This window comes from Colius striatus, chromosome 30, assembly GCF_028858725.1.
Source record: "Colius striatus isolate bColStr4 chromosome 30, bColStr4.1.hap1, whole genome shotgun sequence".
NCBI lineage: Eukaryota > Metazoa > Chordata > Aves > Coliiformes > Coliidae > Colius > Colius striatus.
In genome coordinates this window covers 677,127-821,305 of record NC_084788.1, presented here as the reverse complement: position 1 = coordinate 821,305, position 144,179 = coordinate 677,127, and the positions used below count along the sequence as shown (strand labels likewise).

At 38.9% G+C, this 144,179-nt stretch overlaps 2 protein-coding genes across 5 annotated transcripts; both read right to left on the bottom strand.

Annotated features, from left to right (window-relative positions):
• Positions 1 to 53,838: 53,838 nt before the first annotated feature.
• On the bottom strand, positions 53,839 to 69,349 carry ISOC1 (isochorismatase domain containing 1). The gene is made up of 5 exons (XM_062016462.1): positions 68,877 to 69,349; positions 60,116 to 60,235; positions 59,766 to 59,969; positions 59,261 to 59,377; positions 53,839 to 55,246 (listed from the first exon to the last, which is right to left on the bottom strand). The coding sequence occupies exons 1-5, from the start codon at positions 69,174 to 69,176 to the stop codon at positions 55,100 to 55,102; spliced, it is 888 nt and encodes a 295-aa protein (XP_061872446.1). The 5' UTR covers positions 69,177 to 69,349; the 3' UTR covers positions 53,839 to 55,099.
• A 15,359-nt stretch (positions 69,350 to 84,708) lies between these two features.
• SLC27A6 (solute carrier family 27 member 6) lies at positions 84,709 to 122,705 on the bottom strand. Of its 4 annotated transcripts, none has more exons than XM_062016452.1 (11): positions 122,682 to 122,705; positions 121,767 to 122,335; positions 112,658 to 112,864; positions 111,346 to 111,504; positions 110,217 to 110,341; positions 99,589 to 99,783; positions 92,867 to 92,957; positions 90,045 to 90,243; positions 89,341 to 89,438; positions 87,338 to 87,468; positions 84,709 to 85,744 (listed from the first exon to the last, which is right to left on the bottom strand). In XM_062016452.1, exons 2-11 carry the CDS (start codon positions 122,245 to 122,247, stop codon positions 85,568 to 85,570), a joined length of 1,863 nt encoding a protein of 620 aa, XP_061872436.1. In that variant the 5' UTR covers positions 122,248 to 122,335; positions 122,682 to 122,705; the 3' UTR covers positions 84,709 to 85,567. The 4 variants fall into 4 exon arrangements, with proteins under 4 accessions (XP_061872436.1, XP_061872435.1, XP_061872437.1 ...); XM_062016451.1 differs by lacking the exon at positions 122,682 to 122,705 and adding an exon at positions 122,514 to 122,562; XM_062016453.1 differs by lacking the exons at positions 111,346 to 111,504; positions 122,682 to 122,705 and having other exon boundaries at positions 121,767 to 122,507.
• Positions 122,706 to 144,179: the final 21,474 nt, after the last annotated feature.

Sequence of the window (144,179 nt, the reverse complement as noted above, 5' to 3'; positions counted from 1 at the left end):
TAATGTTAAATAATAAATATGTAAAGGACAGGTGTCAGAAGGGTGGAGTCAGGCTGTTCTCAATGACGTCCAATGACAGGACAAGGGGCAATGGGTATAAGCTGGAACGTCAGCGGTTCTAAAGAAATGCAAGGAAGAATTTATTCACTGTTCAGGTGAGGGAGGACTGGAACAGGCTGCCCAGATGGGTTGTTGAGTCTCCTTCTCTGGAGACATTCAAAATCCACCTGGACGAGTTCCTATGTGACCTACTCTAGGTGGTCCTGTTCTGGCACATGGGTTGGTCTACATGATCTTTCAAGCTCCCTTCCAATACTTAAGATTCTGTGATCCTGTGATCATTTGTCTTGTATGTGAAATCTGGATGCAAAGATGGAAAAACTAATGGCTTAACAAGAAGTTTACTTTGCCATATAATAATCTGTACATACACACACACAACCCTGCACTATATATAGACATATTCACTGTGTTTGCATCTCTTTCCAACCTATAGGCCATTTGCTGAAATGAAACACCTAGGAGAGAGACCATAATTCATTTCATTGTTTAACTTTTCTTGTGTTTTGGAGGGTTGGCAGCCACCTTCATATCTCAGGCTGGAGCCCACAGAGCAGACTGAAGAGATACTTAAACTCTTAAATCATGTCTCTTATTTTCCATTATCTTACAGTTCTAGAATTTCTTGGCAGGAGTACCGGGAGGATAAAAAGAGAAGTTCTTGTTTGTAAATTGTACTCATGTTTATGGCCAAAACAGCCTTTAAATGCAGATTTGCAAATAAGATTCCCATGTGCCTTAGCATATCAGGTCTTGTTCGGTCAATTCCAAGCTCTTTCAACACATAGCAGGATTTGTACATTTCGTATTTAAATCTCAGTGCTGTTCATTAAATGCTGTGTCTTAAAGAACTACTGAGTTCAGAAGGTCCTTATATTCAATTTAAAACTCAGTGTTCTAATTTCTCATGAAGAAGAGTGTTCCTACAATTCTAAGCTTTCTACAATTTCTACAATTTCAGTGGGATGCGGTGAAATCAGAACAAGGTCTTCTTTAACTGAAGCATTAAAAATCCAATGTTATGTTACATTTAACCTCATTTTCAGTTTCTGTTCTTTTTCTGGACATCTACACTTCTTCCTAGGTGTAAATATGGATTCAAGACATATTGTTAAGAATTTACATACATGTACAAGCAATAGTTCAAGGAGTATCACAGAATCACAGAAGGGACTTTGAAAGATCATCTAGTCCAATCCCATTGCCAGAGCAGGACCAAGTATAAAGACTTTCCCACTGAAAACTTGATCCTTCAAAACTACTGAAAAAATTATAAAGCTGCCTTAAAGAATTTCCCAGCTTGGAAAAACCTTGGCGACTCTCTGGCATTAAAAAAAACCAAAACAAAACAAAACAAAACCAAAACCAAAACAAAAAAAAAACACAAAATAAACCCAAAACAACCAAAAAACAAAGAAAAAACACCAAAACCTCCCAAAACTCACAAAAAAAATCAAAAGGGCAGAAATTGGAAAAAAAATGTATCTTTTTATTGCACATTGATCTGAGACAATTCTCCCAAACATCTATTTGTCCTAAAAGCTGAATTTGCCAAAATTTTCATTTATACTTGCCTACATTTAAATCAATGTCAGAGTGGGAGACTCTGAAATAGTAATAACTATAATAGTGACTTGAAATTGTATTTCCTTCTGTAAAGCTAACAATTTTAAGTGATTTTCTTGAACTAACTCAAATTTTAAAGAGTTCAGAATGGCAATTCTAAGCTTTTAGGATCTATCCAGTAGAGATTATTCTATGCCTCAGAATTAATAGTGAAAGGAAACTTTCCTTATGTCTTCAGAAAGAATAACTGAGGGAATCCAAAATGGTTTCCTGCATTATCCAAAGATTCACCTATTCCTTCACAGTGCACATAATAACTGTGAATCCAAACAGCTGGAGGCTGTGCCAGGTGTACGTGTTGCACTCCAGTCATTATTATCACTGTCTCTATTAACAAAGTATATTCCTTAAAATTCCGTTTCTTTAAGTCTTTGACACATGTGATCAATGTTCTGCTACCAAAGTTTATACACGAAAAATGCCAAGAGTTTGGGGGATGGTGGCTAGGGAGTAATTGTTTTTTTAAATGTTGCTCCGAGTAACCCACTTCTTAGTTGAACTTGTGTTATCATTTTATCTACGTACTCAAAAAGCCTCACAGTAATAATACAGTAACGGGCTTTATATCTAAAACTGCCGTGCAGTGTACCAGGAAAGTAAATTGTATAATCTTTTTCCTTTTTACTTTCTCACTACATGACTGTAGAGAGGACTAAGTATATACCTTTTTTGAATTATTTGTGTAGTAACTACTACTAATTCTAGCTGGAGGAAACTGTAGTAAGTCACAATAAGAAGACTCAGATGACTTGTATTGATTTTGAATGCCTACCTAGACTTGACCAGAAAGCCAGCAAGAGCAGTGTACTTCTATAGACTACAAGAACTTCCTGCTTCTGGCTGGGACACAAGCTCCTGATTTGTTTTGTTGGGAACTTTAGAGGGATCAATTGTGCAGGACAGTGAAAAGAGATGTCCAAGATGACCCCCTCGCTGATAATTTTGAATGCCTCAGAAATTTACTGTTAAGATTAAAACTTTTTAAGGACAGATTATTTTTAGATATTTACAGGCAAGTTACATCTTTTGCGTAGTTTTTTGCTATTTTTTATTTAATCATAGAATCATATATTGAAAATCTCCAGTGATAGGGACCCCACCATGTCCCTAGAGGTGGTTCCAGTAATTTATTCTTCTCATTGTAAAAAGATTCTTTCTTCTGACAAATTATGTAACAGTTTACTCTTTGTAATTTATTCTGTGAGGTCTGATTTTCCTAAAATCAAAATATATACATTTCAAACTCTTGCTTACGTAGCTAAAATAAACAATTAGTATGCTTACCACCCAGGAGGCATCACCTATGTCCTGATAGCAATTTTTTACCTGTATTAGCAATCAGTTCCTGTGTCAGGAATCCAAAACAGGAGACAGAACTTTTCAGCAACCTCTTAAAGAAGTCAGAGATTGTTCAGTTGTTTACCTACATTGATTAAATAAGTTATTTAAAGTAAAAATGAAGAAGCAGCATTCCTCATCAATAAGTAAAAAATTTATGATTAAATGAGTAATACTCCACTGGTCATATCATTCAATTGGAAAGCTCCATCATGATTTCAGAAGAATAGTGAGATGGCAAATGCTCTGAGATAATAACCACCTACTTCCTCCTCCTCCTCCACAACCTAGTTTTCATGAATTTTCTCATATCTCCCTACTAGCTTCAGGAGACATTGCTCCAGACTGCCTCATGCAGGCAATAGTGCAGAGACCAACCACATTGAGGGAAGACACCAGGCACCACTCAAATAATATGGAGAGACAAGAGAAGAATCTCTTCAATCAGTGGAGGGGGTCAAAGGCCTAAAGTGTGCAATGGAGAAAGATTTCACTTTAGTTTGCAGAGAAAGAAATATATGAACTACTGGTGAAAATAGTGAGATTGTAGATAGCGGGAAAATTACATTTTGCATGTATGAAATAACAACTGTTATTTCGTTTCTTTCTAGTAACTCGTCTTCCTCTAGAGGTGACAAATGCCCTCAGTAAAGCCCTTGAAAATGTAGTAATCCACAGGAAGAGGACTGGAGATGTTTCCAAAGACTTGATACCTTATTTCATTTCAGCTTGCATTATTTACCATTTTCACATATGTCTCTTTCAACATCTGCTGCTAAATTTTATAGCCTTACTGGTCAATGTCAACCTTTTTTCTCTAAATGAGTAATTCCTGACCTACTGACCAAAATCTCCAACCACAGCAAATTTGCTTGAAAACTACAAGTCTGGTATGACCACAGCTCATTAAAAGACTGGCTTATTCATGTTTTCTTCCTCACTTCATCAGTAAGAGTATAACACAGCACAGTTCATTAAATAAATATGAAGAAAAAAATCAACTCCTTGTATCATGATCCAAGACTTACACTGCTTTGCAGGGTTCACATCCAGGTAAACTGCAAACTAAATTTTGAATACCATAAATGCAAAAGTAGCAGCTGTTTTCATGCTGTCTGCCTGCAGCTATCTGGCAGAGGAATCCAAATAATGGCCATGGGGGGAAACCAGAGTTAGTGAATACAAAAAATTGCAAAATCCTAGGTCCAGAGCTCAAGGTGGAAGTCCACTATGGACAGCTGTCCTTACAAGCCTGGGCTGTATGATATTTTGGTATGATCTTTAGAACAAAAGCCAAGACTAATTATTTTCAGCACCTAAGGTAGCTACTAATATTATTTAGAGATTCAGTGGCAGATACATTCTTTTCTAGTATTGTTCTCCTTATCCTAGAGCAGGAGATTGTGCTTAAAGATTAAGATTTCTCTGTAGAACTAGGAGGTGAACACTATTTTTATGTTGAGTAATAGATATGCAATAAGCTCATATACTTTTCTAGCCTTCACTCTCTCACTTCAATTCAGTTACAGAATTACTCTATGCATTTTCATCTCACTGTGCAATCAAGGACACTGCATGGAAGATCTGTGTATAGGATTGATATGGTTAAATTGAAAAAAAAAATGCTTAATTCAACATTGACAACTTCACCGCATGAGGTCAAGACGTGCTGACATAATATCCCCACAGGGCTTTTGGAAATAAAAAAGGCGAAGACAAGAGAATGGAAACAGTATGTAAGACACAGACTGAACAAAAAGAACAAGAGACGGTTTTGTAGAAGTGATTTCCAGGGTTCAAACAATTACTGCACATCTAACTACAATCCAATTGTTCTCATCCGTGATCTTTAAAGCATTTCTGCTTCTCACAAAAAGTTACATAGAATATTTTTGTTTTCTGTTTTATAATCCGTTAAATCAAAAACACATGAATGAGGTTTATGCAATAACATGTGGAAGTCATTAATGCTGCTTTAGTTCTCAACTAAGTACCCAATCCTGTACTCTTTAAGTAAGAAAAACTTACTGAAGTCACTGTGAGGTTTTCTTGGATAAAAGGAAAAAAACTCTGAGTACTAAATGTAACGATCTGTAGGCAACTAAAATTGCCTGGTGACCCCTATGTCAGTCCCTTTTAATAATAGACTCTCTTTTTTGCAGGATATAAATTCTCGCTATACAGTGAGTGATTGTTTTCTGTTCAACCAGGGACGAATTTGGCTTCCACAAAGTCAAACGCAAACCTCTCACTAACCTCTATAGGAAGTAGGATTAAGACTTTTACATAGTTACTTTATAAGAAAACTTCTGTCTCGATGGACTTTCAGCTTCTCAGTTAGCTGTAGATATGAGTGGGCTGCTTTATCAGTGTCAGTCACACGTTCTGGAGGAAGAGAGTGCAGAAAAGTTTACCCAAACATTTCAAGGTGAAAATTGCATAACTTGGAGGTGTTTAAAGTCTCATATATTGTATATGGAAAGATCTTTATTAGGCATTTAAGGAGATCAATAAACAAAAAATTATCAGACATAGTTTCTTTCTCAATTAATAAATGCTTTAAAATATGTCTTGATCTCAACTCAAACTCATGGAAATCAATGGCAAAAGAAACCTCTCACAGTAGCAAAGGGAAGTGGATTCATAAATATTTTTACCCTTGTGGAGTAAAACACATAGGTAAGAAATTTCGTTATCATTCCCAAGATGTTTTATGAAGTAGTCTCAGAATTCAACAAATCTGCATCAAGTTCTGCTCAGCTTCCTGATATTCTGACTTTTTATAGTTGCAAATTATTCTTCCATAATAAGTCACCTTGGTGATTTCCTCAAGTCATAAGATCTTTGACACTAGAAAATAAAGATGGAAACTGAAGACTGAAAAGAATTTTCAGTAAGAAGAATTAAAGAGAAATATGAAATATCTCAACCTTCATGTATTCCCTGCTCAAACGAATAACTGCATCTGTGTATTTGTGATACTACACTGTATATTTGTGCAAATGACAAATTTATCTAGACTTACATGGTCTCTATAGTCCACTAATGTATTTAAATATGTTTCTTTTAAAAGTCAAAATCGGTTCTTCGAAACTGGAAAGTAGAATTTAGATAAATGTGTTGCAGTACAATGACCACTTGTTCCAGTATTTTTCTTGGAACTAACTGATGATGCAAATCTCTGTGCACTTATTATCAGCTTTCTAGTACTTCAGAATTTCATTGCAGGATTTAGTAGAAAGCAAGAGAGAAAAATGTAAAACAGGCAGAAAAATTAAGGGAGAGGGGAGAGGAGAGGAGAGGAGAGGAGAGGAGAGGAGAGGAGAGGAGAGGAGAGGAGAGGAGAGGAGAGGAGAGGAGAGGAGACATGAGACACAAAACACAACAAACTGACATTTATATTTTATACTGTATAACAGGAATTCAATCAGCTGTATCATTCTCACTGTAGGTGTGGCCAAAAGCAAGCTAATAAAAAAGTAATATTTCTAAAGAATTTAATATATTATCTAGCTGGCAGAGAAATAAAACAGTTGAGCTTGGGGGGAAGTTATTATTTTAAGCGGAATGTAATGAATCATTACTAAGGTTGAAATTAACTCACTGGTTTCAACTTAATAGAAAGTGATTTTGTAGGTTACTTCATAACATATTGGTTAGATTCCTCAGAAATTCAATGCTGAATGTCAGAATTTCATGGAGAATTAGATTTTCTGTATTCATTGGTACAGAAGTATACTACAAATTACACCAATTCTAATGTATCTTTCCTTCAGAGCTTTATTTTACTATATTCCTCACAGTCATTTGTCTTACAAATTATTCAGTGGTGTCCGTCTCCAATCTAACCTTTTTTGGAAAGAGTCAGATTCTGTCTAGGCAATATTTTGCAAGGTTCTGAGAACTTGACTGGACCAGCACTCCTAATGTGCCATAAATAGTTTGTGTTTTCTTCTTTGCCCCCCTCAAATGTGTCTCAAGTGTGAAAAGGCGAGGCAATTTTTGATAGGGATATTTCTAATTCTGATTGTCTAGTCTTTCATCGTACTGACTTTGTTAGTTCTACCTTAGAATGAATATTCTACTAGTAAGGCAGGGAAAAATGAAACCAGTTTTTTTCCAGATCAAACAATACTGAACAATAAGGATCTTCTGTAGAAGAAATATAGTGCGGTGTATGATATTAACCTCCAAATCTGTGTGAAGGCCACTTATAAGCCATGAAGTTAATGATTAATCAAGTGAAAATCTTTTGTGTTTTTCTGATCAGAAAAGGAAGACGAAAAACAAGTTTTATTTTGTTTTCATTTTTACCTTTATCTAGTTTTAACAAGACATATTGCAAAATTAAAGTGACAATTTGCTTTGTGACAACCAATCCTTAAAATTCCATGATTGTGCGACAAAAAATATTTCTGATCACTGACAAAGCCACTAAATCCTTTACTATCCTAGAGACAGATTTTAACATAATTCTATGCTGTTGTGGTTACAAATTTACTTAGATGTGGACTGCACAGAAATCACTGAATGGGAAAGGGCCAACTCAAACAATTTTCTAGCAATGTCTCCAAGTTAAATCAAAGTAAGTGTTCGGATGACAGAGTTCTTTACTTTAGCAACCAATGCTTAACTACCTTAGGGACTACTGAGTACGATTCCTGTTTCCTGGTAGATTTCTTATAGATTTCAGATAGATGCTTCTGAAAGGTCAGAAGAGTGGTCATTAATTTGTATGTGACTTTTCCAGAAATGTGGGCATGAAAATTCTGTGCTTCTGTCCTCTTTTCATGGTAATGAAAGGAAATAAGCTTGTTGTTTGTTTGTTTGTTTGTTTTAAAGGAATACAACTAATTAGCAAATCAGTTATCAATTAACTTACTATTAATGATCTGTCCATTAGTGGCATCTGAGAGATAGTATCTTATCTGGAAATAAAGGATGTTTCTGACACGGACATTGGAAAAGTCACAGAGCTGTTTCCTCTACTTTAATTTTGACTAGATGGTGAGAAGCAGGAGGGGTATCCTGTCCCAGTGGATAGAATAGCAAAACATCAGCTGATTGCACAGATGTCTGAATCTCACCCAAGAAGTTCAATCAGAGGGACAAGGATTGCTGGATGTATAGACTCCTTGTAATATTTCATAAGAAAATGCTATTGGACAAAGTTAACTTTCATTTTAGTTATGGCTTTCAAATAGTAATCGGTGTTGTATTTGAACACAAAGTATTTAAAAAAATATAATTTCCACTACTTATTTTGCTTCCTTTATACATTTAAAATCACTTTATGAAAAGTGGAAAAGTATAAACATCAAAAGAGAAAGTTTGTAGATCTCAGAGTGGATGTCCTGTCATAGCTTAGAAAATGAATCAGACTTACTGATTAAAAGTGTGACATTTGACACACCATAAGTTTCCTGCAGATGAACTTTACCACGACTTTGTGGAAATAAAATTAAGTCTTGTGATTGTTACCCAGATGTAGTTCGAGAATCCTTGTCTAACCCAACTAGAAGTGAAAAACACCTCAGTGGGAGACAACTCCCTGCTCAAACCTGTAGTTTTCTTTGTATTTACTTCTAGATAGATATATATAAAAGATATGTGTATATGTGTGTGTGTGTGTATATATGTATATACACACACACACACATATGTCACGTCCTCCATGAAACCCTAAAAAATTTAATTGCACGTCACAATAATTCATCTTTTTTTTTTCTTTCATTTCTAGGACAAAATCTTCAAGAGTATAATTATGTTGTGCTTTTTACCAGATTCAGGTATTGAGACTAGCTTTTTTGCAGCCTGTTTAAGTAGACGATTAAAACAATTAAGTGTCCAGAAAATTAATGAAGATCGTCATATCCAATGCATCATCTCCGTACTTCTACTTTATAAATTAGTTTGTATCCAGTGACTTTCCTCAAGTTTGTTTTTCCTAGAAAAAAAAAGGCAGAGTCACAGTGAATACTTTGTCATAGTAGCTTTTACTACAAATCCAGGAAACATCTTGTTTCTCACAATTAAAACAGAGTTTTAAAGGAGTTTTATTAGATTAAAAATTATACTAAATGAAGGAAGATAGCATGTCCTACATGATAGAAAAGACATAAGGTGAATTTTCTGATATTCAATTAGAGGCAATCACTATATTTTTTAAGACACATTCTGTAGAAGCAAAGCATTGGCAAAAATGATAGGAATAGACATATATAGAGAGAGAACTAAAAAGTACCTCTCATGGCTATTGGAATGCATGACACACCCATGAAAGGATGGAGTCACCCATAAAGAAATGTTTTCAGTTCTTCTATATTCATCCTAGTGTGTGTCCAGCTTAATTAGTGGTGTGCCATCATAGTAGCTTATCTCAAAAAAGTCAGTTCATACCTACTCTCTGAATCACACAAAAGCTAACGAGGGACTCTAAAAAACAGCTCTGGCTGGAAGTCATATGTGATACACAGAACTCAAGAACTGATAGAAAATTTTAAAGATTTTCAGTAAATACAAAAATATGCTTAAACTCATTTTTTTAGCATCCTGGACATAAGCATCTGGGTTGTGGCAATAAATCTACATAGATTATGGCAGACAGTTTATGAGGCATATGTTTTAAATCGCTTTCAATACTTACTCTAAATGACTGGAATTATTCTGTATGAATTAAATCTAATGGAATGCAGATGTTGCATGTGTTAAAATTAGTGTTTTAGGCACAGCAGTTTCTAAACAAGTTCTGTCAATGAACCTAATTCACACTCAATAGTTTCCAGGGTTTATCAAAAGAAATGGCATCATATGTGTTATCAGTACACAGCAACAGATAGTTTAAGGCAAGGATTTCTTAAAAAAATTTAAATGTAGCTGGCCAGTATTTTTTATGTAATCAAAGTCTTATTTGAAAAGATACATTGTTTAGGCTTAAACATTCTTCTTTATCAAGTAATCAGATATAAAACAATTTCTCTATCAGAACTGGGGTTTTTGTTGAGCTAAATCAGGTCAATATTTTTTTTAGCAGTCCCCTGCCACATAAGACATGTAAATGGAGGTACCATTTGTGACTCCAGATCCGTTGAAGATTTCCTCTACTACAGTGCAGCACATAATTCTCTACTAACAAGCCTTCTTATAGGCCTTATCTAGGAGATATTATCTGTCAGGTACCTGTAGAATCAAAAAGCATTCTTCCATTAAATCTCTATAAAGTAGGAAGGACAGTTACTCAAGCCAAAGAAAAACATTTGGAGATGTTTCACATTTAAATATGAAGTCTGTTAGAAAGCACAAAACCTGTTCATGAACTGAAACCTTTGACACATTTTCTGGGATTAGAGTTCTGAAAGTTCAGTTTTTCAAGTTTGTCCTGCATGAGAAGAAAACTATGGTACTTTAGAAGTTCCAAGTGAAATAAAAACTTCAAGTTTCGCACTTGAAGACAGTAAGAATATGCATTTTATCAAGCCTTATGTTTAAACATTTATTTAAAATTACTCTTTAAGCTTAAAGAAGTCTATTTCTTCACATTTTTGGTCATGTTGAAGGAGTTAAAGGCATACTTTGACCTAATGCCTCAACTAAACTTATAAGTCCAGAAAGGTAAATGTCTCAATTACGAAGTTAACTTCCACTCTCCTTATACCTGTGACATCAACCTGTTGTTAGGTTGGAGTCTTATTTTCTTCTTTCTCAAAAGGTTGTTCATTCACAGTTTAGCACCCTACAGAATGATCCCATTAAGAATAATGCTATTTACTCAGTCTCCTTTCTGAACAACTGTTTTATCCATTGGCCTCTCTGCCAAGGTCCTGGAAGTCTTGCCCTGCCTATCAGGGGTTTCAGCATAGGTCAGAAATTTCCATGTATGCAACTGCTGGAAATGTTTCCTAGGGAAAAATTGAGATTCACTGCTCTTTCCCCCAGCTATTGAAGGTCTCTGTCAACAAGCTATGACAATTTTTCTAGACAAAGGAGAAAAGATTTTTCTACTGTAATAGTCTTGGTTACCTTTGCATTTTTGGTGTTATTAGAACAAACAAATAAAACCTGAAGCATTTTAAAAGAGTGTGATAATTGAAAAGTAAAGGAATCAATATTGCACTTTCCAATCAAAAAATTGTATAGTTAGAGGGAAAGATCACTTATTGTCAAGATCTTTCCCTGTTGAAGGCTCAAATCCACTTAAATCTACAAATATGTTTTCACAACTTAAGGCTATACCTCAATATTGATCAAAAGAAACCATTAGCATTACTAGGAATTATTCTTTAAAGATGTACACTTTTGTGCTGTAGCAAACTAAACTGAAATAATTTATGACTGCTACCAAAAGAAGCTGAATGCATCCTCAATATGTAAGAGGAAGTTTGTGCTTATGGCGATGGGAGTTCTTAGTGGGGAATTGCAGTAACCCAGACTTCTCACTCTCTCCTCTCTGTGATTTATAATCTATGAGCTGTAAAACCAATAGTTTTGTTATTTGTTGTATTTCACCCAAAGCTGTTAAAAATTCATGAAGCATTCATCAAAATTCACATGTTCACCATCTAAGATTCTGAGCCTATAAATCTGTCAGTTGGATTTTTGCCTCTTTGAGCTCTGATGTTATCAGTTGGATACTGCACAGGTTTAGCAGAGCACTTTCATGTTCAGAACATCCTGCAGTCTCTAAGTCTTTATATGAATGTTTCACATGGTCACAAAGCTATTGGTAGGTGTGACTCTTACAACAAATATATTTTATATCTCCTTCATTTACTTAGAAACGTAAAATGGTAGGGGTTGGAAGGAACCTTAAGAGATTGTCTAGTCCAACCTCCCTGCAGAAGCAGGTTCACCTAGATCAGGTTGCACAGGAGCATGTCCAGGTCGGTCTTGAAGATCTCCAAGGAAAGAGACTTCACAACCCTCATCTGAACATACTTATGTTTAAATGGAACTTTTTTTGTTCCAGCTTGATCCCATTACCCCTTGTCCTGTTGCTAGATTGAATAGAAAAAAGAGATGTCCCAACCTCCTGACACCCACCATTTAGATATTTGCAAATATTAATAAGATCCCCCCTCAGACTCCTCTTCTCTAGACTAAACAGTACCAGGTCCCACAACCTTTCTTCATAAGGCAGAAAGGATGTTCCAGTCTCCTGATCATCTTGGTGGCACTGCGTTGGACTCTCTCCAAAAGTTTTCTCCCTCTTGAGCTGGGGACCCAGAACTGGACACAGTACTCCAGATGAGACCTCACCAGGGCAGAGTAGAGGGGGAGAAGAAACTCCCTCGACCTGCTGGCCACAGTCTTCTTGATGCATCCCAGGATGCCATTGGACTTCTTGGCCACGAGGGCACATTGCTGGCTCATGGTTAGTTTATTCTCTATCAGGACTCCCAGGTCTCTCTCTGGAGAGCTGCTCTTCAGCAGTTCGACCCCCAGCCTGTCCTGGTGCATGGGGTTGTTCCTTCCCAGATGCAGACTCTGCACTTGTCCTTGTTGAACCTCAGGAGGTTCCTCTCTGTCCAACTCTCAAGCAGGTCCAGATCCCGCTGAATGGCAGCACAGCCTTCTGGGGAATCAGCCAGTCCTCCCAGTTTGGTGTCATCAGCCAACTTGCTGAGGGTACACTCTGTCCCCTCATCCAGGTCCTTGATGAAGATGTTGAATAAGACTCAGAACCAATCCCTGTGGAACTCCACTGGCCACAGGCCTCCAACTTGACTCTGTGCCATTAATCACCACCCTCTGGGCTCTGTCATTCAGACAGTTCTCGATCCACCTCACTGTCCACTCATCCAAGCCACACTGCCTGAGCTTTCTGATGAGGATGTCCTGGGAGACAGTGTCCAAAGCCTTGCTGAAGTCAAGGTAGATGACTGCTCTCTCCTCATGTAGCCAGCCAGTTATGCACTCATAGAAGGCTATCAGGTTGGTCAAACAGGATTTCCTCTTGGTGAAGCCATGTTGACCTCCCCTGATAACCATCTGTTTAGTGATGACATTCAGGATGAATTGTTCTTTTGCACTGAGATTTAATTCAATCTCAAGTGCATAAATATTTTGACATCTAAGGTTTAGGTTTCATCTGATAAGAGGAAGGATGCTGGATGCTAGGACTTTACAGAGAGTTTAAGTTTAGAAATCTGTCACCTCTGCATTGAGATGAAGACCCCATTTCTACTCTGGGTCAGGTAAAATAAAACAGATTACTGCTATTAGAAATTCTGTCACCTTCATCTAGAGTATTAGTCCAGCCTCGTAGCTCAAAAACCCATCTATTAAAGCTTAGCAGCTTTGCAACTGTTGTAACCAAAGAGGACTGTTATTCAGTGCAGTGGTTATGGTGATAAGTCTGAAAAATCATACTGCAAATTTGTTTCCCTGATTTAAACAACTATGTTTGGGGAAAATGATCTCTTCAAACAGAGCAGAGCTGTGTGGCTTCCAGGTCTGCATTGGAGATTGTTTCTGTCTCAATACTTTGAAGATTGATAGCACTAAGTTCCCTTCCAAGTAATTCAAAGACAAGGACTGTCAACCTTATCATATTTGAAAAAAACTTTTTTCTGCAGAAGAATTCATAGGGGAAATTATTCCCAGAGTTCAAGCAAATCTGACTATGTTTATCTGTAGATGTATATTAAAAATTTGAGGTAGACATTATGTCTCTCTTATCCACTATGAAGTTACTTACTAATACTATTTCCTTTTTTTTTTTCTCAGTATTTACACATGCTGAGTAGAATGTGTTATGCTACAGGTAAGACCTAATGTCAGAAAAAGCAAGATAATGTACTATATTCCATTACAAAGCATACAAGAAAAGGAGCAACACTCACCTGACATATCTGAGATAATTGATACTTAAATTATGCTGTTTCTTAATTTTTTTACAGATTGTGATTTTAAAATTCTGTACATAGAAGGCAAATATGGGCAAAGATGGGCAAGTCCAGAACTTTCCAAAGGAGCAGGGAGAGGTACCCAACACTTTACATGAAATGCACTTTTGCCATGTGATATAATTTAAAAGGCAACTTTTGCTCCTTGATCGTGAATCTACATATAGAATTATCACTGACACCTATAAAAGTTATAAGCTGAATATGCAGAAGTCTGTGTATTATCTAGAGATTACCTACTGAAAGTAATTAATGATCTTTTTTATTATTAACAGAATCATAGAATCATAGAATAGTAGGAATTGGAAGGGATCTTAAGAGATCGTCTAGTCCAACCCCCTTGCAGAAGCAGGTTCACTTAGATTAGGTTGCACAGGAACATGTCCAAGTGGGTCTTGACAACTCCAAGGAAGGAGACTCCACAACTTCCCTGGGCAGCCTGTGCCAGGGCTCCCTCATCTGAACAGGAACATAATTTTTTCTTATATCTAAATGGAACTTTTTGTGTTCCAGCTTCATCCCATTACCCCTTGTCCTGCCACTATATACCATCGAAAAGAGGGATGTCCAAAACTCCTGACATCCACTATTTAGATATTTGTAAATATTAATGAGATCTCCATGATTATTAAGCCAGATCTAAGAAAATGGATGTATACAATATTATTAACATAGGAGAGGTGAATCCAGTATAGTTGGATTCAGATTTACATCTGATTTTTCTCATATTTAGAAAATCCTTTTATTACTTACAGTACTAATTATTCAAGGATGTCAAGGTGTTTTACAAATGTTACTATTATAATCTGAGAAACAGTTAAAGATGTGGAATGCATTTGGAGAGATGAGAAATAGATTTTATGCGGAATAATAAAACAAATCACTGAAGACTAGGGATAAAAGTTACCAATCCTGATTGTTCATCCTGTACTTGATCTAGGTAATGCTGCTTTCTACAATAGTTATTATTTTATACTGAAGGAAATCAATTTACAGAGATAATCAAATTTCTCTAAGTTTATATCTGTATTAGGCTAGTTTTTACTTTACATAGAGGAGGTGAAGTGGATGACGGGAGTGGAGCTTCTCCCTTATGATGAAAGGCTGAAGGAGCTGGGGCTCTTAAGTTTGGAGGAGAATGAGGGTCAATCTTGTTGATGTTTACAAATACATAAAGTGCAGGTATCAGGAGGACTGAGCCAGGCTCCTCTCAATGACGTTCAACGATAGGACAAGGGGCAACGGGTATAAGCTGGAACATAAGAGGTTCCAAAGAAACATAAGGAAAAATTTCTTTACTGTGAGGGTGAGGGAACACTGCAACAGGCTGCCCAGATGGGCCAGTTATTTTTATTTTTCACTAGTATCTTTTGACTAAGTTCAGTGCTTCTCTTTTATGGCATGAAACACGTGCTCTTCGGGCAAGGATCTTCACCAGAGTCAGAGAGCTCTGTGTACAGATCTCTGCTCTCCAGCAGAGACAGGGGAAGAAGCAATTTCTGATGTCTTTCCTCCCTGAGATCATCACTATAGTGTATTATGACAGTTAGTTTGATGATACTGAAGAATTTATCAAATGTTTTATCAATTATTTAATATGAATAACTGCTGATTAACAACTTCAGAATGGAGGTTGTTTAGGGCATTCATTCATGACGAAATATCTAAAGTTGATCTAGTTGATATTGAATTAGACAGAAAAACAGTCTATTTCAAATGATTCTATAGCCTGATGATCAGAACAATTTTTTTGAGGACATATAATAACACCTATTTACTACTTAAAAGAAAATGAGAGATTTGTTCTCCTCAGTGCTTACAGACAATCATTAGATGAAACAGTGGAATTATTGACAGCAGCACCAATTTAGACGTTCTAGATCCAGTCCTAGTGTATTTTCTTCCAGATAGAATTAAGTACTGCATTGGCTGTGCTTCATGAATTTAATTCAGCTCTGTCAAATCCCGGTTGCAAATTAAATCAGGAAAAAAAAGAAAGACTGAGAATGACAAGTAGAAGTGACATAGAATCATAGAATGGTAAGGTTGAAAGGTACCTTTATAGATCATCTAGTCCAATCCCCAAACATCTCTTTCAGTCCTTGTTTGCAAAATGAAGAGTAAATTGTTCTCATTCAATTTGTTATTACCAAGATTTCTTACAATAGGCCTAACAATTATAAAGGAAAAGGTAAATGCTGAAGATTGAAGTCATTAAACACAAGACTTGCAACTGAGCGTAACCACATGATCTTTCCACAGCAAGAAGAAATCAATGCATTGCCTTCCCAACAGCTATTTGTGACTACCTTATGCAAGAGTAACAGCCATTATGGAGCCCTGTTAGTCCATTTCTGAGTAACCTGGTTAGTCTCCAGACACCTTTAAGAGAGTTAAATTTTAATCCCTCCAATTTCAAGTTGAAAAGATCAGGAACTTTCACCTGTTTAGTGGCAATGATCAATAAGAACTGGAAGAAATCAGGAGTGATGGTCATCTGTAAAAGAACAGGAATGGAGGAAAAAAAGAACTGAAATAGATTGCCTGAGCACTGGTGTAGTTTGCTCAGCGAGTCTGTAGAGTCCCCTTCCTTGGTATAAAAAAACTGTATAGACATCCTCATCAACTGGCTGTAGATGGCTTCGCTAGAGCAGGGAGGCTGGTTCAGATGATCATCAGATGTGCTTTACAACATGAACCATTTTGTGATTCTGTGAGGTTTGTACACATCTCTGAGTTTAACATCCATGAAGACAAAGGGAAAAATTAAGTAAACAAATTAATGACGGCTCTTTAAATAAAACAAGATGAGAAAAAGCCAAATTACAAAAGCCAACAAAAAACAAATTATACTAAAACAATCTTTTTTCTTCCTCTAACAGGTTAATAGCCCCCTGAGCAAAGGAAAGCACCAATTACTTGAATTAGGTTTGTCTGGAGAAGCTTTTGACAATGTTGCACATGACATTATACGCAACTAAAGAAGCATCAGCCAGAGGAAAAAAGCAAGTGCCAGTACTGGTCGTTAGCAATCTACCAACATAGCTGTTGAGCAGTTTCATGTATGGTTATCGTTTCATTTGATTTGGTTTGGGTGTTTTTTCCCTGTTTTTTGGTCTCAATAATGACCAAATAATATTTATTATATTTAAAGCAAAATGGAGGAAACAGAAAGCATATTCAAGGATAGTATCTGAAAATGGATTTACAAAATTGAAGCCATGGTCTGAAAAGTCCTACTTGGTTACATAAGTCTACGTATCTTTTACATAGAGGAGTTTCAGATGTGTTTAGGAACAGATATATTTATATTTGTATATATTTTGTGTACATATATACAGAAACCAACATATCTATATATGCATGCATGTGTAAATACATATTTCTGGATCGAGAGCTGGCTGAATGACAGAGCCCAGAGAGTGGTGATCAATGGCACAGAGTTGAGCTGGAGGCCTGTGGCCAGTGGAGTTCCACAGAGATTGTTTCTGGGGCCAGTCTTGTTCAACATCTTCATCAACAACCTGGATGAGGGGACAGAGTGTACCCTCAGCAAGTTGGCTGATGACACCAAGCTGGGAGGACTGGCTGATTCCCCAGAAGGCTGTGCTGCCATTCAACGGGATCTCGACTGGCTTGAGAGTTGGGCAGAGAGAAACCTCATGAGGTTCAACAAGTGCAGAGTCGTGCATGTGGGAACAACCCCATGCACCAGCACAGGCTGGGGATTGACCTGCTGGAGGGCAGCTCTCCAGAGAGAGACCTGGGAGTCCTGATAGAGAATAAACTAACCATGAGCCAGCAATGTGCCTTCGTGGCCAAGAAGGCCAATGGCATCCTGAATGCATCAAGAGGAGTGTGGCCAGCAGGTCAAGGGAGTTTCTTCTTCCCCTCTACTCTGCCCTGATGAGGTCTCATCTGGAGTACTGTGTCCAGTTCTGGGCTCCTCAGCTCAAGAGGGATAAAACTTCTGGAGTCCAGCACAGGGCCACCAAGATGACCAGGACACTAGAACACCTTCCTTATGAGGAAAGGCTGTAGGAACTGGGGCTTTTTAGTCTAGAGAGAGGAGACTGAGGGGGGAATCTTATAAATATTTAGAAATATCTAAATGGTGGGTGTCAGGAGGTTGGGACATCCCTTTTTCCATTGTATCTAGCAACAGGACAAAGGGTAATGGGATGAAGCTGGAACAAAAAAAGTTCCACTTAAATATAAGAAAAAACTATTTCACTGTTCAGGTGAGGGAGCCCTGGCACAGGCTGCCCAGAGGGGTTGTGGAGTCTCCTTCCTTGGAGATCTTCAAGACCCACCTGGACATGTTCCTGTGTGACCTGATCTAGGTGAACCTGCTTCTGCAGGGGGGGTTGGACTAGACAATCTCGAAAGGTCCCTTTCAACCCCTACCATTCTATGGTTCTATGATATATGTGTGTGTATCTGTCTACATATACTTATATATCAGCTGAGACAGGTGATTAATTTCAAAACAGAGATGTCACAGACAAGTTTCACCAGAGAAGAAGAGCAACTATTTGATGCCATGTGATCTAAACAGGAGTTGAATCATCACCTTAGGAAGTTTTGGTCACCTTTGCAAGGTTCCTTAATTGAGGTATTAGTAGTGGCTCATTGAAGGTAGAAGGGTGATGATAGACGCAGTAGGCATTTGAACTTTCTGCTAAATATATCATTGTTATCAAGTAAGATTGAAAGTGGTTTCCCGTTCTAGTCCCTCTTGAAGCTTGAGCATACTGGGGAAAATGTCCAAGATCATATGCTGCAGAAATCGATCTAGTTTGGAAACAAAAATAAACTGGACACAGTAGTGTAGAACAAACCTGACTTTTCCCAAAGCCAAAAGAAAAGAATAGAAGGAAGTGCCTGAGAACATGCGTGTATGATTTTCCTAGCCGTAAACTATCTAAATAAAAAACCTTTATAAAACAATATATTTAAATCATTTACCAGCTAACTGTATTGGTATTGATATTGATATTTCCAAATAGTGTTCCTAATTTTCATTCTAAACACAAATCCCAGCCCAGTTGTCTTCCCAGGCCAACCTCTTGCAACAAAGTCTGTAGCCATTCTCTGGAATAAAGCTCCATCAGGAAAACAAACAAACAAACCAAAACCAGTACCAAACCCCCCCAAAACCCCCCTGTGATTTAACCAAAAATATTACTGAATCAAAATATGCATTGTGTTCCTCAGCTCTTGTTTCTACTGTGCAGATCTTTGCTTATCATTGTTATCAATTGCTTTCTGATTATCAGTTTTATTCTTCATTAGAGAAAAAAGTGTGTACATTTTTGAAGTTCAAACAATAAGCAGCACTAGATGTGTGCAACCATGGGGCAAGCTGGCTATCTGATTACACCCAATTAGCTCTTCATGTTACTGTCACTGTAAGTATCCCAACCAGAAAACTGGAGAGGTTACACAGAATGACAGAGCTAAATTATTTAATCAAGTTTGAACAATTTACATATTTAAGTGATATTTTGATAGAGACACTAGCAAAGAGAAGTGAAGTAATGGGTCATGATAGAATAGACCTTGAGGAGCAGTGTGGGTGGTGGTTACTGGAGTAGAGACTGAACCTTTACTAGAGTTGTCAGTTTATATTCTGAAAAATAAACAAACTGACCGACCCACTTCTCCTCAGTAGTTTCTAGTAACCTAAGTTATGAAATACATGGCCGATTCACGCATAAGTCAATCCTATAAAAGCAAAATGACATGCACAGACCAACTGCACCACTTACAGCACCTGAGAAGTTTCCTTAGGCTGTCTATGAGCATGGCATATCTTCCTTAAACAACTGCAGGTGATACATCACAGAAAAAAAAGGCACTTGCTTATTCAAAGCATATTTTTAGGACTATGCTAATACCAGTGCCTGCTGAGATATTACTCTATATCCTTGGATTCCTTTCCCATGAATCAGTACAGTAAGCAGGTCACATTAGCTTCCTTGCATCTTAACATCTCAATATCCTTTTCACCTTGGATGGTAATCATCTTTTACATAGATGAAAAGGATTTTTTTTAAATATGGAAGAGCATTTTTAAATTTTCAAAACCACGTGAGAGTCCTAACTTTTACCTTAGTAAATGGTTTAGCAATACTTGGCATGCCTGCATAAAATTTCACTCAGACTTTTAAGGGGAAGAAGCTGTGGCAGGAAATGAAAAGAAAACCTCAAAAAAATGGCCTTATTATACATGACAGGGAATGCCAATATGGCACTACCAATTTTTATTTAGTCACAGTAGAAAACACTATTGAGAGGAATGCACACAGTGGGGGTACTGATGAGTAAAATAATTCAGGGAGGGATTAGGTATTTTCACAGAAGTTTAAAGATATCATGAACTAGGCAAATTCTTAAAAGCTCGGCTGTTGCAGATAGCTGTTCACCTGGAAGATGTTTTCTCAGAACACAAGTGTTCTGCTTGACTGATGGAGTGCTTGGAGTTGCTTATTGTCCAGCAGTGTGACATATTTCTGTGTACTTATAGAACACAACTGAATCAGATAAAAAAGCATTGTATTCAAGTACTGTAGACTTTTGAACATTACCATGATTCTTTCTTTAAAGTGAATATGAAAATGACTCATTAAATGTGTAATAGATTATCCATTAAATATTTAATATAGGTAAGGTAAACAGTTAACATGAAAGGCATTTACATGTTATGTTAGAAGGATAGCTGAAATAAAAGCAAACGAAACATTAAAATCATTTTGTCTTTCCAGCAATTACCAATCTGAAAACAAAAAAAGCACCAAATGATTAAACCTTTAAAGTAACAAACAAGAAAAATCCCACCCAAGGACTGGATTAAAGTCCTATTAAGGATAAGTCCATAAACAAATTTAAGTCATATTTCTTTGTGCACTGGTATGGAAAAGATGATTAAGTACATTCATAAATTAACAGGGAACAAGTATGTTTCATCACACAGTGGGATAAAATTGCTGTTAGTTTTTCATTGGCAATTCAGAGAAAGAGGCTATGCCCTCATTATAAAGTTGATTTCCATGTAAAAGAGCAACTTTTCATATTCATGAAGCCACTGTACAGAAGCCATATTTCAGGTTCACATTCAATTCTATTTAAAGACAAAATAAATATTTTCACCTACTGAGTGAGATTTAGATTAGACCTTCAACAGAACCCAAACAAATAAGTAGAGATGTTCAGAAGTCGAAAAAACATAAATGGTGATTGATGTTACAACAATTAAGACTGATAATTTATGCTTAACCTATCCTATAAAAGTCTATTACATGTCTAATCTACCAACTATAAGTGTGTCCAACCTTCTTCATGTTGTAAGGGATAGATTTGCTCACGTGGCTGAGACGTATAAAATACTCATACAAAATACAGCACATGACTCAGATAATCCTTCATGATGAGTAGGACAAGGTCAGCTTAAGCATATCCTGGCAGCTTTAACATTTTCTCCTTCCCTTTTGTGCAACCCAGCTCTAGCTGTAGCAGCCCCACACCAATGAGATCTCTCATGGTGAAATAGTTTTCTTATGTTTAAGTGGAACTTTTGTGTTCCAGCTTCATCCCGTTATCCCTTGTCCTGTTGCTAGATACTGTAGAAAAGAGGGATGTCCCAACCTCCTGACACTCATCCTTTAGATATTTGTAAATATTAATAAGATCTCCCCTCAGTCTCCCCTTCTCCAGATTAAACAGCCCCAGTTCCTGCAGCCTTTCCTTGTATGAAAGATGTTCCATTCCCCTGATCATCTTGATGGCACTACGCTGGACTCTCTCCAGCACCTCCCTGTCCCTCTTGAGCTGAGGAGCCCAGAACTGGACACAGGACTCCAGATGAGACCTCACCAGGGCAGAGTAGAGGGGAAGAAGAACCTCCCTTGACCTGCTGGCCACACTCTTCTTGATGCATCCAGGATGCCATTGGCCTTCTTGGCCACGAGGGCACATTGCTGCCTCATGGTTAGTTTATTATCAATCAGGACTCCCAAGTCTCTCTCTGCAGAGCTGCTCTCCAGCAGTTCGACTCCCAGCCTGTGCTGGTGCAGGGAGTTGTTCCTTCCCAGATGCAGGACTCTGCACTTGCCCTTGTTGAACCTCATGAGGTTCCTCTCTGCCCAACTCTCAAGCTGGTTGAGATCCCACTGAATGGCAGCACAGCCTCTGAGGAATCAGCCAGTCCTCCCAGTTTGGTGTCATCAGCCAACTTGCTGAGAGTACGCTCATCAGGTCGTGGCTGAAGACGTTGAACAAGACTAGCCCTAGGCTCGATCCCTGTGGAACTCCACTGGCCACAGGCCTCCAACTTGACTCTGTGCCATTGATCACCACCCTCTGGGCTCTGTCATTCAGACAGCTCTCGATCCACCTCACTGTCCACTCATCCAAGCCACACTGCCTGAGCTTTCTGATGAGGATGTTATGGGAGATAGTGTCAAAAGCCTTGCTGAAGACAAGGTAGATGACATCCGCTGCTCTCCCCTCATCTAGCCAGCCGGTTATGCACTCATAGAAGGCTATCAGGTTAGTCAAACAGGATTTCCCTTTGGTGAAGCCATGTTGACTCTCCCTGATAACCATCTTATCATTCATATGTTCAGTGATAACATTAACAGATCTCTAGGTTCCATCCCTCACCCAAGCCTTACCCTCCCTCTACTCCAGGTCTATGGATGGAGTTTATACGTGTTACCATAAATACTGTTTATTTTCTGAAATTAATGTATAGTAGAAGTACAGAAATTCTGAACAAGCACTAGAGTATCAGAAACAATGAGGTCACAGTCTGACATATCCCATTCATGCTGTATTGTCAACCTTTATTATAGCGAATATTAGTGTGAAAAATTTGTAGCAAACACAGGGAAAATAAAGGGAACAGCAGACTGTAATGTGATATCCCAGTTCTCAAGGCTAATCTACAGAGGCAGCTACAGGGAAATGGAATCTCACTTCCTCTTGCCCAAGATGGCCAAAACAAGCTAGATCTGGCCTGAACAGATCAGGCTGTACAGCTGTGGCATTCAACTTATTCCACTTCAGATATGATATGTTGATAGAAGTCTGTCTAGGCAACTGTTGAATTGCACATGGATACTGAGGAGAATTAGCAAAGTTTTTCTAGTCTACTTGCCATTAGATTCTTAAGCTAACAAGAGTAACATGTCATCAATGCCTTAATTCAGCAACTACCTACATTTACAATTTTAAAGACATCCTATGAAGTTGTAGATGCAGACAAATACTTAACTAAATTCTACACTAGTAAGACAATCTTTTTTTTTTCTTCCTTTTTTAAACAAGTGTATCTTTCTATTGTGCTCACTATGACTGGATGCAAGACAGCAAATAATGTTTTACCAACACTAATCACAATCAAATTCATGCAACAAAGAGAAAATCTTATTGACAGCATCTAGGGAGTTCCTCAAATCAAATATCAGTGGTTTAAAAAGTATTCCTCAAAGAGAAATATATAAAAAATAACCTGATGAATAAAAGTAATTTCCATAAATTAGTAGCAATAAATGGAAGAGAGGAAGTTGGGTTCCCAAAAATATGGTTGACCCTGTCAAAAGGAACACTTCTTGGCAGCTGTTTAAGGTTTATACATTGCAATTACCTCTGAAGAACCAAGGAGACAAGATCTCCGTTTTTTAAAAGATTTAGCATGTTATGGCACTGAAAGAAGCTATAGATCCCTGGCTGGAAATTGCAAAATGCTGCTATCCCAGAATAGATTTCTGATGGTTATGCTGCTAAATGCCTCAGGCAACACCACGTTGGCCAGGAACGTCGATCTGCTTGAGCGTGGGAAGGCACTACAGAGGGTACTGGACAGGCTGGAGAGATGGGCCACAGCCAATTGTGTGAGGTTTAACAAGGCCAACTGCCAGGTCCTGCACTTTTGCCACAGCAACCCCAGGCAATGCTACAGCCTTGGGGAAAAGTGGCTGGAAAGCAGCCTGACTGCAGAGGACCTGGGAGTGTTGGTCAACAGTTGGTTGAATATGAGCCAGCAGTGTCCAAGAAAGCCAATGATGTCCTGGCTTGTGTTAGAAATAGTGTGGCCATTAGGACCACGGAAGTGATTATGCCCCTGTACTCAGCACTGGTGAGGCCACACTTCAAGTGCTATGTTCAGTTTTGGATCACTCACTACAAGAGGGACACTGAGGTTCCAGAGAAGGGCAACTAAGCTGGTGAAGGGTCTAGAGAACAAGTCTGATGAGGTGCAGCTGAGAGAACTGGAGCTGTTTAGCCTGGAGAAAAGCAGCCTGGGGGGAAAACTTATCAATCTCTACAACTACCTGAAAGGAAATTGTGGCAAGATGAGTGTTGGTCTGTTCTCACAAGTAACAAGCAACAGGATGAGAGGAGCACCAGGGGAAGTTTAGATCAGACATTAGGAAAAATGTCTTTACTGAAGGAATCTTCCTTGGAGATCTTCAAGACCCATCTGGGCATGTTCCTATGCAATCTGGTCTAGGTGAATCTGCTTCTGCAGAGGGATTGGACTAGATGATCTCTAAAGGTCCCTTCCAACCCCTACCATTCTATGATTCTTTGATAATCATTGTTTCACTGAAGAGCCTGCTCAGGGAACTAGTTGAATCACCATCACTGGAGATATTAAAAAGATGTGTAAATGTGGTGCTGGCGGACATGGTTTAGTGGTGAACTTGGTTGTGCTAGGTTAACAGTTGGACTTGATGGTCTTAAAGGTCTTTTCCAGCCTAAACAGTTCTAGGATTCTAGCCACATTGTAAGTGCATTCTGTTCTGGAGTATTTATAGGATTGTCCTAAAACAGTATGAAAAACTCATTTTAATATCAGAATAGCTGCAGATTGCTTATGGTGAAGTATTCTGGAAGTAACATCAGTGGTGGGCATCTGTATCAGTTTAGCTGAAGCAGTATCTATTTGTAACAATAAGTGAATATATCTTGTTGTATAGATACACTCTATTAACTGACAAATGAAGTCACTAGGAACATCACAGTACATAAAATTATGTATCGGTAGTTGTGCTTTTACTACCCATGTTGTCAGATTTTGAGCTGCCTAACATGGAGAAGAGCAATAAATATGCTTGAAATGCAAAAGACCAGCCCCGATATGACCACAAAGTTGAATGTTGTGCAAGGCGCAGTACATTCTGATGCCAGAGACTTCTTGCTAACATTTGCATGAATATGGGCAGCTGTTGAAAGGATCTTAAATATAATTTGAAAGAATCTCTTAAAACTGAGGTTTAAGGAGATACATTTCTGCTACTGACAAATGAGAAAATTTGTGCCTAGAGGGATCAGTAATTTCAACATAATTATACTGTTCTTAATGATTGTCTAGTATGGATCAAAATGTCGTACTCAAACAGGGTCACCTATTCAGGTGAAACTACTTTTGTAGAGTATTGATATCACACTTGCTCATTTTCATTAACAGGCATCTGCCTCAGGCATTTTTCATAAATGGACTAACCATCAACAGAGACTGCACGTATTATATACCTGAACTGTTTTATTATCCTTGAATTAGCTTAGTAACACAAAAGTTCTCCTCTTAAAATCAAATTATGTTTGTGCTACAACATACAGAGCTCTCATATTGTTTTCACATATTTATCTTAGATGACAAAAGTAATTGCAAAGACATGACAATATAGACTGCATTTTTTTTCCTTTCATTTTGAAGAGTAGAATAAAGGAATCATAGAATCATAGAATGATTGGGTTGGAAGGGACTTTTAGAGAGCATCTGGTCCAATCCCTCTGCAGAAGTAGGTCCACCTAGATCAGATCATACAGGAAGGCGTCCAGGTGGGTCTTAAAGATAGCCAATGAAGGAGACTCCACACCCTCCCTGCACAGACTGTGCCAGGGCTCCCTCATCTGAACAGTACAATAAGATTTTCTTTATATTTAAATGGACCTTTTTTTGCTCCAGCTTCATCCCATTACCCCTTGTTGTGTTGCTAGATACAGTGGAAAAAAGGGATGTCCCAACCTCCTGACACCCACCATTTAGATATTTCTAAATATCTATAAGATCCCCCCCTCAGTCTCCTCCAGACTAAACAGCCCCAGTTCCCACAGCCTTTCCTCATAAGGAAGATGTGCTGGACTCTCTCCAGAAGTTTTATCCCTCTTTAGCTGAGGAGACCAGAACTGGACACAGTACTCCAGATGAGACCTCACCAGGGCAGAGGAGAGGGGGAGAAGAAACTCCCTCGACCTGCTGGCCACACTCTTCTTGATGCATCCAGGATGCCATTGGCCTTCTTGGCCAACAGGGCACAGTACTCTGTTTATTCTCTATCAGGACTCCCAAGTCTCTACAGAGTTGCTCTCCAGCAGGTCAATCCCCAGCCTGTGCTGGTGCATGGGGTTGTTCCTTCCCAGATGCAGGACTCTGCACTTGTCTTGTTGAACCTCATGAGGTTCCTCTCTGCCCAACTCTCAAGCAGGTCCAGATCCCGCTGAATGGCAGCACAGCCTTCTGGGGAATCAGCCAGTCCTCCCAGTTTGGTGTCATCAGCCAACTTGCTGAGGTCCCCTCTGTCCCCTCACCCAGGTCCTTGATGAAGTTGTTGAACAAGACTGGCCCCAGAACCGATCCCTGAGGAACTCCACTGGCCACAGGCCTCCAACTTGACTCTGTGCCATTGATCACCATCCTCTGGGCTCTGTCATTCAGACAGCTCTCGATCCACCTCACTGTCCACTCATCCAAGCCACACTGCCTGAGCTTTCTGATGAGGATGTCCTGGGAGACAGTGTCAAAAGCCTTGCTGAAGTCAAGGTAGATGGCATCCGCTGCTCTCCCCTCATCTAGCCAGCTGGTTATGCACTCATAGAAGACTATCAGGTTGGTCAAACAGGATTTCCTCTTGGTAAATCCATGTTGACTCCCCCTGATAATCATCTTATCCTTCATCTGTTTAGTGATGACATTCAGGATGAGTTGTTCTGTCACCTTTCCAGGGATGGAGGTGAGGCTGACTTGCCTGTAGTTTCCTGGGTCATCCTTCATTCAGTAGTTCTGCCTTCTCTGCATCCTTGGTCACCAGGGCATCCTCAATGTTAAGCAGTGGGCCCACATTCCCACTCGTCTTCCTTCTGCTGCTGATGTACTTGAAAAACACCTTATTACTGTCCTTAACTTCCTTGGCTAAATTTAGTTCTTGAAGGGTTCTAGCCTTCCTAGTTGCACCCCTGCATGCCCCGGCAATGTTCCTATACTCTTCCCAAGAAGTCAGCCCGTTTCCATCTCACATACATGGCTGGTTTCTGCCTGAGTTGTCCCAGCAGATCCTTGCTTATCCATGGAGGCCTCCTCTTGCACGCTGGGACACAGTGTTCCTGGGCTTGGAGAAACTGGTGCTTGAAGACTGACCAGCTCTCTTGGGCACTTCTACCCTCTAGAATCTTATCCCATGAGATCTGTCCAAGTAGATTTTTGAAGAGGTCAAAGTCAGCTCACCGGAAATCCAGGGTCACGGTCGTGCTTTGTGTCCTGCTTCTTCCATACAGGATCTTGAACTCTACCATCTCATGGTCACTGCAGCCAAGGTTGCCTCCAACCTTCACATCCTCAACCAGGCCCTCCGTATTCATCAGTACCAGGTCCAGCAGCACACCCCTCCTCGTTGGTTCCTCAATCACCTTTGACAGGAAGTTGTCAACAATTTGCAGGAACCTCCTGGACTGTGTGCTTTTGGCTGTGTTGCTTTGCCAACAAATATCAGGGAGTAAGTCCCCCATGAGGGCCAGGGATTGTGACAGGGAGGCCAAATAGCATAAAATAATGGATCTGAATTGTAATAGAAATGAAGTGGGAAGTGGATATGAAAACTGTACCTCTGATGTGAACTCTTACAAACCAATTCTGGTTTGCAGGTGCAGACGAAACTGTGGTGAAATTAGAGCTATAAGGATGAACCACTAGGCTAATAATTCGCCTCCTGTCCACCCTCCCACCACTCCTCTCTCCCCAAGAAAAAAAAGCACAAAAGAAAAAAACGTGAAAAAACCTGTCCATGGAGGTAAACTTGCAGAAGCATTGACTGTGTGGTCCATACTCTGAAATAGTTTCACTAGGTCTGCATAACATACCAGTTCTAGAAATCTTAAACACTGCTACCACCTGCTGGTGAATATACAGTTATAGCTGTATATAGCTATATATAGTCATTAGCAAAGAAACGGGAAAAGGAGGAAAATCATGCTTTAAAATGCTTTTCAAAAATACTTTAGCTTTAGTATTCCCATGATATATTCTAATTCAGTTCTTTCTATTGTTGTGGATGAACGATATTCGATGGAGAACAGTTTTATTTCTGAATTAGTCACAGAAGGAGCCATTGAGGCTAAGAAAGAGTGGCCTGTGATATTACTTTCCTCTGTTCTCATTTTTATTTCCTATAGTACTCCTTGTAACTAGGTCACCGTTGTCTGTTATGTAGAATCTTCCATATTGAAAGACAGAAATATGCCAGGGCTCCATGTTACTGTTTTAGCAGCTCAGCTGGTGTTTAAGACACTTTTATGTTTTCTGTGGTACAGAAAGAAAAGAAAAGAAAAGAAAAGAAAAGAAAAGAAAAGAAAAGAAAAGAAAAGAAAAGAAAAGAAAAGAAAAGAAAAGAAAAGAAAAGAAAAGAAAAGAAAAGAAAAGAAAAGAAAAGAAAAGAAAAGAAAAGAAAAGAAAAGAAAAGAAAAGAAAAGAAAAGAAAAGAAAAGAAAAGAAAAGAAAAGAAAAGAAAAGAAAAGGAAAAAAAAAAAAAAAGACAAAATGAGAGTGTCTTGGAAAGCTGTATTAGGCAGCAGCAATAATTTCTCTGTGTTAAAAGAGTTACACATACAGTAGCTGTCCTGACAGCTGAAGCATGCAGGATTATGGCAGGAAAAGTTCTTACTCCTCAATGTTAATTATAACTAATGCTAATCTTTTAATTCCATGTTTAAAAACTGATTGTGTGTACTTAGCAATTAACATTTCATACACAAAGAAAAACACTACCATCACTGAAAAGTACACTGTTTGACTAGAAAATGAAGGAAAATGAGAGTCTAGTATTCCTAACAAAGTTGTCGTATTGAGAAGTTCCATTAAAAAACCACACAAAAGCAACAGGAGTCCTTGTTAAAATATCTGCTTGGAAAAAAAATCAGCCATTAGTGTTTGGCAGTGAAATCCACGGGTAAAAGAACAATGATGACTCTAAGCCAGGCTGTTTGGATGTGGATGTATAATCCTTCACATTTCCTCCATTATCAAATCTAGGGTTATGATCCAACACAGATTTCAGGTTCAGATTGTTATGTTCACGTACAATTTGCTGATTTTAACAGTCTCCAAAAGGCGTAGTTGGTCAAAAACTAGGATAATAATGTCCAAGAATGGTTCATTACTGTAAAACTGGATTGTTGCATGTACTAATTCATTGGTAACATTAATTCTTCTGTAACTTTTTCCAGAATTCTATAAAAAACTTCTTGATTTTGGCACATTTATGAGGTAGAAAGATATTACATTAGGAAATTAGGCTAGTTCTAATGTAATGTTATCAGGAAATAATAGTGTTTGAATTCTTATTCTCTATTTATTGTTATGCTAGTATTAGCGTATTGGGGGCAGTGGAATCTGTGCACTAAATCATAATTTGTTTAGTGCTTATGTCAAGTGTTAATGAAAACTCACTGATTCATACTAGCCCAGTCATATAACCAAAATCGGAATTTGAGCCCTCAATTTTAGATCAGGTTTAAATGGGAAAATTGCGCTATTGCATTCTTTCTAAATGTGTGATCCCATTAGAAAAGCCCAGACCTTAGCTTACAGGCAACAGTGCATTTAAATTTTACATGTTCAAACCATTTAAGCACATGTTTTATTTTACCTCTTTATCTTGTAGTTTTGGTGAGAAAAGAACCAAAAAGAAAACAAAAGATTGTTGTTCCAGTTGAGCTAAAACCAAGATACATTAGCAACATCACTGAAATGCTTCCCTGCATTTGCAAGACTTCTAGACTATTTTGTAGGCTAGAAAGTCCTGACCAACCATACATTTTTTTATGCTTATCTTAACAGAACTCCCAGGTTGGTATGTTGCCAGATACTTGGATAGCTTATGAAATTGCTTACATTTATCTTACATTCCCTAAAAGCAGCAAGTGTTTTTGAAGAATGAAGTATCAAAAGTGAGTTAGCCAATTTGAAGAGTAAAGGAGTTAGAACAACAATTAGATGAAAAAAAAGGAACAATGTGGGGTCACATGAGGTATAAGTTCTATTATAGAAAATGTTAAGGATAGCATTGTTAGCATTGACTGATTTCTGTTCTTCTTGATGTCAGAAGAGGCAAAGAAAGGCAAGTGCTAAGCACTTTAGAAATCCCTACCCTAAGGTTTTGAATACACTTCTAAAATGGTAACAAGGCCTTTTGTTTTTCATCAATGCTAGTTCCAAAAAAATGGAATAAAGAAGCAAGTTAGAGTATGCAGTTACCATGTTAAATATATTTTTGTTACAATTTTATGCTCCATGGCTTTTTTCATCTGGCAGCAGCTGAATTTTAAACTGAAAGTTTTCCGTCTTACACTCAAACATCTGTACCACTATGGGATCCAGCAACATGTGGGCTACATGGGAGCACGAATCACTTTTGTCACTTTGTGTGCTGAATAGAACAAGCTCTGAGAAGGGAACCCTTAAAACTTTGGAAGAGGTTGTACCACTGAATCTGTTGTTCCATACTTGGCTCGTCTCAATTGTGGTTGCTACTATGCATACTAACCAACCAACAATTTCTCAGCTGAGCCTGGTCAATGTGAAGTTCTTATTTTATAAATGGAAAAAACCCAAACAAACAAACAAACCAACAGTTTAACAAGAGTTAGATTGTTTAGATTTGTGTAACAAAGAGACTTTAGAAATCAGCTCAGCATAGAAATGGTTTTATTTTATTTATAACAACATCTTAACACCTGATTAATTTCTTTAAATAAATCTGGTTTTGGCACAATTTTCACATATCTGAAAACCACCACGTAATTTGGCACAATGTGACACAGTTGGCAGCCTGTGCTCAAGAGAGGTCCAGGACTGGAACCAGGAGGGATACCACAAGCCAGCACCGAGGTGCATTAAAAGAGTTACATGGGAGTGATTTCACAGTGGTTGCCCACACAATATCTGATCCAAGCCATTGCTATTAGTTTCTCACTTTTAGAAGCATTGAAGTCATGCAGAAAAAATACATATATGTGTATCTAAGCCTTTCTCACTCTGCTCAGAGGTCTTTTGCTTGTTCCTACTTCAAACTCACTTCAGTATCAGAAGTTTCCATTTCCTAGAAGACATTTTCAGAATTTTAACCTTCAGAATATAGAACTGTAAAAGTATTTTTGTTTCCAAGCAGTCAATAGTACCATTTAGCAGATTTAGGCATTTGACATTTTGCTTCAGCATTCATCACAAAGTACCTGAATAGTCTTGTCTCATAGTTATTCCTGAACTTAATGTACAGTAAAAATTTGGAAGGTGTAATACAAATTATATTTCTATTGAAAAAGAAATAAAAAATTAAAATTTCTTGTGTGGTTTTATCACCTTGGTATGCGGAGTGAGGAAAAAAAAAATCACCAACTCCCCCCTCCCCCCCAAAAAAAACCCTGCAACCAATTAAATTCTACAAATGAACAAAAGTTCTGACGAACAACTTGGTTTTCCAATTTGAGGAGAGATTATTGCTGTGATCCTGTCTGTTGGCCCTAACTTGCTTAGTTTTGAGGAAAGCACAAAAAAGAAAGACGGTAGACGGGAAGCAATTCCAACATCAGTCTTGCAGCACCACCTGTTGTCAGCATGCAGTGGCACAGACATCACAGTCGAGCTTTGACTCCTACAAAAAAAGTAACACTGCAATTATAGTAAGAGTATTTTTATTCTCTAAATTGCACCTCAAATGGCATATCAGGTATGCTGTTGTTTGTTCCTCCAGAAAACATTGCTTAATATTTGCCAACAACTAAAGGCAAAAGAAGATAGATAACATCCCGGGTGTTATTTAATATTAATTAATTTTAAATTACTTTGTTGATACCTATTAGATCATTCTACAACATTAAAAATAGCTGGAAACAAACTCCTTATAAGTACATTGTAATTTGCTTATTGTATCGTGAATCCTTACTTTGGTACTGTGGGCAATGACATAATCACAGAAATGTTTAGTTCTATTAAAAGACAGAGGATTTTGAACAGGTTAGGCAAAGGACAAGGAAATAAAACTATCCCATTGCCAGCTGAGTGGAGGCTCTGGAGGCTGCTGATGAGGTGGGATGAGGGTGGGGAGACCATGCCACTCTCGAAGGCAGCAGCAGTGGCTGGAGCCTTCTGAAATACTACCAGCCCTATCTCATGCTGGGGGATGTCTGTGCAAATCCTGTCCCACAACAGCAATGATGCTGATGATAAGACTTGAACAACCCTCTCAAATGCTATGGTAGGTGATTCAATTTTGACTGTATGACATTTTCATTTCCAGTTGTGTTTTGTGGAGAGTTGTTACATATCCTTGAAAGATAGGAATTATTTTAAAAGCCAATTGGATGAGTCTGAAAGTGTAGTATCCATGTAGAAACAATGAATGAAGTGTTTACATTTTGTTTGGTTTAATTTGTACTTAAAAACATGAAGCAAGAAGGCAAAATTGCTTTGTTCTCTAGATTACCTACTCTCTACTAGCTTCAGTGAAGACACTCCAATTAACTCATTGTAAGCCATGTAGAATTAAGGATCAGTGTGTCTCTTGAACCTTTGGAAATATAGATTCTAGTCCCCACTGAGAAATGAAGGAAAGAGAACTGTGCCAAAGACAGTAGAACTCATCATGAAAGGCTCTGCCACCTCCTCCACTTCATGGAGCTGACAAAAAAAATACAATTGCCAAAAGTATAAGATGAAGTGGGGAGCTGTTTCTAGTTGACTGAAATTCTGTTCCTTTTGGAAAACGTTATGCACTGAAAAATACATCTGTCAAGATATTACCACTTTTCCTCCAGAAAATAAATCTTGCCAATTACAGACCTCTGCGGGGAGAGTGACACACAGTGGAGGAAAAAAAAAGGCAATATGGATGTCTATTTCTGTCCCTTCTGCTTATTTTTGAGACAGTGTTGATATTCCCTAGGTTTTCTGACATGGTGAGGTGGTAGAGTGCACCCTTAGTTTGCAGATGACAGCAAACTGAGTGGAAGTCTTGATCTGCTTGAGGGTAGGGAAGTTTTACAGAGAGATCTGGATAGGTTGGAAGACTGGGCCAAGGCCAATGCCATGAATTTCAATAAGGCCAAGTGCTGGGTCCGGCACTTGGGCCACAACAACCCCCAGCAGCGCTACAGGCTTGGGGAGGAGTGGCTGGAAAGTTGCCAGGCAGAGAGGGATCTGGCAGTGTTGGTTGGCAGCAGCTGAACATGAGCCAGCAGTGTGCCCAGGTGGCCAAGAAGGCCAATGGCATCCTGGCCTGGATCAGGAACAGTAGAAGGAGGGAGGTGATCATTCCTCTGTACTGGGCTTTGGTGAGGCCACACCTCAAATACTGTGTCCAGTTTTGGGCTACAAGGACATTTAGGTGCTGGAGAGGATGCAGAGACAGGCTACCAAGCTAGGAAAGGTTTTGGAGCACCAGGAACATCTGGGGCTGTTTAGCCTGCAGAAAAGAAGGCTCAGGGGAGACCTTAAAGCTCTCTACAGCTACCTGAAAGGAAGTTGTAGCGAGGAGGGCATTGGACTGTTCTCCCTAATAAAAAGCAATAAAACAAGAGGAAAAAGCCTCAAGTTGCACCAGGGAAGGTTCAGGCTGGATATGAGGAGGAATTTCTCTACTGAAAGGGTTGTCAGACACTGGAACAGGCTGTCCAGGGAGGTGCTGGAGTTACCGTCCCTGGAGGTGTTTAAGAGATGTGTGGATCTTGCACTTAGGGAAATGGTCTAGTGGTTGATAGGGCTTGGACTTGATGATCTTAAAGGTCTCTTTCAGCTGTAATGATTCTATGGTGGGATTTCTGCTCTATTGACAGCACAGTTTTTATGGAAAAGAATCTATGAGAAATCAGAATAAAATGAAAAGATGAGCTTCATAAATACATCTGGGCAAGCTGGTTCCCAGCAATAATTCGCACAGTGTTCCTTAATGTTGCAGGAAATGGGAAAGCAACTTACATTAATCCAACTTGATAACTGCACATCTTCAGGGGAACATTTTTTTTTTTTCTTTAAGATATTGCAGTGTGTAAAGGAAAAGAAAAAAAAAAACAGCAAAAAACATGCAGCTTTTAAGGATACGTGCTACCCTTACAAAGCATTTCTTAAAGACTTCTCATATTTACCTGGCCAAAACAGGACTGTTTTGATGAAGTATGTTATCTTGTCCATCACTTCTCATCTTTACTAGTAAATCATATCCTATTCTTCCTAACTCTAATCTTAACAGCCATCGTTAAAATATTTTTTCTCTCATACCATTTAATTTCTGAATCTTTTTATCAGCATCTACGAGCTTTCTTCTCTGATTTATGCACTTCTCTGAAAAAAAAATCTAGGTTTAAACGTATGTTCACCTTACTCCTATCATTAGTCCATCACCACCTTCCATGCTGTGGTTTTGGTTTTTTTACTGTTTAGCCCTCGGCTCATCCTCCATCTGAGTACTATAAACAACATTTGCTTCTTGATAATTTTCATTTTGGGGGTTTAGGGTGTTTTTTAAATATATTTGAAATATCAATTCATACTTCAGGAACTACTTCTTTTTGTTTGTTTGTTTTAACACTTGTTCAGTCCTGTGTTTTCAGTAGTAAGATGAACAAATCAATAAGGGTGGGCACGAAAGTGTGTGTTTTCACATGTCTTTTTATAGTAAAAGGAGATTTCTTGGTTGGGGGGGAGAGGGGGCTTGCATAATGCTACAGTAAAAGCAAGTAACCTCTGCTGTGTAAGTAAAACAACCTGAAACAAAACAAAACAAAACTATATAAGCTGACAGCTCGCTGAATAAATGTAATAAGTGTGTAAGGTTAAGGGCTAACTGAAGAATGGCAGAAACACCTTATTAGAGTGTGTAACAAAACACAAGGTGAATGAAAGCCGGTGTCAGTAAACACCAGGTGATATACGCTGGCAAAATCCATCCTTACTTACTTACATCCTTACAAAAAGGGAGGTTCTAAAGTGACCATTAATTAACACTCTTTGGGAGTGATCTTGGAGGCTATAGAGTCAGTGCAAACATTATCTTCTGCTCAAGGTTCAAATCAAATGCATAAACCACAAACATTACAGTGCCAAAACAGGAAATTATTGGCTTTTTGAAAACTGAATTTCTGGTCCTCTCATTCCAATTATGCAAAAAATGTTCAAGAGGCATAAAATTAATGCTGAAAATATTCAAGAGGCAGTAAAAGTGTTCAAAAGCACAAAGTAGCTTCTATGTGAAGAACTCTTTAACAGTTTTGGACAGTTCAGATGGGAAAAGGGATATTTGAGGATGAGGAAATGTCAAGGATGTCTATAAAAATCAAAGCAGGTTAGACAACATGTCTAGGGACCTGCTATTTACTGTCTTTCCTGACCCAAGAAGTGGCTGGCAGCAAATAAAACAGTAAGAAAAGAGTTCAAAACTATGCAAGGAGGTGGTTGTTCCTGGTACAGAAGGAAACAAGAAAATTACTTGTTTTGATGCTATAATTCATACAGAGAGAAAGGAAATCTGGACAACCACTTAGTGAAGAATCTACTGAAGCTTTAATAAAGACAGAAAATCACACTCAATTCAGGAAATCCAATAAGCTGAGGAAAGTTGAAGATTGGGAAAGTACAACAAATACATGCCTTGTTCTTACTCTTTTCTTGGCCTCCTGAGCATCTGGTTTATGACTACTGTTGGAGACTGGCTACTTGCTTAGAGAGACCTGTGGTCTGACTTTGTACAAAATATCTTTATACCCTGTCTGAGGGGCAGTTCTACTATGCCTTTAGGATATAAATGGAGAAGAGAGAGTTCAAAGTGAAAGTTTCCCTCCTTTCATAAGCCAGGAGATATTTTCCCACCTGAACACTTTTTTGCCCTACTGTACTGCACTCAATGGCAACTGATGTGCTTTTTGGTTAAAAAATTGTCACGGTTTAGGCCTATCCAGGAATAAAGGACCATGATCAGCCATAAGTACTGAGAGCCTTTGGAAGCCCTTAAGGACAAGGAGGGCTCAACTACCACTTACAGTCCCAGGCACAACAGGCAAGACTATTCAACTCAGGGAAGAAAACAGAAATTAATTTAATCCACCAACAACTAAAACATAAAAACCAAAAATATGATAAACAGAAAACAACACAGAATGGTACAATGATGAAGAGGACAATGAGCTATTTAAGACCACTTTCTCCCATCCCTCTCCACTTCCTGGACTCAGAGCCCTGATCCCGGTGTCTTTACCTCTTTCTTCCCTTGAACGGCTCAGGGGGTCAGGGAATGGGGGTTTCAGTCAGTCTTTTTCCTGATGGCTCTTGCCATTTGTCTCTCCTAAAGACTCCTCAGCGGTCCTCATTGCTCCAGCACAGGGTCCCTCACACACTGGGCAGTTCTGTACATTCCATTTCTCTGGGCATTTATCCCAAAGGCTGCAGCTCCTCTCCCCTCCTGTATGGGTCTCTGTGGCCCATAGGCTCTCTAGCACTGCGCCATGGCTGCCTCCTCACAGTCTGCCCATCCAGGAGCACACACTCGGAGCTGCTGGTGGCTCTCAGTCCTGCCATTGCCCTCCATAGGTTGCAGGGGCACAGCTGCCTTCTCACCATTGGTTGCAGAGGAGTCTCCTGTCCAGTGCTTTGCCTTCCTTTCTCCTTCTCTGTGAAGTCTGCATGGTCTCCTCCACCTCCTTGTCCAGCTCATATTTCCCTTCTTAAATACTGATGGTAGAGCCACCAGACTGGCACAGCCAAGCTGGAGGTGGATCAACCTCTGACCCAGCGTGTGTTTCGAGAACTGCTTGGTGAGACCAGCACTACAGCTCCCTCTCCACGTTACCAAGTGAAAAACAGCTCCACACAAACCCATGAAAGAGATGAATACACCCTCCTGCTTTCACTTTCAAGCAAGGATGTTATCTAGTGAGTTGGCATGTGTGGTAGTCTTACCTGTTTTACATTACATTTTGGATTACAAATTAAAAACTTGCAAGCTTCTATGAGATGTAAAATGCAAAACTAGAAAAAATACGGATTCCTGAAAAGTCTCAGAAAGAGCTTGGAAATAATTTGAATTCAGGATTAACAGCTTTGGAAGCTGTAATATGAGTTTTATCACCAGGTTCAGGAGGGTTAGTGTGTATGTAAATAACTTTTCTTAAATTTAGCAGAAGTAGATCACACCAGGGCACGTATTAAGATGGAAAAGCAGTTTGTTTAATAGTCTCATCAAGTAGAGGGTTTGCCTACATTTTTTTGTTGTTTTTAGTATTTGATATAACTAAATTATGTAGAAAGAGTCTTCTCATGAGGGAAGTACCATTCTCAGGCTGCTCAATTCCCAAGCCTTTGTTGCTGTGTATGTAACACATGGATTAAGCAGCCTTTCTAGTCTCTTCAGGTATGTAACTCTTCCTGATAAATTAGCAAAAGATCTGAAGAATGAGAATATGCAGTCCAACTGAATAATTAAATCAGACATTTTCTAGATTTTCCATTTGATTTTTGGTGGAGTAGAAGAATATTCAAGGGGTTTCTTCTTCTCAGCACTTTGTCTGAGGTTACAGTTACACTCCACACAGATCGTTCATTATATGGTAAGAGCCAGTTTAATATCAAATCTTCTTTAGAAAGCAAGTTAATACTCATCATACTTGTTATTTTGTGATTTGTACAACATGAAATGAATTTATTCTTGTGCTCTTACAAGCACCAGAATACTTGCCAGAAGCCACCATTGGCAAGTAACCTACTTTTTCTGAGGAGCAGAGCCCATCTTCCACTTCTCAATTTAAATGAAATTTATTATCAGATTTTATTAGAGCATCTCTTCATCCGACAGGTTAAAATAATTATGCAGGTATTAAATTGGATCCTTCCTGAGAAGGTGAAGTTCTTCTTTTGGTGTAACATGTAGCCAGTTACTCAGTACTGGAAAAAAACCAAACAAACAAAAAACCCCACCTTCTGGATATATTTCTCCCAGAATAAAAGAAATACCAGACTACCACTGGAACAGCATATATCAGGTTTACCAGAGATTAACCACAAACCAAAGCCTTGGGAAGTCTGATTAACTTTGTGTCAATTAGATCTTGTTAGTTTCCATTAAAAATCTATTAATAATACATAGCAGCAACAATTGAAGCTCAAATGTTTCTGTATCTTGCACTTGAGAAGGAGAAAGATAAAGCTGTTACTTAATATAGTGAGATACACGTGAGTCAAACAGTTTTTCACCCATCAAGAGCTTTGCAAATGAAAAATTTAAGTGTAGTCAGTGTCTCTAACCAAATTTGGGTGGAAATTTAAGCCTCTTCAAATGTAAAAATCTACATTTTGCAGCAAAGTTTGCAGTCAAACCTTTATGTCAAATAACATTTTTAGAAAAACTGGGAGAGGAAGGGTTAGAACACTCCGTTTTGAGAAACTCTCCAAGAAAACATTCCCTGGGTTCCTTGCACCATTTCCCTCTTTCTCTGCTAAAAAGTCCTTCTTAGGCTTCTGTTTGGATCATCAACATCCCCAAGAAAGTATGGGTAAGGCTTTTATTTCTTTTTTCCTAGACACTGTTAAAAGAGGGATCACTGCTATCACCGTGCGGCTGGCTTGACCCTTGGCAGAGATTGCAAAGGAAACGGGTACCCTGTCAAAGCCAGATGTAGTGCAGATGGCAGTATAAGGCACATCGCTAGCAAAGCTGCTCATTTCACGCACACAAGGTACATACATACACATTGCACAGCACACATTTGTAGCACTTTTGCCTGGGCCAGCTTTGGGTGAGGAGTGGGAGGGGAATGGGGAGATTGTAAGGGTGACTACAGGGGTAGCTTCTTTAAACAGAGCTGCCAGAAGCTTTTCCGGTACCTGAGAGGGATATTGCCAGTCAATTCTAAGATGGACCCACAGTTGACCAAGGCTGGGCCAATTGGTGACTGAGGTAACACCTCTGTGAATAACGTATTTGAGAAGGGGAAGCAGTTGCTGCAGAGTTGCTAAAGGGAGTGAAAATATGAGAGCAACATCTCCACAGACAACGAAGTTAGTGGAGAAGGAGAGGGAGAAGGTGCCCAGGCACTGGAGAAAGACTCCCCTGTGACCTGTGGTGCAGCCCATGGTGAGGCAGCTGTGCCCCTGCAGTCCATGGAGGCCACCTGGGAGGAGAGATTCACTCACAGCCCATAGAGGAGCCCATGCCAGAGCGGATGGGTGCCTGAAGAAGGCTGTGACTCTCTGGGAAGCCCACACTGTAGCAGGTTTGCTGTCAAGACTTGTGATCCTGTGAGGGACTCAGGCTGGAGCAGTTAGTACCTGAAGGACTGTTATCCCAGCAGATGGCCCACGATGGGGCAGGGTATGAAAACTGTACTATAGCTACTATGCTCTAGCAGCTTAAATATAAGATATTTTTACAAAAATTACAAAAAAAAAAAAAATAGCTTTCTATGAAAAAGCTGTAGCACAGTTTTCATATGCTAGCTCTTTCTTCAGGGGATGTCTCTATATGTTCAGTAAGCCATGGTACACAAGCAGGATACTTATTTCAAATTTTTATCAAGGTTTTATGGTCTCTGAAACACAGAGAGGGATCAAGGGGCCTCACATTTCTTCAGCATGTGTTTACCAACACACTGTAGACTGACTTCATCTTAGCAATTAATGTGTTGCTTTCTACCAGTATTTTGTTGTCAGATTAAAAGTGAAATGCTTCTCAGCTGTATTTCCTTGAAGCAAATTTCTCAGAGAGAACATCAACAATTTTCTAGTGAAGGTTAAGCATGGCGCTCACAAAAAGTGATTAAAAAAAGAAAAGGAAACTCCCTTTTTTTAAGAACTCACAGAAAACAAAATTGGCACGGGATTATAGATAGAATTCTTAAAAAAAAATAAAAATCTAAAAGTAAGGATTCACTCCAAAGATTAATCAAATCTTATTTCTTCAACTTATGACGTGCTACCAGATTCTCCACCTTTTCTTGGGGGAAAAAATGTTTTACCATTCTAACATTAGAGGGCAGAATTTAAGAACTGGATTTCTTTATGTACAGTCACTATTTGATTGCAGATCTACTAATCCTTGCTCACAGAATATCAGAAATCATACCACTATGTCAAAAAACACTTGTGTTTTGATTACGATACCTCACATTTCAAAACTCTGAATTTGGTCTTTTTGGCAGGCTGAGCTCCTGATAAGAACATCCAGAAATCACACTGGTTCATAGACAAATACAAACCGTTTGTAAGCCTGGGCTGGTTCCATTTTTGAGTTAAATGTATTCTGTAAAGCATTGTCCTCTAAATCAAAACTCACCTCTGAAGCATTGCCCTATTTAACTGTCTTGCACTCTCTCCATCTCCTCCTCTTTTTGGTAATTAATGTTCTCAAAAGTACTGTATGTCTCTGTTTCCACACTGATTGCTCTACCATTCACATGGTTACTGATTAACCTATGAGTGGAGTTAAAGTACAATCCTGAGACAAGGCATTTTCAAGGCACCCATGGTTTTATTAATTGCAGTTTTTGTGTGAGCACTACAATCCAATGGTAGCTCATTATGCAGTTCTGGGCACTGATTTGTGCTTTTTTTCACTTCAGTAAGTGTGTGAGGAATAGCTTTCTGATTGCCGTGTGTGTGTGTGTGTGTGTGTGTGTGTGTGTCTGTGTCTGTGTGTGTGTCTGTGTGTCTGTGTGTCTGTGTATAAAATTTCACAGTATCACAGCAAAGATTTGTTGAAGTAACTTCTGTTATCATATTTTTAAACACATAACACTCATTTCTTTTTACATGTGTACAAGCTAGATTTTCTAGATGAAGAGAAAATCAAGTGCTCATTAACTCTTAATAGCAAATCCCATCTCTTAAAGATGCAGCATGTGCAATCCTTACAACTAACGTTTCTTAAACACCCATCTGAATTTGAAGACATAACATTACTTAGCAACTTGTTAAACACTTTTGAAATCCTCAAAAGCACTGTCAAACACAAAGACAAAAAGAAGCATCACTCTTAGATTCAAGAAGTTATGGTAAGCAAGTTGCAAGGACTGACTGGAAAATCAATGTTATTGTTCGATACTTAGTTCAAGTGACTGTTCACAAAGTAACATGCTCAATAACATGACTCTGATCATGAGTCCTATTCTCCATTATCATATTTATCCATATTTTGTGAAGTGGTAATCTCATGGCTACTGGTCTGCTAAACTGCAACTTAAACACAACAGTTGCCTCTCCTACATTATTAACTGTATTATTAACATGCTCCCTCTCCCTGTCTGCTGAATTCCTAGCATGGAGTGCTGTGGAAGCCATTGGTAGTGGCAAATGTGCATTCCTTGGTTTGCCTCTGCTATCCAATGTCCTTAAAATACCATGTTTTCTTCAGGGTCAACCCCAAATCAGACCTCATGTAGCCTGGTGCATATCTATATCTACCAGCTGCCATGTATCTGACTCACAAATATGTCCCCTGTGTTGCTCCCTAGCAAAGAGAGTCAGAATGAGCTATTATTAAAATCAGACTGTGGGCTCACATTTTTCTTGCTGCCACATTTTCCAGTCAGCTGTGCTTCTGTAAAGTCAGTGGAACATACTGTCACCCTCCCTGAGACCACAAAGGATGCCTAAACTTGCAGGCTGCAGCGCTAGAGTTGTGCACTAAGGGTGGGCTGCCATAAGGCATCAAGCTTCATGGTGCTTCACAAGCAGGGCCAAAGAACAGATTGTCCACCTGTACTCAGTGCTGGTGAGGCTGCACCTCGCATACTGTGTCCAGTTCTGGGCCCCTCAGTACAAGAAGGACATTGAGGTGCTGGAGCATGTCCAGAGATAGGCAACAAAGCTGGTAAAGGGTCTAGAAAACAGGTCTTATAAGGAGCAGCTGAGGGAGCTGGCAATATTTATCCTAGAGAAGAGGAGGCTGAGAGGAGACACGATCATTTCCTACAACTACTTGAAAGGGAGGGAATAGTGAGGTAGGGATCAATCTCTTCTCTCCAGTAATGAATGATACGACACAAGGAAATCGGTACAAGTTGTGCCAGGGAATGTTTAGACTGGGCAGTAGGAAGAGCTTTTTTACCAAGAGGGTTATTAAACTTTAGAACAGGCTGCCCAGGAAGGTGATGGAGTCACCATCCCCAGAGATATTTCAAAGATGCATAGATGAGGTGCTAAGGGACCTGGTTTATTTTAGTGATGAACAGTGTGAGGTTAGTAGTTGGGCTTGATGACCTTAAAGATCTTTTCTAGACCTAATGATTCTATCAGTTGTAAATGGTCCACAGGCTGTCTGATTTCGTAGTGATGCACGGAGTGGAAAGGCACATCAGAACAACACCATGAATTTGCACAGGATCAGAATCTGGGTGATTTAAATGTAAAGGTTTATAACTGAGGTTTTTAAAAGGTACTAAATGACATATCATTAAGTTGTTAAAAAATAAAGCTAAGCAATGCTAATGGGACCATTAATCATCACAGTTAAGAGCAAACTACACCAGGGACTTGCAGCATCAAGGTCTTTGTGCAAAAAGCTGTGATGTTAAATGAATAATCTATAAGCTGTTGGCATACTCGTGGAGGGACACTGGCTTCTGTTGCTGGGATATCCTAGAAGTAATAAATTCTATGAGATATCAACAAAAACTCACAGTTAAGGCATCTGAGACTGGGCATGTGTTTGTGTGTGTGGCTGGGAGGATTTAAAAACAGGTAGTCTCGTATTTAATCTTGAACACTCAGGTTTCAATTCAGGACTGACACAGCAAATAGTTTTAGCACTAAAACACTACAGCTTTACCCATGCCAAGTATCCAAGTAGGAATGAATGGAAAAAATAAATTAAGTTCACACTTTCCTATGTGATAAAGTACATTTGTTGTGCAATGTCCCAAGGGAACTTTAGTACTTAGTGAAAGTACTCAAGAGTACCTGTGATTTTGAAATACTAAAAAAAAAAAAAGTTGAAGCCAGAATACCTGAAATTTAACAGGCTCATTTTAAAACAACAGAAGCCACATTCTGCTGAAAACCAACACTTTTATCTAAGACTTCAAAATATGTTACCTTGATTTTCTGATTGCATGTTTTCTATTTACATATGAAAAATTCAAAGATTTATAACCCTACATAAAATACCCCACAGACAGCATCATTGTAATGCTGTGGGAAAGAACATATTCAATATAATTCATTGTTACTTTAACACAGTTCCAAGGTCATATTTTAAATCTTACTTAAAATTCTTCATTACAAAGCAAGCATCAAGCAAGCAAGCAAGCAATCTCCTATCAGGTGCTTACAAAATAGTATAAAAATTGCATGGAACAGAATGGTTTTTTGTTTTAATGCATAGGTCTAGAGTTACCAATGTGACTGAATTTGTGAAATATCACTGTATTGTAATGATATGCTTCAGTCTTTTATCAGCCTTGCAATTTTTACCCACTTTTTCCAGTCTGTAATTTCCTGCCATACAGACATTTTTTCCCCAGGTTGAATTTCTATTCTCTTCTTGTCAGATAGTGGTAAATGATGTCAAGAAACTCAATCAATTAATAACCAGTAACGAGACAGTATGAAGGAATTAATGGTAGACTTACTAGAGCTAATGACCCTGAGAAAACAAAAGCATTGTCTCCTTCTTTCACCAATGTTATTTGCCTTCTCAGAATGAAAGACAAGAGATCACAAAGAATATGTCCACAGCCTCACTGCTGCTTGGATCTGGGGACACAGAGCTGAGCAGCCTCACCTCTTCCAAGCTCTTGCATCCAGTAGCATTATATGCAATAGAATTATTTCTGTGTAAACAGATTAACGACTTATCTGTCTATACAGAAACAGAATTTTGCTAATAACATTAATATTCATCCAAGGATAACTCTAAAGTCTATTCGGGACTATGGATTCAGCTCCTGGACTTTTATTTTTCCTTACAAAAAACTTAAAGCTTGTTGCCAGTTTTCTCTGAAACACTGGCTGAGAGCTACAGTCTTGACCCACCAATGTTCTCAAGTGCAACCAAGAAGGCCTACCATGTTCCACTGGTCTATGCAGGTGCAAAATGCTCATGTCCCTGAAGTGGCAAATATTCAGTGTTTGGCTCACCATTTAAACGTTCACAGAATCACAGAATTGTTATGGTTGGAAAATATCTTTAAGATGATCAAGTCCAACCACTAACCTCACACTGCCAAGTCCATCACTAAACTAAACCATATCCCTCAGCAACAAATCTATGTCTCTTTTGAACAACTCTAGTGATGGTGACTCCATCACCTCCCCAGGCAAATGTTAACCAGCTCCCTGCTATTTGAAGCAATAACTGTAACTTATATTCCTGTTTATTAACAGGAATTGACATGCAGGTAATACATGCAGATTCCATCTGAAACTAGTGAGGAGTTTAGGTTGAAAAAGGCCTTTAACCTCATTTAGTTCAACTGTTAACCTGGCATTGCTACAGCCATAAATCATACACTTTCATAGAATATTCAGAAACACATTTTTCTGATGATTTGTAATTGTCTTTAATTTCCAGACTGAAGCCACTGATCTATTTTTCTTTTGCTCTTAAGCTCACACGTTGATGTTTTTTTCTTCCCTAGAATTTATCTCCTGATGCTAATACAGACAACAAACATATCCCTTCATTCCACTCGTTTAAATAAGCCAACCATTTAAACATTATGTTCACACTGCATATTTGGCCTGTGACTGAGACTCCTAAATTTTTACAGCATGCAAAACAACATACAGCCAAGCACCAGCTTCTTGGTTCGAAAATTACAGCTCACCACTGGGAAGCAGTAAGGACCAGCCTTCCAGGCTGCCTCTCAGCTGAGCTCTCTAATACAGTTAAACCTAGCTAGACTGGACCCTTTACGATACTGCTGCATATAGGAAGCAAATCACACCAACTTCCTGGGTTTGCTTTTCACTGATCCATGGATACTATCACAGATGGGATCAAATGCAGTGTGGTAATGCAGATGTGTGACCTTACTGTTTCACATAGCAGCAACAGGTTGCATTCTGTACAGGAGAGTTTACTCCATCAGGTATTGAAAAAGACTAAAAGCATAACCAAGACTCTGCAGAATGCAACCATCACTTTCAGAAAAAAAAAAAGCTTTTGGTATTAGCAATTATTTCTGAGTGTTAATTATTATTCTGGTTGTGAGAACGTGCTTTCTTCTGTTTATCCCATACATTATTCAAGCATGTAAGGACTATTTACTCTCCCAAGTTAAAAAAGCCATTTGCAAATTACTAAAACTGTGGAAACAGTAGATCTCCAGGATTTCTGACGGGCAGTAATATTATTTTAGCTTGCTTTATGGAACATACGGAGAAACTATTGCATCCCACGAAACTGTTAATCTCCTTATAATCAACAGGATAACTCATGAGTTTATCAGACCATGAACCTAAATAAACTGGGATTGTAAAATAAATTCCAGAATATAATCTGCAGAAAGTTATCAACCTAGCTATGTCCACCAGTTTCAAGGGTAGGTAAGGAGCCAACAGAGATACACCATAATTGCCTCTTAGCTGCATAACAGAAGATGACAAGAAAAGAAGTCTACTTGAGTAACACAGATGTACACTTGTGAAAGGGCTACGATTATAAAAAACATGTACTTGCATGTTTATGCTGCTAATGGACTTAGAATACTGATGACCTAGAGTGGATCAGTCCAAAACAGATTCGTTTTTTTAAACAATTTAATTTTTTTTAAGTATTTAAAATAAGTCATTTTTTCATCTGGAAATCAAAGATTTTCAGTAAATTGTATCATGTATTTACACTCAAGTTATATTTGAAAATACTAACCTAATTATCTTCCAATACATTTATTCTATCCATATTAAAAACGAGGTTAGGATGTGTGGCAAAGCAATAGGGTGCTGTGCCATACTTCACCTGAATGTCTGCAAAAACTCTGCTGGGAAGGATTAGTCTATGCACACTCACAGTTTATTTCCGAAATCTCTTTTCATGCACTCTGAATTTTTTTGTTTGTTCACTGTTATTCCAGGAAGGAGTACTCTCTTACTGTTTCTTGCACACACAGAGAAAGTACATTCATTCAGAGCATTTATGAGGGTAGGGAGCTGCATCAGGCACCAAAAACATTACAATGAGGTTTCATTAAGGACCTTTGTTTTGTGTTAATGTCACTGCAAAGTCACCTTTACTTCATATTCTTTCCTCACTTCATATCAACTTCTTTCTGTGGACAAATTAGTCACACATGTACATAGTGTATTGTACTGCTAATGGCAGTAAAACACAGTTGGCATTTGGCTTTGAATCCCAAACTGCCACTGTTCTACTCTATTTCTTATTAGCATCTTGGATTTTCAACACTCAATGACAAAATTCTACTTCAGATTTAAAATGGCAAATACATAGGTATACAACACCAGAAATTTTTACCATTTCTATGCCGATATATACTTATATGGTTTGTTTACAATTTCCACTCTGTAAACCTGTTCCTCATGATGAGAAGTCACAGGAATTTCCTCTTTTGTGTACCACGGAAATTTGAAGGTACACATTAAATCAATGCAATACAAAAAAAAATAGCTGGTGCTGTGCCTCTGTTGACCCCTCAAATTCCACTTCAATAGCATATCCGTTTTGGTAACTGAACATGTTTCTTCAAAGGTATGTCAAGATGTAGGCAATGAGTATAGCCAGTGCCAGTGGCTGGACTAGAGGTGCCTAAGAGCTCACTGTCTCAACTGTACAGCTGATGAGCAATGGAAATACAAGTGGTCTACTTGAGCTAACCTATCTTGGAGAAAAAACAGTCACCTTCAAAGGCTGACTTAAACCACTTTCATTACTGTACCTTCATTGCTACAGTCCACCTCCCTGAAAAGTGTTGTGTTTTATTACATACCCCAAACTGCATCTACCACAAGACATTATATTTTCTGTCATCACTCTTTGCATGCTTAAAGCAGGTTTTCCACAGAGGAAATCACTCTAGCACAGCACTTCAGTTTCTGTTAGTCAGTTTTCCACTGGGATTGAGCAGATTTTAGTTAACGAATAGTGTGGATCACAGCTACTGTCACTCTTCTTATTATATGCAAATTATGAAATACAGAGGTTTTCTAATATTTAATATTTTGTATAGTAAACATGCTAGATGTTTAAAACCTAGCTGTTTTAAGCTAATGAGGATAGGAACATATTTTGAATATTCAGAACTAAAAGGCGCATTCTGAGAAAAATGATGATCATATTTACAGAAGAAACCAAGTTTCATGGATGCATGATTAATGACATGCACTTAACAGAATACAGTGACCCTTGCAAATCATAGCTTTTCAGTAAAATTGTCTAACCCCATCTTATTTTAAGACTGGAGCTTGGTAAAGCTTCAATAGTTTTCTATAGTGGGACTTTGAGCTGTCATGCACTACTGGTCTTAACCCCTCCTGCAGATTGCTTGAGTATCCTCCTGGGTACTCATTAAAATAAAACAACTGTCTTAAACGATAAAACTTCACTTCTTCAGCTTTTCAGCTTCAGCCTTTTGCTTGACCTCCACATAACTGTGAGAGTAACAGTTTATCACTGAGGAGGGGAGAGTGGTTCCTTAGCAGGCTTTAGCTTCTCTTCCCTTTAATGTCAACCCAGTAGAGAGAACACATCTGAGCATTCAACTACGACTGCTTGCTAGAAGGTAATCTGCTATTTTGCTCTCACAGGCTTCTTGCAATGTTTCCCTAGAGGGACTGATACTGTGCACTGAAAAGGTCTGTCTCCTGGAGCTGGCAAAGCCTGCTCTGAGCCTTTGAATGGTCCTGGCACAACACTTCTTGTCACCTCCTGTCACTGCTACCGATGGACACTGTTGAATGGCTCACTGTAGGAGACCAGGAATACGATATACACTATTCAATAGTAAACAGAACGATAACGGATTCAGGACACAGATTAAATCAGATTCTCCTTCCTCTCCTGATGTGCTTTAAGAAAAACTCTTCTACTTTGCACTTTGGGACAGGAAGGGAGGTCGTCAAAGGTGGGTGGACAGGGGAACAGGCAAAAGAAAATCCCTAACTTTAGAGAGACTCTTCATTATCAGCTTGTACCTGGAGTATGTCCCACTTAGTTTACTAACAGTAGACGCTACCTGTCAGCTTGACATGGCAAGACACCGATTTCCTTTTAATTGTGTGAAAACTTAAAACTTATTTCATGCGATAGCTACTTACAGCAGGCTACTCAGAACTCATTGTTTATCACTACTACTGAGTGTGTCAGGATTTGCCAGGGACCCTGGAGCAGGGAGGAACCAGCAGCACCACGGGAGACAGCTGAATCTGTATCAGCAGGGCGCAGTACCCTGTCCTGGGCTTCAGCTTCACGTGCCTGTGCTGAAGCTCACTAAACTGCTCATTTCCAAGCAACCATCAAGATGACAGCCTAGCCTGTTGAATTAAACAGTAACACTTCCACATAGTATGTGGGAGTGAAATTTTACCCATTTAACTATTTACTTACAGTGGAATTTTCCATGTCAGAATCCCCTTGAAGTTCCAATATACTGACGTTTGCACTAGAAGTTGCAGAAATACAAGTTAAATCTTTACAACAGTTTGTCTTTTGCATAAGGAAACTATATAGCAATGTTAATACTCTACCTGGTTGTCACAGCCTTAGTAGATTATGAGTAATACATCTGCTGTGTCATGTTCTTGGTGATTTTAGCAAAACCATTCAAAGACATCTATCCAGAACTAACAGAACTTATGTTATTACTTTATGGTATTGTTGAGGGAGTCCGGAATATCTTGGGTTTACTGTAACGCAAGAGGTGGAGGGTACAGAAGAGGTGGGCACGAGGCATAGTGAAAGCAAGTGGTTGTGTTAGCAGATAAAAACACACAGTATAAACAATTAGTTGCAATAAAGCATCATCCATACTGTGTATGTAGTGATCTTGTCCCCTCAGCGGGGTTGGCCTGAGTGATCCGTGAGGGCAGTCTGTAGCGGCAACATGGTCGTTAAGGCACAGGACTTAGAAGTGATAGTACCTTGAGTACCCAGTCAGTAGGCACGGAGAGTAAACCAGTATTTACCATGTTTCAGTGATAACACTTTCCTTTGTACCATTGTTCACCCAGTTTTATATTGTCTTTCTCCTGTAAGGGCTTGAAATAGCCTTGAAGTTGCTAGCAGATGATATAGTAATCTTTTGACTCCTTTGCCAAAAGGATTTTGACTAGGAAGACTCAGCAGGGCTAGTTAACATGACAAATGCTCCAAGATTTTAGATGCCTCAGTACAAATATACCAAAACTATACAATGCCACTATACATCTATATGCACACAAAAAATAGAATGTCCGAAAGGATTCTAAATTTGGCCTTCTAAAGGCCAAAGAGGCCTTTAGACACAGATATAGTGGCAACACTGATGCCCTGAATTGGTTAAACACTTACTCCCTGGTTCTTCCCACCAGTAATGTCTGCTACTGTATGACTTGGGAGGAAATCTGGATGGAGCCTTCCTGGTCTGTAACAACACAATTCAGATCCCATTTTACTAAGATACTCAATGATATATTTCAATTCTGGATCAAAATTGAAAGGCTAAAATATCTAACGTGTTTTATTGGGACACAAATAACACAGACAGGTACATATTGGAACTTCAAATTACAGCAGCATTATACTTAAATTTTAATAAGCTCCCATGAACTACAGAAACAAAGTGGTGGCCAAACACCTGCTTTTCCAGATGCCTGACCATTATTTAAGAGTTCAGTTGAACTAAGGTTTTATCAAAAGCTTTGTGAACCTCAACAGGCACATCTTTCTAAAAAAAAATACTTCAAATAGTCTAATTTGGATTAATTGCAAACTTCTGCTTCCCTGTGGTGGTACAGCAGCAGGCAGCCTCTAACGGATGCTAGCTCAATGTAACAAGTCAGTCCCCTCCCTATGGTGCAAGATGAGTGGCATCAACATAGTTCTAGCTCATCATTTCAAGTATACAAACATCTTTTAGCTGTAAAAATCCACACTCTGAACAGTTAAAATCATTCCACTTATGATGAGATGCCTTTGCTTTCAGAAAGTTTTTAGTTTTCCCAAGTTTCACTCATATGTATTCCTGCTCTTGAAACCACAATGCAGGAAACAGTTCATATCTGCGTTATGGATGTCAGTGCTGAGTACCTGGTGATCATCAGTCTTTGCTCCAGCAGTTTCCCCCTCTGTTTTCACTTTGATAGAAGGGTATTTATCTTTCCAGTTGGCAATTTTTGCAATACTCTGAGCCAAAAAACTTCACAGTCTGCTTTTTGCATAGTTGTAAGGCAATGAAAAGGAACAGAGTGCCAAGAAAGGAATAAAGTGCACAGCAAGACAGAGGCAAAGACTGCTGTGACACACTGTTTCTGCAAACTTAGATACCTAATTCTATGTTAATAAGTGTTCCAGTTCTTAACATCCCCGTAGGAAAAAAATAAATGAAAACAACTCATAACTAGAAAACAAGTTTTCTTTCCAATTTTTGCCTTTGCACTTCATCATCTACTTTCTATTACCTGTTCTCTTCATTTGTTTGCTCAGTCTTCTCTCTTGAGCTGATAAAAGGGTTTCATTAAAGCAAAGCTTAATGCTGTCAGTGGAGGGAGAGCTGCCAGCTCTGGCAGTTCTAGTGGGTCTATTAAGCCGACCTAAGCATGCTAATACTTAATAAATTCCTTCTATTCACAGAAGTCCTTTGCAAATATTCCTTTATGTCATGTGAAAAACTAAGTTATGCAATTCAAATGCATAATCAAAGACCAGACCCCACGCTCTACCTTATCGAAATATACATCTATCTATATATATTCCTGTCCTAAAAGAAGCAGCAGCAGCATACCATCAGTTGTAACCTCTGCTATATCAGAAGCACTTGAGATTACAGAGACATCTAACAACAGCATCATGAAAGTATCCCATTTTGGAGATTAAGAAAAAACCAGCACTGGACAATCAAACCAGTCCTTTTTTTTTTTTCCCCCCAAGGATTTCCTACCATAGCTCATTTGCAGAGCAGATGTTCTAAACCTATCTAAAGGACATCTGTGATACTCAGTACAGTTCACCTCTAATTTATCCAGTGGGAAAACAAACAAAATCACCAGATTCTACAAATCACTGGTATCTCCCTTCTGTCACTACCATTGCACTTAATACGGTAGAAGATACTCTGAAGAATAGCAAGTGAACTACGTAACAGTACTAGTTGACATCACCACTTACTATCAAACTTAAAGCCTTTATCCTCCTTAATATCATTTGCTTTTCACCAAGGCTTACAGACCAATTACTTCATGTTTAAATGAAACAAAGTTTTTAAAGGACAAACCATTCACCTCTTACATAAGACGACAAATCTACAGAAGAGTTTCAGTTCAACCAAAATCTTGACAAAATTATCTATGAGGCTTCTAAAAGATTGCTCTCATCAAAAAGAGAAGATTGATTTTAACTGTTCTCTACTGAAAGACTGATGTTATTGTTTATGACTGATGTCATAAATGCAGATGTGGAAAGGAGAGGGCATCACTCTCTTGTCTAATAGGAAGTATGCTCAATAAGCACTATGATTTATTCAAGCGCATATTTACCTGAGAACTACCACCAGGCAAGTGCACAAATGATGGTGGAGGTGACTCACATCATTTCTCCAGCCATTTGTGATGATCACAATAGACACCATTAGCTAGGAACTGCTGACTGTTTATTCATTCTCCATTTGCGGGTTTTGCAATGAGTACTGGACACCTTACTTATTTTAGCTTACATAAAATTATCATATGGACAGAAAAATAATAAAGGGACTGTGGTCCTGAGATTAGACAGGATCATATTTTAAACTTAAACCTTAAACTGTTCAAATAAGAAAAAAAAGCACTCACCTTTGTACAGGTTTAGCATGTGCCTATTATATTATTGTATTTAGTAGAATTTATACAACAGCTTCTCCAGTGTAGCTGACATCTCATCAGCAACTTTGCACAAAAGCACCACACCTACCAAGGAAAATAAACCAGTGTTTTTCATCAAGGATGATGAAGATTCTCTTCCCCACAGAAAAATTACACTAAAGCCCCCTATAGCAGGTGGCTATCATGTTGCTTAGTCACAGCTGTGGTGAAGCCTTCGTAAAAGGACAGCCTGGAACTCAGACAGTGATGAATTAGGCTTCTTCACAATCACCTGAGCGCACAACCTTTGGCAATTCTCCTCTGTGTTAGTTCATTAATTTATTCCACATCTCTGCAGGGCAAAACAGTACTTGCACTAGATAATGCAGCAGCCTGCAGACCTCTTCTCACACAGCTCAGCTTTGCTATCCTACTGCACTGGAACACCCACTGTCAGACAACTAGAACACCTACTTGTCAGACAACAGATAGTACATATGAGTAACAGCACCAACTAGCAAAGGAAATTTTTTCCTGTTAATAAACGTACTTTCTGTTAAGAGAAGCATAGAAGAAGACTTTTTCCAGTCTTTTCAAGTAAACTTGAAATCTCACCTGAGTGATTCATGTGATGATTAACATGTCCATCTAATGAAGGAAAAAGACTTCAATCACATAGGCCCTAAATTAACATCTAAGAGTCAAGTTTGACAGCATAACACTGACATTTCTCCGTTTTTATTGTTTAAGCTTATTGAAAAAATAGACAAATTAAAGGACCTTGACAAGGGTTTGATACAAAAGGCTAATCAAACACTAAAAAGACCCAGTGAAATCACCACTGAGAACATAAATGTGTTTTATGGGTTTTTCTCTAGTAACTTCTTGCTACCAAATCACAGAATCACAGAATCTTAAGGGTTGGAAGGGACCTCAAAGATCACCTAGTCCAGATGATTCCACGTTTGGTAAAAACCTCAGTTATGAAATGACTGCATGCAAAGAACTCGTGACATCTGTCCTCCAACTTAAGTTTGTACAAAAACTGTAAATTTTAAGTAACAGTTATCTCTTTAAAACCCATGTATTTGTTATTGAGGAAATTTATATTGTTACAAAAATAAACATGTCTAAAAAAACTTGTTAACATTTTTTCCTTCCATGACTAACTCTAGGTGTCACTAACATATAAAGGTAAAGAAGCAATAAAACCATTCTTTCATAAGAAATTTATAGTATTTTTGTGCACAGCTGTTGATTTATGTAAGTGGACTTTACACTGCTAGGCAACGTGATTAATATACCAGAAAAAGAAGGTAAAAAGTAGGTCAGTGATATAGGACAATAGTTCAACTCAACTCGCCTCCCTGCCTTCAACTTGAAGCATACTAATCATTCCTTATATTTTAGAGCACTAAACAACACTGTAACTAGATGCAGAACTAGATGCAGAAGACAAGAATTATTAGACATTATCCACCTTTGATCTTTACAAAAAATTCCCATGACAACTGTAGAAATTTCACAGCTGCATAAAACAGAATAAGGTCCATGGCAGAGCTTTCAGGATTTGCTCTTCAATAAATATAACAAACGTAAAAGAGACACACCAAATGTTAATATTTTATTTGTTTGAACATATAAAGGTTATAACTCTCTGAAACAATTCTTTTAGAGCCATCTTGTGGGGAAAATAAAACAATACATGTATTCAAACTGGTTTTCTAACAAAATAATTAGCGTTCAGTATGACATCTTCTAGTTCTCTTTCAAAAAAAATAAAAGTTTCAGTCAAACTGTAAACTTCATACAACATTGTTTAAACCACAGGAACATGAAGGAAATGCCTTTACGAATCATGTGTTAAAATATTGGTTCTAGGTAGAAAAAAATATGTATAATTAAGTTACAGATGCTATTTTTCTGAAAAACACTTTTAGGCCACATTCCATTCAAATTCCACCCAAGTGCAACCCATCAAAAAAGCACAAAAACCTAGAGGTGCCGAGGTTTCTTTCAGAGATCGTTTGGCCAAATGAGAATATCAGATGAAATATTCAATCTAATTGAAATAGAGTTGAAAACCCCTGAATAAACCTAAATGCAACAGTAGATTCAGCACTCCAAGTTGAGAAACTTTTTGTTCTGTAACTTCCTTAGCACTGACAATTTATTTAGAAGTTTTGGTAATCTTTTACTAGTTCTGACAGACCTTACAACAGCTGTTTATGAAGAATTCATTAAACAATAATTTTCTGCTTGTGTACACTCATGTGAAGTACAGGGTTAGGCAGTTTCAGAATAATCAGAAGTCACAATGGAGGCTTCAGCTACCTATAGCACTCAGACATCAGCTGCTGCTTGATCTATGTGCCTTGTCTATGAAGCAAAGCGCTTAAGTTTTATCCTAGAGAATAGGAGCACATGTGTAGTCCGTACATCTTAGTTTTAACTTTATCCCCTATTAAAGTATTTAAGTTACACAGAACACTACAGCGTATCACACCACAGCTATCCAATATGTAATTATCTCCTATCAATACAAAAGTCAAACAGAATATCATGGAACACTTTTACAAAGTGCACAATCAAGAGATGTCACAGAAATCTGTACTTTTTTGGAGCTGTTACAAACTGTTTATAGTATAGACTAGCAGGCACCTCTGTTAATTTTTTGGGTTTTTAAATAAATAAGGAAATTTGACAACAAAAGGGTCCTACAATACCCAACGCTTCTGACCGCTGTAACTAAACAGAACATAATGGTACCCAGATCCAGACAACATTGCTAAGGCAAGCATGAGTATGTCGATTTTTAACTTCACACTTCTACCAGATTTTGAGGGATAGGGTGTATGTGTGCGCTTACAGTGTTCTCTCTTCCTTAAAGACGTCAATGAGATCCACTTCCTCCGCATCCTCTTTAAACTTTGGAAAGAAGCCCTGACTCAGGTGCGCTCGCCTTAATGAGATTTTGAATTTCTTTGAATTTGGGGTGTTCTTTATCTGCTACCAGTTGCAGTAGTATAGCTTCGCTAGTAGTAACTATAATTCCAGTACGAGCAAGTCGCTGAAAGAGAAAATAGCACAGACCAAATAAAGTGAGATACTTGCAGATGTTAATGAGTTTACATTTCATGAAAAAGAAACAATTTTTAAAAACATCTCCTATTAACAAAAGCATTGCCAGTTCTACTTTAGCATTTCTTAGTGATGCCATTTATAAAGTTTGGATGGAAAATGACTGGTTTTAGACTGTATTGAGGAAAAAGGCTGCTCTGGATTACAAATAAGGCTTCCTACTTAGACTGGATTATCTCCCTGTGTCAGATTTAATACACAGAAGAGCTACCTCCTCCTGTATTAACAATCCCTGCCCCCTGCATGGTCCCATGGATAGCCACCACCACCCTCATGCAAATTTGTGAGGCTTGGGGAAAAAGAAAATGGTGAAGTCCAAGCTAAAGGTACTAAGCAAGAAACTGTAACAATTTCTTTTTCAGGCTTAGTACTAGGATGCTGTACGTAACAACTATCTTGGGAGACAGAATAAAAAGCTCTTCTCCAGACCTTATGAATCTTATTGGCACAATAGCAGTGCCTTTTAACCAACATCTCATTACAGCCTCAGTAACACCCAAGTTAGTTCTCATAGACTACTGGAAAAAGAAAAAGCACAGATGCACAGAAAGCAAAACTGAAAGAGGTCTGCTAGATCTTCTAAGTATGCAACTAAACAGAGCCTTGCTTCATGTAGCTCCAGCCACAGGACATATTGCAAAGTTTACATACTTTTTTTTTTTACTGAGTTTTGCCTTCCTAGCAAAGTTCTTGTAAAGCAGAATGCCCCCACCCCCTAATAGCTCCCCAGCAATTGTAGAGATCCCTGTCAGCAAGGCTTCACAGGTCCAGCTTTCCCTCCGCCATCCTCTGCTCAGCTGCATGCTCAACCAAACCTAAAGTCCTAAATGAGCCAAGGGAGGAAAAGAGGCAGAAAATACAGACACATATACCTTCAGATACGTTTTACTTGCAATTGCTAAAGGAAAGAGACGTTCCAAACTTTCTAGGGCAGACATAGATCACTGCTTTTAAGTTGTTTGGTAATCTGCTAGTTCTGACAGACTTTAAAACAACAGCTGTTTATGGAAAACTCCTTAAATGACAGTTTACAAAGCAATTACAAAGCAACTGATGGGGGGAAAAAAAAATCACTATTTTTTAGGGGACCAGTAAAGCATATGTAACTATGGTCTGTATAATGACAAACTAAGACAGATTTTCTGAAGTCAGTGCTTTCTGTTTGCCATAACAGCAGCAAGCCCTGCAATATTCTTAAGTTGAAACAAAGCAGAGAGCTTCCCTGGCTCTCCTACCTCTGTACAATGACACATTTGTTTAAACCACATACGCAAACAAAAGTGAAAAACAGAAAAATCAAAATGAAATATTATGACAATATCTTCAAGATGTAGTTCTCCAGGAACACAAAGTTTTTCCTTTTGTCTAATATGGTTGGGAGAAAAGATGAATTGTTAAAAAAAACTTGCCTTCTGAGAAAAGCTGATAAAAAAAAATAGAACGTCTTCTCATTAGAAGCAAAAGGTATCATAACATGTCAAAGAGGTTGGCACTGGCTTATACTTTTCTTCTTGAACAATGTATATAGATTTGAGATTAACAGGAATGAAGACGTGTGTGCTAAGAACACTGGATGATTTTCAAGGAAAGGAAATGTTTTCTTAGAACACAGTCTTTCAGACAAAGGAAAGCAGCAAGCATGTGTTGTACCCACACTTCAGGAAGAAGGATAGATGTAGAATAGAGAAGAAATCCAGCAGGAAACAAACTAAACAGGTTCAAACTGAGACAAAGCAGTGACACAAGACATCTTCAACAGATTGGGCAGATATTAAGAACAGTCACAACCCTGACCAGTTGAATTATTTAATCAATGGAAATTTTGAGGTTATCTTGTTTCTGGGTTTTTGTTCTGACTGCAAGTTTTTGTCTGCTGACATTTTCAAGGGCACAACAGAAGTTGAGATAGTAACTCTTTAGGGTCATCCGGGCAGATATGAAAGCTTTGGCTACCAATTAATTCAAACTGCACTTTCTAGTACACCCCTTCAGCATGTTTGCATGTTCCCTACCAGCACCATCAAAACCATGCTATGTGAAAGGAAATGTGGAGAACTGAATGGGCAAGTTGGATCAGAGGGGATTTACTTGAGGTCGCTGAGGAAGCTGGTTGTTATCACTGCAAAGTCACTCTATCATCCTTGAAAGGTCACTCTGAACAGAGTAGGGCTGCATTACTAGGAAAAACTGCTACATCCATCTTCAAAGAAAGGTAAGGAGAAGGATCCAGGGACATCTGATCAATAAACTTCACCTTCAGTGCACCAGGTATGGGGCAAGTTTGCACATGAGACAATGTGTGACTCACTAATTAAAACAATGTGGCTAGAAATGGTTAGTTGTACAGTGAAGCTCAAGCAGGATTACCCAATTCTGTGGTATTTCACCATCTTTCCTAAGAAATGTATCACCATAGTCAACCTGGATTACTGACATGCACAGAATATGTTCTCCTGGTTTCCTGCTCTCAAACATGCCAACCTCCTGACTGCTCTAGTACACAGCTCTGAGCAGCACCTTTAAGAGAGGATCTACAGTTCAAAAAAAAAAAAAGATAATGCCAGCAAGCGTAGCTACAGAGGAGGTGGAGGAGTTGCAGCCATATAACTCATCAGGCTCATCACAGCAAGCCAGCAAATATGCCCTGAATCATATTTTAACAATGACTACTTAAGGAATCGCAGTAAAACATTTACTTTGTTCTTGGTTGAGTAAACATTGCAAAGACATACTAAGAAGCTACCCACATCTGACCAGTTTGCCTGTATTACAGTTTTAGGAACCAACCACATATTCAAGATGATCAATATCTGTTTAACTAGAAAGAAAAGCAAAACTGGCTAGTCACTGCTTTAACCTCTACTACAACGAACCAACTTCTACGCTTACAGACACAGTGTGATAATGAAACATGCAAAGACATCTACAATAAGGCAAACAGATTTCAATTTTTCTGTATTTTTTATGTCTACTACTGCTGCTGCACCACATTGACTCAGGAAATCCATGATTCCGATAATTCCTGCACTCAATATGCATCACAGATGACATTAAGATTGCGTTTAATCAAAGTCATGGGTTTCATCAAACGATACACGCTGGTGATTCTCCTTTAGCCTTTAATTCTCTTACTTATGAGAAACACAAGAAATTAAAAGTCTTCTCGAAATCTATGAAAACAGCATGAAACAGTGTAGTAGTTATTAGTTTCAATTTCCACGCAATCATCAGGGCCTAAGGCAAATTGCAATACTTAAGGTATATATCAGTTTTTGATTTCCAACAGTGACGTCTGTGGGCAAGTTAGACTACACTATGAAAAAAGCATTTGCATGAACTTGCTACCAGATAGTGGTACATGCTTTTAGTTTTTCCTGTGACATTTATGTCCACTTTCTCAACATTTAGTTAGACTAAGCTCCTTGAAGGTCAGGGGTAGGTCTTCACCATAATCAGAGTCTTAAGATTAAGCTTTAATTTGCACTGAAAACGAAGAGCAGAAAGAATTACATACAGTTCTGAACGGGATCACTTACTAGATTTCACTGTATTTCAAGGAGTGTCAACAGCAGAACAAATATCATTGGAACAACAAAACCAAAAGCTCTGTAGCACTTTCACACTACTGTACAGGTAACTCTCGATGAGAAAATATCCTAAAATGATAATGGTCGTTCAGAGTAACCTAGATTGCACAAAGCAATCACTTTAAAAACCCAAGCATCCCAAACTGGATCCATATATTAAATCATAATTAGGTGTGGAAAAAATAAGGCAGTAATCGTCCTCCATTGTGGAAGCTATTCTGAGAACCAGAGCATTCACCTCTTCTCAAGGCTATATTTGTCCACTGCTCGCTGTCCCTAGAAATTTCTTGTTCACTTACAATAAGCTGGGAAATTAACATCCAGATCCAAGGCAAAACCCTGACTAAGAAACATACCTCAAGAGCAAACATTCTGTCCATCATACTTCTTGATGAGGTGGCATCAGCTACAATATGAACTTCCAGACCCCTGCCAATTAATTCCAGTGCTGTTTGTTGGATGCAGACATGAGTCTACAGAGAAGAAATCAACGACAAGAAACCCTCACTAAACAAAATATGATTATAAAACATGAGTAATACAATGCCAACATAGAGTACATTATTAATTAGGGTTCAAACACATATTTTTCTACCCCTGACATTACTAGGTAGCTCAGAGTGGGTTTTAAATGCCAACCAAGCTTGAGACAAAAGCCTGTAGTTTATCAATACCTCATTTTAAATTTTATTGAGATAACAGCAAATATAAATAACACAAGACTAATTTAATCTGTAGAGGATATCTGAGCTCTAAGCAATATAAATTGACAATTTTTTTAATTACAGAAAGCAATGCTTAATACTATTGTAGGCCAACAGACATTTCCATAAAACAGTACAAGAATGGCAAGGCACATACTTCCACTCCAAACAAGACAACGCTGCGGACTCCAGGGATGTCTGCTAATGCTGCTTCAACTTCTGGCAACACCATCGAAAATTTTGTTTTGGGAAGCACAAGTTTAGCTCCTGTTAAATCAATTTCTTGCACAGTGCTGCCAAGACCTTTGGGATACTGTTCAGTTACAATAACTGGAATTCCTAAGAGCCGTGCACCTTGGAGCTGCAAGGGCACAGAGAGGAAAGCACGAAAGAAAATAAATTGCAAACAGTAACAGCAAAGACATCATCATTACCTGAAGCTGAATAATCAGTAGATAGGCTGCCTACAAAATAAAAATTGATAGCAAACCAAAGCAGAAACCATACCAGCCGTTGCCCCACGCTGATGATATCACCGAAGTACTTGATGGCAGGCCGGAATCGTTCTTGCATATCACAGCAGAAAAACACTGTGCTTGATGGTGTCAGGTTGCCCAAAGTAGTCATCTGAAAAAAAAGACAAAGACAATGTCTTCCATGGCAGTGACCACATTTTCAGAAAAGGAGCAGAATGAGAAAGAGTCTGTAACACCTCTGTCAGATATCAGATTTAAGGTACTTTAAGCCAAAGTCTGAGAAAGGCTTTTTCAAGCCTGATTTTGGTTTGTTACTAAATTCACATGAACAGCTAATACTGAACAGCATAATACAGTCATCAATAGGTAGTCAAGATTTTATTAGGTGGGAGACACAGGTTAATGTAAATATACACAGAAACTTCTGAACCCCAAAGGGAGAGCAGGAGGAGCAAAGTGCCTACAGAACTGTAATAAAAAGCTTCAAACAGCATCAAGAGCAAAACGACATTCTTCAAATTCATTTTAAATCCACAACTCCTGGAACAGACATAAAATCAGGATAAATTAAAGTTAAAAAAAAAAAAGACTGCATTTGCTTTCAATACTGCATGTACACATATTTTCAATAGTTTCATTGTGTAGTCACTTTGTCTATGTAGTCATTGTGTAATCATTCAGTCTGATGAAAGTCCAAAGGCTAGGACGAAAGCAGAGAAGCTTGTCAGTATTATGACCAGAAACTTAAACGAATACATTTTAATGATAAAAATAATCTCCCAGAGTTTCCCTTGTACAGACTACTGAGTGGGGTAGAAGGAGAGGGGGATAAGAAAAAAGAAATCAAAGATTGCATTTTCCTCACACTGTGAAAGCATGCCTTGTATTTGTATAAATTACCTGCAGAAGCAAAGCATAAGGCCTCAGCTGGAGGCTGCAGGGAAAGAAAGCAGCTATATACTATAATTTAGTTGCAAGGAAACTCAGGACAAATCACATCCATTCAGGAGTATTTCAAGTAGACATAAACAAAATTGAATAAACTGCTTCTGGGTAGTAGCCATTAATTGTATACACTTCATTTTCTGCAAAATGTGGTTCTGATGTTTTAAACTAAAACAAAATTACAAAACTTGTAAAACAATGTATTTGGAAAAGTGGGGATGTGTTGGGTTTAAGTGGCAAGGTTTTGGTAGCAGGGGAGAGGCTGCAGGGCTGGCTTCCATGAGAAGATGCCAGAAGCTGCCCTATGTCAAATATAGCCAGTGCCAGCTGGCTTCAAAAAGGATCTGCTGCTGACCAAAGCCAAGAGCTGAGACCTTCAGCAATACTGGTGGCACCTTTGTGATAACTTATTGAAGAAAGGGTGAAAAAAGTTCTGTGCAACAACGGCTGAGAGACAGAAGCAAGAGTATGAGAGAGAAACAACTCTGCAGACACCAAGGTCAGTGAAGGAGGGGGGATGAAGTGCTCCAAGCTCGGAGCAGTGGTTCCCCTGCAGCCTGTGGTGTAGCCCATGGTGAGCCCCTGTCCCTGCAGCCATGGAGGCCACAGTGGAGCAAAAAATCCACCTGCAGCCTGGGGACGACCCCACCTCACAGCAGGTGCGTGCCCAAAGGAGGCTGTAATCCCATGAGATACCCACACCGAAGCTTGCTCCTGGCAGGACGTGTGGCCCCACAGACGGAAGCCTGTGCTGGAGACAGTTTTCTGGCAAAACTCACATCTCCATGGGGGACTCACTCTGGAGCAGTCTTTACCTGAAGGACTGCACCTCATGGAAATGACCCATGCTGGAGCAGTTTGTGAAGGACTGCAGCCCATGGGAAGGCTTAGAGAAGCTGGTGATGTACTGTCTCCCGTGGGAGGGACCCTATGTTGGAGCAGGGAAAGACAAACTGTGCGCAGGAAAGAGTGTCACAGAAAGTGTTATGAACTAGCTGCAATTCCCCATTCCTCATTCCCTTGTGCCTCTCACAGGGAGGAATTAGAGAAGTCATAAGTAGGGTCATTCAGAAAAGTGAGCAGATTTGATCAAAAACTAGCTTTGCATAGGAGTTAGGGGAGGCACTCTCTAGATCTCCCTCCCAAACGATTCATCTGTAATTCTATACTATGTAATAAATGAAACCCAGCACTATGGATGCTTAAAAAAAAAATGAAATATTGAATAATTGCCTTCTTTTTGAAAACCACCTATCTATGGGAAGTAGCCAGTTGGTGGGAAGTACTAATGTACAATTCAACAGCACAGCAAGCATCTACTGTGTCCCCTTTTAACTCTGCCACTCAATCTAACTCAAGAGTAGTCAATCACGACACTTCCCTACCACACAGCAGGAAAAATCGAGTAATTGGAATAGACAGTATCTCTAAGTCTGCCTCCTACTCAGAAAACATGTCATTTTGTCCTGGCATTTATATCACACACAAAGAGCATTATTTTGTTCTATAAACCACTCCATCACTTTAATTTTTGTAAGATCACTTTGAACTACTGCAATCCAATTACTGCAAACCATCACAGATTGTAGAGTGATCTCTGTGGCATTAGTCTGTTGCATTAGTATAACCTTCCTATGCTAAGGCAGTGGACTCTTACCATCCTTAGCAAAAGAACAAGTATGAATAGTCTAGGAAAACCTTCGAGAAGCTGCTGAGGCTGCCTCTACAGAAGGATCAACCAAATGCAAATACTCTTCACAGATAACTATCCAGTCTGACCCACCAGCAATACACAACTTACAAAGCTCCTATACAATCCATCCTGTTATTTTAACCTTGCAGTGTTTTCTCACCCACAGCTCCTTTGCTGCCATTTAAGAGCATTATTTCCAATTCTGTCCAAGGTGGATCTGAAATGCCAGAGCATTACCATCATCTTTACATGCATAACCATGCACAAAGACCCATTCCCATAACGCAGGACTCAGATCCCCATCCCCTCCCTTATTCTAAAACATATGTGAGACTTTGAGTCTTTCTACCAACTCAAATTGATTTTGCCCTCCCTGGAGTGCTTTTCAAACTGCAGTCTACAGTGAGGCACCAAACAAAGTATTTCTCTGCCCATAACACTTCCCAGTAAGATAGAGAAGATCCATCAACTCATAGCCCTTGCAGGTCCTGTTCAATTTGTACTTTCCAGTATGCTATTTGCTCTTTTCATAATTGATGACACTTAGAAACTCCTGATGTGCATCTTAAGATCAAAATCGTCCCTTGAACTATCCTTTGTCTTTTATTTGCATAGTCAATTATTTCTGCCTTAGCATAGGAACTATTTCTACCTTTACTGCCTGCATTTTGAACTTTATCTTATTTCACCTTGTTTCTTCACGAAAAGACAAAATTCTGCTCTCTCAGATGCTTGCAGCTCCTCAGTTCAGTGCTTTCTGCAAAAATAGTATTTGCCCTAAGTTTTGGCAATGACGCAGATGATGATGGAATATTTACAAACAGTGGATTCGGGACAGATCTTATAAACCTCAGTTCAAAGTTGTTCTGATTTGACAGTGAAGTATGGGAATCAACTGCCTTTCCAGCTGGGGAGTATCCCCATTACAGACTGCCACTGAATCCATAATCTCATGTGTTTATGGCAAACATCATAGGGAGCTGAACCAAAAGTCTTACATCTACTTCCCTCTATCATCAAGTTGATTTAATAAGATTTAATTTATGCCTCCCATGTAATACCAGCAGCACTCTAAATTAAAAGATGGGTCAACCACCTAGTCGCTAAACAAAAGCTTTTAGAAAATCTAACACAAATAAATCCTACATTGATTTTTGTGTTTATTTCTGATTAACTTGCAGTCTGAATCTAACCAATGCAACACATGGCAGAACAAGAAGAAACCAGAAGAAATAAATGGCGAGACAAAAAAAAATTGAACATTTGCTACTGTTACTGGGAATAGCAGATGTGGGAAGGACAGTGTGCAATAGAAAGCAGTTTGAGATTAAGTTTCATAAATAGTAGCTAATGCAGTCCAAAAATAAATTCAAAGAATAAATTCAAAGGAAAGTTTCCGCTTACTGGTTCTTCAGCGTGCCGCATAAACCCTACCACTCGCTCTGAAGGCTGTCTTCTCATTCCACAGCATGTCAAGAACATGAGAGATCTCCACCTCAGGTGTCCCATGACAGAGAAAACCACGACCGCCAGAGCTTCTCCAGTGCCGCACCCTACTCATAAGCTGGGGTGGGGGCAAATCGACACCCAAACATCAAACTCTGGTCCAGCACCTGCTTGCTTTCACTCCCAGGTGAGGCAATCCTGGCACAGATGGTGAGCCACTGCATCCTTACAGTGCCTGTCCGAATCCACTCCAAATACAGAACATCTACTCAGCCATGACATCATTAAACAACCTAAATTTAAATGCAAAAAGACACTCCAACTCCAAATCACCTGAAATTCCCACACACAGTATATAAGCTGTACCGTTTGCTTTGCTTCACCCCCCTGAGTTAGACACCTCCAGCTGGAAGTTATCCACAGCACAACCAGAATAGATGGACACGTAACCTGATGCAGCTCTTTTACCCAGCTAGAGAAGTCTTCTCTAGGACCTTGTCCAGACCAGGATTTAAAGGTATGCTGTCACGAGTTACATACAGCTTTAAATCCTACTCTAGAAAAGGCCTAGGTGGGCAAGGACAGGTGTTTTTTCACATGTTTCATCTCTGCTGATTAATAACAACCACGTAAAAGGTGACTGTGATGAAGTCCTGTAATTACAGAATCAGCTTTAGAAAAACATTCATATGTACTGGCTCTTTACCTGCAACCTTCACTGTTCAAACTTCAGGAAACCATTATACACACAAAACACAGTTCTCCCCCAGTCCTTTCAACGAACAGTAAAATGGAAGCAGAAAAATAATCCCAGGTGACATCACTAGTCACTTCACACATCACTTGCCAAGGTTACCCACTAAAAAGGCAGAGTGGAGGATCTCAATGCCTTGGTATTTCAAGGATGGCATAAAAAGACAACAGAGTTGACTCACGTTTTCTTCTCCTTTACTTCTAAAAGGAAACCTGTAAGATGGGGTTTTACTTAGCTGTTTATCTTTTAAAGAAAAAAAAATATAAAATGAAAAACCTCATTTTAATGTATTTCAGGAGAAAAAAATTGGTTACAAGTGTTCCAAGTTAGAAATACAAATATTTATTTTATGCTAAACCAAACTGAAGCCTTTCACATGCAATTCTGCATTCAAAAATGACAAATTTAGTTAGATAAGCATGTGATGTTCACAAAATTAAGACAGTACAGAATTCTCTATCAAAATACAAAATAATCAAAATGCTTGCTGCAGAATAAAGACACAAAAACAACGAACTTGGATTTGAAGAAGCCTCTCCTTCAGTATCTTCAGTCTTTTATTTTCCTTCTTTTTGCTTTCCTTTAATGTTTATTTATTTATTTAGAAATATTTTATCATAGTACTAATAGATCAGATTTTGTAACTGCATCTTTAGAAAATTAAAAGCCAACAACTCCCCTCACCTGACTCAAATTCTGCAATTTATGCTTTGTTTTTTCCTGGTCTTCAGAAAATTGACTTAGGTTCCTGAGCTAATGTTACTCCTATTTCCAAAACATCTGAATATAGCAATATTAGATTTAGGTAAAAAAGTGAATAATCTGTGTATAGTTTTATTTTATTTACATTATCCTTTAGCAATAATTATCATTTTGTAAGCAGCTGTCTGCAAGAAAGACACACCTGAGAAGTGTCTTTAAAAAAACACTCTGAAGTAGAGTTGCTTCATGCAACAACTTCAGTAATAAGGTTACTCTTTAATCTTTAGCATCTTAAAGTTACAAGTTTGTAAACACAGAGCACTAGAACTGCTAAAGAGAAGTCACCTTGAAGATACAACAGTGTAACAGCCTCTCTTGGGCATATACTCTAATGCTGCCTGAACTCCTCCATTACAAGGCTGTAACAAGCTTAGTTGTCCTCTCTTCTCTTATCTCCAAACTGTTTTTCCTTACTGCTTTTCTCTTCCAAAGACAGCTACAGCAGTCATGGCAAAACACGACAGTTTGATTAACAATATTTAGCTACATGTAGAGTTAGAAGAGGTTCAAGTAGCATTTGCCCTGACCATAAATACTATTCTCTTAAAACTTTTAAAAACACATAAAATCCACAAAAAGCAAATGGTTTCTCAGACCCTCGAGTGGCAAGCAAATGCCCTCCTGGCCAGCTGGGAGAGGCCAAAGGAGAAGTCCCCCCTCTTTGCGAGCTAGTAGTTGAGAAGTTTCGGGAGTTGTAGCCAAGCTGATCACCAGGGTTTTTACTGCATTCTGCCAGCCTGCCTAACACTGGGTGGCCATGAAAAGCTCAAGTGGCTGTTTTGCACCAGGACAGCTAAACCAAACAAATGGACATATATGAGCACAGTACGAAGGCACAAACATGACCAGAGAACAAATTTTGCTGTGTGTCTCGAGCCTTGAATCGAGCTGCATGGAATGGCTGAGGGCAGCATATGGTGAGCTCTCTGTGAGATTACTGTCCTCCTCAACTGCAGGGACAGGAAACCGAAACAGCCCAGCCAAACACCATTTGATGCCGACATTTCTTGAGCTACGGCAACAAAAGGCATCCTTCCATGAAAGTTCTGCACAAGAATCAAAACAGGAGGATATCGCTCCAGGGCTTATGGGTGCTAGTGCCCTTGGGATTAAAATGCCATCCCTAACTAAAAGCATACATGTATTCTATAAAGCAAACACATAAAAATCCTGAATTTTTTTCCCCATGGATACAGATGCCAGTATCTGCCAATCTTAATTTTAAATCAAATATATCTTTCCAAATACATGAGTTTGATCACCTCAATAAGCAAAGTTTGACCCTCTTGAAAGACATTCAAAATGCTATTTCAGCTGGCTATGCCTGCTGCATACAGAGTTGACAAGCCGATGTCCAGTTTAACTGCAGATAAAACGCCAGGGAGGTGGGTAAAAAGAGCATGCAATAGTTGCAGCACATGAATCAACACATAGAAAGAAAGCAGAATCAGAAAATTTTAAAGGTCTTTAGAAGAGCAGCTGTGACTGTATCACACCAAATGTTCCCCAAAGGAGTGATCTCTGAGCACCTGCCAATGGCTTAAGGCTTGCTGGCCGACATCATTGTGATGTCTCCAGCTCATTCTCAGCTGCTGAAGCAGATCAAGGAGGCAACTAAAATAATACACGAGTGCGAGTACCATCCTTTTCATATCAACAGTTGCTATTGTCATAGAATTGCAACAGTATCAGTGAAAGCATATAATCAATTAAGCAATTAAATTAAATGCATTAAATACTAGTTCATCCTGAATCTCTGCAGCCAGTTAAAACTGCCTGGTGTGCCTACACCTTGGGAACGTTTCCTTCCATGTTTCAATACTGACCTTTTACACCAAGATAAATGTCCTGCAACAAATGATCAGGCTGCATTTACAGTTTCAGCACAGAAGCCATCTGCAAGAGAGCCTTTGCAGAGCTGTGATCTGCACATAGAAATAAGAAGCAAAATTCCAACCTGCTCCACCGTTACACACCCTGATTACACAAATATCATTTTTTAAATCCTTCCTTGAATTAGCACTCATACCAATTCTTTCTGCAAGCTGAAGAGACTGTCCTCCCAGCCTCTCTGGATTCTGTTTCCAACACACAAAGGAGAAAGGTTTTTAATTTACTACGATGAGTAACTAATAACAAAGTGAATAATAAATGACAAAATGAGTTATTAAACTAGTTTGGTCTTCTTAACCACTCTTTCCTTAGGCAGGTTAAGGAAAGGACAAGACTCCAAAGGCACCCTTGATCTAAGTAAAAGGCTACCTTGACAGTTTTTGGCTTCAAGACACCACTATCTAGCCAGGTTAACAAACAGCGTGAATTTAGCTGTTTCTGGAAACATAAAGAGAAGATGACCAATCTTTCAGTTTTTATGACATCACTTTTTTCAACTTCTTGGTACTGTTGGCTCAGTAAACTAGAACTTCATTATAATAAATTAAGAAGAGTGTACTGAATTAATACGTTTTGAGTTGGGTTTTGCTCGGTTGGCTGGTTATTTTTTTTCAGGGAAAAAAAAAAAAAAAGCAAAAGCAGGTGACTTCTTTGATACCGGAGAAAGGAAGAAGCAATTTTGCTTCGAGTACAACTATTACAGCACAACCAGCACAAGAGTGCATAAAGATATCTTGGTATGAAACACACGTACTGTATGTGTCTGGCAGTCTGGTTTCCTGGTTTACACCATAAAAACTAGTCAGTCACGAGTCGGTAAATCATAAAGAACTTTTCGGGGCAAGAATGGATACAAATATCCCTGGGACCTACAAGCCACAAGACTGAGCTTTGGGAGAGCCCCTTTCACCCGTACCCTTTGAGTTCTCACCTAGCAGCGTTACCTCCGCCTGCGGCCGGTAGCACCAGCCGCCTGTTTTCAAGGGGAACTGATGATTATTTCAACCGCGAGGCTGTTTTCCCATTCACGGGGGCCAAATAAGTTCGGACTCGCTGACGGCGAAGCCCGGTTAAGCAAACGCACGTGGCGCGGAACTCACCTGCCTCCCCGCCTTCGTGAAACAAAAGTTTCCACGGAGGTAGCAGCGAGGCGGGCTGGCGGAGCGCTGCGCACAGCTCCGGACGGCCCCCGGCCGCCGCTGGGCACGATGCGGGGCGGCCGCAGTCGGCGGCGAGACGGGGCTGCCCGCCCATGCGAGCACCTGCGGCGGCCGGCGCTGACCCACCGCCGGGTCTCACCTGTATCTGCAGCGGCACCAGGCGCACCTTGCAGCGCTCGCTGACCAGGAAACCCTTGGGCAGGTCTATGTACTGGCTCCACTCCTCGGCGAACAGCTGCACCACAAACTTGCGGTGCATATCGATCTGGTCCCCGTAGAGGCTGAGGAACTTCTGGATCAGCAGCTCGTAGCCGGCGCCATGCGGCACGCTGGAGGGCCGCGCGAAGACGGAGAAGCAGAAAAGGACGGGCACCGAGCCGCCGCCCGCCGGAGAGCAGCTCCCGCCGCCCGGAGCAACGGCCGCCTCCGCCGCCGCCATCTTCAGGGGCAGCCACGCCGAGACCCGTCAGCTCGCTGCGGCCCGCGCCGCCGCTCCTCCTCCTGCCGCCTCCTCCTCTGTCCGGGCGGGCGGGCGGCGCCGGCGGCCCCCAATCCCAGCTGTAGCCGCTCCCGCTCCTCCTCCGCGCCATTGGGACCGGCCCTGCCCCGCAGCCCGCGGGGGCGGGCGCGCCGCTGGGGTGCCTCTGTCGGGTGGGTACCGGGCCTCCCGCCGCCGCCGCTGCTCCGCCTCGCCGGGCGGGTGCCTCCCCCTCAGGCGGGCGGCGGGAGGCGCGCACCCTCGCCCCAGTGGCTGCCCTTGCCCGAGCCGACGGAGAGAGCCCGCGTCCCCCGGAGAGGAGGAGCCGGCGGGAGGCACTTCCCCGCTGGGGCGGCCTGGGCTCGTCCCTCGCCGGGGCCGTCGAGCCGGCGGCGGGGCGTGGGGAGCGGCGGCTCCGCGTCGGGCGGGCGGAGACGACCGGCGCGCCGAGCCGAGCGGGGAAAGTGGCGCAGCGGGCGGAGGGAAGGCGAGTGGGCTGCCGGGGGCCGGCGCGGATGCCGGACAAGAGCCTGTACCTGTTGACAGAACCCGAAACATGTCGGCTTCTTTGGAGCGTGGCCCTACCCGAGCTTAGGTGTGGCTAGGGGCGAATTGTTCACTCTCCCGGTGCCGAAACTGGTTACTGAGTTTTAACACGAGGCTTCCGCGGCAGTGTAGTTAACTAAGCAGCGGGAGGTACCTACCTGAGCTGCTGAGCGAGGCTCAGAACCCACAATCGCATTCACATTGAAAACTCAGCAGAATGCGCTGCATACCACATTTTGTCCTTCTCAGCTGCGTGTCCTCCACAAAATTTCCAACAGTCGATACCCCCCCCCCCCCCTTTTTTTTTCTGCAGGAGTGACTGGCAGCTGGAAGCGATGCTCGTATTTTGCCACAAAACAAACAAACAAAAAGACAGATTTTCTGTTGCACTTCGCATTACTTGGGGAAAAGGATCTGAATAATGTATTACCCTGATAGGAAGAAAATACTCTTCATTAAAACTAAGCAGATGCTTTTACACACTAGCCAGGTGTAGTGGCATCACCACCAAGGTTAATGGACATATGCCTGGCTAAATCACCAACAAGCTGAAGCTCAAAGTTGTTCTCATGCTTTACTGAATACCAAAAAGCTGTCATGTCAGATGACAACATTACATTTTATTTTTTTTTCCCAGAAAATGCATCACTGATATGAATTGATGTAAAATTGCAAATGTATTTGCACTAGACACTGAAGCAGGCTGATTATTTTATACACTACCCAAAAAGCAAATGTGCAACAGCATCTGCACGTTACAGGGAAGGCACGCAAATTTTGCTGTGTCTAAGCAGAAATTACACAAAATAAGGTCTTAAAGGGATTCAATTGTTAATCCAAAATAAGAGTGAAAACACAAGATATCCTGTCCATCTGTGTTCTGTTTAAACATTTGATCCCGTCCCATGTGTGACAATATTTAGCCAGGGAGCAACTGCAATTTTCACCTCTAGAAATATATGTGTAAGAGCATTCAGTGAAGTATATGCAACTCTATTGCATTTGCCAGCTATAAAAATAAGCAGGAGACAGGGTTCAGGGCTTATTTTAATTATTTGTCCATTCTTTCAGTTCTGCTGATTTGATTTATTAATACAGCCAGCCATTAATGCTGTTACAGCAGAGGCATACAGGGTGAACAATTTTATGGCCCAGTTACTAGCCAACTTGAATTGGTTCCAGTTTTCCAAAAGAAAAGGTGAGGAGTACTCAGTGTATTCTATTTGTTTTCTGGTCTCCAGTTCCTAATTTGTACTTTAAGTGAGCACAGTTCTAAAAGTCAGTGTATTTTTAAAACATACCACAGGTAGTAGTTTTGTTGATTAATGGTGACATAAATGGGCTTCCTTTTTTCATTATAGCGAGATAGGTCTATCTGCTCTAACGAAATAGGTCATGGCAAGTTTGTACCTTTCTACAGTTGCTATCTACCATGAATACATTTGAATACAAATTACTCAGTTATTATGCAGAATATATAACTGATATTTTGGTTGGCCAGATTCAACCTTCTTTAAGTAACAGGAAAAATTTTTGCTAACGGGGTTAGATTTATGCAATGGCAAGGAAGCAGCACTCATATTCAAAATCTGAAGGAGGAGGAGCTCCTGTGCTGCAGCTGACCATTGTCCTGCTCTGTCTCAGGTCAAGTATCAAGCAGGGAGATGGACCCAGACATAGAGAGCAGAGGCTGCTCCTGCCTCCCCACTTCCCTTTCTCCCTGTGCAAAGTCACACAGACAGAGGAGCACAGCCAGCAAATCTCTGCACACATGAAGGTGAAGGCTGCTTTCTTTACCATACAATCCACCAGTCCTTACCAAGTGACACCTAACCTTGGCCTTTATCAGCATCTTAACTCTATTTATATCATACTATACCACCTTGGGCCTCTTTGCATTTGAAATTCTCTCTCTTTCCCCGGCAACTTGCAGTCAATCTTTTCACACATAATTTAGCATTTCTTCTGAAAGCATTCAAGTCCTTTGGAGTAGCTGTCTGTGCTTGGATCATACTTCCCATAGAGGAACACACTTCTGACAGAAGCAGATCTCAGACTGAATTTTTCCTCCCCTGGCTGCTGGTGGGAGGACTTTACCGGCACATACTTTGTACTTACATCCAGCTAGTGATGCCTGGAAAGTGTCCCTTCCCAAGTTTATGTCTCAAGGTGATGCTCTGGAAAAAACATAAGTACATTTTTTGAAATCTACTGAAGATTTTAAGTGAAGGCCAAGTTTCCTTACCCCAATTCTGAATAATTTCTGTCTATATCAAGTCTTCCTACTAACAAGTCCATTGGCATTCTGTTCAGACACAAGGCTCTGCTTTGCCACATGGGACTTTTCTGCAGCAGAACTGAACAAGGTCATCTGATCTGTAGCCTCTGGAAAGCATTTTTCTGTTTGTTTGTTTTCAGCAGTTAAGGAGCTAGGATCAAGAGCTAGGATGGCTAAGGTGACAGAGATGGAAGCTCGTGCTACATCCACTTCAAAAATGGAGGCATGTGTTAGGTTTCAGATTGAAGATCAGAATTCAGGGCATTAAGATTAAACTTCTTAGTATGTAAAGGGAATATAATTTATGTTTTTGTATAATAGAACCAGTTCAGTATTCTAACTTTTGGATGCGTATTTATCAGTTTCTCAATTTAAAGTTTCAGAATTATATTTTCTGTGTGATTCATTTTACTTAGTTATTTCAGCCTGCCTGAAAGCTGTCATCTTTTGTAGAAAAGAAACATAATGTCAAACTGAATCTACTAAAATTATACACTCCCCAAAGTACTCCATCGAAAATTATAGTAAAATTATGTTTAGAGAAAGCCCCGGAGATAAATATTTATTGCTCAGGTGATGCCTTCTCTCTCATCAAGAAAAATGTGAATGGTGAGGCACGTCCTGCAGTTAATGGTTTTGTGCCTTGAAAGTCCACAGTGTAGCAGGTAGCTTTAAAATCAGATGACAAATGTCTTATTTGTCTTCACAATCCTCTTTGTCATAGTAACTGCCTGAAATTTACACAACATCTGCAATAGGAAGGAGGTCAAGGAAAAGGGAACAGCCATACGGGTCTACTTGAGAAAACTAACATGCTTAAGCATACTGCCTTTCTGTGCAGTTTCATTGATTTTCTGTTATTGCAGCATTACCCAGTTCCCTTGTGATATTTCAGAATGATTTTCATCGCACATACAAGCCACTGCATTTGTTCCCTGTGAGGACTTCTCACATTGCATTGTTGAAGCAATAGTATTGCCACAAAACCCTTGCTAGATCTCACATCTCGTCCTGCAAAGCTGTACCTTGCTGCAGCAATGTAACCACATTATCACACAGCTCAGCACAGATAGCTTAGTTCTGCGGTTATGGCTTTGCAGTGCCAGATGAACTCTCTGGTGACTTTCATATATCTGGCTTGATCTGCATTGTATTTTGAAGCCACCGCTGACGCTGGGTTTACAGCCAGATTTACTTGCTATCTATGCTACATATCTTTAGATAGTGTCCCTTGCTCTGGCTCTGTAGTAATTCTGCTGACGCTACCCGGGGGGCAGACTTTGCCGGCATGTACTTTGTACTTCAGAGCCATGCCAACTGCAATGTAGGCTTACCTCAGCACCTCGGATTTGGCACAGCTACTTCCAATTATCTCATCTGCAGGAACATTGTATTAACATCGCACAAAGAGATGTCTGTTTCTGCGCAGTTACCTATAATGGTAATCTGTGAATGAAGCAGTGGAGTCTTAGTATGTTCTGGATGTCAAACTGACCTTGAGTCAGACAACCCAAGTGCTGCCCATATGTGAGCTAACTAGCTGACTGCTGTGTTGATGCTGTGTGCTTGAATGATAGAGAGGTGTTTGCAGCAGTATAGAGGAAAATAGGTGTTAGTGGCAAAGAGCTCCCGAAATGTCCTGGAAGAGTCAAGCACTCTTTACCTGGTCTGTTTTACTTCCTTGCAAGATTGGAAATGAGTTTTTAGCTTTACTTCTGAGGTCATCTGCCTACATTGCACCTTTAATCAAGTATTATCAGACTATTTTCTTTATTTTTAAATTGGCCCTCTACATAATTATATCTCAAAGTAAAAAGGACATTACTGGGACAAATCTCTGTCCCATCATCTGATTTTGAAGCTTCATACATGTTTTAAAGCTCAATTGTTAATAATAAATTCATTACTGTATCACTTAGGCTGTATTTTGATATCCTAAATTCCTTTCAGTGGTTGGAACAGGATAGTAAAATGTGACAATAATAACCATATGTTCTGGTTTAGCAAGGAGCAGCTTTTGGCTTAGTAACAGGGGGAGCGGGTTGCAGTGAAGACCCGGTAAAGAGTTTGCGGACCCTCCCCCGGCTCCTGGGTTCAGACCCACCTCTGGCCCAGCTGGGCCAATCTGGCGCCTCTGCCATCACTATTTAGGGGGCAGGAATTGGAATGGGAGTCAGGAGGTGTATGAGTGATACAAGACGGAGGCGACCACATGGACCCTTCAGCCAGAGAAGGAGGAAAGAAGGAGAAGCAATAGACCAGAGACTCCTCTGCAAGCCGTGGTGAGAATGCAAGCTGTGCCCCTGCAACCTATGGAGATCCATAGGTTGGATGGATCGAGGTTACCAGCAGCTCCATGTGAGTGAGCCCGGACGGGCGAGGGACTGTGTGAGGAGACGGGCATGGCCCAGGCCATGTTGGAGCGCCTGTGTGTCGCAGAGCAGCCCCACACGAGAGGCAGAGAGGAGCTGCAGCCTTTGGGATAAGTGCGCGTCGGAGCAGCCCAGGCAGGGCTGCGTGTGTGTGAGTTACCCCACGGACTTGCAGGGAGGACTGGTGTGGAGTTCACCCGTCCTGAGGAGGGACAAAGGGCAGAAGCTATCGGGAATAGACTAACTGAAACCCCCACTGCCTGCCCCCCGAACCGTTCAGGAGGGGACAGGGTAAAAAACACCGGGATCGGGGCTCTGAGCCCGGGAAGAGGGGAGGTGTGGCAAGAAGGTGTTCTTAAAAAGGCTGGTTGGACTCTTCATTGATGTATTACTCTGTGTTGTTTCATTTTGGTTATGTTTTGGGTTTTTGGGGTGTGTTTTAGTTGATGTTGCATTAAATTATTTTTTCTGTTTTCTTCCCCAAACCTGTGAGTGGCCTGGTCTGTTTTGTCCTGAACCTTAAGCGGCAATTAAGCCCTCCCTGCCCTCGAGCAATTCTCAGCCTGTTCGGTACTCGAGGCTAATCGTGGCCTTTGTTCCCTGATGGGCCTAAACCAGGACACCGTATTGATAAAATTTATAAATATAAAATATTTTATTTATATATGTATATATATATAAGAGCTTACTGAATCATCATATTATTGTTTTCACTGTGAAGACATGAAAATAAAATGCCTTGATCTTCGTTTGGATATGCTAGCCTTCATGATTTCTGCCAATATAAATAGTTACATCCTTCTTCATTACCGGCATTAAACGCAGTATGGTAGTTCTGTTAAAGCACATTCTTAATGATCTATCTTTTACCTTCATTTGAATCACAAAGTACAACAGACAAAGTTGTCAACATTTAGCAATTATGTCTTCAAGATCAGGTATTGCTGCCACATCTTTTCAGGGCTCAGAATTACTTGGAATTACATGAGCTCTTTGTCCAAAATTTCAGTTAAGTTTCATCTTGAGACAGATTTATTACCAAAGTAATTCTTTTAGACATCAATGTAAGTGTACAAACATATGCTTTGCCATTCAGATAGAATCTCAACAAATGGGAGAGGGCTCTTTTCATCCCATGGCTTCAGGTTGGCTAACAACAGTAATAGAGATGTTAAGTAAAGTCATACCTGGTAGTATGCATATTTTTGACTGAAAGTTGATGATCCTGAACGATTGCAGCACTTCATCTCTCTCAGTCAGTCTTCATCATCTTAAGGTGCGCTTGGTTTAGTGGATTATTTAAAGATTCTACTTAATTTTTCCTTTGAATCAATAACACTTGATCACACAGGAGATCACACAGGATACCACATGTCACAGTGAAAACAGTTTCAAATGTTGTCTGTATTGTGCCTTTTCCTTGACCCATAGTTCATTTTTACCTCTTTGAAGACTTGCACATTTTGGATGAAATAAGCATTAGTCACAAGCTACAACAGGTACAAACTGGAACATAAGAGGTTCCAAAGAAACACAATGGAAAATTTCTTCACTGTTCAGCTGAGGGAGCCCTAGCACAGACTGCTCAGATGGGTTGTGGAGTCTCCTTCTCTGAAGACATTCCAAACCCAACTGGACGAGTTCCTGTTGGGTCTACTCTAGGTAGCCCTGCTCTGGCAGTGTGGTTGGACTAGATGATCTTTCAAGTTCCCTTCCAACCCTAAGATTCCGTGATTTTGTGAAGGTTGGGGGCAGCAGGTCTGGGTTAAAATCAGCCAGGTACCTGCTGGGGCTTAGTGATCTTAGAGCTCAAAGCCCTGAGGTGAGAAGCAGCTCCCTAACAAAGGCAGGATGGGCCCTGCGAGGTGGGTCTCAGTACTTCCCCACAGCCTGGCGCCAGCCTGATTACTCAAATCAACAAGGTGCTTCTATCAGTCACATTTTGGCTTCCCCCTGGATATGCTTTTCTCCTTGACATGCTTTTTGGCCTACATTGGAAAGCTTATTTCCACCTTAAGAGGCATATTAAGAAAACTGTAAGAGAAGAAAGTGTTTGAGATTTTTAAAGAGAAAAGAGGTAACTTCTGTCTGCTCTTTCGCTGTTAGCATCCATTTCCACTTCATCTATTTTAAAATCAATCACCCCAGTCCTCAGTTTCCCACTTCTAAATATTTTATTTTGAGGATGTAATTTACTAACTCAAGAGCTCTTTCAAAAGCTTTCTAACTTGATTACTGTAATTTGGAACATCTGTTGCCTGACAAACTTCTGCATTAGCAGCTACTGAATGAAATGTGTTTTTCGTTCCTCAGGAGATTCATAGGTTTAATTCCAGGAATCCTTAATCCTTAATGAGTGATTTTGCATTAACTAAAGAGTTATGCCTTGCCTCCTGTTTATGCCTTGCCTCCTCTTTCCTTAAATTAAACTCTTTTTTTCTTTCTTTCTTTTTAATGAAATAGCAGCATATAAGAGAAAGAAGAGGTCCAGAGCCGAGATATTTTTAGCTAGAATCTAGTGTCAAAATATGTTTGAGAGACCAGAATGAATAGCCTCTTTGCAACTCCATGTCTTGTGACACCTGCACAATAAATAGATTATATTCTTAACAGCAAAGCTGAGTGGCAATCCACCCATTTTGCAATCTGAGACATTTAATAGCTAGAAAACTGTTTCTTGAGTCAGGCTTTAGTGCTGCAGCATCCAAAAAAAAACCCCAAAATATGAAAAAAAGCTGAAGCAAAAAAAAAAAAAAAAAAGCTTTTTCCTTTCCATAAGGTTATTTGTCTTTTGGGGTAGCTCTACTATTAGGAGTAGGGTTTGTGTGAGTATTTGTGTAATGATTGGCTGTAAAATGAGTATTTGTTGAAACCTAGCGCTAAACAAATCAGAAATTTGGACTGGGTTTTATCAATAATGATGAAATGGAATATGCAGGGATGAAATTATTCCCCATGTCTTTATAGTGGGTTGAACTGAATGGCATTGGCAGTATTACTAAGAGTTTCAGTGGCTGAAATCCTTTCAATTTTTCCTAATGGTCCTTGAGGGTTACTTCAAAGTGGAATGAGCATATGCATTATTTGGGAAAATGAAAGGAAAACTGCAGGATTTGGGCTTTGATCTGTCCATGTTCCTAGGTGCCATGCCTTATCCTCTGTAAGATTTACAATAAGGGAAGTGCTCCATGATGACCATCAGCTACCAGATTTCTGAATTAGCAAGTGAAATAGAAATTCTAATTGTTCAGAAACACTCACAGTAAGATTTTTTAAAAATATAGCTTTGGAAGCTGCACATGAGTTTTTGAGATAGATGCTTATGGGTATGTCACAGCAAATATATAATTCTCCAGCAGCTCAAGAAGTATTTTTTAAACAGAATGACATCAAAATGAGTCATAGATTTGTGTTTTAATTTTTTATTAAATGCAGCAGACCCTATGGTATCTCATCTGTTGCTTCAGTTACTGTCACTGTAGTTTCAAGATCCCGCCGGATCCTCTACTGAGAACAAGTAACAGCTTTATATATTAAGCAGAGACAGGATGTTGCTGACACAAGGCAAGATACTGTGATTTATGGGATGTGGAGAGAATGATTTCCGCTGAAGTTCTGTGGCTCCCTGAATATACAGGTTCTGAATGTAATTGTGGAGATTGCCAACAGAACACGTACAGTGTGGCTAACACAAGGATATTTGTCATCCACTGCCTGTCTGAGTCAAGACTCATCTGAAAAAGCTGCTGGTCATTCACTGTTCTCATTCAGTGGAAACTGAAACACTGGAAAGTGGTTTTATCTAGAAATAGTTTTTAGAAATGCCTTTTCTTTGGTCTTTATCTACCAAAGCAAGTCATAGAGTATGGGTTAACTGGGTTGCATATTATCTAAGAACAATACTTGTACTGACCATCACATAGAGAGGTTCAAGAAGAATACAGACTATAGGATCAACATTTTACTTTGGGAGAGCTTTTTGTCATTTAATATTGTGAACTAGCTGAGTAAACTGAGTGATCTCAAAAACATTTGACAATATCTGGTAAATTTGGTTTTGATACAGCACAGAAGGAGGCATCTGCAGGAAACTTACCACCTCAGGCTAGTTCAGGGTATACCTGAAAACAGTGAAGGACTCATTACAGCAGAGATGTGCCATTATAAAAATGAATTAAGGCAACGGTGAGTCATACTTAACGATGAATTCAAACTATGCATTTCCTAAAAAACCCAGTTTGTTAATGACAGATTACAGGTATTTGGATAAAGGTAAGCTTCTCTTCACAAAAATTGGATTTTTGTGGCCAGCGAAATGGAAATGGCGTCATATTGCTCATACTGCAAAAGAGGTTTTCCTTATCTTAGGACAGAATATAGCCTTGTTACTGCACTGATATATATATACTGCAGTGACTGATTACAGTGCTTTCACATGAACCAATAAATATTTTCCTTTCCTATAATTTATAATTCTAATAAAATGCTTGGACAGAAACTGAGCTGAATATGTGTATGTCTCTCTTTTGGCTGACAACTAAAAGCATTTGAAAAAAAAAAAAAGTGGGTTTTGTGTAATTCCAAGAGAGAGCTCAAATATCTCTGTGCTCCCAGCAAATGAGAATTAGATTCCTACATGCCTGCAGGGGATGGATTTAAGACTTAATCCTCTTCTCACTGTTCCCTAGTTGATTTAGGCTGTTCTTGCTCTTTGAACTGACTTGTGTGGACCCTATCTCAGGCATGTAACTCTCCCCTTAGGTTTTTAAGGCTCTGTCATCCAAGGTGATGTCTGTGAATTTCACTAAGCATTTGAGCTCTTGAGCTAGGTGCTGAAACAGTGCCCACAGCAACTCTGTTTCCTTCAGCTATTCAGCTTCAAAGATGAGCAACATTTGCTCCTAAGCATGATGGCTTGAAATGAATAGAGAGATGTGTAAAGATACAGATATGCATAAAACAATAAAAAAAAAGGCCAAGGTTTTGGAAATATCTAGGTAACTAGGCAATTATTTAATGATCTCATAGCTACCTATATTTTATTTATGTTGTCATTCAATAGCATTTTTTTTTTTAATTACTGTGATTATATCCTGCATTTGGAGAAAAAATGTAACAGTCATTCACCAGATTTTCAAAGGTAGCTATCTGGTGAAGTCTCCGAGTTTAATTTTTGTGCTTTCAGTGAGGCCAGGAACCTAACTTGTCTAACTTATTTTTAAAAAACCCTGAATACATTTTCATATATATAGTATAAAAATGTGTCCAGATTACTGAAGTCAGTACTCATTATTTGGTCCAACAGAATTCTCATGTAACAGACTACTTTCATCATTATTATGTTCTGCTCCTGACTTACTGTTATCAACTGAGGGGTCCAGAACTGGACACAATATTCCAGATGAGATCTCAACGAGGGCAGAGTAGAAAAGGAGGAGAATCTCTCTCAACCTACTGTCCACAGCCCTTCTAATACACCCCAGGATGCCATTGGCCTTCTTGGCCATGAGGGCACATTGCTGGCTCATGCTCACCCTGCTGTGCACCGAGACCCCCAGGTCCCTTTCCCCTACACTACTCTCTAAGAGTTCATTCCCCAACCTGTACTGGGACATGGGGTTCTTCTTTCCCAGGTGCAAGACTCTACACTTGACCTTGTTGAATTTCATTAGATTTATCCCTGCCCAACCCTCCAGCCTGTCCAGGTCTCGCTGAATGGCAGCACAGCCTTGTGATGTGTTAGCCACTGTCCAAAGTTTAGTATCATCAGCAAACTTGCTGACAGTGCCCTCTGTTCTCTCATCAAGGTCATTCATTAATGAATAGATGGAACAGTACCAGCCTCAGCACTGACCCCTGAGGGACTCAACTAGACACAGACCTGCAATTAGACCCTGCCCCATTGATCACATCTTTCTGCCTTTTTCCCTTCAACCAGTTAACAATCCACCTCACTACCTGATCATCCAGCCCACACTTTCTCAGTTTTGCTGTGAGGATGCTGTGGGAGACAGTGTCAAATGCTTTACTGAAATCAAGATCAATCACATCCACTGCACTACCACCATCTATGCACCTGGTTATATCTTCATAAAAGGCTATCAGGTTGGTCAAACATGACTTCCCCTTGGTAAAGCCATGTTGATTGCTCCTAATGACACTCTTGTCCTTTAAATGCCTGGAGACAGCACCCAGCATAAGTTATTCCATCACCTTTCCAGGGATGGAGATGAAACTGACTGGTCTGTAGTTACCCAGCTCCTCCTTCTCACCCTTTTTGAAGACTGGAGTGACATTTGCTTTGCTCCAGTCCTCAAGGACCTCTCCTGTTCTTCATGACTTACTGAAGTTGTGTTGGTGGCACCAGCATCTGAGCCAGTTGTGCTTTCCTTATTCATTCAATATCCCTCCCCACCATAAGAGGGATGGAGAACACTACTTGTGCTCCTGATCCACCAAGCATTCTCCCCAGTGCCCTGAAGTCCTTTTTAATAGCTTTTGAACTCCTTTCCATAACCTCATCAGTACCCACCTGCGTTACCAATAATGGGTAGTAGTCAGTTGGCTGCACAAGACCAGGAAGGTTCCTGGCAACATCTCTAACCTGGGCCCAAGGGAGGCAACAGACCTCTCTGTGGGTTGGGTCTGGTTGACATAAGGGGCCTTCAGTTCTCTTCAGAAAGGAATCACCTACTACTATAACTTTCCTTTTAATTGAGGCAGTCTTAGGGCATGACAGTGATTGACTCACCCTGGGCACCTCCTCAAATGTCTCTACAACTTCATATTCCTTTGCCTGGCCCTCAACTTCCAAAGCCCTGTACCTGTTGTGCAAGGGCAACTGAGGAGGCGTGGGAGTCCAGGAAGTTATTTACCGACCTCCCCAAGAAGGGACATGTATCCATTCCCCTCCATCTCTTAGGTCCCCTCTGTTAACCTGGCTAGAGGATGGTAGGCAATCCTGTACTTCTGGTGAAGACTCAACTTGTTGCGTACAACTCAGGGATTGTAGATGCTCAGTCCAGCAATGAATCTCTCTCACACACTTTCTGACACTCCTGAGCCCTTCCACCTCTTCCTTCAGTTCAGCAACAAGGCTAAGCTAAGCGGGACATTCACCTTGTCACATCAAACACATGTGTTGCCTTTCATGTTATCCACTAGGAGTGCCAGGCTCCAGTACTCCTTACAGCCAGAGACCTGTATTTTACCAGACAAATTAATATACCACAATAAGTTGTCTGGTTTTGGATCAAATCTACTTTTTTAGGCTGTACCCTAAGCCCAAAGGTATGAGCTTCCATACATTAAGCACAGTAAACTACTGACAACTTTGTTTATCTGTACCCAGCAGTGTGCAGAGAATGAACAGGACTCTTCATAATATAATTCTCATCTAGGCATTCACTCTGCCCTTGCAAAATGTGTTTCAATTGAGTACCCAGTACTCCATTTGTTACAACAATGGCTTTGGTTTGTTTGGTTGGTTTTTTTTTCAAGTGAACTGAGGCATTTAGTGGAGTTCTAAACCCAAAACCGCCACAAAGAGAAATTCACCAAGCTTGGCTAGTCCTGTACTTCTAACACTGTCCATATATACTTGCAGGAACTATCAGTTTTGTCAGCATAGCAGCATCAGTTACTTGAAGAAAATGAGATAACAACAAAAACTGGGATTTTGTCAGTATAAATACCTCTTTTAAAAGGAAGAATTATTCTTGTATATGGCACAGCTGACAATAATGCAAAACATCCCACGTCTCGTATGGGACTATGTAATAATGGGAACTAAGCAAATCTCACAGTGTCAGACACAGCTCCAGATGTAAATAGGCCAGTATATCTCCTACTGCAAAGCAGCAATGAAGACTGCTTTGTTATATTGCAAAAGCAATTCCTGACTGCTTGATTTGAACTGTGATGCAGTCTTTCAAGAAACTGAATGAAGACTATTTTGGTAGAAGATTCTCAGACTGTGGAGAGCTTATGGATTTGTTAGTGACAAAGGAATTTCATTTCACTCTGATAACGACTTGGTTTATTTAAAGCTAGAATTGTGTTCTACATGATACAATCTATTTGTCTAATTAAGTGTATAATGTGCAAGGTATTATGTGCTGAATACCAGGACACAATCTGATGATCTTTTGATGTTAATGCTTATAGGAAAATTAATTATCAGATTACGCTGCCAGTTACTGACAGCACTGCTAATAATATGCGTTACATTTATTTCTAAAATTACTGCTATTTATGTGCAACTTTTTTGACTGTCTGCTGAATCTTTGCATGTAATTTTCCCATAAATACCATTTTTTGAGGTAATTTCAAATAAGTTGTGCCTTAATGAATAAGTTTCATAAATACTAGTGTATGTCTTATAATTTCTGCTGTGTGAGAATGCACATCAGATTGCTAGTTGGATTGTTAGCCAGTGACTGGCTACTAAAACTGAATCATCACTTTTTTTAAGCAGAAGGTCTTTTTTGTCTTTCTTCCCATTGCTACTCTCTTTGCCTCTTTTCTCCATGAAAAAAAATAAGAAAAAGAAAAAAAGAAAAGGCAGCAGAACAAACAGGACAGGACATTTTATGGGTATCATTTGCAGGAAATCTGTAGGTCAACTGAAGTACATTCTTTAGGGTGGCTGTTGCGGGTATGGAAATGCTAGTGGGAGTGTGAGGGACAGTTTAGTTGCTTCATCTCTTGAAAAGCGGACTTGGGTGAGGAGGATAAAATCCAGGACACAATCTCCATAGGCATCTTGTATTTCTTTTACTGTTTCCTGGGGATCTTGAGAAAGATTTATTAAAACTGATACAGACTATAACTGTCCCAACTGTACCAAATTCATTAGGACAAGAGAAAGGATATGCATTTACTCATGTAGAATTTTATCTTCCCTAAATGACAATTACGATCACATTTTTTTAACATAAAATTTCTTTCATCATTGATCATCCCCAACTGCAGAGGAAAATGTCAAGATACAAACACTAAAGCTCAACTATCTCTTCTTTTTTTAATACATGAGGTTAGCAGTGCAGCTCTCCATCCACACACCAGTCACCTTTTGCTTTTTCTTTATTCCATGAAAAGAAACATCCCAGGCAAATATTGGGACATAATTTTGAAGCAAAACTCAAGGCCTCCTTCAGCCCTCAGCTGATCTGGGTATGAAGGTAGGACGCAAAAAGGTTAGTGCAAACATTTTTCCAGTCTGTAAGGAAGGCTCTTCCTGGTGTTTGACATAAACAGCATCACTATTCAGCCTAACTTCAGTTCCAGTTCAACAACTTACATATTCATGGAAAATGTGACATTTTGCTGCAACATGCTTCAGTGCATCTGCCTGGCATCTAACCTAATAGCTCAAAGAAAGACAACTACTGGATTGAAAATGATATACTGTTTCCCCCTTAGGAAATACAGAGCCTATGGCTCTGTAGATTTTCCCTCTATTATTTTCTTGATGTCATAAACATACAGTATCTTAAGATAGTGCAGGGGATGGGACTCTTTTACTAGCCTCTGGAAACAGGAAGAGTGCCCTGGCTTTCTTGGGTACACTAAGGAGCAGAGGGGAGTAGCTGGAATTCTGTATTTCTCTAGAAGCCACAGCTTGGAAACAAACACCTGCAGGCTGCTCAAGCCAGCTAAATTACAAGAGTCTTGCTGTTGCTGCTGAAATACATCACAGAGCTCAGATACACCAGTTGGCTGCCATAGTAGCAGATAGAGCATGAAAGTTAGGAAACATGCATTTTTTGTTCCTCTAATGCTCTCTCATCTCTAACCATTGCATACAGAAACAATCTTCACCGTAGATACATCAGAAAGTAAGACACCAAACGGTGACATTTAAGAACAAGTTTTGGTGAGCTGTGGTTATTTCATTTTTTAATTTAATTGAAAAGTATTTATTTGTTTCCTCTCCTTTTTTTTTAATGTATTTTCTCCTCTCATTTCTGGTGCATGTAAGTGGTAGAACCATTTCACTAACCATAAATAGTGTGACACATCCTACTCTTCTATAAGAGCCTAGTTTTATACCACAGTTATGACTGAAGAGAGACTTAGAAGGCCTAGAGTTGAAGAGAGTTGCTATTCCAGTATTCTGTTACTGCTTCTGGCTGAGTAAAGCTGCCATGACAATCCACCAGAGAAGGAAACTGCAAGCAGTGTATCAAAACAGCCTGCAAAACAGACTTTACCCAATCAGACTTAAGTCATTGAGACTGAGACAGTACAGAGTTTGGTTTAAATAAGCTTTATTTTAGAACTTTTAAAAAGCAAAGTGTTAGAACATATGATTTAGACTTTAAAAAATTCTGCTGTTTTACACTCATAAAATAATAATCTGTCAATCATTAAGAAGATAAGGAAGCTATTTGTTAGTCAACATGTATGAAATAAAGTGCTGTAATAATTCTTTTATGCTGAGTGATTTTCCCTGTTGTGTACATTTTCTCTGCCTATTGTTGTCCTGCTGCTAGCTCCTAAACATTTCATAAAAATCTCCTCTGTCTTAACAATCTTAAGAATCCAAATACCCAGCATAATAAACAGTATAGACGTCTTAGTTTTGGGTTTGGTGAATGGCTTTCTTCTGCTTCTGCTCTCTTTTAATCTTATGTTCCACCAGAAAATCTTCAGCAGAAGAGTTGTTTTTTCTTCTAATCACTGCCAAGTCCTTATATATTAAAAAACATATTAAAAAGTGTATATGAAATGTAAACTATATGGAAAAAAGGATGTTACTAGCATATTTTCTCTCTCTAGAAAAAAACAATCTGTCATAATCTCTTAATATATTGAGTCTTTTTTTTACTATGTTTTGTATCACATCATCCAGGTTAATTTAGTACAAAAAAAAAATATCAGACTTAGCATTTATATTGCAAAATTAAGATAAAATAGATTTCAATCATATTTTACAGGTTTTTTAGTTAGAAACTGGTCTCAAGAGGTAAAAAATGATTAGTGAATAAAAATGATAAAGTGAGGAAAGATGCAAGACATATCTGAATGTAAATATCAAGCATATAAAATGTTATTCTGGTTAACTACATATAAATACTGGTAATTAATCTGGGGTTTTTTTTTTGTACAGTACCTTGTATAGACTATCCCTGAATAGCCTACCATTAGTTTAATTAAAGTTTCACTTTCCCAGATAAGATCATCTCATGTACTTCTTTTGTTAACAAGACATAGGCTTTCTTAGAATTATCTAAAAAATAAAGAGGATCAGTAATTGTAGATGGATTAAAACCTTCATCCACCAGTCGAAATTTTTGTTGTTTGAATGTTCCAGTCATTTCCATTTTTTCCTAGAGAAGGCAGAAACATTTATTAGTCAATAAAGAGCTTCTTTTCTTTTTCTTACATTCATGTTTTGTTTTGATTATCTTACTTGATATAAGGTTAATATCATTGATTCTCATGATGCTGGAGAACTACAATTTTTGCGTTGCTATGGACGAACACCCGGAGATGTGCTAGAATAAAGTTACAGCCCATTGCTTTCTGGATCGCTGTGCAGCATCTCGTCACAGCCTCTCACATGGCATAGCCCTGGCCTGCCCAAGGCAATCCAGCTTCTTCATTTCTGTGCATTATAAAGCTAGATATGGTAAAGAATCTGGTTGTAAAAACTCATTATCAAGAACTTCTTACTGATAAACACTCAGGAAATTCTGTTTCTATGATTACTGCCACCTTAAACACAGGGCTGAAAGAAGTACATTCTAAGTGTGCCATACTTGTACTCAGCCACGTCCAAAGAAAAGCATTTTGTAATCTCTTCAAGTTTCTTTTCAGTGTCACTGTATCCCTTGGAAAATGTGGTGGGAGGCATCTCTAGGGCGACTCTTTTCTCTGTCCTCCCTACAACCTCTTGTCAGCCTCACTTTATGATCTCTCCTCATTATTCCTTCCAATGTCTTTAAATTTTGACATATATGCAAGAATCTCCAAAAACGAAAAATTGAGTATTATCCCCAACAACTCAGAGAACTATTGTAAGTACTCCAGATCTACAGCCTCATTGTATCCACCTGCTTTGGTGGATATATTGTTTTGATTCAAACAATGAGAGCTTTTTTTTCATTTTCTCAGACTTAAGAAACTTCCTTCGGAAGCATCTTCAAAACATTATTTTGTGTGTCTTTGTCAGGATGTTTTCAAAACTATTACCAGAAATGAAGCTCTTGCCAGACTTCATTTACTGTGATGATCAGTACTGTATGTTTTCTATAGTCTCCCATTTTTTTCTATTCCTATGTAGTTCATTGTACTACATTCACTCTTAAGTCTGGGAAAGGGACTTTTTGTTATTCCCCAAACTGGAGAGTTGCTACTAGCAAAGCACTAGTACACAGACGTAGAGTTGACTGATGATGTGGGGACAATAATAATAATGCATATTTTTAATTCACCTTTTCAATTTACCTAGTACCTTTTCAAATGCTTTAACATTTGTCATTGTATTACACAGCAAATAACATTTCATTTATTGTGCACAGCCAGTGTCTCTGGCTTTATCTCTACTTCTTTCTTCTCTCATTTCCACTGAATAAAATGGATTTCAGATTATTTTATCCAGATACAATAGTTCACATTTTACTAATTTTACTTTTTGCTCATGTTCATACTTCTAATCTCCCTAAATACTTTGCGTGATCTCTATCCTTACTCATATGTACAGTTCCCCCCATTTTAACACATTCTGCAAATTTTATTGACTTTTAATGCAATGCCTTTTCCAGGACTCGATTAATGAAGACAGCAAATGTTCTAAATGTTAGACCAGTTCTAAAGTGAATCAAGTGACATACAGATGAACCCTTTCTGTTATTCATTTAGCCATCTCTGTGTTCAAATGATGTAGATGTTTGTATGTACTGTGCAATAATATGGCTTACCTGGACCCTTAAAAAAAGAGGACAAGCATAACTTGGTAGATATGTCACTACTTGCTTATGCATTTGCTCCAAGTCTAATGACATATTCTGCTTTAAAATAAGCGAGGCCATTCCTGCTTTTCCTTCATGATCTGGAGGAAAGAAAACAAGAAGAGAATTTTAAAACATGAATATTCAAGTTGACATTTTAGTGATGGATGCTACAAAAAAGAACTGTAGTGCATTAATAAACTGACAGTCATATATCATCTGAGTTTCAATACAGCTGGAAGGTTCCATTCATATTTTTTATGGTACTGAGGCACTACGGCACCGAGCCTCTTTCCTGTATTAGCCAATTTTGACTTCCTTTGAGTTCTAGCCTTTCTCTCTTGCCAGGATCTTATCTTAAAACTGTGTATCTAACTGTTGTTAACAGAGAGAAATACTAAAAGTTCTCACTGGTTTTTGTGTAGAGCACTGTGGGTCTATGGAAAAGACCAAAATAGATAAAATATAAAAGCAATGACCTTCAGCAATCAAAAATAACTGTGCAGTTTAATGATCAGCAAGTCGTAACAGAACAGATATCCTGCCAACCTTATCTTTTGTCCTCTTTTTGTATTTATTTTGCTAATGATACAAACCTTGTAAAGAACTTGATTTGTTTATGTTTAGGTGCGATTGCCTAAGTTACTCATTGCATACACTGGGTAGGAATCTGCAGGTAAATGTTGTATAGGAAACAGGAAGCTGTTATTTTTGAGCCTGATTTTCAGTCATTCTTCTCTATTATGATATTTCTTGTCGTATAGCTTTAAACTAGAGGTCATTGACACCTGTTTCACATTTTAAACTCTTTTTATCATTTTGTGGTGGATTCACCCTGGTGAACAAAGAAACATCCAGCCAGCTTCTCACTCACTCCCTTCTTTCATGGGATAGGAAGGAAATAGAAGGCAAGAGGACTCATGTATGAATGTAATAGCAGTTTAACAGGGAAACTGAAAGCTGCATGCAAAGGCAAAATCAGGACTTCATTCCCTACTTTCCATTGCCAGGCAGATATTCAGCTACTCCTTGCCAGGCAGGGCCTCACTCAGCACGTGTGGTAGTTGCTTGGGAAGACAAACACCACAACCACAAATGTCTCACTGTCTTCCCTTCCGCAAGCTTTTATTACTGGGCATGGCAACGTATGGTGTGGAATATCCTTTTGGTTAGTTTGAGCCTGTGGTCCCATCTACGTCTGCTCTCAACCTCTTGCTCACTCCAAAATACTCGCTGCAGGGAGAAAGCCTTTGTACTGTGCAAGGTCTGTCAGAGATAGCCAACTGTTGGTAAAGTAGCGACAGTTTTAGTCATCAATGAAAAGCACAGCACCATATAGACTCGTATAAAGAAGTATATCTTTATCCCAGGCAGACCTAGTATACAATTTAAAAAAAAAGATTTAGCATGAATGGGAACCAAGGCCAGGTGATACCATGAAAATTAGCAACAACAAACAAAAATTAAAAGAAATAAATGTATTTTATTTCTCAACCATTATTAATTCCCCCCCTAGTTTTCTTTTTCATCTTGTCCTCCTTGGTTTTATAATATATGTTTATAGATGGTTTACAGAGGCTAAGTTGAAAGTGAAATTAGACAGAAGAATGTCTTCATGCACTTTTGTTTGACATTACTTCAATTCTTACCTTGATGACAATTTATTTTAACATAGAAATGTGTGGATTTTTCCATAGATGTGAACTTAATAAATCTTTAATTTAGATTATGTAACTATCACAAATTCACGAAAGATAACTATTCAAAAATACACATCATTCCTTACACATAAAAATGCATGATTCACTGGCTCATTCACAATCTGGTGGTATCTACATCTACATTTCAGCTAGCTATTAAACAGATGACTCAATCAGAAGTGATTCATAGGTTTAAAACATGAAATAAAAAGAGTTATGAGAGTTAACAACTGACCTAGGGGAAGAAAAACACACAGCTAAAGCTTCTTTTACCTGGCACAGATACACCATACACATTTGCTTCTTGTATGAAGTCCAACATTGCAATGACATCGGAAACTTCTGTAGTTGCCACATTCTCTCCTTTCCATCTGAAACATGCGAAAAAATAATTTAATCCCATGAAGACATAGGGATACTTTCTCTTTAAAAAAAAAACATTAACTTCCATTCATTTTAGACTAACAACACTTCAAATTTGTTCCTATTTCACACATTGGTATCATGATCTGACCATCACAACACCACACTACAAACAGTGCTGGATATTAACTATCACTATAAAAACCAACAAAAGCTTATCATAATCTAATATAACAGTTTTCAGAATTTCGACATGTATCTGAATGTATCAAATGTGACCAGTCCTTAATATTGATACATTTTTCTCCACTTCAGTATCTAACTTCCTTGCTTGCAGCAAAATCATCAGTAGGTACCATGCCTATTGGAAGTACTGCTCAAAGAACTGTTATGTCTGCAAAACATTCTGGAAATAAGCTATCCAGCTCCACAGGAATACTTTTCATAAAATTAAGCCCCTATCATCTTCTTCAAGATCATCATTAAGTACATCACAACAATAACAATACTACTAATAAACTGAACAGGACTACTTGAAAACTAATAGAACAGTGGTCTATTATGTGTGCCCATATTTTTAAGTGAAGAAATGTGAAAAGAACCAATTATTATACCTGAAAGTATCTCCAATCCTGTCCCAAAAATAAAGAAAATTCTCATGGTCTTGAACTAGTAGGTCTCCAGTATTGAAATAAAGATCTCCCTTCTTAAATACCTCACAGAGTAATTTATTTTCTGTGTGTCTCTTATTGCCAGCGTAACCAAAGAAGGGGGTCTTCGCAGTGACTTTGGAAATGAGAAGACCAGCCTCACCTATATGGAAAATTGAAAGAATGTAAACCTAAGATATCATTACACATTTCCTGTACTTTACATCAACGCTAATTTGGTTAGTACAATTTTATAAGACCAGGGGCCAAGTTTCGCAGCATTCAATACCTAAAACTCAGTAATAAAAACTTTTCTATTTCTACTGCTTTATAATTCCTGTGGTCACCTCTCATGCAAAGTGACCATAGAGACACAGCACAATATTGTCCACTCAAACTCCCAGTCATTTATACTTTTTTCTGATGACTCATTGAACTGTTTTCTCCCAGAACTATTGTCATCTATCAACTGTTGGTTCACTAACAGGTTTACTATCTTCTTGAAGTGCTCACTTCAAGTGAATATCATATCCCACTCCCCACACCTTATTGAGTTTCCAGTGATGAGGCTCAGCTTCATCAGCTTCCTACTGAAAAACTAGTGTTAGTCAGAATCAGACATTCAACCCAGGTGTTAAATCTCTATTTAGTCTCCTTTCAGAACTTCTGAGAACAATTTTTAAGAATTTTCATTCATGTGATACAGCCTTGTTGCTCTCTTTTTGCAATAAAATATAAAGTTTTAGTACTTCTTTTACCCTCAAAAAAATAGGGAGAGATGAGAATAGGATTATCCTGATATGCATATGGAGTATCAGGGTATTAGCTTGCAGAAAGTGGAACAGTCGTATAAACTCCTAACTTTTTTACAAGCACATTCTGAACAATAAAGCTTAAGAGTTACCTTACTTTGTATCAAAACCAAGAATTATAAATGTGAGAAGACGTAAAAATGTATCCAAAGGTATGCACAATTTTTACTTTAAGACTGCTGCCCTACAAAAAAAAAAAATCCTCTCGCTTTTCTTCATAAGTTAGAAATGTTTAAGCTGAAAGTATTCAGCTCACTGTTAGTGTTACATCAGCCATGATGCTCTGAAGATAAAGGGAATGGGTAAGACAAAGTCTACCGATAGAGAGAACAATTTTTATTAGATTGAACAGTACAGTTCAAAAAAAACCAAATAGACCAGGTGTCTAACCAGAGCATGTTGCCTTCATAGGTCAATCTGACATCCCTACAGATCATTTCCTCTACAATGTCACATTTTGGGTACTGTATTTCCCTAAAAGTTACGTGTCTTTGATTAAGACATGCTGCAGAATCTCTGAACTACTTTGAAACAGTTTCAGCTCCCTACTAAAGCTGTCAGCCTGACCTTAATGTGAGTTTTTCTTCGCTTCACCTTCCAGACTTTCATTACAGGTGTTACCTTCCTATAGTGTAACACAGATGCTTTGGTATTTGATTAACACTGAAAATAGGTGTAATCAAGAGATATTAGATATTTTATAAGCTATAATAAAGTAATCTCTTTTTTAAAAATTAAAAAAAAAGAGGCTTAATCAACTCACTTAGTCAGGAACATTTAATCTCTCACCAAAAAAGCATTTGCTCTGAGCTACCAGTCTTTGTTGTAGATCTCTTAGGCAACCATCTTACACATTAACCTCCTTTAAAAACCACAGATGTCATTACCTACATATTCAGAGATAATATAACATCATTGCTTCTGAATACTGTTCTTCTGTGAATATATCCAAAGATGTGGATGGCTGGGCCAAGGCCAATGCCATGAGTTTCAATAAGGCCAAATACTGAGTCCTGCACTTGGGCCACAACAACCCCCAGCAGCGCTACAGGCTTGAGGAGGAGTGGCTGGAAAGTTGCCAGGCAGAGAGGGACCTGGTAGTGTTGGTTGACAGAAGCTGAACATGAGCCAGCAGTGTGCCCAGGTGGCCAAGAAGACCAATGACGTCCTGGCCTGGATCAGGAACAGCGTTGTCAGCAGGAGGAGGGAGGTGATCATTCCCCTGTACTCAGCTTTGGTGAGGCCACACCTCAAATACTGTGTCCAGTTCTGGGCCCTTCTCTACAAGAAGGACATGGAGGTGTTGGAGAGGCTACAGAGACTACCAAGAGGCTGCCAAGCTAGTAAAGGATTGGAGCATGTCTCACATGAGGAACAGCTGAGGGATCTGGAACTATTTAGCTTGGAGAAAAGAAGGCTCAGGGGAGACTTTATTGCTCTATACAAGTACCTGAAAGGAAATTGTAGAGAAGCGGGGGTTCGGTCTGCTCTCCCAAGTAACAACCAATAGAACAAGAGAAAATGGCCTCAAGTTGCACCAGGGGAGGTTCAAACTGTATATGAGAGGGAATTTCTCTACTGAAAGAGTTGCCAAGCATTGGAACAGGCTGCCCAGGGAGGTGCTGGAGTCACCATCCATGAAAGTGTTTAAGATATGGGTGGATGTTGCACTTAGGGAAATGGCCTAGTAGTTGATAGGGCTGGGACAAAGGCTGCACTTGATGATGTTTAAAGTCTCTTCCAGCTGAAACAATTCTATGATTCTAGGCTCTGTTAAGTTCTTCTGCTGTCAGCACTGGTATGTTTAATACTCTTCTTAGATAAAAAAAATAATATTGCTTTTGTCACAACAAAGAGTAAGAGTTGACATTAGCATAGTATGGTAACACAATAGCAAGACTCCTTAAAAAGATTTTCTGGAGCATTTGTACTACAATCAAAAGGCTGTTATATCCTATTAAAATACATACTTACCTTTTTTAACTTTTTCACACCAACCATGCTTATTTCTAATTGGTTCATCTTTTTGGAAATCATACTTGATTAAATCAAATGGGAAAAAAAGCTAAAAAAGGGAAAAAGGGTCAGTTACTCGACTACACAGTGACATCTGGTGGCAGCATATACAAGCAAGGAAACCTTCAAACCAGTCTTGCTCACCTGGAAGCAAAATGTAGTTTCATTTAAGACTGAAAATACATTTACTTTATGTAAACTTACACCCGTTCCTGGAACTAAGCTGCATCAAATATTTTTACAATCTTTTAACTTTCAAAAATACTTGGTGAAGACATAGAACCATAACTCTGTGAATGTTCTTACAAATAAATTACGGGGGCAACACGTTAATGGACAAGCCTACACGCGTCGGGAGAATATAAGCATATCTGGAGTTTCACTGACATGTAATTGTGATAGCTGATACGAAAAGTGTTCTTGGGGTCTTCTGGCATCTAAAATAACTGTCAATCAAAGGCCTAAATCTCCTTAAAAAGGGAAACACACTTCCTCTGAGTCTTTACATTTGCTTAACTAGCCTCTGTTCTTCCCTTGAGCTTTCTCAGGCTAGCCTACACTCACTATGAGCACCAGCAGATGGGTACAAACTCCCATGTTGTCTGGCATTGTTATGTAGCTATGCATGTTCCACAGCTATGTTAGGGCTACTTATACATTTTTCTGAAATACTGTGAACCCTCGAGTGCTGACACTGCTGACCTAACTGCCCTCCTAGTTATGTTCTACAACTACCCCTCCTTTTGTGTAAGGGTCACAGAGAATGTGGCTCAAAGAAATATGAAGGAGACGACAAGATATTCTTATGAACACTAGAAATTGCAATACTATTTTTCCTCCTCCACTAATATGCAGGGTCTGAATCTTACTTCACTTCGTTTTTCTACTGTGATACAAACCCAAACCAGACCTTAGAAAGACACTGACAAATATTACATGCCTGATAACAGTGTTTGCAGTTACTATCCAATGGTTTCAGGCTGCCTTGCTTGCTTTTCTGATTTTCCTCTTCATAAAGACGTAAATCAGCAATCTATCTAACAACTAGTCAAAATCAAATAGATATAATTTTCTTCTCAACAAATCTTGGCAAGCAGAGAAAACAATTCTTAAAATATATGAATAAACACCTGCACTCTTCCCAGTAAAGAAATGCAATATAATTTAAGGATGGTGTTATGAAAAAGACTGAACTAAAGGGCAGGAGGCTAAAACATAACCCCCTTTACTGTTATGCAACTTCCAACAATTTGGAAGAAGAGTTGCATAATCATTTTATTATAATTTGAAATGTTGCTATAGCTCTATCACATCATTTTGTTTTCAAGGACGTCTGAATAAATAGCAACTTGAATCATACATCAAGCACACAATCTGAGCCTCCTATGCACAAATTTGTTTCAATGAGTCTTTTCAATATTTACCACTGTATTTTCCTTCTACCCTAAACAAAAAGATAATTTCAGCAGTTAATCAAACAAGGTCATAGCCTACAAAACCAAATCACAATCTAAGAATTTGGAACATTTTTATAAAGTGAAGGTATTTTTCTTTAATAATGATCAACTAGAGTATTTATCAAAGGCAAGAATTTGAGAGCAAAGAAAATACTTAGAAATATTAAAAAATATTTAGAAAATATTATTCTTGATGAACAGAATGGGAGATATATATAATAAACACAAGTCAGTTTTTCTTAAGAGTAATTTCTTTTTGCTGTCTACATTTAATTGCTGTTCTTTTTCACTTTCTCTTTTGCACTGATAATTACTGTTTAATAGGATTCATATGCCAGCAAACACAATGAATAGATAAATAACGAGAATGAAATGGTACAAAATTAAATGTTATTTTGATATTTTTAAGTTGGATTAAAACAACAGTGTGCTCTGCTCAGTTCCATTTTTATTTATTCATTCTTTCAAAGATTAATAGCTGTAACTTAACACATTAGTCTGTATGATGTGTTGGTACACTCAGAAAATTTAATTTAGTACCTGAGATCATCTAAAAACTGTTTAGACTTTATGTAGCTGCACCTATCTTCTAGTGCCTACAACTTTAGAGTATTAACTATGCCTATTCTGGTTCGCTTTTTGAAATAAGTGATGCAAACACACAATTAAAAGGAGAAAACACCACATATTGCATTAGACAGGCACAATGAAACTATGTCAATATACATTCGTGCATCTGTCTCTATGCAAACAGTGTTCTTTTCATATTAAATATTAGAAAAGGAAAGCTCCAGAGGAAAGCATTTAGTCTGGGTACAGACTTACATTTGTTTTATCACATTATTTAAAATTTATTGGAAAAGAAGGCTTGAGTTGTTGAAGCATTAGCATACTATTTTCACAGAGTACTGCATGCAGTATTCATCATTTTAATCTACATTTTACTCTCTAAAGTACCACATAAACGTACCAAACAAAAAGCATAATTGATCTAGCTGAAGCTTAAAATGAGCTAAACTGCCATGTTATCATCTGTTACAATGCTGCCAAGACGTTATTTAATAACAGCATCCTCACCCCTACCCCCTTGTTATTAATTGATTCAAAATACGTGAGTTTAAATCTTGTTTTGAAAATAATTTAAAATTTTCTGTGGTTTCAGCTTACAGAATTCAGCTCTCAGAATCTTCAGCTCAAAGGAAAAAGACCACAAACTATCACTTTTTATTTAGTTACTTGTGTTAGAGATGAGATATTGATGGATTCTCTCAGACAACTTCTGTTCATAAAACACAGCATTACATTTATTAGATATACTTCCAAGAATCTTAAAAAAATTAAATGTAAGAGAAAAACCACTTCTGGAGCATAGTATTATCATATCTCACATATGTTTTCAAAATATACCTACATTGCCTTATTTATGCTCATTTAGCTTATTTAAGCTAATTCTGTGTTGGTGTCTGTCAGACAAAATATTTTATTTGTTAAAATTATTTAAGATTTGTTATAAGATTTAAATGTTTCTTAGATCAAAGCTTATTTTGATCCATTCAGTTTTACCTACAAGAGGTTTAGGTTCCTGTAATAGTTGGAATACTTCTGCTTAAAATAAAGAAAAAAACCCATTTATAAGGAAGATTTGGAATTTTATTTTTACATTATGTTTTTTTCAAGTGTACTTGCCGTGGGTTACTTTTAGCCCTTCTTACCAGGTTCCTAGATTCTCATTAGTCCCTTTCTCCCATTACGTGTTCTCTGCCATCACTCAGAATGTATTTCAGTGTAAGAAATGAGAATTATGTATATGTATATTAGATAGCCATGACCAAGTCTTCCAGATATTTCCCATATCATATTTAGATAAACATATACATAATGTATTCCGTATATTAAAAAAGTTATTAACTACATATATATGTATGCCAGATGTAAATACTAAACAGTAACTCATTGTATTACCATGTTAATCTATACACTGCCTTGTCTGTAAAATATTTGAAGTTTTACCAGTCAAAAAGCTATTCAGAGGCTTCTGCTTTTGTATTTGCTGACTGTATGTGAACATCCTTATTGAAGGGTTTATTCATACACCACAGTGATGCTTTCAAGAACATGAAGAGAAAGTATATAATGTGAAAATAAACAAACACAAACAAGATCTCTGCTTTGAGTTAACATTTTACACACAGTGGCTTCTTGGACATTTGGAATCTCCTATAACATTGATCTGTTTGTTCCTGTCAACTTCTGTCTTCCAAATTAGTTACGAAAATAAATGTGTTATGTGACTCTTACAATTATTTACCGCAGTTCCCCAACCCTTGGCAGTTACTGACAGAAAAGTTGCTAATTCTGAGTGCTCACTTTGTCTTTTAAAGCTCTAACTTGTCGGCATTTCACCTTTAGAAACTGTGCAACTGCCTGCAACAGAAATGCCTTCCTATTTCTTCTCCATTTTCCCTGCTAAAAATATACTTTTAACCTACCTGCTATTTTCCCCACAATACTCTAAGTATCTCTCAGTATCGGTATGTATGGGGATTCATACTGCATTTACTTCATTCTGACTATGTCATTTTCGCCAGTAGAAAGAAAGTTTCTCCCTCATGCTTTACTGTGTGACATACGTGAACACACGTGCCTCTTTTTCTCAGTTTGCCTTCCTATTCCTAGTTTAAGAAATCAGTGTTTAGGAAAGTATGTCTAAGGATACCTCCTCATATCATCCCATGCAGCAAGGGAATAATTTTTCAAAAGTTGTTCTTTGAGGAAAAGAATTGGATGGCTAGGCCTTCTCTGTGTGATTTTCTGCTTTCCAGCATGACACAGTCTCCCTTTCAAAGATCAGATCATTCATGAGTCAGCAAAGCAGATACAAAGCTGCTCTTCTTTCAAACATGTCATATAGACTGAAGTAAAACAAACACAGGAGCTACAGTTCTGAATGCACTTGTTACTAATCTGTGACTTGTAAGATGTACTTTAAAAAAACTGAAAACACAAAAATGCTTGAAGTAAAAATAAACTTATCTATGGCATTAGAATACAGTTTGTACCACAGACCTGATTGCACAGTAATAAAAAAAACACAAATAAAGGTCCTCAGACTTAAGTATTTGTTTAAATATGTACTAAAGAAAAAAAGAAAATAATTTTAAAGTAAGTCTTGTATTTTCAACATTCCTTTCCTCTCTCAAACTCTTCTGGACTTTTCTGAAATTGTGCTAGATCTAAACCCTTGTTCAATGTCAACATTATTCTATTTCAGTATACGAGGGAGCTATCTGCTCCTGCAAACAAGCCATGAAGCAGACTGAAGGAACTGCCACTCAGAGGAACTACACCGATGACCGAAGCAGAGAGCCAGTAGTTAATAATCTGCAGAACTGTCAATCTGAGACACGTAACTACCGAAATATTATTAAGATGCCATACAGTTTCCCTGACACTATTTCTTTCAGAGAGAGATCATGAATGTTCCACAATCATAAATGCCCTGGATCAAAAAAGCTACTTATGAAATACCTCCTGATGGAGTTTTGGAGCAGTCTCTGAGACGTCCTTAGATTTGGGGCAGTTCTATTTCCAAATAAAATGGGTCATGTAATGCACCCACTGATCTGACTAAACATACCACACTCATATAAGTAAGGTAATGTAGTTTTTCTCTGTGCTGAATGTGCTTCCAGTGACAACTTTTGTTCTTCCCTCAAAGTCTACAGTCACAGAATGCCAAATGTACACACATTGGGGGAAGGCTTGTGAGCTAATAAATGTACGGCCCCATGGAGAATGGCAGTAGTTAAATAGTGAGCTTGCTCACAAATAATGTGCTTTACCTGCTTTCCATAAACAGAATCAATGGAAATAATTGAACATTTGCTGTAGATATATTTCTAGGGAAAAGAGAGTATTGAAAAAGATAGAATAAAATTGATTTAAAGCCAAGCCAAATTAAATGAATAGCTTTTTCTGGTTCATAAAATATCTTATGGTTTTTCCATATTCACACTGAATAAGCAAGGGTACAATTCATAATTATCTTAGCAGACTACGCTAATGTTTCCATAGAGTACTACAGTTCCAACACGGAACAGTATATAAATTATAGAAAAAGATGCCTTGTGATATCAAGTATACAGTTACAACTGAATTTATTTTTTAATTACAGTTTGAACGAGCTACTTTTTTCTGCTAAATCTGCAGTGACTAATGCAAATCATAAGCCTACTCATTAAAGAGGAAAAAGAAAGCATGTTTCAAGTGCAAAAACCCCTAAAATATAGATTTTTTTTGGAAACACAAACAGCATGTTGTTGACATATGCAGTGTCACTATTAATATATGCAATACCTCAACACAACTTGACTAAAAATAGATATAATTAAACAAATAAATAGGTAATTTCAGTTCTAATCTTTATCTGCTGTAACCTTTACATGGTATTTCCTAAAAGCTGATGTCCTATGACAACCCTCTATCAAAAGCTCTGAAATACTGAAAACAAGTTTACTCGGGTATGGAATAAATGTAAAATTTCATGTTACTGTGAAAAAAGAAAAAGGGAGTTTTCAGAATAATTAAACTGTATGGCTTAGAAAAGCCTGAAACATCACCTTTAAGGTTCCTAGTTCACTTACTGCTCCTAATTCCAGATTCTTCATTTCCTCTGTGCATTTGTACCCTCTAGAGACACGAATCAGCACCAGTGCATCAGTCATGTAGAAGAGAGAATCAGTAGGTCTACTTAAATTCCTGACCTCTAAACAATTTCTGAAAAACACATCAGCTCATCTGGTGTGTTTCTGAATATTTCGACTCAGTTTTCCTGCAGTTTGGGTTCCTATCTCAGAAGTGAAGAATTCCTGTAGCCCCAAGCTGTAAAGTAGTCTGTAGTGATCATAATGTGGTGATGCTGTATTTAACTTGTGGACTCTCGACCTGCCTAGAAACCTATTTGCTCATAATCAGAAGATACCTATAAGGTATAAATACATCATTCTCTGAAAATATGTTCTGTTAGAACTTTTGTTGCGTGCTAAGGACTATCTGCAATACTGTGTCAGCCAAGATTTTAAAAAGGGTCAATTCAACTTTCAATAACGAAGTTAGAAAATTACCTTGGACTTGTCTTGCAGCCCCACGTCCTGTTATCAAAGTGAGAAACACATTTACCTTCAGCACTCCCTTTTACAAAGTACAAGGTAAACAAATAGTCACCTTATAAAAGAAGTTGGTGCGTCCAATAGATCCAATTTTTCCTGTGTGGTTCATGAAACAAATGTTTCCTTCAGTAGCACCATAAAACTCACAGATCTTAACAGCACCAAACCTGTCTAAAAATTCTCTCCACACATCGTTTCTCACTCCATTTCCAACTGCTAGTCGGACTTTGTGATTTTTTTCACCTTCTTTCTGTTAAAAAAAGAAATTAAAAAATTTAAAATGTAATACAATGATAATTGCATTTGGTTGCTGCACATACTGTTGGGAAAATGAATCTTCTTTAAATTTATAAAGTACAATCAGCAATGAAAAAAAAGAAAAACAGCATTTAGAAGTTGAAGAAAGCTGACATGGCTTGCCTATAGCTACAACTGCAAATCAAAATGTAGCAAACTGCAATCAACATTATCTTGTTGAACAAGCAAATTATTTCCTGAATAATTGCTACATTCATTTATATAAGTGCTTCCACATTCTAAAATTTGTACCGTCTCAGTCTGTTTCTACTCAGAGGAACGTGAAAACTGCGAAGAACAGAGAAAAGCACTAATTATTTCTGTCAAGGGATTACAGTCGGTGGAGATTAATAATTACTTTCCTATGTCTTCAGACTGATTATATGATACAGATTTCACACACTTGAAACATTGAATACACATCATCTGTTGTATTTCTTTCAATATTAAGACTTGCAAGGTTTTTTCAATGTTATTTAGAAACCATTATATCTTAGCAATCTTGAGTCTTTACTATTATCAACTCCCATATTTTATTACAAGAAACACAATAATATATATTCATCCAGTTCAGTGACACTGGAATTTTGTGAATGTATTCACAAATCTTGTAATTGCCTGGAGTACCTTTAAACTACAATCAGATTTAAGTTTAAATATCAGAAGGCAAAAGATCTAAAATGCTGGGGCTTTTTAATATCACCTGTTTTAAAATAAGACTCCCTTTTTAATGATTACAAGTGGCTATACAGATGCCTTAGAAGTGACATGGCACAAAATAAATACAGATATTGTTTGTTAGCACATACCTTTAGAACTGCATAGCTCTCTGTTACAGCAATACTGTCTGAATATGCCTCTATATATCTACTTAAATGTATACAAACACCTCTCTCTCTTTAGATCTGCACATACATGCACATGTTCACACATACATATATATATATATGTCCACACAGGTATACTAGAGAAAGTATAGTCCCTCTTTCTGTTCTTCCCTTCCCCCTTCCAAGTCTAACCCAGAATGCATCAAGCATGTCTTTATAGTGAAAATCCATTTTAGCACATTTAATCTGGCATAAAAGCACAGCAAATTGTCTCTGTGAAGAGATCTGGTCAGCCAACTGAAACACAAATCTTTAAGCATTTTGGATGTTAAAAACAGTGAAGCTTCTACTGAGTACACAGACAGGAGTATTCCTCAGAGGCGTATGTCTTGGACAAATTCAACTTTCCATGAAAATTCTGAATTCTCACTTCTGTAACAAAAACTGCAAGCACAGTGAAATTTGACTTTCCTCCTCTAAATCACAAAGATCAACTAAGTTTTTTCTTTCCTCTTCAAAAGCAGCAACTTCAGTCTTTCTTCTGGAAATTAAGTCCTCTTGCTGGAATGATCCAACAAGGAATTCACCTGTTTCAACAGATGCAGAGAACTTTTGGCAATCTGAGGCATTATCCTGCTATTTTACCTCAAAACCACACCATTCAGCAGCCTCCCTCAGTCACTAATCATTCTGGATTTACAACAAACCAATTTTCTCCTTTTCCCTACTCCTCCTCTACCTTATATTAGATGCAAATGTTATTTCTAAACACAAAAGCACACACTTCACTGACTTCATGCTAAATCATTATGAACAAGTGCTGCATTACAGAATCACACACAAACACAGAATGGTAGGGGTTGGATGGAACCTTTAGACATCATCTGGTCCACCCCCCTCTGCTAAAGCACGTTCACCTACGTCAGGTCACACAGGAACATGTTCAGGCAGGTTTTAAAACCTCCATAGGAGACTTCACATCCTCCCCGGGCAGCCTGTGCTAGAGCTCCCTCATCCTCACAGGAAAGAAATTTTTCCTTCAAGCTCAAGTGGAACTTGTGTTCCAGCTTGTGCCAACTACCCCTTGTTCTGTCACTGTGTGCTACATGCTCTTGACATCTGCTCTTTCCGTAGTTTTAAGTTACATAGTACAATGAAACTGACTATAGGCATAGCTTGGAGTGAAGTGTCTCAAAATTGCCCAGAGATTTAATTTTTGGAGTGGTTTATGTTTTCAAAATCAGGTGCAATATCACAATGCAGTAGGGTAGATTTTATATGTCTGAAATAATAAGTTCTATTGCACATTCAGTTATTATACTGTGAACAAATAACAGAACTGTTCAACTTTTTAAGAGAAAGTGTTCCAGTGCTACTTTGAACTTTGTCAGGAAAGCTTTTAACTCTTTCTTCCTCCCAGAAAACTGAGTACAATATTTGAGTCAGCTCAACTTAAAACTTTTGAAAGTAGGCTGTTTTCCTTACAGCTTCACCGCTGAGCTGAAATTAACACACTGTTAACTGAACTGAAGTTACTTCTTGCTCACACCATTCAGTTTCTCAAATGTACTGCCTCTGCTAGGATATGAAAGACAGCACAAGATACTTTCACAGAAATCCTTTGTTCCACAATGAACAGAAGAAACAAATACGTGTGCATATTTACACACTAATTAAGCAGGTCATTCATCAGGCTAAGAACATTCAAAATCTCTGGAGACCAAGTAAATAAGCAGGTGATTTAGCTTCTGTTATTTGTACTTTATTTTAAAAGAACCCACAACATTGTGTCTTTTCAGCAAACGGATAACAAACTTGGGTGAACTTAAAAACAATGGCCTACATGGATTTTTTGATATTTTTTTTTTCCAAAAGGACCAATGCAGCACCATTTATAATTGTAGTTACTTCAATACTTTCAATTCCTGATGTTATTTTGGCTGGTTTGTGCTGCAACAGCACAAAGTTGTTTCTCTAGTGGAAAAGACACTGAGCAAAATGTATGACTATCTCACTTCAAGAAGTATTAGGGCATTCAGCCCTTTTACAAAAATACCAAAGAGCACAACGTCATCAAGGACTGACTGCAGAAACCAAATTTTTACAAAGGAAAGGGCAGTAATTCACTTCTCCACAACTAAAGCAATTTTTTTTTCTATTACACTGCATTGCTGCAATTGCTGTATTTGTGATTTAGTCACCTCCACCACAGTTGTATTCATCTATTGATACAAGACTCTGAGGAGTACTGCAGGATTTTCTGGGGAAAAGGCATTGAAACTGTCACATATTTAGCAGTTTTTCATCTGTAAGAATAGAAAGTTCATGTAATTTAATCTCCTAGCTGGTTTAATAAGTATGAAGAGAACGATTATAATGAGTGAAACTTTAAACATACAAGTTCATTCACACAGATTTTTTAAAACATATTTGTACATAAACTTTTGTATAACTAACACATGACATTAATTCATTTCAGCTTGGTGTGTAATTTTCAATGGAAAGGGAATCATAATTAATAAAATGGAGTTAGCCTTTTTAAAACCTTTTCCCTGACTCAGTCTATATATTCGTCATCTCTATTATTGTCCAGACCACTATTAGAGTCAACTCTTCAGCAGGCACGTTGGTATCCATGAGCATTATGGCCAAAAACTTAGGCATTAAATAAAATACAATAAATAAGAGAAAGGAAGGAAAAAAGCATGTTAATTCCAACAAATTCTAGAAACATGGTTGAGTGATGAACACTAATTTCCTAATGTATGAAAATTAATCTAAATTAAATATGCAGGAACTTATGCTTTAAACAGGTTGCGGCAATAGTCATGCTTTGAATTTCTGCCACGTTCAGACAGCATTTCATCAACTAATTTCCTTTTGGTACAAAACACAGAATTCTAGGAGTAGGAGGAATTCCAAGGAGTTGACCAAGTACACATCTCTTCTAGGAGATAAGCTCTGCTATCCCTGTGCCATTATTCACACCTGAACAAGCTGTGTCATGTAATCCAGTTATCATGCAATAGTTCGCATGCAACAATTGCCTGCACATATATACTTAGCCTGCTGCAAGAGCATAGTAGCTAGCTAATAATTCCTTCAATAAAAGCTGCATTTCCTCAATAACTAATTTGTGGGAGACTCGGTGTCTTGCCCTGGTCAACTAGCAGGAATCAGTTCAAATAAAGTCCACTCTGTGATAATTTGTTCGTGTTCTTTTTGTTTCTGACTGGGATTGATAGCTCTCCACAGATGAGGAAGACAAACAACAGAATGCTAGAACATCTTTCCTGCACTGTGATCTTCTTTTCTTACAGAGTGATTCTGAAGTAAAATGGAGATTCGGTCTATGTCCACTTATTTGTAGCAGTAAAGGTAAAACTTTATTTTTCAGTGCCTTTTTGAAGCAATTAATAAGCAAGAATTGTTTTTACCTTATACCTGGACTTTTCTTCAGTTCATTCAGCTAAGGTCTTTGGATTGTATCCCAAATATCTGCATACATCATAAACCAGTTTTTGACACACTATTTCTCCATTTTGAGTGCTTGTTCCGTTTGTACGGTAATTAGTTGACAAGTTGAAATCTGTCTTATTTACACTTAATACGACATACCTGGGATTTTTCATCTGCCAGTCTTTCCTGCTTAAGTGCACTTTTTCAACTAAGTGGACTGTCTACGCTGAAGTGCCATCAGCAGTATATTAATTGGTGCAGGTCCTACTTTTGCTATTTCTGCAGCAGGAAGAGCCAAATAGAGAGAAGCAAAGGCAACTTCAAGCAAAACAAGGTAAGAAATGTAGGATTTAATATGGCCTTGATGAACTAAAAGGAATCTCAGGACCTGAGAAATACAAATAGGTGCTAAACATAAACATGATGGACAGGCCACAAAGAATTTGCATCCCACATAAATACACAAATGTGTAGCAACAAATTCAGCAGTTCTCTATTGACACCTTAGCTCTGAAAAAGATATATCAACTAGCAGAGACCATAAGATGAGAGATATACTCCTGCGATTACGATGACAGATGTAATAAATTCTCCAAGATGAAGGCTTACATTAACTTTTCAGTAATGCCTAATTTTAAACTACAAATAGATTTTTTTGTGCAAAATACAAAAATTTAAAAACATAAGAAAAAAAGAAGGGTACTAAAGATATGAACAATAAGAAAGGAACAGGAATCTAGGAACAGGATATATCCTTCCAGTTCAGGAATTGGTTGTTTGGTATTTAGCTCGCTCTACTCATGCTTCCATAAAAAAAAAATATATATATATATATTTTAGAGAAAAAAAGAATTATATTTTAACAAGAGTTTTCTTTTAGCTCTTCTAAAAGGAAATTATTTCTTTTGCTGTACTTCCGTTTACTCAGAAAACATCTACCACCAAAAAAAAAGTCACCAAGTATTTCATCCAGTAATACAAAGTAGATCATTGTCTTCTGAATGATAGCTTCAGCAGCCCATAAATCAAAACAAATTACACAAAACTTTCCAAAGGTCAATTCAGAGAATTAAAGCACACACAGGTCATTTTTGCATTCTATAATGCAATCCTGTGAACAATATAAAGCTTCCCTTTGTAAAAGTGTAATTATTATTTCTAGGCTTCACTGTCAGGACATTTTCTGGTCAAGTTATGTGACCTTTTCTTACACTGAGCATGAGCCACCATACAACCAGCAGCTGACATTGCAAATAACCTTCAGTGCATTCTTAGGTATGGAAAACAAATGCTTTCTAAGGCTCAAGGAACTCCATGAACAAAAGACTCTTTCACAGAAAGAAAACCTGAAAACCTGTCCCATTAAAAGTGGGAAGAAAGAGGAAGTAGACATAGAATCACCACATGAATGGAGACCAAGGGATGTACAGTACATATAAATATCAGAAGGCAGTAATCAAAATGGCCATGATTCTAATCTGCTTCTAAACCCACTTTTTACAAAATAATAGTGGTGGTGTAGTCATGGCAGTTTAAATCACTAAATGTGTTGTGACATACAGTTTATTTTATATTAGCTCAACTATTATCTCCCTCCTAGTCTGGAGGGGAAAACCCAGCTTCCACGACCCAGGTCCATTTCTGAACTTAGTTTCAGATAAGCTGAATATGTTCTTAAGTCTGAAAACACAAACAATGTTTAATTCTTTTAGGCACTGTTGATACCTACGACATGCACACATGCTCACAGACTTTTTTAAAACGACATAAGTTACTAGAAGAATATACAATTTGCGAAGTTCCCCCCAAAAAATAAAATTTTAATGCTATATAAAGATTAGTCAGAGACTTCAGATGGAAGATAGAGATGTGGCTCTCTGTAGCTGTGACACATTACTGGTTTGGGTCATTCAAGAAACCATTTTATGCTGGAAGCAAGTGGCTTCACAAATTTCCACTTCACATTTTAATGACAAGAGAAAGAACAATTTCCAGTACTGAACATAAACTGAGATAAACTTTTACATGGAATAAAATGGGATGTTGAGTAAATTTGGAATTGTAGAGAAGTGCCCACTGACTCATTTTTCCTTCCTTACCTGACTATCAAACCCCCTTCCTGACAAAAGTTGTTTCTTGGTGGGAGACAGTGCTATCCAACATATATAAAACCCATTCTTACACTCCTTCCCACAACACTTGAGTCAACAGCAGAGAAGTGTTCACACTATTTGCTTATTCCAGCAGCATTCACTTCCTTGTTTTCTCCTTCTAAATTACTATTGTTCTAACACAGAAGAATTTTAATAAAATAAATCCTTAAGCATCTTTTCTAAAGTCACTTCAGAGTGCTTAATCCCATCCAAAGAAACCTTGGCAAGGGTGGATCTGGTAGAGAGATTGGCTTGCTTCAGCTTAACAAAATAAAGTCTGAAAGCTGATATATATGGTCTTACACACTTTAGGTAACCAGAAAATAATAGGAAATGTTACCGATGCCAAAGGATAACATTGACTCAATACTAAATGGACATAAAACAGGACAGATATTGAAATAAAATTTCTAAGCAATGATATAATTATTTGTGAAATACTATTTGAATACAAGTAGAAGCAAACGCTGGTTTTAATAGAGAGCTTACCAAATTCATGCAAAGTGTAACATAAATCATACAGTTAATGACATAATGTATGACAGAGTAGAATACAAGACATATTGATAAAGAAAACTGATTTCTAGCCTCTAATTCACTTCAGGATTCATGTCTCTTAAAGAAAAGCAGGAAATAGGTGCTGCACTGCCATTCATGTCTTTTCAAATACTTCAGGATGCAACATATTATTTCTATAGTTCATTACTTCAAACTTTAAATAAATCTGCAAATGCATTAGCAAGATTTTGTATACACCTGAAATACTAAACTCTAAATATATTGCAAACCTCTAAGGAAAATATTTCCACAGAATAAGTAGGGAAGTATTTCCAAGACAATACTTGAAAGCTATGCTATGCCATACTTCTGAAATTTCATAGATCCCTGTTAATAGAGACTTTGAGCAACATCAGCTAGCACAAGCAAGTTATTAATTTGCTGAGTATTTTCTTACATTCTTAAAATATTTTCCTATTCTTAAAATACTCTTCTGAGTATTTTACGTCATGCTTATAGAGCAGGATCCATTTTGTAGTTACTGATGGCTACTAGGCTTCAATACTGGCTCTTGTACTTTCACTATGATCAAGACTGCAGAAAAAGACCACGGAAGAGAGCAGGCATGAGGATTACTCACTTACCCAGCAAAAACTATGAACGTTATACAATGCAAGGTCTTTGTATTAATATTTAAAGAAAAAAGCAACTTCCTTTTCCAGTGTGTTCTTTCCAGACAACAGGTTACTAAACCAAACTAGATGCAGAATAAGTTTCATAAAAATTCGATCATGAAAGAATTAAAGAGCTGTTGCAGATATGAGTGGAAGGCAGAAAGACCAGACACAACTAGAAAGGAATGCTAAGCCAGGAGTCTATATGCTACCACAGAGACTTGACAAAAGTTCTGTTCAAAATCTGTTAAATAAGAGGCCACACTGTGGCTTCAAACTATTAGAAAAACAACACTTATTTCAAGTTTACTGTTGAAGAAGCAAACAAAGCACTTAAGATAATTGCTATCGTTTCAATCTATTAGAACGGCTTTATAGTACTCTAAGAACACTGCCCACATAGTATCTTCACAGAGCATTAAAACTTCTATAGCTGTATCTTTCTCATGCTGCCAGTGCTTCTAAGTTAAAGAAACTTAAAGAGAGACAACAACTTGGTAAATTATTTCACCTACTTGAAAAAACAAAAAAGGATTCCACTTATTTGTGTGAACATATTCTCTTCCAGTTTTTACATGACAAATATCCACTCTTTTTCTTAAATACCTAGCCACCAAATATTCATTTAATAATTTAAATTTTTCTTTATAAGATACAATAAGTTTCTCTTTAACCTGCTACAAAAAAAAAACAAGTAACTTTTTTTTTTTAAATCACAGCAACAAACCCTGTAGCCTCACAGAGCAATGACTTTAGACATGCCAGCTCCTAGAAGTATACACACGAGTGAATAAATAGAATAGTTATATAGTTAATTAACAGTTAATGATGGCATAAATAGTACATTGTATATAAACAGTTAATGACAGTAAAAATAACTTTATTTGCAAAAGTTACAACTGCTTTAATTTTATGATAGCTTGGTAAGGATTTGAAAATGAAAGCTTGCTCTTGCTTTAAGAAAATGAACAGAATAAAATGGGTAAAACAAAATGTCATGCTCTAACTGTACAGTTGAAGGACCAAAAAGGGGAATAATTAATATCTAAAGCTGCAAACACAGAAAAAGTTGGGGAGTTCTGGATTCTAATCATAGAATGGTAGGGTTAGAAGGCACCTTTAGAGATCATCTAGTTAGATCTAAGCCCCCTGCAGAAGCAGGTCAACCTAGATCAAGTTGCATAGGAATGTGTCCAGGCAGGTCATGAAGACCTCCAAGGAAGGAGACTCCACAACTCCTCTGGGTAGCCTGTGCCAGGGCTCCGTCACCCTCACAGTAACATAGTTCTTTCTTATATTTAAAAGGAACTTTTTGTGTTCCAGCTTCATCCCATTACCCTTTGTCCTGTTTCTAGCCAGAATAGAAAAAAGGGATGTCCCAATCTCCTGTCACACATCATTTAGATATTTGTAAATATTAATAAGATCCCATAATTACTTCTTAATTATGACAGGGTTAGCATACTTTGTATTTGATACAATGTAGGTGGATGATCATGCTACTGACTGCCAATGGAAAAGAAGAATTTCAAGTTAGGTCTGACATAGTTTCAAAGACTAACAAAATTAGCTTTGCTGTCCAAAATAGCTTTCTAACAAAAGGAATTTTTCCTTTGAGCAGCTAACCTACACCAAGTCCCTACAAAATTTTAAAAAACAGTTTAAGTGGTCTCAAAACAAGCACATTCCACCAGCCCAAACAGTGCTAAAACATGACCTACAAAACTTGAGACCTCTGATATATGTATGTGCCAAGCAACAAAGCTTTGAAAATTCTGAAAACACAGTGAACAGTGATTCTGGATTTCACAGAGTCACAGATTCAAAGAATGGCAGTGGTTGGAAGGGACCTCTTAAGATTATCTACCTCAACCCCCTGCTCAAGTAGGTCTACCTACATCAGGTTGCACAGGAATCCGGCCAGGTGGGTTTTGAAAACCTCCAGAGAAGGAGACTCCACACCCTCTCTGGAGTCAGTGCCAGGGGTCCATCACCCTCACAATAAGTATTTTTTTTCCTATGTTTAAGTGGAACTTCTTGTGTTCCCCTTCTTGTCCATCACTCCTTGTCCTACCATTGAACACTACAGAAAAAAAAAAAAGGGCTGCCCCATCCTCTTGATATGCACCTTCTAAATACTTGTATTCATGAGGTCCCACCTCAGTCTCCTCTTCTCCAGACTGAACAGTGCCAGATCCCATAGCCTTTCCCTCATAAGGAAGATGCCAATCCTCTGATCATCTTGGTGATCCTGTGCTGGGGTCTCTCCAGAAGTTCCCTGTCTCTCCTGAGTGGAGGAGCCCAGAACTGGACACAGGACTCCAGATGAGGCCTCACCAATGTAGAGGGGAAGCAGAACTTCCCTCAACTTGCTGGACACGTTTTTCTTGACGCATCCCAGGATGCCATCGACCTTCATCACATGGGCACATTGCTAGCTCATGTTTAGTTTATATCAACCAGAACTTACATTGAACATCCTTTTCTGAACTTACATTGTGAAACTCTGTGAATTAACAGTTTTTCACCAAATCATACCAAATCAGTATTCATTCTTGAAATCTTTTATTTTAATACTTTAACATCTTCTTGATTCAAGCCATTTGGGTTCTTTACAGTCTACAGATCACCAAATATTGGAAGGACATCATAGAAAAAAAAGGGCAGAGGGTTAAGGTCAGTACAGTTTTGTTTCCCTTGAAATATAACCACACTAATAACACTAAATCTGCAGATCACTTAGAGATGAATAGCCATCATTTTGGTTCCACTTACCACTGGCTGGCTGCAAAGGTAACGACAAAGTTCTCCAATGTACTGGATGACAGTCACATTGTACTTTTTGCAGTCACTCCAAAACTGACTAGCTGAGAACTTCTTTTTTAACACACAGGTTGCACCTTTATGGAAAGAGCAGAAAAAGGAATGAAGCCTTTTCTCTATATGACAGCTCAGCTAGCTATGTTCACTGTTTCTACAAAACAGAACATGAGAGAATCTAAGAGCAGCCTCATTCAGAGAACTATATGGTATTTAAGCTGTTTTATTAGAAGATACATGTTCAAACGTGGTAGACAAAGACAGGATACGAACGCATCCTTCTCCAAGGTGAGACAATAAACCAATAAATAATAGGTTAAAAACAAGAAGATAATTTCTTATTATTAGTGTTGTAACGTTATTTAAAATATCCAGAAAAGTCACTTGGAATTAGCAAATCATTTGGGTTTCACTGAGGCCTCATATTTCAAGAAATAAAGTATTCAGTGCAAACTCAAACAGAATTAATCCATAATGCAGTGCTATTTCCCTTGCTCAATGCTTCAGGACACAGGAAATATTTGCAATGAAGTTCCAAATATTTTTTTTATGAGAGTCTTTGAGGACACTTATGTTATGTTTTCTCAATAAAATATGTGTTTTATTGTCTGTATACAAATTAAATGGAAAAAAATAAATATCAGTTAATAATATTTGACAAAGATGATTCTTTACTGTAAACATATTTGTTAGTCTTTTTAAGTTCATCAGCATACATTTTAGTTCTATTCTACCATACAATGCTTAGTCTGTACATACACTAATGTACTATGCACACTGCCAAATTATTACACATGTCTTTAATTTCCTTTTTACCTAAATATAAAAGAAAGTAAAAACATTTATGGCACAATAACTGTAAATAATTTTTCTTCAGTACCACAAAGATAGCTTGTAAGAGATCCATTGCTATTACAACACCAGCTCATGCCCAAAATATAGAAATAAAAAGCTACTCTGAAAAGACTATTTTGTTACAGAAAAGCATTAGTTTCCCTAATGGCAGTGGGCTTAAGTGTGTTTTATACATTTTGGTATTAATTAATTTTTTATTAACAACATAATTAAATGAAGCGAGCCCTACCCAATTCAATGCATCCACCAATGCCAAGAAGAGATGCTGCACTGTGATAAAGAGGCAGAGTAATATAAATTATATCTTCTGCAGTAGCGCCAAAAGCCCACAGTCCTGCAGCTCCTTTAAGAATCTGCATATGACTGATGACTGCAGCTTTTGGAAGACCTGTAATAAAAAACCAAAATTATGCATGAAGCTGCTCATAAAGAGAACTCTGTGGGGGTTTTTTTTCTCCTATAAGGTCCCTAAAATCATAAAAGAACCAAGTCTTTTTTCCATAGCCAAATCTTCAGCCATCTATTTGGATGTTTGTTAATAGACAATTGGTTGAATTGCATGTTTTCTCTGTGCACATAATGATACACAAGCCAGTTTGTAACCTCACCTGTTAAGTTACTTAATCAGATGTCAATTCAAAAAGGTGAAAACGTGAAGAAATTCCATGGTAGCAGCTATCAAATTAGGCAGTTGCAACAAAAGATGAAAAGCATGTACTGTATATATGGACCTCCTTTATATAAAGAGGCATTACACTACTTCTCCTTGAAGCAAGAGTCACAGTGACTGCTAAGTAATTAAGAAAGGTAGGGGAGCAATTTTTATTTATTAATTTTTCCCCTGAGTTCAAAGTAAATAATAATGACTTGTATGAGGGAACAAAGGCATAAAACATATCTTCATTTTAAATCGTCTTGTGACTAAAACTTTTGAGTTCAGCTGAATGAGAATGCCAATCTGCTTATCTTAACAACATCATGCTGCTTTTCATGTCAGTGATCAGTTTTTTTAAAGTCTTAGCTTCTTAGCTGCTGGAGCACTGGTAATAAATTCAGCCATCTGTTTCTAAACTAAAAGGCTAGTAACTTAATCCTATTTTGTGTCTCTACAGTGACCTGCATAGAACATGGCTTAATGAGGAAAATCAAATGTCTATTTGCCTGTTTAAAGATTGTCTTTTAAAGTTCTAGATATAATGTTAGCTGTAGGCAGTGGTATGTGATCATTAAAAAAAGGTGTTTATTATTGCTATATACCCACTGAAAAAAGCAAAATGTTTTATAAACACCTTAGTTGTGAAGTAGTAAAAGGTAAGGCTTGTCTTAGCATTTGCACAATTTGGCAAGGAAAAGCTAGAAGATGATAAACCACTAAATATAAACAGCCACTGACAAGATACGTGTATTTTCTACCACAATGCTTTTAGGTAAGAAACATGATATTCTACTATGAAAAGATGAACCAAAAGATTAGAGTTTCAGAGAATAATGTTTCTAGATAAAAGCTGAAGATACATATGGTCTCTTCAGCAGAACCATACCTGTTGTTCCTGAAGTAAATATATACAGAACAGATGACTTGAGGTTGTTGGCAGAGCTTTGATTAACTGGAATAGGGTCTTCAGATGCAGCCTCTATTTTGTCTAAAAGAGTATGCACGCTTGGAAAAGTGGAGTCCTTAGTCATTATCCAAACACTAACATCATTTTGGAGGTTAGGAAGAATTTCTTCCAGTGTCCCAAGCAAATCTTAAAAATGAATATAAAATAACGTTACATATATGATGTCTTCACAAAACTAGCGAATAAAGTATTTTTCCTCTAAAAATTTTTCCTTTTTGTAATGGAAGGATGAATGAAAATCATGGGCATAAATAAATTCAATGAAATGATGATGAACTCACTGAAAACAGGGTATAATGTGGTAAAACTACTACTGAACTCCCAAGGTCTGTCAACTATTCCTCAAGGCAAAATGGTGAGCTTTGATTCCGAGCTCCTGTTTCACATCTCGTTTTGCTTGATTGCTAAAACCAGAATGAGGCCTAGTTAAACTTAAGCTTAAAATTAATCACGAAGAAATCTGTTGAAGATGCAAGGGAAAAAAAAAACCCAAAGTTGGTAATCACAGTGCCGGTTTCCCTGGATGCTCTCAACATCAATTTCTGATTGAGAAGTATTGTTTTCAAAAACATGGAAGCAAATAATGTAAAAAAAAACACACACTAGCAAGAAACTGTATCATGTAGGTACGTGGATTTCGCAGAATAGAAATATGATACAGGGCTGTGGCTTATTGAGACACTGCCAAAAAATCATGTTGGATATTTATGAAGTGCTTCGATTGCTTAAAAACCTTAATGAATTTTATTCTAGAAATCTCAATTTTATTTTCTTATAATCACATGTTCACTTACTGAAATCTGTTCCTTCTTTTGGCTTTCACTTGACTATAAAGACAAACTAACTTTTATAAAATAAAAATAACAGCATAACTAACTTCTCTTTTATGGCTTATTTGGAAAAAAAACAAGAGTGAGACTCAGATTAAATAGAAAGAAAAAATATAAATAGAGGACAATCCTTAAGTAAAACTTTTGGTATTTATATTTCTAAGAATTTTCTCAGTCTGTCACTTTTTCAGAACACTGCACAGGCATCAAAATACTAATCTAGGAAAATAAGAACAGAAATAATATTACTTTGAATAGAAGCAGTCATATACTTAAAGACTCATTTACACTTAAGTGCTTTGCTGGATCTCAGCCTATGTAATTAATCTTGCAAATATCCCTGTGGACACAAAGTTATGTCATTATCTCAGTTTTCACAGATGAATAAACAAACAAAGCTGACATAGCTCACCCAGATCCTCATAATGGATCATGAAATCCTGATGTCCACTCCTAGTTCATTTCACAAAAATTAAATACAGACATCATTAATGGAACCTCCTTACATAAATTTTACACTAGAACAAATGAAGATTTTTCATCTTTCAGAAAACTACTTTCATAATGACAGGCTGCTGTATATATTTTAATGAATGACTTACTAATCTCTGTTACTGTAACACAGATATAGCCTACTGTTTCCAACCAAACATGTATTTTACAAACCTAAAGCCGACAGAGTACAAGTTCTGTATGTTTTATGAATGTTTAGCAAATACATATGATAGAGTATGACATTAACATTTTTGTGTTCTAACTTCCTTGAATTGCAGAACAATTTCAGGAAGGAATTAGCCAAATTGCTATAAAAGTCTAAAAGATACATAGCCTTCCATTTGAATCATTGGAGTACAGTCTCCTTCCACTATACATAGCAATAGAATGGAAAAAAAAAAAATCAATAAAAAATGATGTTAAGGACAATAGTGTAAACTGCAGAAAACCTGATGCACTGAAAGTCAACGTTCATTGGCATATTAATTATTTTGCTGTTGTATTATAAAATTAGGTCCTATTTTTCCATAAATAAATGTGAAAATATAATGGTGTTCTTTCTAATGAAAACCAGCTATTAATAAACCAAGTGTGACAGTGCAACTATATACTTACTACCTTCTAATAAGCATTTTTGTCTTCCTGTTACTCATGTATATACATATATCTTTCCTAAACATATCAGTGATAGTTTATGTAGGTACAAGTTTAGGCTGAGAACTTAGCAAAAGACATATGGGTGTAGTAGTGGGTGGAGCTCCATTTCTGTTCTCAAAAAATGGCAAAGAACATACCATTCTCAGTCATTCTTTATCGGTGCACTGTCTCCAACTAAAGTACCAGTAAAGACACTAAGGAGTATTCACTCTTAAGGGATGTTAAGAATTTCTTGGCTTCTCCAACTTCCAGCAATCATTTGAACCAGACTCAGTTGTCTATCCTGTGTAGAATCCTTACCAAACACAACATAAATATTGACAAAAACTACACAATAAAAATCATCATGCAAAATTATCCAATGCAACTGAAATGTAATTGTAAATGATATTTCACCTATTGTTTAGCTGAAAAATATCCTCTTATAAAAGGCCTGGCAAAATAATTCAGTGAGTATAACCTTTTTTAAGTACTGTAGGTATCAAACAGATCATTGGGGCATTTCTTTATTTTCCATAGAGAAATTCATTCCTCTTGTATTTCCTTAAATTGTTTTGCTTTTACATTTTTTAAAGTGATGAAGATAAAGCTGTACTATCAACTTTTAACTTCTCTACAGAAGATATTTTTGTTTAGGACTGCATAACATGAAGAAATTCACAAATGTGTCTATTTTTTTAGTATTCAGAAGTTCTAAATAAGATGTGCACCAAGTTCTTTATGTATCTGAGTAACATGAAGTGCAAATCTGTCAAAAAGGAGAACATGCCCCTTTCACACTTTCCTTCCTTTAAAGGAAGAAAGATGGGAACTGTTAATTTCAACTCTACAGCCACAATAAATTTAAGATTCAGTAATGACAGTAAAGCATAGCTCCCTTTCAGTAGACTGAAACAAATTTACTCTAAATAATAAAGATCAATCTTCAAATTAAACAGACATGTTTCTCTAAACACTCACTCATAAAACCTAAGGGGTTTGTTGTTGCACAGAGGCTTGCTTGGCTTTTCACTACTATTGAACTACAAATCAATCATACAATTGAATTTTTCTTTTGTGCTCAGAACTCTAGTACTTGGAATAATATATGAGCAGCTTGTAATTATACATTCTCATGAAAGAAATTTCTATTTAGAAAACAGCAAACAGCAGAAACAATAAGTGATTTCCTTGTTAAGAAAGGGTGATTTAAACCAGCTGTATTCCAAGTGCCAAAAACCTGAGAATTACTTCTAGAACACATAGAAGCATGAGGTGTTTGAAGATTAACTCTCAGTTGTACTAATGTGTGTCCAAAGAACAACTTGATGATAGTCAACAAATGTTTTGCTCTATGAAAAAAGAACTTCTGTGCCAGATGTGTTGGGCTCACTGGCTTTTACATATCATCTTGTCTATGTGTCAGGAAAAAACGGGCATCCTGGAGGAACTATAGCTCGATTATTTCCAAAGGTACCTAGTATGTGTACTTGACCATATAGGAAAGCAATTACAATAAAGCAATTTAAGTATTGAAGATTGTTGTTTCTCTCGAGTACTTGTTTGCTTTTTACACTACAAAAGCATATTCAGGTTATAGTTTATTCGTTTTAGAAGAAATGACTGCTTATGTAAAGATTGGCAACGTAGCCATTAGTTCTGTGAGTGCTGCTTACATAGTTTGTATATGAATATTCACCATTTGCTAACTATTTGGCATCTACTGGGGGAAAAAATTATCTGTAATTGGTCAAGAGGAGTATGTTTCTCCACCTTTTTTTTCCTTCTACCCTGCCCCTTGCTTTTAAAGCATTTAATTTTTCAACAAAAATTGAATGAAACTGTTACACTAAATTTACATGAGTACATAAAACTCAATTACATCTTTTGAGAAAGCAAGGAAAATACATTTTGGTTTTGAACTGGTATCCTAGGCTTCAAGTAGCACAAAAGGCTTCTTATGTTATTTTCTAGCAAAGAAACAATGCAGCCTGTTGGCAAGGACACAGTCCTACGCTGATGAAAGGAACACATTAGATTATGAGATCAACTTGTACTGAACATAAAGTTACTCAGAAGGAAAACTGTAGTATGAAACAGTTCTTACTTAACTTTGATGTGAACCCTGGTTGATAGGCTCAGCCAGCTATGGCAAGACCAAAATTCTTCCCCACACTGTCTGGCCTATGAAAATGTGACTTGTACTTGAATTCCTGAGTGACTCCCTACACTCAGCACTTTTTCTCAGTAATAGAAATTACAAGGCAGTTGTCCATCAGGACTGAGACATAGACTCGAAAAAAGCAAGTGATCAAAGACAGACAGAGTCTAACAGAGCAGATAAGATCGTCTTCTGCAGGCCTTCCATGGTTTTATTTAGACCTAATTGTTTAGGTCTAAATAGCATTTTATCCATTATTTTTTTCACTCAGTGACTAGTATATGAGAGATGATACTGCTGCTTTTATGTAATATCATATGATCTTAATCCACAATATTAAAAAGATTTTGTTTACTCTCTTTCTGTATAGATCTATCTAAGCTTTATTCCTGCCAGCATAAACCCTGGTTCTCTGATGGTAACACGTTTGTAAGACACTCAGCAGCAGTAGCAGAAAGCACTGCTGGTGCCCCAGCATTAAAGAATCCTGGCCAGGAAAAATGATATACTTGCATGGCTGGCAGATGTAATTCTGTACAGAACTGCAAAATCAGTGAATGGCTGTGGTTGGAAGGGACCTCTGGAGGTCATCTTGGTTCAACACCCCTGCTCAAGCAGGCCCACATACAGCAGGCTGCCCACACATGTCCATGAAGCCTGTACACTCCCTGAATAGCCTTTGCTACCTGCACTGATGTAAACTAGCCTCACAGAGTTCACTAACACAATCCTTTCACAGTTCAGATCTTGCATCAGATGCCACAATGGCAATCTTGTATGCCCTACTAAGAGATGGAACTCTTCTGAATAAGCAACATGCTATAAATGCACTGGCAAATTCCATTTCTACCTTTCTGGTGGGCTGTCAGGACATGTTGATTAATAGTATTGCTGTTACACAAGTACTGTCCCAAAGATAAAACGTATTCCTTCTTCAAGTGAAACTGAACAGTCTTGTCAGGCATAGGAACAGGCTGCCCAGGGAGGTGGTAGAGTCACTGTCCCTGGAGGTGTTTAAGAGACAGGTGCACATTGCACTTAGGAAAATGGTCTAGTGGTGGATAGGGCTGGGAAAAAGGCTGGACTTGATGATCCTGAAAGTCTCTTCCAGGTGAAATGACTTTTTGATTCCATAAGTGAGACTGCAACGAATAGAATATTACCTAGAAGAAACACTCTGCCTTAAAGGGTGCCTTCATTTTAAATAGTACCTTACTCATTTGATTAACCAGTTTTTAAACATATAAGGGTGGCATAACATGGTAACAAATGTAGTAAGGACATACAATGTTTACAGAGGTCAGATTGCTGTTAGAGTAAGCTAATGCTGTCAGTCTAACAGAGAGAAGGGCATACAGCTTCCTTTTTTTCTCCTTTAAAATTTTCTCATTTACTCATGTTAGTTAACTGCTGTTTTATTAAAAACATAGCCTTAAGCTCTGGCTTTTGAATCTCTTTCAACAAACATTCCCCAAAATGGGAGTGGTGGTAGACAGTGCTTCTGGGAATGCAAGTGTGAGAAAGTTACGTAACAAATTAAAGCAAGAGCTAAAAGCTCTGGGAACACAGCAAAGAGATGATAGTACCTAAAGCAAAAACTCTCGCTCTTCCGCAAAGGCAGGTGGAAACACTGGAATAGGATACAAAGTCTAAATATTGACAAACCAGAGAATTTATATTTGCCTTATAAGCCTGTGGTTGGGAAAAAAATTATCAGATTGTGATAAATGAATTAAAAGAACATTGCTGTCTTTTAGAGATAGCCATTTCACGTAAGAAACTGGCAATTTTTAGAAGCTTTTCTACCTGTAGCTTAAGAAAAAAACATTAAATTGCAGAATGTTTGTAGACTACACAAGTCAAAACAAACTCCCTCAAAATTGAGTACTATTGGAAGATTGCCATAGAAAGTTAGAAAAGGCAATAAAAATATTAGAGAATCATCAGGCCGGGAGAAAGTCTCAACTGTAAGTGCTGAAAGAAAGACGAGATTATACTAATCAGATTGGCTAATGAATCACAACATCTGAAAAATGTACAGGCACAAAACAAAACTCAAAAGTACAAAGTCCACAAATGAGAGTGAACTTGCGAGAGGCAGCACGAAAGACTGAAGAAGGTGCTGAAGAAAATGCAACCCTAAATAGTACCTATCTTATCTGGACAGAGCTATCACATTTGTTAAAAATAAAAGCACTCGGGAAAAAATGGTAAGATGTACCAAAAGAAGATGCACGATGCAACCATCTCACACAGAAGAAGGCTACACCGTTCTGATCAGGGAAGATTTCACAATAAACAGTTATCTGTGGGAACTGTTCCAGTATCAGCAGAAGCTGGAAGGTTCCCTTCAGCACAAATTTAACCTTAACAGTAAGCTAACATGCCACTGTAGAAAAGAATTTCAAGAGCAAATTTGGTATTGCTAAGCACTGTTTTGGTATTGCTAAGCACTGGTTTTTTTTAAGCACTGGTCTAATTATTAAGATGATGACTTCTGTTGTGTTTCAGTATATTAACTGAAGGACATCCAAAATACTGAAAGGATAGTTTTGTTACCAGAATTGCTAAGTCAAGCCTATATTTGTTTGCAGAGGGTGCAAAACCTATGTATTTTTTAAAATTAGAACTTCCACTATCCAGAAATACCATTACAAATTAATCTCTAATTAAAAGTCAATCTTACTTGCCAAACATGATGCCTGACTATGATGATGATAGATATTAGACCAAAGCTTGGCTTGCCATAGTGTAAATATTTGAAAAAAAAAAAAACAACTATGTTCAAGCTGTGCACAATCCTGTGAAAAACAGCCACAGCCGCAAAACAAACAAGAAAGTTCAAGTCATACCGACTGGCAAGGAAAAATCTCTTGAAACACAGATTAATGTTGGACAAAAATATGTTTAACAGACCTCTGAGAATTATCTGACTGTGTAATCTCAATGTCAAATACTTCCCTGCAATTTCTATAAACATTAGAGGGAAATTATGTACAATAATTATGTATAATATGGTTTTGTTTCAAAAGTAGTATGAGTTTGTCCTCAGAGTCACTGTGAATGGGATATGAACCTTCAGTTGCAAAACCTGAACTTGTTTGGAGATGCTGCCTTTCCATATACTGTGGTTGACGAAGAAAGACATAACAGAACTTCAACTTCTTTCATAAGTACAGATAAAAAAGAGCATCCAAATCCCAAAGAAAAATACCATGAAGCCTTGCAAGCTCAGGGGACTGACAAACTTACTTCATAGACTAAAACCCATGAATCCAGTCAGAAGACCAACACATAAAGACCAGTTTTATCAGAGACTAATTTTTTGGTATCTCTATGTACTACTACCTGTCTGAACACAGACCTTTTGTGAGCAGAGGCAGACTCCTAGAATAAGTTAGTTCAACATAGTTGCTCTCACTATTACCTGTTGGTAACAAATTAAGAACAGAGAACACAGACCCCATTCCTGCCTTGCAATGCTTTTTGACATTCCTAGTTAACATTTCATTTTGCACTAGTTAACATGTCATTTTAATAAAGACTACTCTTTGCTAAAAGTTTTGATCCAAAGTTCTTCTTCACCTTCACCACAGTCAATAAGCAAGAATTTCCATTCCACAATCCATACACTAAAAAGCACCTTTTCATAAGATGGTGTTAAATGAGATTTTTAAAAAATTACTTAAGAAGGCAAAATTAAAAACTGTCAGTTCATAAGCATTATCATGAAGTGTTTTGTGGTTATATTTAAACTGGCTTTTTTTTGCGATTAGCTTGTTTTAATCACCAAACATTCTTAAACCAGACTAACATATACAGAGTGAAAAAAAATATAAAATATGCATGGGAAAAATCTTAAATATATTTTTTAAAACACAACTTTGCAGCAGCAGAGGATTGATGGAAGGAAATTCCACTATTTAAATGTCATGGATGCAAAACCCCACAACCTGTGTAACAGAAATAAGGCAAGAAGTTGTGAAATAGAAATTGGCGGAATAGACTTAAAACAAAAATTTCAGAGACTCAGAACAACATTAATTTTTAGTATTTTGAAACACTCTCCTGCAACCAAATGTCAGGGTTCTTTTAACGTCGCAGGTTCACTTGAACTTGGCCATTATGCCAAGGCAAGTTTAGGTTTTGGATGTGTATACAGTTTATACATCTCTATAATTGAAGTCCAGTTTGAATATACAATACACAATATGCCTACATCAAGATTTTTAATTCGAGGCACTGAATAAAAATGTAATTATATGGAAATGTACACAACACATATGACTATTTCCTATTCAAACACAGCAATTTCTTCCACGATCCAATACTAAACAGTATGTTGCTTACTACAAATCAAACTCCTGTGTGCTATACTTGTAAAAAAACCTCTCAACTTTAGTCTCTGAAAGACTATCATACCTCTGCAAACAGTTGTACAGCCCAGGTTTTATGATATGGTCTTAGATCTTCTAATTTTCAGTGGTTTTGATCACTAGGATAGGGAGATGGCACAGGAGAATGAAGTACACGATTTAAGATTAACTCTTTAAAATGGAAAAGGCTATTATTCTTAATAGATCACTTTAATCTTTTCTGAGACAACATTAAGCAACTCCCAAAGCAACTGACCGCTTGGAACAGGCTGTACTTAGATGTTGCAAACCTTCCTACTGTGCATGTTTTTGAAGAAAAAGTTACATAGATGTCCCCAAAGCATGGACATCCTCTATCCTGCCTGGTAGGCTTAAGCTTTATGATCTCCTGCAGCCACTCCTGGCCCTAGGTTTCTTTCACTCTGTGAACATCTGAAAAACAGGTTGTAAATAAAGAGACTGGAAGAGACATCCTCAGGGGAGGTGTGACATTAAAAGCATTGGATGTAGGCATCAGGTGTATACTCTACCTGCTCCCACAACCAGTATCTTGGGCTCACAGCTACTGACACAGTGCAGGAGAGATCTGGAGCGGACATTGAAGTTGAGGAAAGCCACCACGCAGCCCAGCTTGGCCAGTCCAAACCACACATGGATGAAGTCTGGCTCATTGCCCATAAGCATGGCCACCGTGTCGCCTTTCTTCAGAACCTCGTGCTGTAGGAAGACCTGTGCTACCCTGTTACTCCTCCTGTCCACATCCTGGTAGGTGTACACCTTCCCTTCGTAGATGAGGAACGGCTTGTGGGGTTGCTTCTCAGCCAGTTTCACAAACTTGTCCAGGACGGTGACAATCCTTCCTTGCAGCCGGTACATCTCCACTCTCAGTCCATACATCAGTACTTTCATCAGGTACCTCAGGTCAGCCCAGAAATACGGGAAGAGGAGTTTCTGGATGAAGTGCAAGGAAACAATCCCGGCGGCAGCGCCCGGTATCCAGGAGGGCAGCATTGGGAGTGGATAAAGGTCGTCCCGGGCACTTGCTTCCCTACAGCCAGACGGCTTGACACGGAGTCCGGACGCGGAGGATCAGCCAGATCTGTGGAGAAAGCTTGTAAGGGCTCAGGCTTTTCCCGCCCTCTCCTCCTCCACTGCAGCGTGCGGCTGCCCTGAGAAGCCCGCACCAGCTCCCGTTCAGGCAGCAGCAGGGCAGGAGGAGCCGAGCAGCCGACGGCAACAACCAACCCCGCGCCCCGGTACCGCCGCCCCCGTCAAACCCAGCAGGGCCGCCGCCCGGAACCGCCTCCCGCCTGAAGCCTCCTCTCGCTGCGGCGGACACCGCACCTGCGGTACGGCACGCCCCCGCGGGAGACGGAGGGCGGGAGCTCCTTCCCTCCCGGCACGGCTGAGGCGAGACCCCGCCTTCGCCCGCCCTCAGGACTCACGGGCAGCACCGAGCTGTTGGCCGGGAGGCGGTTGCTCCCTGAGCCGGTTGCATAAGGCGCGATCCGTTGCCTGCCCCTCCCCGTCGGCGGCGGCGATCCGAGAGGTTGGTTCGTGGGTAAGGCGGCGGTCGGATGCGGAAAGCGTCGTCCCGGGATTGCCTTCGCCGTGACGGCAGAGCCGAGGCCGGGCCCCCCGGTTTGGTTTATTCTTTTCCTGTCCGTGAAACTGAGAAACATAAGGAATAATGGAAATTTAATTCTGGCCGTGTGACTCCAGCCAAAGCTCAGCTTCATGCTTATTTCTTCGTGTCTTTTTAAAAAAACTTCATAGCTCTTGCCTTAAAACCCTGGGAGTAGTATGAACTGTTTTTCTAGGGATCCCATATTGCACTGAGAATTGAAGGAGAGGATCAGGGAAAAAGATGGGCTGAGGCAGCAGCGAGCATGTTGAGAAGTGGCGGGTAACTGCCTCCTACACCACTTCTCAGTGCAAAGAATGCTCCTTCCTAGGGAGATGTGTCATCTTTAGGTATTGGATAGTCAAACTGTGTTAAATTGTGAGTGGACTTTGTCAGGTCCAACTGCAGAGACAGTTTAGCTCAAAACTCCGTGATTTTGACTGACTTTTATTGTAAAAGTTTTAATCTAGGCTAACGCATTTGGCTTTGCCACAAAACAATGGAGAAAAGGCACCTTAAGAGTTGAGCAGTGTTTGCAACTGGCTCTAGTACTGTTATTTACTGTTCTACCACTGAGACTGAGGCCTGATCAGATTAAGAATATACACACACAGCTTTATGTTATGAGTGCTAACTAGACAACCGTTGAAAGCAAATTTCGGCAAACTAAGAGTGCAAAACTAGATTACAAACATTTCGTGGCTCTTCAGAGGTGATAGTGGCAGTAGGCTGATAATTTTTTATATTATTTTTATTGCTACAGTAGTGTTCCGTATTCATAAGGTGTAATGGAAGTGTCTGTATTTGTTGTATCCTATTTAGATATACCTTTACAGAAAGACACAAGTATGTTGTTTTTGAGCTGGCAAACATCACTTCTCCCAGAAAGACCTTTTCTAAAGAGACAGAAGTTAGCTCTTTTCTTCTTAGGTGAAGGTAGCTTAATGGACTGGTGTTTTGATGCAACAGTAACTGATCCTCCAAGTAATGTGAAAAACTCAATACTATAAAGTTACTTGGTTGACCAGCTATGCCAGAATTTGTGTGTGATATTGGATTAATTGCTTATGCCTTTCCCAAACAGGGAGATTTAGTAAAGCTGTGTGCCTAACCTTAGGCTTTGAGACCCTTTTACACTCATGATTTGGTGGTTACTCAAACAACTATAGATTAACCCATGAAGAGATGTACTTTGTATGCCGTGCTAAGTGGAATGGTGAAAAATTGATCCTTCAAAAAATACCACACACATTTGATTTTTATAAGTCACATTCAGCTCATAGGTATGTGAGCTTGCATCAAAGCAGACTTGAGTATGACTAAGGGAATTTAGAGTTGCTTGTCTGACCAAACGTTGATGTATAATTTTGGATGAGTTTAATTATATGCTTGATTATTCAGACAGGGTCTACACTGTAACAGCAATGTAAGAGTGTGGCTTATATGTAGGCATTGTGTGTATCATGGACTTGAATCGGTGGCCCATGATTAGGGATCTAGTGCTGTTCTATATTCCTTGGCAATAAATGTCTGGCCTTTAGGTCCCTACACAGAAACTGAGGAGTTTTTGAGTCATAGTTGCCCAGTCTCACGCATCCTAAGAACCACTGACATGATTTGATTTAGGTACCAGGTCCAGCCCCTAAATTTAGGAGAGCTAAATTCACCTTCATTATTTTTACTCTGTAAAGTTTCAGGTTTTTTATCGAATGGAGATGTAGGCACTATTTTTTTTCTTAAGTAAATAGCATAAGATTTGAAAGGCAGTAAGTCCTGTAAAACACAAAAACATCTTTAACAATTTCAGCAATAAATAGAGAGGGTACTAATTTCTTTATCCAAAGCTTGAAATTGTTTTAGCTGCAGGGACACCAGGACTTGTATTTGCTGATAATGCTGCTTTTTGTTTTTTCCTTAAGATCTAAAGAAAGCAGGTGATGCTTCCATGCGTTTTCCATGGTAGTAGCAGAAAGAAAGAAGAAAATGTGTTTCACTATGGATATATCTGCTACAACTGTATAAACAGAGAAGTGTGCATACACACTCCAAGGCATAAAGTTTGAAAAGGCTTGATTATGCCTTGTATTTAAGCTTATGCATGTGTGAAAAGGACAGAAAGAGAAATCTACGATTTCTCTGTAAGCGAGCTATTTAGCAAAGACATGCCTCTTGTCACTTTTGTCAGAAAACTTTTGAGGTTTATGCCTTCGAGATCTAGAGGTTGGTATTGTCATTGATGATTTTCTTCCAGCGCAATACTGATCAGATTCTGCAGCCTGTTCTACACAGAAGCTGAACACATTTCCTATCATCAAGGCTCCTGCCCATATTGAGGTCATGCATGTAACAGTCCTGCAGCCTCCAGAGCATGCTTTCTACATGGGCTGATGTGCAGCACCACAATTTCCCTATTTTGTTCTTCCTGTCCATGACTGATCTGCAACAGGAACCATCCCGACCTGTGAATGTCTGGGATGTTTTTTTAGTTGAAAAGCAAGTTCAAGATGCAAAATATTCCCTGGGAGAACAATGCAAGGAGGCAACAAACAAGGGAGGGAGGGCATTAAAAAGAAAATCCAACCCTCCTGCTGCCTCTTTTGGAAGAAATAAAGGTAGACGTTTTGTAATATCCAGTCACAAGTCTTTGGAGCTTTGGCAGCTCAGAAGCACCAGGAGTCTGGAAAGCTTATACAGCCAGAAACCAGGAAAGTTTTTACCCTGTGCAGCTATTAGACAGTATAGGAGCTCCAAGGAAGCTCAGGAAGGCAAATAAAACAACTGCCAGAAAGCAGGCTAATGTTATTAGAAGTTCAGAGGCAACTCAAGTGTTGCCTGCCTTTTTAATTTACATTCTACATCTTGATTTTAAAATAGCCGAATGGTTTTATGTGGCATTGCTAATTTAATCTGGCATTGCTAGTGTTCTTTCAGGCTTAAAAGGCTAGATTAGCTATAAAATTGTACGTATGTCAAAAAAGTTTGACATCTTCCAACATCTACAAATCAGGCGTTTAATTACAAGAACACAGAAACCAAGTGAGTTCTCTAACTGTTGGTGTATTGCACAAACTACTGGGCTTAAAATCAACAGCAACACAGAGACAGATAAATTTACAAGCTTAAAAGAAAATACAAATCTCAGTAGCAGAAAAATGTATTTTGTTGAGGAAAAAACCTAAAAGATTCTTTTGCATCTTGTTAAAGAAAAGTTAATTCAGAACTGCTGTTCTGAATTACACAAATAAGGTACATTTTATCACATGCATCACAAACTTTGAGAGTCAACACCAGAAGAAAACCACAGGAGCTGAAAATATGCTGATATTCTTCAGACACAGCAGAGAGGAATAGGGGTGAGCAAATTTCACTTCCAAGTATTCCAAGCTGTGTATGAGCCTTCATGCAATAACGCAATATGGAGGTCAGAGTCTGGTACCTAAACATACTGAAATTGGACAAAAAACAGAAATAAAGGCTGGATTATAAGATAACGGATCATCTTTTCTGAATTTCAGGAAAGACAGGCTAATCCCAAATGGCCACAAAATATTAAGTGTTTGATAATGCTTCATTTTACTGTAACTTCTATTCAAGAATCATATTTATACTGTTATCAAAGTCCCCACAAAAATACCAAAATTCTGAGAGCTGTTAAGGAGAAGGAAAGGTGCTTACAAAAAAGCCTATGTGTGACTTTTAAGCTGTTTCGTGTTCCCTGGGTCTGGACTTAAAAAATATTTCTCAAAAATGAAAAAAAAGTAACAACATTTTAAAATATCACAGCATCTTTACTGCTGGAAAATGCTTGCTTCAGTGTTTGTTTTAAAACACAAGTATTATACTGAATTTGATGGAATTCAAGCAAACTCACCAAAGACTTCTTTTGAAAGCCTTGAAGGATTGCATCTCAAACTATGTTGGTATGTTGAACTCTAAATAACTAAACATACAGTAGCCTTTAAGTCACCCTGGAGTTTGGCATAATGAGTAAAGCTAAGTGTTTCTAAAATAAGCCTTTTCAATAACAGAAATCTGATAACAACATAGCTCCTAGTACTTTTTGCTACACAGGTATATTGACATAGGCATTTATTCTTCACACAGGAATTACAAATGTCGCCAAAACGGTAACTATCTGAAAGCAGCACTGGTGCCAAGTTAAGAAATTTTTCCAAAACAACTAAATAACGAATTCAAAGCTTGGGCTCGACTATTTTCAAGGTAACAGTTGACATATGAAGTTACGGGCCCATTTAATTACAAATACTGGTTTTTATAGTGCCGGCACCTTAGAGCTCGTTCATCTCTGCATACGGGCACAGTTGTAGCTACTGAAGTAAAACCACTGAAAAACCGGGATTATGTTCTCAAATGATCTCCAAAGTAGGCTGCTTCTTGCTCAGTCGACAAATTTTAATAACACATGGAATCACAAGAATTAGCCTGCTCTCACTTTGTGTGAATGCTGGGGTTTTTTACATACTTTGTTCTTTCTGTTAAGTAGACACCTACGGTTCCACATAAAAGGTAACAATGCACATGCATTTTACGTGAATTACAGTATACAGAATCCTTATCCAAAATCCCCTGTGCTTTTATCTCAGGACAGTCATAAATGATAAGCGGTCAGAAATTAGACATGATTACTCTCTACGACTACTCAAAAGGGAGTTGTAGTGAGGTCAGCGTCAATCTCTCTAGCAAGGAATGGTAGGACATAAGGAATTGGGCTGAAATTGTACCAGGGAAGATTTAGATTGGACATTAGGAAGAACTTGTTCACTGAGAGGGTTATGAAGTGTTGGGATGGGCTGCCCAGGCCTGGAGGTGGTGGAGTCACCATCCCTGGAGATATTTAAAAGACAAATGGATGAGATGTTGAGGGACGTGGTTTAGTTCAGTGACAGGCTTGGCAGTGTGAGGATAGTGCTTGTACCTGGTGATCTTAAAGATCCTTTCCATCCATAATGATTCTGTGGTTCTGTGAAAGAAAAAGAAATAAAAATAAATAGAAGAAGAAGAAAAAGAAAGTTAAAGCCATAGGATTGATCTACGTACCTCAGTAAGAAAATCAGGGAAATGGAAAAATAATACTGGAAAAAATCAAGGAAAAAAGTCACTAGCAATACATGAGGGGTCTCAGTCACCTTTCTCTCAAAATGAGAAATATGTGGTCATGACAATGACACAGTAAAAATGAACAGTCGTAGGTAATCTTAGGTACACAAGTACCTAAGTTTACCACTTTTTGAAAGTGGTAAATTCATGTTGTGAAGAAATCTTGATTACAGGTATTTGAAAAGTCAACTCTAGAAAACGTCTGAGACCTCTCATATTTCAAAGTCAGTTGGCAGCCAATCACTAGTGGTGTTCCTCAGGACTCAATGCTGGGGCTTGTTTTGTTTAACATCTTTGTCAATGATCTGAATGAAAGGACTGAGTGCTCCCTCCAGGTGAAACTTTGCTGCTGACACCAAGCTGGGCAGGTGGGTACATCTATTTGAGGGCAGGAAGGTTCTTCAGAGGGACCTGGACAGGCTGAAGCAATGGGTTGAGATGAATTGTATGAGGTTTAACAAGTGCAGGATCTGGCACTTGGCCACAACAATCCCATGCAACACTGCAGGCTTGGAGATATGTGGCTGGAAAGCCATCCGTGGTGGTTTAACCCTGGCTGAGTGCCAGATGCCCACCAAGTCGTTCTGCCACTCCCCCTCCTAAACTGGACAGGGGAGAGAGAAATATAACGAGAGGTTTGTGAGTCAAGATAAGGACAGGGAGATCACTCAGTGATTAGTGTCACGGGCAAAACAGACTCAACTTGGGGAGAAATGGTTTGTTTTATTAATGAACAATCAGAACAGGGCAAGGAAATGAGAAATAAAACCGAATGTTGAAACACCTGCCCCCACTCCTCCCTCTTCCCAGGACTCTCCTTCCTTTCCCCACAGTGGCACAGGCAATGGGGGATGGAGGTTACAGTCCAGTCATTGCAGATGGACTTTGCCACTGCTTCTTCTCACAGGGAGGCTTCCTCACGCTTCCCACTGCTACAGTGTGGGGCCCCTCCCATGGGAGACAGTCCCTCATGAACTTCTCCAACGTGGGTCCTTCTCATGGGCTACAGTTCCTCACGAACTGCTCCAGCATGGGGCTTCTCACAGGGGCAGCTCCTCACACCCTGCCCCAACAGGGGTCACTCACCAGGAGAACAGTCCTTCGGGTACCGACTGCTCCAGCCTCACAGGATCACAAGTACTGACAGCAAACCTGCTCTAGTGTGGGCTCCTCTCTCCCCACAGGCTCCCAGGTCCTGGCAGGAACTTGCTGCACTGTGGGCTTCCCACGGAATCCTTCAGGCATCTACCTGCTCCAGTATGGGGTCCTCCATGGGCTGCTCCCCCATAATCCTTCTTGGACTGCAGGGACACAGCTGTCTCACCATGGTCTTCACCACAGGAGAGATCACAGGGGAGTCTTTCTTCTAGAGCCTAAGCACCTTCTCCCCCTCCTCCTCCACTGACCTTGGTGTCTGCAGAGATGTTTTCACATTCTCACTCCCTGTTGCTGCTGCTGTTCAGCAACTGCACAGCAACTTCGTCCCCTTGTTAAATACATTATTCACAGAGGTGTTACCTCAGTCACTAATTGGCCAGGCCTTGGTCAGCTGTGGATCCATTTTAGAATTGACTGGCATTAGCCCTGTCAGCTATAAGAGAAGCTTCTGGCAGACCTTTGTTTAAAGCCCCTCCACTACCAAACCTGACCAAGGCAAACCCTCTACACTGTCCTGCAGAAAAGCAGCTGGAGATATTAATTGACGGCCAGCTGAGCATGAGCCAGCAGTGTGGCCAAGTGGCCAAGAAGGCCAGTGGCATCCTGATCTGTATCAGAAGTAGCAGCAGCATCAGAGAAGTGATTGTCCCCTTGTGCTCGGTGCTGGTGAGGCCACATCTCAAATACTGTGCTCAGTTCTGGGCCCCCCAGTAAAAGAAGGACATTGAGGTGCTGATGCATGTCCAGAGATGGGCAACAAAGTTGGTGAAAGGTCTGAAGCACAAGTCTGATCAGGACCAGCTCTGGGAGCTGGAGATGTTTAGCCTAGAGGAGACTGAGAGGATATGTAATCACTCTCTACACCTATCTGAAAGGGAGTTGTAATTCCTTCACACAGGAATTACAAATGTCGCCAAAACGGTAACTATCTGAAAGCAGCACTGGTGCCAAGTTAAGAAATTTTTCCAAAACAACTAAATAACGAATTCAAAGCTTGGTCTCGACTATTTTCAAGGTAACAACTGACATAGAGCTCGTTCATCTCTTTCTCTTAAGTGGAGTTGTCCTCAAAAGGGAGTTGAAGTGAGGTCAGCGTCAATCTCTTCTCTCTAGCAATGAATGGTAGGACACAAGGAGCTGGGCTCAAATTGTACCAGGGAAGATTTAGATTGGACATCAGGAAGAACTTGTTCACTGAGAGGGTTATTAAGCATTGGAATGGGCTGCCCAGGCCTGGAGGTGGTGGAGTCACCATCCCTGGAGATATTTAAAGAACGGATGGATGAGATGTTGAGGGACGTGGTTTAGTTTAGTGACAGGCTTGGCAGTGTGAGGATAGTGATTGTACTTGGTGATCTTGGATAGTGGTGTACTTGTTTGATGGGATGCATCCCAGAGAGCTGAGGGAGCCGGCTGATGTGATTGCTAAGCCTCTCTCCGTCATTTTTGAACAATCATGCAGGACAGGAGAGGTGCCTGAGGACTGCAGAAAGGCCAATGTCACGCCAGTCTTCAAAAAGGGACGACTCAGGAAACTACAGGCCAGTCAGCCTCACCTCCATCCCTGGAAAAGTGATGGAACAACTCATCCTGAATGGTATCACTGAACATATGAAGGATAAGATGGTTATCAGGGGGATTCAGCATGGCTTCACCAAGGGGAAATCCTGTTTGACCAACCTGATATCCTTCTATGAGGGCATAACCGGCTGGCTAGATGAGGGGAGAGCAGCGGATGTCATCTGCCTTGACTTCAGCAAGGCTTTTGACACTGTTTCCCAGGACATCCTCATCAGAAAGCTCAGGCAGTGTGGCTTGGACGAGTGGACAGTGAGGTGGATCGAGAGCTGTCTGAATGACAGAGCCCAGAGGCTGGTGATCAATGGCACAGAATCCAGTTGGAGGCCTGTGGCCAGTAGAGTTCCACAGGGATTGGTTCTGAGGCCAACATCAACAACCTGGATGAGGGTACCCTCAGCAAGTTGGCTGATGACACCAAACTGGGAGGACTGGCTGATTCCCCAGAAGGCTGTGCTGCCATTCAGCGGGATCTCGACCGGCTTGAGAGTTGGGCAGAGAGGAATTCATGAGGTTCTACAAGGACAAGTGCAGAGTCCTGCATCTGGGGAGGAACAACCCCCTGCACCGGTACAGGCCGGGGGTCGAACTGCTGAAGAGCAGCTCTGCAGAGAGAGACCTGGGAGTCCTGATTGATAATAACCTAAATATGAAAATAGCTTCACAGTCTTAAGATTTGCAGATTGAATGCCTCATTGGTCCCTATGGAATCATTTTATATTTTTTTTAAATAGAAGCATATAATCAACAAAATCTACATAAAAATAAACATAAGTTTATAATGCATTTCCCAACTCTTCTAATCTCTCTATTCAACTACATGCCTATTGAAGTAAAATAACTATATCTTAAAAAAAATGTAGGTATTAATTTACACAGTTTACCTGTGAAACTGATGTCTAGAGTAGTTTTAAAATCTGAAATTTAAAACCCGACAAGTAATGAGCCAGGAATGGATGTCTGAGTGGTGAATTTGGAAGTCAAAGCAATGAAAGAGCGACAAAAATGTCACGTGGGGATTTGGGAAATGAGTGGTGTAGTCACACTAGAGCTATTGCAGTGACCTGAGGAGGTAGACTGAAGTTGTTGTGGCAGGCACTGGACATTATGCAAGCTTTTGATTACAAGAAAGCATTTATGACTCAAATGCACAGGAAAGGAAAGATCACTTTAATGATATTTTTTTTAATGCTTCTTCAGTCTGTTGTTCTGTATGGGCATTAGTTTATTTATGTTACCTAAAGTTTCTTGTTTCAAGTAATTCATGACAGCATGCCAACACTGCAGACTTACGTCAGACTTTCGAGGATGTAGAGAAACATTATCTCTGGTAGATGTATTTCTATTTACAGAAAGCTTTACTAATACTGTAGTAATTTTTTTAAAAAAATAACACAGAAACAAAAACCACACTGTACTGTTGTCTTTGCTTTGTGTGTTGTCTGTATTGCTTTAAATAAGTTCTATGGGTACATCTGTAGTTTAAGTACACAAGTACCACTTCTACTATAACAATCCCATGCAACATTCTTTAGCATGCCTTGAGGTCTGGGCCTTTTTTTTTTTTTTTTTTTTCAGAAAGAAGAGCAACAACAACATGACAAAGGTATTAAGGACTTCCAGAGAAAGAAATACTTATGCAGCCTTACAGAAGGGTTGTGAGAGAGATGAAACAGGTGATCTGTGGGATATTCTGCTTCTAAGTTTTAGAGAGAGTAAATGAACAGATGGGTCTGCCTGTTCAAAGAAGGAATGGAAAGAGGTCTAGCAATAGGTCTTTTGTATTATTTTCTGTTAGTCCCATCAAACAGCTTTTCATAGAATCACAGAATGGTGGGGGTTGGAAGGGACCTCTAGAGATCACCTAGTCCAACTCTGTTAAAGCAGGTTCACCTCAATCAGGCCACATAGGAATGTTTCACATGTGTTTTGAAAACCTCCAGTGAAGGAGAGCACAAACGTTCCAGGCAGCCTGTGCCAGGGCTCCCTCACTCTCACAAAAAAGAAGCTTTTCCTCAAGTTCAAGTGGAACTCTTGTGTTCCAGCTTGTGCCCGTTATCCCTTGTCTTGACACTGAGTGCTACATTCTCTTAATATTTACTCTTTAAGCAGTTATAAGTGTTGGCAAAATCCTCCCTCAGTCTTCTCCAGGCTAAACAGCCTCAAGTCTCACAACCTTTCCTAATCAGAGATATTTAAAAGACAGACGGATGAGATGTTGAGGGATGTGGTTTAGTTTAGCGATGGGCTCAGCAGTGTGAGGATAGTGCTTGTAATTGGTGATCTTTTCTAACTATTTTAATTCAGTGATTCTATGAAATGTGCTGGCATTTATTCTTAAGGAAATAAACCCTCAAAAGTGTAGAAAGAAATTTAGCTGTTAATCAGCTGCTTTTCACCTGTCATGAGCTGGAATCTTCTCCAGGCTAAACAGCCTCAAGTCTCACAGCCTTTCCTTATCAGAGAGATATTTCGATACCCTGATTATCTTGGTAGGCCTCCACTGGACTCTGTCTACAAGTTCTCTAGAACTTTATCTGGGGAGCCCAGAAATGTACACAGTACTCTAGATGAGGCTTCACCAGGGCAGTGCAGAGGAGGAAAAGAACCACTCTTGACCTGCTGGACACATTCCTCTTGAGGCATTCCAGGATGTCACTGCCCTTCTTGGTCACAAGGGCACTTTGCTGGCTCCTGTTTTGTTTTCTGTCCACCAGAACTTCCAGGCCTCTCTCTGCAGAGCTGCTTTCCAGCAGGTCATTCCCCAGTCTGTGCTGGTACATGGGGTTGTTCCTCCCCAGATGCAGGACTCTGCACTTGTCCTTGTTGAACCTCATGAGGTTCCTCTCTGTATAACTCTCAAGCTGGTCCAGATCCCGCTGAATGGCAGCACAGCCTCTGGGGAATCAGCCAGTCCTCCCAGTTTGGTGCTACCAGCCAACTTTCTGAGGGTGCACTCTGTCCCCTTATCCAGGTCATTGATGAAGATGTTGAATGAGACTGGTTTCCAGGCTGAAAATACTTTTAAAAAATTGCTATGTTCTGTGTTGAAAGACAATTTAAAGAACTCTGGATTGTGGAATCTTTAACAGAAAAATCTATTAAATGGTTGTTCTTTTACATAGATTATCTTTAGTGATACCTGTCATGTACTTTTTCTGATGTTTTTGAATTTTCAAGCAGATCCTTGAATTTTTACTAAAAAACTATGGCAGTCTTTCTAAAAATACTTCACTAACCAGTCATTTCTGAATATGGTACTTGTAAAGCATGTAAATTCTGTGATTTTGTTATTAAATAAACACAAATAAAGAAATATGGAGTAAAGAAATCATGGTACACCCCCTACTCATTCAGAAAAGGTTTTTTAACAACTTTTACATGGAATCTTTATTATTTTCCAAGGTAAGAACCCCAAATGAGAAAAAGGCTCTAAAATCCTTCAGAAAAAAAGGATAGAAACAAAGACTGTATTACTGAAATACACAGGCATAGCAAAGACTTCTGCACTTTAATTTCAGAAATCCAAATCATAAGTACTGCAAGCTGGGAAAAACTATCAGGTCTCATGACCTGTAACTATGGCATATTGCTTTTCTCCTTGCCACCACTGCACTTCCTCCTCCTCTGACAATGTAAGGGGCACATGCCCAACCTTTGGAAAGCAATGTAGTACTGATGGACAGGAGACAGCAAGGGGACAAGGTAGGAGGTGCAGCATGTCACTGGCCTCTCTGTCCTTCCCACTGCTTCTTCTCCCATGTCCGTCTTCATCTTTTCTTGCTGTTATTGTCAGAAGTCTAAGGCAAAAAGAAACCCAACCCTTACTGGGGTGAGAGATCTTCACTAAGCTACTTAGAGAGTGAATGACAGAAGTGACTTAGTGCCATGGCTGACCCTGTGCTATTAGGCAGACTGCTGCAGTCACATCTACCACAAATGTAAAACTCTTTTGCACTCCGTGTTTTTAATTCTCTGCTTTGCGTATTCCACAAATTAATCAGACACAAACTTTCCTGGCTTGACATTCTGTAGCAATTGCAAATGCAACTCTTAAGCTTATTTCCCCAAGCTGTTCTTTTTCAGCTATCATAGTTTACACACAGATGGTCACTGTGCTAACTGAGAAAATTTAAAAAATGGGGTTATTTCAGCAAGTACTAGTACTTCATGGACCACTAATGCTCATGCTGTAAGGGGTTATCAACACTGTTGAGACGGGACTATAAAGCTGCAATTAGCCAACAGGCCACTTATTAATTAGTTAATGGACTAGAGTACAATATAGGTTACTAATGTTTATTACCTCAAGTCCTTTAACGAAAAAAAATTTGGACACTGCACATGGACATATCCTTGAAAATTACTTTTTCAACACCCTGGCATGAAAGTTACATTTTGCAACAAGATCACTCCCATAGATATAATAAATAATTAAATTGCGTCCAGCTGAAGTTTCCGGCAAGAAAGTTTCATTCAGAAACAAAAGCATAGTTATTTGCTCACATAGTGGGATTTTTTCTAAGTGTCTATACTTGCCTTGTTGTTGCCGCTTTCTTTTTTATTACCAGGCTAGCTTTGAAGATACCTACATATTTACCTGCAAAGTTAGTGACTTTAAAGTATCTGAGTCACTTTGTTCCTTATTAACTTCAGAAGATTTCTCAGTCAAGGTGGTTGATATGACAGATATCATCTACTTTTCTTACAGTGTTACCTAAATGAACATAAAGGATTTACTTTTTTCAGAAACACTTCTCAGAAAACTGCTGAACACGAGGCTCCAGCTGGAGTCAGAGGGCACAACAGCTTCTTTGAACCTGTTAGAATCAACTACCAGGCAGTGCCACAAGGGAAAATGGTCACTAATTGGCCTTAATGGCACTGACCTCCACCTGGGATCTACTCTGCTCTACCCAAAGGCCCCAAGAGCTCTACCTAAGATGAGGCCTGGTCAGCCACTGCTACCAGAACTTTCTGGCATATGGCTTTTGATGTATCCTCGTGTATAGTACTACCTCCGTTCTCACCTGCTGTCTGGACTCAATGGATGGACCCTAAATTTGATTCATTCCCAACCCTTGTCTGGAACTGCTGACAGCCCTCGTGTTGAAGGACCCCAGACCCCAGTGTGTCCAGGTACAGCAGGACTGCCCTCTGGTCAGGAAGGGTACTACTGCCTATGTTGTGGGCATCCTCAGCACGTGTTTTCTCTCCCAGATTGATGAGTAGTTCCACTGTTGCTGCTTGGTGACACTGTGTGAAATGGATCTAGATTAACACGAAGGGGGAGTTTTCAGTCACCTCTTAGAGGAAGCTGCCTTGTGAAGGGGGAAAAAGAGGATGACTAGAAAAACACAGGGAGCAGAAGGAACATGTAAAACATTATTTCAAGCAATATTGAAATTCATGTGTGCTGGTAAAAGTTATTAGCTGTAAAAAACCCCATACCATCTCAATACAGGAGACTCAATACAAAAACATCGTGCTTTGCAAGTGCATTTAGCAGGATGTAGGTAACAGATGCTCGAGGAATGAGTTGCTTGCACCACAAAATCACTGTGGTTGAAAATGGCACAAACATGTGCAGAGAAGTACAAGTGCCTATTAATTTTCCCAGCCATTTTAAGTTCTTGGGCTTTCAAGACAGTTGTTCCCCTCTTGATTTCCATATAACAGAAAAGGAGCATATGAAAACAAAAAAAAAGAGTTAAAGTTGCTACCAAATTTAAAGAAATCAGTATTTTAGCACATAGACAGTTATGCCTGATGACAAGGTATTCCTGAAAGTGGTGTCCCATACAGAAGACACAATTTAAACAGAAACATTCAGAAATGGGTATGCAAGCATAGTGAAGCACTGCTAGCACAAAGAGGCCACAGTAACAAACTCTCGTATCAGCTAGCATTAATAACAGACAGAGTCACCGGGTGAAATTTCTAATGCAACTAAAGTACAAAAATAATGAAAGCATGAATGAGGGACAGATGTTCTCTGGCATCCTGTTTAACTCTGTGATGGAAGCATGAAAACTCAGAACACAGAGGCAAGTTGAAAACTATCTTAGGCATGCCCAAAGGCACAGAAGGCAAACACCCTGTTTTAATCCTTTGAAGAATGATTGCAGCTGCCCTTTCACCTAGAAATTCAACAGGATAATAAAATAACTGAATACTTCCAACTAGTAGCTATTCAAAACAATCCGATTAGTAAAATGGATTTTAAAATTTTCTTTTAAATCAACTTTGGCTTCCCTAGCACATACCCACAAAGCAGAAGCAAAAAGAACAGAAATGTTAGGCATCCAGCTCAGAGATTATTTCTTAGAGACAGTTTGTTGTACTTAAGTAATGCAGCCTCAGATGTGCTTTGTGCTGCTTTGACACAGGATGATATGTCAGCAAATTTTCCTGGCAATCACTGGAAGATTTTCTGCTAGACTTTATGTTATCCCATTCCAAGTCAAGCTAAAATTACAAAAAAGTATGTTTTTATTATTTGATATCACTTAAAAACCAAATCAGGACACTATGCTTTGTATCAATAGTCTAGAAAACAATTGTTAAGACTAACCAAAAATTAAGACATGGAATGCCTGTATGTTAGGTATTTTCAAATCATCCTAAGCTTAAGTCAAGTTAAACTAGAGTCAATAAAATACCTAATGGATGTGGAAAAAATGGCACTTCTTATTAGTCTATCTCCTTCCCCATTCAGTTCACATCCTGACTCGGTTTTCCCCAAGCTTTAGAGACTTCATCATCTTGCACACCTTAACATCTGAGACTGCATCAGAATACCCTTTCTAAAGGATTTATATTGAGATTCAAACCTTATTTAAGATGTGCTCATGATCTTTCTCTACAAATGACTAGCTATCCTCTAGAGTCAGATAAGGTAAACATCCCTTTGACAGGTCAGTACTATTTCCTATACTGGATTAGCAATGCAGGAGCTGCATAAGAAATAAAATAAAACCCACTGATTTGAGTCTATCAGATAAAAATGTGTAACTGTTCCATATCATTATTGTATTTAATCTCAAATATATAAACTGCCAACTAAATAAAATCAAATATTTTTTAAAAAAAAGAAAAAAATGGGGTTTATATTTGCAGATTGCTATTGGTTGTTAGATCACTTCTGGATGACAGTAAGACTAAATCTCAACTCTTATCTTTGCAGGATTCAAAAAACTCACTGTTGTGAGCTTATTCAACAGTTGACAAAGTTCTTCAGGTGGTGAGACAACCTCAGTAATTCCATTTGCTGCTCTGAGAGGTTTGGGCTAAATTTCACTGGAGAACTAATACATTCACGTAAGATACAGGCAAATGGCTCCTCATGTGCGCACAGTTTCATGAATTCAGACAAAACTACAGATGTACCCATAGAACTTATTTAAAGCAATACAGACAACACACAAAGCAAAGACAACAGTACAGTGTGGTTTTTGTTTCTGTGTTATTTTTTTAAAAAAATTACTACAGTATTAGTAAAGCTTTCTGTAAATAGAAATACATCTACCAGAGATAATGTTTCTCTACATCCTCGAAAGTCTGACGTAAGTCTGCAGTGTTGGCATGCTGTCATGAATTACTTGAAACAAGAAACTTTAGGTAACATAAATAAACTAATGCCCATACAGAACAACAGACTGAAGAAGCATTAAAAAAAATATCATTAAAGTGATCTTTCCTTTCCTGTGCATTTGAGTCATAAATGCTTTCTTGTAATCAAAAGCTTGCATAATGTCCAGTGCCTGCCACAACAACTTCAGTCTACCTCCTCAGGTCACTGCAATAGCTCTAGTGTGACTACACCACTCATTTCCCAAATCCCCACGTGACATTTTTGTCGCTCTTTCATTGCTTTGACTTCCAAATTCACCACTCAGACATCCATTCCTGGCTCATTACTTGTCGGGTTTTAAATTTCAGATTTTAAAACTACTCTAGACATCAGTTTCACAGGTAAACTGTGTAAATTAATACCTACATTTTTTTTAAGATATAGTTATTTTACTTCAATAGGCATGTAGTTGAATAGAGAGATTAGAAGAGTTGGGAAATGCATTATAAACTTATGTTTATTTTTATGTAGATTTTGTTGATTATATGCTTCTATTTAAAAAAAATATAAAATGATTCCATAGGGACCAATGAGGCATTCAATCTGCAAATCTTAAGACTGTGAAGCTATTTTCATATTTAGGTTATTATCAATCAGGACTCCCAGGTCTCTCTCTGCAGAGCTGCTCTTCAGCAGTTCGACCCCCGGCCTGTACCGGTGCAGGGGGTTGTTCCTCCCCAGATGCAGGACTCTGCACTTGTCCTTGTAGAACCTCATGAATTCCTCTCTGCCCAACTCTCAAGCCGGTCGAGATCCCGCTGAATGGCAGCACAGCCTTCTGGGGAATCAGCCAGTCCTCCCAGTTTGGTGTCATCAGCCAACTTGCTGAGGGTACCCTCATCCAGGTTGTTGATGTTGGCCTCAGAACCAATCCCTGTGGAACTCTACTGGCCACAGGCCTCCAACTGGATTCTGTGCCATTGATCACCAGCCTCTGGGCTCTGTCATTCAGACAGCTCTCGATCCACCTCACTGTCCACTCGTCCAAGCCACACTGCCTGAGCTTTCTGATGAGGATGTCCTGGGAAACAGTGTCAAAAGCCTTGCTGAAGTCAAGGCAGATGACATCCGCTGCTCTCCCCTCATCTAGCCAGCCGGTTATGCCCTCATAGAAGGATATCAGGTTGGTCAAACAGGATTTCCCCTTGGTGAAGCCATGCTGAATCCCCCTGATAACCATCTTATCCTTCATATGTTCAGTGATACCATTCAGGATGAGTTGTTCCATCACTTTTCCAGGGATGGAGGTGAGGCTGACTGGCCTGTAGTTTCCTGAGTCGTCCCTTTTTGAAGACTGGCGTGACATTGGCCTTTCTGCAGTCCTCAGGCACCTCTCCTGTCCTGCATGATTGTTCAAAAATGACGGAGAGAGGCTTAGCAATCACATCAGCCGGCTCCCTCAGCTCTCTGGGATGCATCCCATCAAACAAGTACACCACTATCCAAGATCACCAAGTACAATCACTATCCTCACACTGCCAAGCCTGTCACTAAACTAAACCACGTCCCTCAACATCTCATCCATCCGTTCTTTAAATATCTCCAGGGATGGTGACTCCACCACCTCCAGGCCTGGGCAGCCCATTCCAATGCTTAATAACCCTCTCAGTGAACAAGTTCTTCCTGATGTCCAATCTAAATCTTCCCTGGTACAATTTGAGCCCAGCTCCTTGTGTCCTACCATTCATTGCTAGAGAGAAGAGATTGACGCTGACCTCACTTCAACTCCCTTTTGAGGACAACTCCACTTAAGAGAAAGAGATGAACGAGCTCTATGTCAGTTGTTACCTTGAAAATAGTCGAGACCAAGCTTTGAATTCGTTATTTAGTTGTTTTGGAAAAATTTCTTAACTTGGCACCAGTGCTGCTTTCAGATAGTTACCGTTTTGGCGACATTTGTAATTCCTGTGTGAAGGAATTACAACTCCTTTTCAGATAGGTGTAGAGAGTGATTACATATCCTCTCAGTCTCCTCTAGGCTAAACATCTCCAGCTCCCAGAGCTGGTCCTGATCAGACTTGTGCTTCAGACCTTTCACCAACTTTGTTGCCCATCTCTGGACATGCATCAGCACCTCAATGTCCTTCTTTTACTGGGGGGCCCAGAACTGAGCACAGTATTTGAGATGTGGCCTCACCAGCACCGAGCACAAGGGGACAATCACTTCTCTGATGCTGCTGCTACTTCTGATACAGATCAGGATGCCACTGGCCTTCTTGGCCACTTGGCCACACTGCTGGCTCATGCTCAGCTGGCCGTCAATTAATATCTCCAGCTGCTTTTCTGCAGGACAGTGTAGAGGGTTTGCCTTGGTCAGGTTTGGTAGTGGAGGGGCTTTAAACAAAGGTCTGCCAGAAGCTTCTCTTATAGCTGACAGGGCTAATGCCAGTCAATTCTAAAATGGATCCACAGCTGACCAAGGCCTGGCCAATTAGTGACTGAGGTAACACCTCTGTGAATAATGTATTTAACAAGGGGACGAAGTTGCTGTGCAGTTGCTGAACAGCAGCAGCAACAGGGAGTGAGAATGTGAAAACATCTCTGCAGACACCAAGGTCAGTGGAGGAGGAGGGGGAGAAGGTGCTTAGGCTCTAGAAGAAAGACTCCCCTGTGATCTCCCCTGTGGTGAAGACCATGGTGAGACAGCTGTGTCCCTGCAGTCCAAGAAGGATTATGGGGGAGCAGCCCATGGAGGACCCCATACTGGAGCAGGTAGATGCCTGAAGGATTCCGTGGGAAGCCCACAGTGCAGCAAGTTCCTGCCAGGACCTGGGAGCCTGTGGGGAGAGAGGAGCCCACACTAGAGCAGGTTTGCTGTCAGTACTTGTGATCCTGTGAGGCTGGAGCAGTCGGTACCCGAAGGACTGTTCTCCTGGTGAGTGACCCCTGTTGGGGCAGGGTGTGAGGAGCTGCCCCTGTGAGAAGCCCCATGCTGGAGCAGTTCGAAAGAAAAGTTTTCTGACAAAAGTGACAAGAGGCATGTCTTTGCTAAATAGCTCGCTTACAGAGAAATCGTAGATTTCTCTTTCTGTCCTTTTCACACATGCATAAGCTTAAATACAAGGCATAATCAAGCCTTTTCAAACTTTATGCCTTGGAGTGTGTATGCACACTTCTCTGTTTATACAGTTGTAGCAGATATATCCATAGTGAAACACATTTTCTTCTTTCTTTCTGCTACTACCATGGAAAATGCACGGAAGCATCACCTGCTTTCTTTAGATCTTAAGGAAAAAACAAAAAGCAGCATTATCAGCAAATACAAGTCCTGGTATCCCTGCAGCTAAAACAATTTCAAGCTTTGGATAAATTAGTACCCTCTCTATTTATTGCTGAAATTGTTCACATGTTAAAGATGTTTTTGTGTTTTACAGGACTTACTGCCTCTTGCCAGAAGCATTTTGATCTGCACATGAAATGTTCAGTCCCTCCGTTTCTGTAACAGTCCTCTTATACTGTAAGTTGTTGTTTTTTCACACCTGTTTGTAATAGGTTAATAAGTTAGATAACATTCTTATAATGATATTTTAAATTAATTTTTGTTATGATGTTTTGCCTGTGGTTTAAACACAGAGATTCAACTGTTGTCATTTGTTTAAGGTAGTTGCATAGTCTTTGGTGGAATTAATTTTGAAAGTAAGTTTCTTGAGTTTATATCATTTTCAAAATTGAATGGATGTCTTCCCCCCAAACAAAAGCAAAGTGCTCCATACAGGAATCTGAAATAACAAATGAAGAGATGTTACTGATACTGTTTTGAACTGGATATTTGCTGATAGAAGAAAAAAACAATGCAGAAGAACAGACGAGATGCTGAAGTCAGGTATGGTCATGGAAAGTACCTAAGGAGAAACAAAAAACTTGAAAGAAAGGTTAACACTGGCAAAGATTATTAAAGGCTTTGAACTGTGAAGCAGATTAAAGTGTATGGAAAAATACTAGCCTCTGCTGTTTCTGTTCTTACCATAGTAAACTTACAGGTCTTGAATTTTGGCAGGTCACCCTGACCTTATTGATGCATATGGAGGAGATTACTTTTAATTCTGAGCTGAAACTCCTCCTGATTTTTAATAAAAATTACGAAAGACAAGGCGGGGAGAGGACCCAACAAGTCATCTAGTACATCTTCACTTTAAAAGGAATTCAACTACTAGTGTTTATCTCAGCAGCAGATGTGGCTTAGGAGAATGACATCTGTGACCAATCCTTATGCCTGTAGGAAGACATACGATCTGCTCATGCCCATCATTACCCCACAATACTGTTTGGAGTCAATGTGGTGTTCTCAACCAGGTCTTTAACAAGCTGTTGGCAATACTCGGCGCAGAGTGTGCACAGAGTACATAAGAGATTTTTCTCTTTTTTTCAGAGCTTCCAACATATATTTCACAGTCTCCACAGAATCTGTTAGTGTGTGACAATGTTTCATAATACCCAGCTGCCTCATTCTTTTCTCTAACCTTGAAAGAAGTGTTTGACTCAGTGTTCAGGCATTTGGAGGTCTTAACCCATAGACACCTGCTGTTCTGCTGGTCATCATACTCTGACTTTGCAGGGCAGGGGAGAATGAACCAAGATCCCTGGGAATATGAAGTCTTTTTAAAGAGGACTTTTTCTTTGCTGTTCTCTGGCCATCTGATTTAGATGCAACTCAAAGAATGCAGGTTTAAAGCTTTATTGTTGGTAGGAAGAGATGGACACTTTCAGAGGCAGCTTGCATGCTGGGTTAGGAGTCTAATAAATGTTATTTCTGTGAGAAGTCATGAACAACCTGTTAGCATTGTGTGAGTCAGGACAGAGCAGCAGATCACACACCATTTCCCCTTGGACTAAGGAGACTTCATTCTGTTCCCTGTCCTTGTCTTCCAGCTCAGGTGGACAGGTACCTAGAGAAGAGCTGTTTTTCCTGTTGAAGACTGAGGCAAAGAAAGCATTAAGTACCTCAGCCTTTTCCTCAGCCTTGGTCACTAAGTTTCCCTCTTCGTCCATTAGATGGTAGAGATTCCCTTTAGCTCTCCTTTTGTTGCTGATGTATTTATAAAAACTTTTCTGATTGTCTTTCACAGTAGTGGCCATCTCAAATTCTAGTTGAGCCTTGGCTTTCTAATTTTCTGCCTACGTGGCCTCACCACAGCCTTGTATTCCTCTTGGGTTACCTGACCTTTCATCCAAAGATCATAAACTCCCTGGTACTAAGTATGCCTTTATCCAATTACATTATTGTTCTCAGCTACTGGAGAGATTTTCTTTATTTCATTAGAGAAGATACATTAAAAATGTGTTTTACAAAATATGAAAACAATTTTTAGTTTTTATTACAACGTACTGAAAATTAAACCAAAATATACTAATATTACAGCTAAATATGATTTATAGTTAGTATAAAATTTTGCTCTGGCAATTTATTTCCTTTGATTTGATGTTCACAGTTTATTGGAAGCAGTATATTAAGTGCAGTAAATCTCATTGGAGTGCATTATGTCTACAAAACTGGGTTTATGTTAGCAGCTTTTTCTATAGCTTCCTCAACACAAAATGATACCTACTTTGTAAAAATGATTGCCAGCCATAGTCTTTTTCTTGAGTAAATGATGGTAGCCCATTCTACATTTTATTAGTGCCTATGACATTATTCATCTAATTATTGATGCATTCTAAAAGCAGAAAAAGTGTTATGATCTAAAGGATTAAAATACTCAACTCAGTTAAGCTACTGGTAGCTGAGAGGACACTCAGGCCTGCTGCCCCTGTCGCTGACAGAGCTGTTGCAGAGCATGGCAGCGCTGAGGGACTCCACTCATCACTGCACCCCATTTGGGCATCGCCCAACAA

Coding starts and splice junctions, on each gene's coding strand:
- ISOC1 (XM_062016462.1), bottom strand. CDS start 69,176: ATGGCGGCGGCGGAGGCGGCCGTTGCTCCGGGCGGCGGGAGCTGCTCT. Junction 60,236..68,876: donor TGGTGCCGCTGCAGATACAG/GTGAGACCCGGC, acceptor CTTTTTTTTCAG/ATGACTACTTTGGGCAACCT. Junction 59,970..60,115: donor TCAGCGTGGGGCAACGGCTG/GTATGGTTTCTG, acceptor GTGCCCTTGCAG/CTCCAAGGTGCACGGCTCTT.
- SLC27A6 (XM_062016452.1), bottom strand. CDS start 122,247: ATGCTGCCCTCCTGGATACCGGGCGCTGCCGCCGGGATTGTTTCCTTG. Junction 99,784..110,216: donor ACCTTTGCAGCCAGCCAGTG/GTAAGTGGAACC, acceptor TTTTTTTAACAG/AAAGAAGGTGAAAAAAATCA. Junction 85,745..87,337: donor CTCTTTTTTTAAGGGTCCAG/GTAAGCCATATT, acceptor TGCCTTCTCTAG/GAAAAAATGGAAATGACTGG.